At 46.1% G+C, this 144,179-nt stretch overlaps 2 protein-coding genes and 1 non-coding gene across 6 annotated transcripts; 2 read left to right on the top strand and 1 right to left on the bottom strand.

Moving 5' to 3' along the window:
* Positions 1–86,834: 86,834 nt before the first annotated feature.
* Positions 86,835–120,791, bottom strand: LOC141748182 (transmembrane 9 superfamily member 2-like). The gene is made up of 17 exons (XM_074599769.1): positions 120,477–120,791; positions 119,868–119,935; positions 118,456–118,549; positions 116,810–116,937; positions 116,445–116,574; positions 114,028–114,155; positions 111,553–111,664; positions 109,032–109,111; positions 108,017–108,125; positions 103,067–103,199; positions 101,331–101,450; positions 101,093–101,150; positions 98,380–98,539; positions 97,564–97,715; positions 95,903–96,014; positions 95,308–95,479; positions 86,835–87,466 (listed from the first exon to the last, which is right to left on the bottom strand). The coding sequence occupies exons 1-17, from the start codon at positions 120,591–120,593 to the stop codon at positions 87,399–87,401; spliced, it is 1,941 nt and encodes a 646-aa protein (XP_074455870.1). The 5' UTR covers positions 120,594–120,791; the 3' UTR covers positions 86,835–87,398.
* A 5,060-nt stretch (positions 120,792–125,851) lies between these two features.
* Positions 125,852–136,664, top strand: RBMX (RNA binding motif protein X-linked). 4 transcript variants are annotated; one of them, XM_074600383.1, is made up of 9 exons: positions 125,852–125,946; positions 127,332–127,458; positions 127,660–127,766; positions 133,276–133,447; positions 134,553–134,669; positions 135,040–135,154; positions 135,243–135,368; positions 135,460–135,548; positions 136,043–136,664. In XM_074600383.1, exons 2-9 carry the CDS (start codon positions 127,350–127,352, stop codon positions 136,348–136,350), a joined length of 1,143 nt encoding a protein of 380 aa, XP_074456484.1. In that variant the 5' UTR covers positions 125,852–125,946; positions 127,332–127,349; the 3' UTR covers positions 136,351–136,664. The 4 variants fall into 4 exon arrangements, with proteins under 4 accessions (XP_074456484.1, XP_074456483.1, XP_074456481.1 ...); XM_074600382.1 differs by having other exon boundaries at positions 135,445–135,548; XM_074600380.1 differs by lacking the exon at positions 125,852–125,946 and adding an exon at positions 126,061–126,352 and having other exon boundaries at positions 135,445–135,548.
* Positions 127,517–127,589, top strand: LOC141749093 (small nucleolar RNA SNORD61). The gene has a single exon (XR_012589256.1). It is a non-coding gene; the product is annotated as a small nucleolar RNA SNORD61 (small nucleolar RNA).
* Positions 136,665–144,179: the final 7,515 nt, after the last annotated feature.

Genomic DNA, 144,179 nt, shown 5'->3' with positions numbered 1-144,179 from the left:
TTGCTGTTGCTGGTGGCAGACAGAAAAAATACATTCAGGATTCGTGACGGTGCAAACCCAAAATATTTGCATTGCTCTAAGGGTTGGATCCAAAGCCCCACAAAATCAGCAGCTCCGGCTGACTCCAGTGGCCTTGGCTGGGCACGTACAACCATTCAGAAGGGTGAGCAGGCTGGTGGGGTTTGCAGGAATGTCCGCATCCTCAGAGGGATGTGCTTGAGATGTGGGTTGGGACACAGAGTTTGAGCCAAGGGACAGGTTTCCCCCTGCTATAAGCGGGTGCGATGCCACGAGCATCCCTGGCTGCAGGGCCCTTGGACCCGCTCGCACCAGATCAAGTCCTAAGCTTCCTGAAATGAAATACTTAAAAACAGAAGTTACCCAGTTCACCTCTGCTTTCATTTAAAAGAAATCTACTTTTTAACATCTTAATAAGTACTTTGATTTCTCTAGCCATGTCTCCTTAGTAACCATGGAAATTGTTTAGGAGAACTGGTAACCCCACTACTCTTTAATAAATGTCATACCCAGTTACAGAACAAGTGCTTTATGATAACAAAAAAATAGTGCACAGGAGTTGCCAAAGCGTTTGAATATTTCATTTAGCGAATTCCCTCTATGCCTCGAAAATACGCACAAAGCAGCCACTTTTATGACACAAAACGCCGATGTAAAATATGCACACATTGGGCAACATGTGCTTTTGTTTTTGCTCTTCCCATATCCTCTTTTCCGAAACTATCCCGCAGGGAGTTTGAAATTCTCACCCAGCCCTTTGCTGAGTCTTAGTTTACTGAGTTAAGACCCAAAAAAAAAAAAAAAAAAAAAAAAAAAGCCTCAACTTGAAGTGTCCTGGGATAAATTTTAAAAGGTTTGTAAGACAAAAGAGCGCAAACAGCATGTAGCATGAGAAAGGCTTAATGCTCAAAGAAACACCCTTCAAAATTAATATGTCTGTTGGAGCTGCGAAAGCTCCTTTAGTTGCAGCCTGCCCGCATTAATACTTTCGGACAGCCCAGCACCTCCGAGACTCGACCGAGCAAATATTTCAGATATATCTTCTTTATGATGCTCAGTCTTTACATAGCGTCAAGAGTGGACTGTCTCAAGAAAATACGATGCGACTCCCAAGAAGAAAAACGAAATCCCAAGAAGCAAAATGGAAAAAAAAAAAGTCTAAATTTAAAAAAAAAAAAAAAAAAAAAAGGAAATTTGCCTTTTTCCCCCTTTAAATGGGGTGGGATTCTGATCGGTGACAGTGATCCAGGATACAACTCTTCTGGGCATACGATACAGTGAAATATCATTGCGGTGGGCTACGAAGACGTTGCTTGGGGTTTTTTTTTTTGTGCTGAAAAAGACTTAACTAGATCTCAGCTCCTAAAGAGTGATGTTCATCCTCCCGTTAGAGGAGCTGCCGAACCCCGGTAAAAACATTTGAAGTGCAGAAGGAGAGTCCCACCCAATCACAAGCAGACTCCGCTCTGCTGGATAACAAGCATGAAGCGATGATACCACAGACACGGATGCAGCTCCACGCTGGCTCCCCCAATCCCGCACCCTCCCCACGCAGCCGTCTGTAGCACCAAACTCCGGTGAGACACTTGAAATCTCATTCTTAATATTTTTTTTTTTTTTTTTTTTTTATAAATCTCTCCTCATTCAAACAGTCCCAGCTTGAGATAGCTCGGTATATTACTACGCCTGTCAGGGAGATGCTGAGAATAATACGGGCAAAAAGGCCGGGGCTGCTCCTGGTCGGGGCTGTGGCAGGGAGCACAAAAGGGCTGGCGGGGGGCGAGGGGGGCACGGCACGGCGTTTCCCCTCGTCTACCTACCTACGTGTCTAATCGCTGGTGAAAAAGGCTGCAGCAAGGCGGCTCCAGGCTGGACGACACGGGGGAGCTTTGAAGTCCTCTCCATTGGTTCCACCCTACACCTCGAACAAAGCGGGGGGACGCGTCCCCCCACGGTACTCTCTGCCTGCGCCGCACCACGGTGACAATGCTGGCACCCACCTCGGCACCAATGTGTATGTCCCCATGCCAGAACCCTGCTGCACCCACCTCGGCACCAATGCACGCACCCACACCGGGCAGGACCATGGCAGGAGAGTCCTTTATGCAGCCACAATGGTCCCCACTTCTCTCCAAGGCTCTCCAAGGCTCTTCCCAGCCCAGTGGTGCTGTGCACCAGTGGGTGAAAGCAGTTGCCAAGCTCTTTCAAAGAGCTGCTGAGGTCTTCTGCACCTTGCACCAGGATGGAGAGATGCACCTTCTGCAGGCTCACCTCCCTGGGGAAGGAGAAGGTCCCGCAGTCACGGATCCTGCCCCATCGGGGTGGTGGGGACAAGGTTTGGGAATCCTACGTGTGTGGGTGAGAGTGTGCTTTGTGGCAGCATTCTAAGGATAAGAGCCAGGACAAGTCTGCAGCAGGGCAAGGAGGACAAACAGCCAAGGGACTGGAGCACCCCTCTGCTGAGGAATGGCTGAGAGCCCTGGGGCTGTTCAGCCTGGAGAAGAGCAGGCTGAGAGGGGATCTCATCAATGCTCATCAAGATCTAATGGGCAGGTGGCAAGAGGATGGGGCCAGGCTCTTTTCAGTGGGACTCGGTGACAGGACAAGGGGCAATGGGCACAAACTCGAACATGGGAAATTCCACCTCAACATGAGGAGGAACTTCTTTCCTGTGAGGGTGGCAGAGCCCTGGCACAGGCTGCCCAGAGAGGTGGTGGAGTCTCCGTCTCTGGAGACATTCCAAACCCGCCTGGAGGCGTTCCTGTGCCACCTGCTGTGGGTGACCCTGCTCTGGCAAGGGGTTGGACTGGATCATCTCCAGAGGTCCCTTCCAACCCCTGTGACTCTGTGACACATGGGGTGAGATGGCCGTGCCCCAGAGCTGTGAAAGGGGTCGCTTGGCCTCCAACAGTGGTTGTTGCACAGAGACATTTCCTGTGGAGAAACTGCCTCCCCCACTGGCATCTGCCCTTTCTGAGCCAAAACAGGCTGCTCTGTATTTTTCCATACATTTCTCTCCTAATTTAACAGGCCCTGCTGATGTCCTCAACAGCACTACACCACCTTAGTCTCCAAGGCAGCTCCTGGCTATATCCCAGTTTATCCTGAAGCAACCAGGACAACCTACAGCCTTGGGAAAGTACCTCTATGCTAATTAGCCTGGGTGCAAAGTGAGTTGTAAAGGGGTAATCAGGAGAACTGAGGCCAAATACCTCACCCATGGCATATGCAGAAGTTGGCTGCGGTTTCCTTGTTGCTGGGGTTTCTTCTTGCTCACTAAACCACCAAGACGAGAAAGTGATCGTATTTGATTGAGGAAGACCATCCCATTCACTCCTCACACCAACCGCAGTGCTGAGTGCATTGGTACCTGCAGGCCAGGCTGTTCGCCCACCTTCTTCACGTACCTAAGCTCTGCCCTGGATATCTGCTCAGACTTCTCCGAAATCACATTTTTTCACTGGGCATTACAAATTTCCAACAACAGGCAGATGACCGGTCCCTTCCAACCCAAACATGGTGCTGAGGAACATGGTTTAGTGGTGGTTTTGGCAGTATTAGGTTGATGGTTGGACTCAATGATCTTAAAGGTCCCCTCCAACCTAGACAATCCTATGATTCTATGACCCTGGCCAGTGGTGTACAGCCCAGTAACCCAAACCCAGCGCAGAGATCCCTCTTGACTTCTTTGCAAACAAGACGCTTTCATGAAAAATGCTGCGCTCACTCCGATACCACCGAGCTGAGCTGCTGCGGTCCCACCAGCAGAGAGCCAGGATCAGGCCCCCTCTGCAGCCCTCCTCGTCCCTTCCCTCCTGGGACATGGGGAGGGAAAGAAGGCAGGATCAGGCCATTAACTGTTAGAATTACAGAAAAAGTGTGTTTCAAGCACTTTTGTACCTATCTGAGAGATTACTGCCTGAGTTAACGGAGTAGGTCACCCTGAATGACACCAGAGGACCGTCTGCACAGGATTGCACTGACGTCCTTCCTACTTCCTCATTTCTTCAATTCTCTATCACAAGTCTGCACTACAGAATTTTCCAATTAAGACCATTTACATAGGCAAATGTGGCTTAGTGTAAACAATTAGCATCATGTTATGGCATGAAGATGCGTAATTAATCCACAGATTTTCCCAAAGACTACTGTATTAGGAAAGAACCTGTGGCCGTGCTGGCGCCTGCCCGCGTTTCCTATTTGCGCTGCTGAAACGCGAGTCTCTGCACACTCCATCCTGCCAGCGCACACGCACCCACGTCGCCCTTCGTTCTGCCTAGCTAGCCGGTGTTTCACACTCCAGGATTTACCTCCCAGAACAGTAGGCTGAAGGTGAAAAAAAAATAAAATAATAAAACCAACATCACCTCGCTGACTAACCTTTAGCACCGTCAATCTATTTCTTCCTCTTCCAAATCGAAAAAATTACAGGCCAAATTGTATCAAGGTACCCGGCATAAATATTTTCGAAAGGTGAAACAAAGATCAAAGCAATATATAAAACAGCTCCCTAATTTTGCTTTGTTTTATTTGTTTTTCTCAAGCACCAGAGGGGCATCAGGAGGCAGGCTGTGATGATTTTTAATGATTCTGTTGTTCCAATGCTATCCCAAATCTTCCTGTGCATTTTATTTTTAAATGTTTCCTATTATGGGGCAACAAAGAGCTATTCATTCTGCCTAGCACAAACCTTAGTTTTGATTAAGCACTTCTGGTAACCATTTAGGGTGCTAAAATCTATCATTGCATTTAATTATCCTTGGTTTTTTATAGTCGTCTTTATTGCTCATTAAATTACTAAAGATGCTTCTGCGATTTGTTCTTAAGGAAGGATCCAGCAAGCAACATATGCTGGTGAAAGGTTGCTCAGGTTTCCGCAGCATCTGAAGCTGTCAGCATAAATTCACTGATTTTTGTTTTATCAAAGGATAAGCAGCTCTTGTAAAACCCCGGCACTTTGGTCACCAAAGTAATAGTCACATAAAAGAGGCCTTTTAGGTATTAGATTTGGTGAGCAGCATTATTCCAGAGTTCAAAACACGTGGAGAAACGTTTCTATAATTCAAAGCTGAGCAAATCATTTTGGCTATCAACATGGATGTGAAGGTATTTGTTTTCCCTGGGCCAAGCCACCTTGGCATCTTCTGCAACTAACACTACGAGATCCGGAACGCACTCGGGTACGTGATGGGCTCCACCACCCTTCACAGCTGAGCCCCCACCAAGGCAGCCAGAAGATGCCTGTACCAGTGGGAGACCTTGAGGATGCCAAAGCACTGGAAATACTGGCCACCATTCCTGTACAACAGGAAAAAATGGTCCCAAAGTAGCCCTGCCACTATCCTGCTGACACCACATCTGCGGATGCCACGAACAAGCATCCCTGGGGCTGGTCCCTGTTGCCAACTGGAGCACCAGTAGCCCCTGGTTTGACCACAACGCATGGTTCTTACCCCAAATCACCGCCATAAGTGGTGATCCTTTGGGCAAAAACCCCACTGAAAAAGCACACAGTTGATTTCCATTACTGTTACTCTTTTATAACTTATTTCCCCCTATCCTCCTGATGCTTGTGGCTTGTTACTTTCTCCTGGCTTCCTCGCGCTGGGACTCTGCTGACTTCAACGATGCTGTGGATGGATACGGATGCAGCCGGGGAGCATTTGCTCCTCCTGGATGTGCCTCCCAGTCCCCCCAGGACGCCACAGCACGGATGGCTGTGTTAGAACGGTGCATCGCTCGGGGAAAGCTGGCACCCAAACAAGGGGGATTTTTCAGTCTCCCAATACATTATAGGGACTTATAGACTGATAGAGCAAAGCCACAAAACTGCAGTAAATTCTTCACTTTTTTCCCTTCGGACCATGTGAAAGGATGCAACGGAGTGTCAAATGAATCCATCATGGGACATGTCTCTGCACCGATGGCCTGTGGGATGCCCTGCCTCAGCCCAAAAGCCACATGCACCAATGAGAGACCAAAAAACTTGGACTTTCCCTCTGAAAACCAGCAGCACATCTTCACCCCTCTCACGTCTCTTCCCTCCTACATCAAATTCAGAAGTTTAAACTCACATTCCCAACCCAGAACACAAAGGCTTCCCCGTGCTTCTTCACCGAAAGGGTTGTTTCTTCCCCAAAAGGGTTATTTTCTTCACCAAAAAGGTTATCAAGCATTGGAAGAGGCTGTCCAGCGAAGTGGTGGAGTCACCATCCCTGGAGGTATTTAAAAGACGGGTAGATGAGGTGCCGAGGGACATGGTTTAGTGGTGGTTTTGGCAGCGTTAGGTTGATGGTTGGACTCGATGATCTTAAAGGTCCCTTCCAGCCTGGACGATCCTATGATTCTAAGACTGACACCAGCAGTATGAAGCATCCTCCCAGCCCCTTCCAGCTGCCCCAAAATCAAGGTGTCTCTCCTGCCCCATCCAAAGCTGGGGTGGCAGCATTTTGGTAGCACAGTGTAGCGTGGGTCATCAGGCTTTGCCTCACATCAGGCTTTGCAGCTTGGTAAGCTTCAAAATCAACATGCACTCCTTTTCTGCCACTTTTTTTATTCCTTCACCTAGTCTGTCAAGTTAGGGAAAAACGGTGATCATAAAGTATGTGGTTATATTAATTCAGTAATACGATTACCAGCCGATGCTAGGACAGAACAGCAGTTTTATCTCTGTTTGGTTATTCTATGTAATATTGAAGCCACATTGGTATTTAAACGTTAAATTACACTGTGTTTTTATAATCTCAAATGAAAGCTATTCAGTTAATTCTCTGAGCTTCATTATGTTCTCAAATTCCCTTTAAACTGTTCTTATTCTGAACTATATTTAGTTAACTATGAAACCGTGAGCAGCTCCCGTGAATATAGCAGGGATTTCCCTTCTTCATGAATTTATGCACTCTACCTTTTATCAGCTTAGCAAATAACATGGCTCAAAGGTTTTACAGGTTTCCGCTTTCCCAGCTGTTACCTTTTGGCATGAGGTTGTCTTAGCTTTCCCTTTAAGCCACCTTCCAGGCACATCCTCAGCCCCAGCCCCAAGAGTTGGCAGTCGCAGCTTCCATGGGGCAGGATCTGCTGCGGCTTTAGGAACTCCACGTGTGTGGACTGGAGCTCTATGTGCCACCAGGGCAGGGAGACACAAGGCTCTCAGGGTGGTGGGTACACGAGATGCCAGGTGTGGTGTTGGCAACATCTCCCCCATGGGTTGTTTTAAGTTTAGCTTTTCAGATGCTGGACCCAACATGGCCAAAACCCTGCCATCCTCACCCAGGCGAAACACTTTCTTTCACTCTGTCTCTTAAATCAGCTGTGCATAAATAATCATATAATATAAATAATCACATAACATAAATAATCATGTAACATAAATAATTATTTTCCCATCTCTGCCATCAAACCCTTTTGACTGAGCAACCAGAACATCATCTGAACTGCAACATCCATCATCTCAGTATTTTGCCACGTGCCGACACATTCCCTTTTACGCTTCCCGCGGGGCAGAGATGTTGTAACTGGGACTGTAGAGAAGCCCACCCTGAGCAGCTGGGCTGAGCTAGGATGAAGCGGGTCCAGAGGGACCGAGCCCCACTGGCTCCAACGCACCTCATTGCAGGGATGCTCAGCTCGTGCTGCAGTGCCCTCCATCACTGCTGGGCACATCACCCGTGCCAGTGAAACATCAGAAAATAACAAACCCAAGCTGGAAACAGAAGAAAATGGGTGAGGAGACAGGAAAACATCAGGAAATACCCTACAAAGTTCATCCACGACTTCTCTGTGACTGCAAAACCAAACCCAAGAGTGCTCTGAATGGTCCTGCTCCATTCCTGAGCCACCTTCGGGGCCTGAAAGGCACAACAAAACAATTAGCCACGCTCCATAAAGCTGCCTCCATTCAGCCACCCACGCCTCTTCCCAGCACCTGGAGGACACCAAAAACTGCACTGGCAGGAGCCCAGCATAGACTGTCCCCACCAGTTGTGGTGGCAAATGTCCACGAGGCAATGGTTCAAGATGACACCTCTGAAGGTTGGAGCACCAGGCAGCCAGAGATTCATCTCTTTAATTAAGGCATCAGCAACCAATCCCAAAACCAGGGTCAGTGTGGGTAGGGACACCGCTGAGCGACCCCAGTCATCCTCCTACCCCAGGTGTGGCTGCAGCTCTGGAAGGCGACCCAACACCTCTGCGTTGCGTTCAGGCGTTGCCATCACAGCAAGCAGCACCGGGAAATGAAGACACATTGCTTGAGGGAAGGAGGGGAAGAGGCACAAGAAAGAGGATATTAATTGGCAATTACTGTCAGGACAGCACACACCGGAGAAGTGATCGTTGCTCTCTTCTCTAGAAAGCTTTTCCTTCCATCTCCTCTCCTGTTTCTCCCTTGGGAAAACCAGGCAGAGAAGCACAAACCTCCTAAGTGCTGCCCAAGTGGAGCAGCAGAAGCAGGACCCCACCTTCCCCCAGGCTGCCCCCTCTGCCAGCCGCGTCTCCCCTCCCCATGCCCCAGCCCCCCCTCCCCGGGGGGCTGCTCTCCTCGGGCTGGGGGTCCCCAAGATCGCAGCAGGAGGGGGACGGCTGCCAGCACAGGTAATGGGGACGTTTGTCCAGAGCTGGTGCTCCAAGAAGAGGTGAGGAGATGAGACCAGGGGTGGTAGAGCTGCACGGTGACGCTGGTGTGCCACCTCCGCAGCCACGCGTGGGCTGAAACAGCACAGCCACTGCTTGATCGGCTCTTTGTCTTAAACAGCTCTTTCTCCCTTACAATTGCTGGGCTGCATTCCACACTCGGATGGGCAGGAGCAAGGATGTCCAGGCTCCTTTTAGCCAAACACAGCCTTGGGAGGACGGGAGGGAGCGTTTTGCAGTGCTGCAGTCGGGGTTCTTAGCGGGGATCGCGGCATTTTAGCAGCTCTTGGGAACTCTTGACTGGAAACACGGCGTAATTGCCATGGTGCCTCCCTGCTGCAAACAGCCACTCGCCCAGATGGCGGCCCTGGGCAGAGCCGCTGCGTTACTGCATGTTGCATCGCGTGGATTCGGTGGGGTGGGAGCTCCTGGCGCTGCGCCGGGGACACGGTGTGATGGCGGGGGGATGCAATCCCGATGCGCCAATGGATGGTAACGCTCAGTGGATGCAGGCAGCACCTGCGAACCACTCGCCCCATCTGGTGTCACCCCCGTGAGCTGTCCCGACCCACCTGAACACCTCCGTGGGCTAGCAGGGTGTCAGGGTTTAGGAGGGTTTCTGATCTCCTCGCTCCTCCTCTGTCTGATCCACCCTCCCCGGTCCATCCGGGCTTCTGATCTCCCAACTACTAATCCAATCTTCCCCCCCCAGCTGCTGCAGGACTCTGATCTCCCCTCCTCAGCTGCTCCCATCTGCACCCGCGCTGTCCTCCAGCCACGCACAAAGCCCAAACCGCAAAATATCTTCTGCCCTGCCCTGTCCTGCCTGTGGGGTGGGTGCTGCCACCACCCAGGGTGCGAGGACAGAGCCACAGCCTGGGCTGGTGACTCCAGACACAGAGCAGGTCCCAGAAGGATGCCCAGCAAACACACACACTTGCATTACATTCACCGTGTAAGGCCGTTTGGGTCCCCATAATCTCCCTGTTGTCTCCCACGGGCCCCACGCATGCACACTTTGGGCCCCGTAACTTATCCCCATGGATGCTGAACCTCATAACTTATCCACATGGATGCTGAACCCCATAACAGGCTGGTAGGTTTGCAGTGGGTGGCAGAGGGAGGACAAGCTCCCCATGGCTCCTCAAGAGAAGCTGCACCCCCACCAGAGCCCTTTACTTGGCTGGCCACTACAAACAGAAAATGAAAACAATTTGCAAAAGATAATCAGTGTTTTCAAGCTTTTTCACCCTCCCCAAGGACTACTCTCCCTTTTTCAATGGAAGTGGGGAGTCTCTCGTGCCTACAGGACTCTGGGAATGGGGCAGAGGGCAAAGCCACAGTGGGTTCACAGCAAAACTCCAAGTGCTGGCATCATTTTAGGAACAAGCAAAGAAAGCAGGCCTCTGGTGTGTAGTGTGTCCTTCTGCACCGGCACCAACCACTGCCATGGCCATAAGCTCTTCTCCACCACGGGCCAGGAGGAGAAGCTGTGTCCAGCTTTGGAGCCCTCAGCACAAGAAGGGCATGGACCTGTTGAAGCGGGTCCAGAGGAGGCCACGAAGATGATTTGAGGGCTGGAGCCCCTCTGCTGTGAGGACAGGTTGAGAGAGTTGGGGGGGTTCAGCCTGGAGAAGAGAAGGCTCCGGGGAGACCTTCGAGCCCCTTCCAGTCCCTAAAGGGGCTCCAGGAAAGCTGGGGAGGGACTCTGGATCAGGGAGGGGAGCCATGGGACAAGGGGGAACGCTTTCAAACTGGAAGAGGGGAGATTTAGATGAGATCTGAGGAAGAAATTCTTTGCTGTGAGGGTGGTGAGCCCCTGGCCCAGGTTGCCCAGAGAAGCTGTGGCTGCCCCATCCCTGGAGGGGTTCAAGGCCAGGCTGGACGGGGCTTGGAGCAACCTGGTCTGGTGGGAGGTGTCCCTGCCCAGGGCAGGGGGTGGCACTGGATGGGCTTTAAGGTCCCTTCCAACCCAAACCACTCCATGATCCTATGGTAATGAGCTTTTGTGATGTGGACAGAAAGGGAGGAATGTGCCAGGTTGGATGGTGGCCCAAAGCGTTATGCACAGCTCTATGAGAGAAAAGGATTCAGTGCTCCAGACAAGCAAGGGCTAAGCGCTGGTATTTTTATTTCCCCCAGTGGCAGCTACGTGGGGGAAGCATTTTTCTGCCCTAAATAAGAATATTTACAAATTATTTAGCTTGGGCAAGAAAAAGTCCCAACAACAAGGGTGCCAATGAAAAGCTGAGAGGGGGGAAGCAGCATCGATGCTGCCAGAGCCGTGTGAGCTCCTCCTGGGATCTGTAAAGGACCTTCCCTGCATCGCTGCCTTCTGCGCCACAGAGACACAAAACTGCACCGCTCTGAGGCCGAATGGTGGGTGAGGAGTAATCTCCCTTCCCAAGAATGTTTGCCCGCTAATCGCAACGCGTTATCAGCTAAAGCAGTTTCATAATGAAGCAATAAGACCCAATGAAGTTGATGTTATCATAGGATAATTGGCCATGTCAGGCAGCCAGATGCCTCAAGGCAAAAGCAAAAGCTGTTTAACGTACCAAGAAGGTCAATCAGCAGATAATGTCCATTTCTTCCGAATTTATTGCCACTGTATTGGCCGTTTCATTGCAGGAGCTTTCAACAATTTCAACCCTGATGGTATGTAAATATACTTGTACTCATGTTAAAAATGCTCCAGGGTTGTAACAACATCTAAGAAGTTCTCCAGCTTTTAAAAATAAAAAGGCAAGACAGGCTGACGACAGACTCAGAGAAGCCAAGCAGTAATTACAACAGGAGGCACCATCAAATGAGGCTTCTGAATGTCTCCTCTGGATGAAAATTTCAGGTAGCCAATGCATTACTGCAGGGCCAGCCACCAAAACAAACGCAAGTTGGGCACAGAAACCCGCTGCCAGATGGTCACGGCAAGAGAGAAGTGGCTGCCCCTAATCCAGCGCCCACCGCGGGGCCACAGGGAGCAAGGGAAAGTGGCCTGGCATCGCCCTCACCCCATCCCAACATGGGGCTGCCACGGGAGCCTAGAAGATGTGAAATCCCTCTGGAGACAGCGGCTCCCATCCCAGCGAGATGAGCCCATCACCCCTTGCAGGGGACATGGGGACGCCGGACTCGCTGGGCTGAGGTCTGGACTGTACCACCTGCAGGATCCAGCTCTTGCTAAAAGCATATAACTTATTCGCACTCATTGCCCCACAGCACTTCCCTCCTTCACCTAAATCGATGGTAACCACCACCTGACAAGCCCCTGGGTAAATCGCTCCCATCTCCTGGTCTCCTCCAGCGGGTGGGAAGAGTCGGGGCCACACTTTGCAATTACATGCTCCAGCCCAGAGTGATTCACTTGGAAATAGGTATTCATGAGAAAGAGAGATGGCACAGCCAAAAACCAGGCGTCGTGTACTCATAGAAGACATCTGAGCAGATTACACAGCTATAACCATTCAGATAAAAGCTGTGTTCCTTCCAACCCAGATAAAAGGGAGGCTGTTCCACTGAATGCCTCCCTGGCACTTTACAGCAAAGAAAATAAGAGCAATAATATCTTTCCACGAGAAGCACAAAGCAGGGCAGGACACACTCCACAGCCAGCTCTACAAAAGGAAGAAACCAAGGCGGGGAGAAATGAGCTGCAACAGCAGTAGGGAAGATGAGAGCATGTCCCAACCCGCTTCAAAGCTGTCCCTCAATACTGATATCATTGAGCACAGTCACACCCCTCCATAGTACTTAATAGGGCTTATTAATAAAAGTTGGTCATCTGCCTTCTCATCTGCAAATAAAGTGGTATCTCCTGGAGAAGTTCATACACTGGAATAAAGAGGGAAATTTGTATGTACCTGGAGGCCTTTCTAGTAACCACTGGAGAAGACATGGATAACGTCATGGTAAACCTCTCCAGGCCAAGCCAGACAAGAAAAAGGTGCAAAAGACTAAGGAAGGGTCTATGCTCAGAAGCATGATCATAGCACATGGAGGCTGCTACAGTCCAGAAAAGTAGATGGCCCAACAAGGGTCCCAGGGAACTGAGCAAAGGACCTGGAGCCCAGCACTCCCTCCTTCAGCTGCGGTGCTCAGCACAGGAGAAACCACTGTGGCTTCATGTCTCTCCCACGCAAGAGCTGTGAGCACCCACATTTTAAGAGTCACTTTTTGCTGAACTCTTCTGGTCTTTACAAAGCAGCAGGTTCCGGTGTTTAACGGTCCAAGCCTCTCCAAAAAAATGGCCCAACTTGGCAAATTTTCCCCCCTTTTTAATTTCTTTAAGAGGGAAATCTTCAAGCAGATCAGTTGCTGGGAACTGGCTCTAGCCATGCCCTGCTTCTCAAACCACCCACCCACAAGGTTTGGAGTTCAAGCTTACCGCAGCAAAGATCACCCTATGGTGCCCACCAGTGTCTCACAAGGCTCCCCACACAACGGGCTGCAGGATGACTCCTATGGGACTCCAAAGATCTCAATTTTCCCTTCTGTGGAGGGGAACGCAAGTCGTGACTGGAGATACCAGCAGGGGGTGGCATTTGAAACTACAGCCCAAAGAGAAATCCAGAGGTGGTGATGGACTGAGTCTCTGATGGACATGGAGGCACCTCTCCAAGGCAGCATGCGAGAGCCCTGTGCCAGGGTGCTCCACCACACAGCCACCCTTCGTTAGTGGAGAGGACAGGCTGGGAAGGAATGACAGAGATATGGGGACCAAAAAGGGATGCGAACAAAACAAGCCTGTGGCTCCACAATGGTATTTCCCTACCAGTGAAAGTCAGATTTGGAGAAAAATTTCTGATCAAGCCTATTTGTTTCCTTGGTTTGACTTTCTCTTCTCCTCTCCCAGCTGATGACCAACTGCCCCATTGAAAGCACCAGTCCTGGACACGCTGCACTTCCACTGACTACATCACACACATCTGCCTTTAGCCAGACACCCTCAAATCCACCCAACACTTTCCCTGGTACCTCCTTTTAATGCCCATCACCACCTGCAGCCCATGCTCTGGGCCCAAGCACCGTTGGTTCTGGCGTGCTTAGAGCCATCCCCATACATCCCTTTCCCACCTGCACTCACACGTCTGATCCGGACAAAATCCAGCAAGCCGAGAGTACAAGGCTTCTTCTGTTCTCCTGACCCTACCGGAAGCCCTGGTAGCAATAGCTCCTGTTGGCCTCCGACAGCAATCCTGACCTTGCTCAGGCATCCCCACGAACTCTCTCCGATAAAACGGACACCTGCTACCATGAGGTTGGACAGCCAGTAGCCAAGGGCCAGCTCCAGGCAGCCACCAAGGAGCCGTGCAAGCCAGAAAGAGGATTTCTCACAGCGGAGGCCAACAAAAGGGCTGCTCCACCCGGCAGACTGATGGACCCCCGCCCCTTTTCCATCCATATACCTTTTTTTTTTCCTTCCTGATATCGACAATCTTGAGTGATCCAGAAATTCCTCAAATAAAGCAGCACAGAAGCTCTAATTCAGCATGGAACGTGGATCTTCTAATTGTATTAGGGATTTATACACCGAGTTAGTAGAATACCATATGGCCCCTGTAATGCAGGCTGGTTTTTCCTCGGCAGGCTGCGTAAGCTGCTAACAGCAGACAAGGTCATCACACGTCTCCTTATCGCTGCTTTATGTTCCTTACCCCGGTCCAGCTTTTACTGCGTGTCATCCCGCAGAGAGATCAGATGTACTTGCTAACCTCTTGTCTTCCCAAAGGATTCCCACCGCCAAGACTCACGGCAGGAGCACAGCCCCTGGGTTGCCTTCAAAGGCATTACTACATTGTCTGGGTTTAAACCTGCCCGTCAGGCATTGTCCTGGGTGCAAACCATATGCAATATCACTTCCAGCAAGCATGAAGGTCCTCCTTGTAATGGGTGCCCAAGCTCCACAGACCCCAAGGGTGGGAGCTGCATTGAATTGGCCCAATAAAAACAACAAATCAAACTTGTCCACCTTTGTTTTGGGCTCGGTGGTGGCTGGTTTGCCACCCCTGCTCGAGGCCATCTGTGCAGCTGCCCCATCACCTTCCCAGTGGTGGCACGAGCCCATGAACATCTGGCATTTCAGACCGGACACAATTCCTGTGCCATTTCCAACCGCTGCCAGTCAAACCAGATGGAAATCAATAAGGCTCTCCTCTCCTCATTAGTCATTTCTAGCCTGACACAATACACATCAGCCCAGCAAACAACTTAATGCAAGCAACCGGAGCAGAAATCCAAACAGTGCATGCTCTCGCTCAGCCTAAGCAAATCTATTAAATATATCAAATAAATTAGTGAAATGAAGGGGCTGCCCCAAGAAAAGGGAAAGGGCAGGCAAGGGAGGACACCTGCTGTCAACTAAACCTCCAGACCTCTCCACCAGCTCCCCTCCAAGCCTACCTTTGCCCACCGAAGGCCACGCAAGGTGGCCCATGGAGGGGACAACACAAGGACTGCAAGCGCAGCCGCCTGCCCCAGAGAGCAGGTTTCCTGCGGAAACTCCTGCTGGCAGCTGGAATGTTGTTGCTTAGCTTGGCTTCAGGAGTTGCCACCATTTCCCAGGAGCAGAGCCCTGCACTCCTCTGAAATTAGTCACCTCCAGGGCTCCCTGCTCAGTGTCACCCCATGACCACGTCCCTCTGAAGGGCAAGATGGGTGTGGGAAATTTTCCAGATTTCCAGGAGAGGGAAGGTGACTCTTTTTTTTTTTTTTTTCTTAGGAAAGCAATCAAGTTTCACGGGGTAAAATAAGTCTGAATGTTCGGTCCAGAAGCGGTTTCTCACCAACACGCTCCAAGCACAGAAAATAATGACAAAGGCAGGGAGCAACCATTCTGTCACAGCTGCGTTACCGGCTCCCAGCCGGCCCCCTGCGTTAACTACACACATTCACTTTATGAAATCACCGCAGCAAGCTATAAATGATGCATGAAAATTAAATGAGAGAACTCCAACCAAGGCATGAATCCCCGGCCACATGGCTGGGTCGGGCTCGGGGAGGGCGGCAGAGGGGCAGACAAAGCAGAGACAGACAGAGAGGGAAACCAAAACAACCTCCCTGGCACTCTGCTTTTGGAAGCCAAAGCTGCATTTTAGGAGGTGGCTGAAACAGTTTGAAAGGTATAAATACCCCAGAACAGCTGGAAAGTCAGGCTTTACCCAAGGCACAAGGTGTGTTCAGGGAGAGCCCCTCTAAGTTGAGATTTATTTTAAGGAGAGGTATTTTCCACGGCTATGAGTTCACTTACACATATCAAAAGCCCTGGTGTAGCCACGCAGCAGTGAGCAGAGGTGGCACGCAGGACCCAGAGGGTGGCATACAGGACACCCAAGGGATGGCACACAGGGCCCAAAGGATGACACTCAAGACCCAAGGGATGGCACATAGGACCCAGAGGATGGCACGCAGGACCCAAGGGATGACACTCAAGACCCATGGGATGGCATGGAGGACCCAAGGGATGGCACATAGGACCAGAGGACAGCATGCAGGACCCACGAGATGACACTCAGGACCCTGAGGATGGCATACAGGACCCAAGGGATGGCACATAGGACCCAGAGGACAGCATGCGGGACCCACGAAATGACACTCAAGACCTCGAGGATGGCAGACAGGACCCAAAGGGTGACACACAGCACCAAGCCTGGGCCATGGTCTGCCCCAGACATTGCCTAGTTAAGACTTAATGACTGCACATGGGCTTAGCTTGTCACTCCTCCTTGACAGCCGTAGGCATTTCTACTACAGCACTGCACATAACAGCATGAATGTGGGACGTTTCTAGAGGACAGTCATCCTAACTGGTCCGCATCTTACTTATTAGAAATAACCTGGACTTTTAGGGCAACTCTTCCAAAGCTAGGGGTTGCACCTCGAATCCAAGCCAAGGTAGCTCTTGGGAGAGCTGCCTACATCAGGATTTTGGGGCCATTGGCTCCTCAGAATCAGGACCTGCAACTGAAGGGGAGGTCAGAAGAAGAAATGCCAGGAGATGCTCTTCCCGGGTTTGTATTATTTAGCGTTAATGTGCAAATGGCTGGTGAACAACATGCCCTCTCCAGAGACTGGGCAGAAAAGCATAACTCCGATCGAAGACTCTCACATTTGCCCCAAAACCTCAGAAACTCCAGAGGTTTGACCAGAGAAGGACAACGGCAAGAGATGGGAGCTGCAAATGCTTTGCACACACAGGATTCAAAGAGAAGTCTAAGTAGGGGGCAGAGAAGCGGTAAGCTGAATCTTACCCACCAAAGCCTGGGATTCCTTACACAAGCGCAGCTCCAAATGAAGCCAACAGGCTGCTCTGCCGTAACATCTGCAAAACTAAATTGCTCTAATTGCTCTAGATGAAATAGCCAAACCTTAGACCCTAATCTGGCTGCCTAATACTCTTGCTTGGTTGAAAATAACTCTTGTGAAAGCAACCAGCTGGGACAGAGCTTATCAGACAGCAGCACGGAGCAAGACGGGTCTCACCCCACGGCCTGAGCCGGGGGGACCCCGCAGGGACCCCTGTTATAAACAGCAGGGGCTGTTTGTAACTCCCGCTGACCTCCAAAACTCCTCTCCCTGTGGCCATAATGAACTCTCCGAGCTCCCTGCCTGGCCACCTCCTTTTAAAGAGTGATGTTGGACTAATTTCCTTAAAATCTCCACTTCTCTCTGGCCAGCCTGCTGGGGGATGGCCGGTGCGGGGCTGGTCCTGCCGACTCCTCCTGCCCCTCATCTGGCCAAAGGATGAGGAAGGGCGAACCCCGTTTCTCCCCACACATACAAGCCATGCCTGCTCCTTCCAGGCACGACGCTCAGCTGGATCCCTAGAAAATGTCATAACACAAACAATAAATACCCGTCATCGTAATTTAAGATTCCTGCCGACTGCATAACACGGGTGGCGGCCAAGCATCGGCGGCCAAAGTTGCGGTGCCTGGAGTTACACATCCACATAAAGAGCCGGATTGTTGGGGCCCTGCCTGTGTTGCCTCCCATCAATAACGGGAGCTGGCTATCAACAGAAGCCAAAACATGACGAGAAAACGCGCACACATCCAAAGAGCGATGCCGACACACCAACATGGGTACCAGCTTTAGAAATTTCCTTAAGCCTTTTTGTCGCACACGTTAAATAATCTGACTGCATCCAAAACAGTCACGCATACTTGACATGCAAGAAGACAGCATCATGTATATAAGAGGGGGGAATCGTTAAAAAAAAAAATTCCAGGTGGATATTAGGGTGGTTTTTTTTTTTAATCAATGATACTTTCTACAGAAAACACGTTCTTATGAGAAAAGTATTTAGGAACTATCAAGTATTGGGTTTTTTTAACCCCTAAAATATTTCGTTTTCTGTAAGCATTCCAGGTAATATACTGGAAAATAATCAGTTTATAGTATATATAAAAATAATATATATATATAAAAAATATATATATATAAGATATATATATATGTAAGAGATAACTATTGAAAGCGATAGCTTTTAAAACTGCTGTTTTAATACTCCATAAAATGTGCTGAGCAGAAAAAAAGCAACCCCAAATCACAAACCAGAGTCTCATCTTGGGAAGTATATTAAAACCAGACGGACAGATACATGCCAGCTTTATTTTTGTGTCCCTCCAAAAATGATTTTTGACTTCCTTCAACTTTCGGAGTGCTCTTTTGCCTCTGTCACAGCCCCCAGGCGGCACACGCGGTCGCATTGGTCACAGCAGCCGCATCGCAAGCCCTAACCCAGCCCATTTGTTCTCAGCTGACACAACACATCCCAACACACAAATGGCTTCAGAAAACATGGTTCGGCTTTAAAAAAAAATATGTTTTCCTCTCATTGAACACAATGCAGCTTTAAAAAGAGAAGATACGCTATATTTTACTGGAGCATCGGGAGGGAAGAACTCGGAAACACCAGCTGTGCAGGCGCTTTGCCTCCTTTCCGGAGCCTGTGAGCGCTCAGGTTCACTGTCCCAAATGCCACTGCCCCAGCTGTCCCCAGCCTGGCTGCCCGGGGTGCTGTGGGGGCAGGCGAAGTGTTCTGGAAGCAGACTTGGAATTGCCTGGGTGGTATTTCTGAATATCGCTTTGATACAAGAAATTCAATCTATTATTTATTATTTTCATTATCACCATTTCCGTTATTCCTATTCTTTTATTCTTATTCATTGACAACTTGCGGCACTCTCTGCTTACCACTGTCGCCTTGGTCATTGCGAAATCCTAGACGTGAGGCTAGAGGTTTTAACAGGGATCCAGCAACACTAACTTTGCCAAAATTCGAGCTGTCCCAGGGCTCATCCTGCACTCCTAGCACCCATGGAGAGAGCTGGGCCATCCCGGCTGCACTCCCGAAATAAACTTCTAAAGACATTGAGGGAAGGGATGGCGTAGGCAGACCCAGAACTCTACAGAGCTGTCGACAAGTACTGGAATGTCCCTCCCGGCCGCCATACGAGCGCTTCGCTTGGGTGCTGGGCTCCCTGTACAGCGCCTCAGCCCTTTGGGCAGCCCTTAGGTTCCTAAATTAGATCCCAGCGGCCCTTGCAAGGCACCTTCCATACATCTTCGACCACAGGAATAGCTACACCTCCTGCAAACCCCGGAGGCGCAACCCCAGGAGCTCCACGGCATCTGCATGGACCTGACCCCCCACTCAGCACCCTCACCCCCCCGCGGGCACCCCCGGAGCACAAATCCCCTTGTGTGTGTGCCCAGCCGACCCCCCGGGACTTTTTTAAGTGTGTGCCCCCCCCCCCGGCCCTAGTTGCCACCGGGCTGTGAGCCCCGGCAGAGCCCGCGGCCGGGAGAAGCCGCCCCCGCCGTATTAATATGCAAAGCGACGAGTCAGCTAATCACTGCAAATCGTTTGTTTCCCTAATTGCACTCCCGGGGCAAAAGTAGCGGCGGGGGCCGCACGTCGGGGAGGAGGCGGGGGGGGGGACGGACTGATCGCGCCCTCGGAAGCGGCGGCCGGACCCGACAGGGCGTCCCCGGCCCCCGCCCCCTGGCAGCCCCGGGGGCGGTGGGGCTGGCACCGGTCCCCAGGGGCTCCACCGAGCGCTGCCCGCGGGCGGCAGGGCCGGAGGCGTGGGAAGAGGCACCTCTCACCCGCCAGCATCCTCACACGGGGGGCCGTGTCCAGCCGTGTGCTGCCGTCATGTGCCATGCCGTGCCATGCCATACCATGCCATGCCCTACCATACCATGCCATACTGTGCCACACCATATCATGCCATGCCATGCCCTACCATGCTGTGTCACACCATGCCACACCATGCCCTACCATGCTATGCCATACCATGTTTGCCCTACCATGCCACACCATGCCCTACCATACCATGCCATGCCCTACCATGCCATGTCATGCCATGTCATACCATGCCACACCATGCCCTACCATACCATGCCATGCCCTACCATGCCATGTCATGCCATGTCATACCATGCCACACCATGCCCTACCATACCATGCCATGCCCTACCATGCCATGTCATACCATGCCACACCATGCCCTACCATACCATGCCATGCCCTACCATGCCACACCATGCCCTACCATACCATGCCATGCCATACCATGCCATGTCATACCATACCATGCCGTGCCCTCCCATGCCATGCCATACCGTGCCATGCCACACCCACCATGCCATCCATGCCATGCCACACTATACCATGCCCTACCATACCATGCCATACCATGCCACACCACACCATACCATGCCCTACCAAACCATGCCATGTCATACCACACCCTGCTGTGCCCCACCACGCCATGGCCTACCATGCCATACCATGTCATACCATGCCACACCATGCCACGCCCTACTGTGCCATGCCATAGCATGCCATACCATGCCACACCATACCATGCTGCGCCATGACATGCCCTACCATACCATGCCATGCCCTACCATGCCGTGTCATACCATGCCACACCATGCCCTACCATACCATACCATGCCCTACTATATCATGCCATGCCCTATCATACCGTGCTCTACCATACCATGCCATGTCCTGCCATGCCATACCATGCTGTGCCCTACCATAACATGCCATACCATACCCTACTGTGTCATACCATACCATGCCATGCCCTACCATGTCATGCTTTACCATACCACACCATGCCATGCCATGCATGCCATGCCATACCATCCATGTCATGTGGTGCCACTCAGCCTGCACACGTCTGGGACCCATGCACATGTCTGCCCACGCAGGAAAAGCAGCCTCCCTAAAGCCCAGTTACAGGGATTAACTGCCACTGGAGTGGGGTCGAGGGTGCCCAGGGCAGCAGGGGCAGAGGGATGGCACACCCATCACAGCCCTGCCAGGAGCTTCGTCCCTGAGTGGACAGCAGGGGAAATATATTGTGCAGAGCTGCATGTGACACAGTGCCAGCATGGGAGGATGAGCAAGGATGGTTTTAGAGGCTGTCTGCTCTCAGAGATTCAAGTCCTTTTTGATCCAGCAGACCCAAGGCTTTTTTCCCTTTCACAGGCACAGCCAGAGCCCATCTGACCACGGGGCCTTTTATCCCATGCGAGGACAGAGACAGGGCTCTCGGGACAGCTCTGGCTGGAGAGGTTGCCTTCCAGGTGACCCTTTTTATTGTAGCAGCTGAGTAGCTGTCCATCTCTGTGCTTTTGGGGGGTCGTTTTTTGGGTTTTTTTCCTTCCAAGGTAGCTTTTGCCAAGAAAATATTAGCAAGCAGGATTTGTTGAGTAAACGCACCTACAGGCTTAAACTGCAGGCATTTAAAAAAGAAATAAATCAAAGCGTAAATATGTTACCATGCATACCTAGGGCCTGATCCTGTGGAGATTTACTCCTGAGAATAATCCTTACCCAGGCAACTGCAGCAGCGCCTTTGAACTCAGCCAGACTACCTGGGAGAGCAGGGAGCATCTCATAAATACGCAATGAGGGGAAGCACAGACCCTAGGCTGCCTTGGCCAAGGTGTATAGAAATTTGGAGAAGGTATTATCTCTGTGGAGTTCTCATGACTTCTAGGAGTGTCTGTGACTTCTGGTGGTGTCTCAGTCTGCCACCAGACACCACTGGTCCTCAGCCCTGGGCCCACCCACCCAGACACATCCTGCACCAGCAGCTCAGGGGACGCCTGATTTCCATTCTGTTTTGCATGGCCTTGATGTCTTGCTGCTGCTTTCACTCCGCAGTTCCTCTGTTCATAAAGAAAATAGTTTGGTAGATGGAAAAAAAGCTGCTTTACAGCTTTCCGGTGAGAACAGAAGGATGTTTGTCCCGCACAGTTCCCTGGAGAGTCCCTTCTTAACTGAAATCCTCAACTTGGGTGACTCTCAGGCAGGTTGAGGTATATCAGGCATCCCATGACACACCATTGCTCCTGCTATTGCATGCAAATAAAAAAATAGATTTGAGGCTCTCTGACACTCCCTTTTGTGATTCCCACAAGACACATTCAGATCTCGCAGAGACAGGGGGCAGAGATTATGCTGTCCAGAAGAAAGTTTCACAGATTTCTCCTTGCAAATAATCCCAGGTCACCCACCAAGACCTGTCTTCAGCACAATGAAGGACAAAGAGAAGTGGGACTGGTGAGTAAGGAGGCTGTTGCTGGGGTTAGTAGAAACTCCTGATAGCAACAGTCTCCAGCCTTAGACATCTCCTGCAAAGCGGAGCCTCTGCCCAACCACACATTAAGGAAGCGATGAAAATGTCCCAGATGCAGTTCCTCTATTCTGGTGCCCATGGTGGGACAGGGCTGTCGGGGGAACTCTGGGTTGCTGTAGCCCTCTCTGTGATTCATCATCAAAGCTCTGGTTGACAAGCTCTTGGGAGAACATGAAGGGCATCTAATCAGGATGGTCATTGGCCGGAGCTGTCAGGTCAACCCATGACTGCCAGGTGTTCAATTGATTACGTGAATCAGCCTCCATCAGTCCAGAGATGGACATTTTTCCTTCCACATGAAAAGTCAAGGAGGGCTGGATAACACATCACCTTTATGGACTCAAAAGCCCCAGCCACTGAAGACAGTCAGTGGTACAAGGTTATGGAAAATAAATGAAGTGCTCCAGAAAATAAGTACCCATGTCAGCCTGCTTCCCACAACCAGTTTGCATCCTGGAATTCATTGACACGAAGTTGTGGTCAACCTGCAAAAAAGAGTCTTCGTTCTAACGCTTGCCTCTTTTCTTCCACATTTTGGGCAAAACCTTCCCCCCCACACCTGCGCTGTGGCTCCGTGCTGGCTACCCTGCCGCTGCTGCCCAGGCAGGAGCAGGGACTGGGTCCCCCCACCACGGGGACCCAGTACAGGGTACGTACTGGGGAGCAGTGGGCAGAGGGGAGAAGAGCAACTGTGCCCTGCACCCAAACAACGAGTATTCTGACCTAGAACAGCACCCCTGGGCATAACCCTTATGTTTCTTTGATATTCATTTTTCTTGATCTCAGGAATTCCTTTTTCTGCAGCTTTGGGTTTGATGATGCGTGTGCACTAACTTCTTCTTTGGCTTCCAGGTAGAATTACAAATGTATCTCCTTGCAAAATTATCAAGTCTGGAAACAAGTTTTAGCTTAGCAGGGAAAGATTTCTAGTTATTTTTCTTCTCCCTGGTCCTACCGATGATAATTCTGAGTTTGTTCCAGAGTAAGTAGTTTGCAACCAGGCCCGTTGTCCCTTGGTACAGATTTGCCCTCCACAACAACCACTTCCACTTTGTTCAAGGCGCAGGTTTGTCACCTTCGCCGCAAGCAGTGCGGGCAGGAGAGAGCCCCACTGGGCACAAAGGTGTGCGAAAATAAAAGAAGGAAATAAAAAAAGAAACACTATCCTGACCTCATTCGGAAAGTTTCATTATTAACCGATAATTGGCAATCAGTGACTTAGAAACATCATCGAAAGGCGTGAGAAGTACATCCTGGGAATGGAGCATCGTGGGGCTGGAGAGGTTCAGGGGACCCCAACTCCGCTGCCAGCAGCAGAGCTCAGCCTCAAGCCCCGGCCCTTCCCCTGCCCAGAAACACATCGGCCAGGCATTTTGGACACTCTGGCGTGACCTTTTCTACCTCTCACAGAAAGAGAGCCCAGAGCCCACGGGTTGCTACGGCAGGGCACGTGCTGAAATCTCCCATCGGGGTTTTCCAGCGGGTTTGTTTTGGAGTTTCTGACAGGGCTCGGGGTTGGCCAAGAACAGCGAGTCCTTATGTATCGAGTCCCGCTTATACCCCAGGTTAGTCATAATTTATTTACAACTTGGATTGCCTTCTCCCTGCCCTACAACTACAGGAAAGACAGCCATAGTTTCTATTTAAAAGCCATATGATTTGGCAAGATCAGAATCTCCTGCTTTGTTTTTCAATAGTCCAGTGATTTCACGTCAAACCTGTTGAACTTTTTTCTCTAACAACAAGCAGAAGAAAGCCATATTTTTTCCCTTGCTTGGTCTGAGCCCAGAAAGTGAAGGAGGACACGCAGTACCATCCAAAAGAAAGCCTAATCGTGCACCGGGGAGATGTTCAGCACAGCGAGTTCACAAACATTGCTGCACAACGGCTTCATGCAGGCAGAAATTGGCACCATTTCTGGGCTGAGAAAATGGTGAAATAATAATGTAAGGCTGGTTCACCCTTGCCCATAAAATCCTTTCATGCCAGCAATGTTTCCATAGGCCCAACCTTTGCAAGAGCCAGGAAAAAGAGTTAATTCATTAGGTGGAGCGAGGGCATGGTGCGCACGAGTTTGCCAACATGACCTATTTATGCACTTAAAATTTTTGTCAAGACACAACGCCAAGGCAGTAGACATTGGGAAGTCCTGGAGATGGTTCCTGCACACATAGGAACCCAGCAAGAGTGAACCCAGCAATGTTCTTGGATCTAACACCCAGGAAGAGTTGAAGCTACTGCACAAAATCCATGCGCAGCAAAGCCCATGGCTGCCCCGGCTCCTTGCACCCGTGGTCCACCCTGCATGCCCACCCATCTCTGCCTGGGAAGTCCTGCATGGGCAGTCCAGCCCTGGAGGTCAACGCAGTTGTAAACTGGAGAAAACACTGCTCATCTGCAAGCGAGGGCAACTGGGCAGTGAATCAGCTTCTGGAGGGGCCACGCGAAGTTATTTGTAACGGTGACTAAGGACCACGTCCCTTTTAAGACAGTGGCTCTTCTCGGAGCCAAAGCTGATGAAGTCTCCTGGGTGAAGCCTGTGCCACGTACCAGACCGGATACTCAAAAGATCCATTCCCAGCCTTAAAAAAACCCTCCTAAAGAAGGCAGACAGAGATGCAACAATACTTTTTACTACCCAAGGCACTTACAAACACCCAATTACCGCATACATTTGGAGGGAGAGAAAATTAAATCCAGATCCCACCTTCAGGTTAGGAACTCTCAAACCGCCAGTCCCTTCTGGCACGCACGATGCCTCTAGGAAGGCTGCAGTGCCCCAACAAGGGGGGAAAAGCTGATGTTTGCTAAAGACCCTGTTCTTCTCTCTGCACCGCATCTCCCTGGGAGGCTGAACTTCCCCGTTGGTTCTTCTTGCCCTTTCCCTCTTATAAGAAACAACCCATGGCCATTTAAGGACCAGAAGTAACACCACCGTGCTTATTTACATGACCAAATGCAACCAAATGAAGGTCACTTTCAAATATTCAGTGTCATTTTGATTTAAGGGGACATCAGTCACCTCAGAGGAATTAAAAAAAAAAGGAAATAGCAGCCTGCTTTTAGGTATCCCAAGAGAAGGAGTGGAACAAACCTCATCAAGTAAATAATACGCTTAGCCTCAGTTTTAATTTAAACCATGTTTCAGTGTCTCAGCATAGCAGGAATTCCATAACATCATTCCAGCTCGCATGGTTGCTACAAATACTTCTGTCCACATTTGACACGCAGCTATGCAGCAGTTGTGGTAGTAACTTCTGTACAAGGAGACGGCTGGAAAAAAAAAGCTTGATTTTCACAAAGTTGTTTCTTCTGACCGCTGCTTCTCAGTGCAAATTCAAGACCTAATGTGGAAATGGCTATCGCAGTCATCAAAATCCTACTTTTCCCAGAAAACTAATAACTAAAGCACAACTATTCACTGGAAATGAAAGGCAAGAAACAACTGTTGAAATCAACGGGCCCAACACAGCAGCAAAAGTCACGGAGACCGGTGACACGGGTGTACAAAGAAAAATAAGATCACCAAAATATCCAAAAGAGAGAAAGAAAAATATTTTGCAAGATTCACAAGTATTTCAGGCAGAAAGCTTGGCTTTTATCCTAATTTGGGCAAATAAGCAAAAAGCAACGCACCAACCTGCGGCGTGAGTGGGCGCACAGGTCTAGGAGGAATATCAGCATTTTTGGTCAAAACTCCCGAGTTGGAAAGTGGAGCTCCAGAAATGCCCTCTGCAGCATCTTATATCAGAACATTGGTGTACACATGGCGACTTCATGCGTGGGGACAGGTCCAACATAGGTACCGGCAGGCAAAGACATCCCCCACAGCAGCTAATAAGCCATGTAAAAGCAATTTAAATCTCAAAGAGGTTGCCCCTACTCATCAGGAAGCACAGGTCACAACGGGGGTTGAAGGAGCAGCACAACAAGGAGCAGAAAGTACAATATGCCCAAAACCGGGCTGGGAGTAAGCACGTGCCACTTCAACTCAATGACATTTCTCCAAAACTCCTCTCCAGCAGGCTTGGAGGTAAATCTCAAGTCACTGGACCAAATTAACTGCTCCAGAGAAGAAGAAACACCGTCTGGAAGTTCCTGCATTGTTTCAGAAGTCTAGATCAATGTCTAGATATCTAGACGTGGCCCAAATTAGGATAATGTAGATATCAATGTCCAACGTTACCTAGCTCTGAGTACACAAAGGCGCTTTGGGAAGTGATGCCCAGCGAAAAATCACTGAAAATTACGGGCAGAGGATAAAGGAAAAAGAGAAACCATTTAATACTCAACTGTCAGGCTGCGAGAGAACAATTCAGGCAGAGATAAAAGAGAAAGGGTTGAAAGCTTTCAAAGTGAAGAGGCAGAACGCGTTATTTGTGTTTAGTTAACTAGATAAAAAGCACACTGGACGTACATATTTGATTTTGAGACCTGACAAACCAGTAAGTCTCAAAGCAAGGGAGAAGCAGACGCGTCACCCACAGCAGCAGCACGGGCCGGCACCGGCTGCGGCATCGGAGCCAGCCGGGGTGGGAAAGGGGTGTGTGGCCATGGCCAAGCAGAAGGTTGGATTGAGAAGCTGGGGATTGTTTGTCGTGGAATGATTGTGTTCTCATTTGGGTTTTTTTTAATGCTTCTCACCTCTGGAAGCACAGGGATGCCGGCAGCCTCCTGAAGCACTTTGTACGGAAACGGAGCAGCAAACGCAAGGAAGGCATTTCCCTTCCCCCACGGGCATCACTCCATCCTCCACAGAGACGGCTCTCCTCCGGCACCTTCAGCTCTCCAGACGCAAGGCGGCTCCAGTTAGAAGCCACGGTCCCAGTTAAAAGTCATGGTCCTTCCCTAAATGAGAACTTCCTTAACGAAATGTTAGATGCAAAACTGCGAGGGGACCGCGGTATGGGGGATGTGAGCGGGGAATCACCAGCCAGCCCCGCTCCCTGGTTTCCTACGAGATCTAGGTGGAGGTAATTGGAATGCAAGTTGGGTATAATTTGTATATATTTTATATGTCCATTTCATATGTATGATAGAAGTTTTTATATATATACACACACACATATATACACACACACGCATATATATAAAAAATAATATATATATCTTCCAAGCTCATTCTTAATCCATTTCCTTTGTTTGTTTTAAAGAGACATATAGATTTGTCCTCACAGCAGCGAAAGTCCCTGGATATGTTGAGTTTTCTGCAGCTCAGACAGACAGGCTTTTTAAACTTGTGCGAGATAATTGGCACAGGAGTTTACTTGGCTAAATCAGAGAGAGATTTTTCAAAGGCTGAAATGGCAATGAAGCACCTAACTCCCATCGGTGTTCAGAGACTCGCTCTCCTTAATCACTGCCGTACTTTGGAAAGCAGAAAGCTTTGTCACAGCCGCACTGTGGTCTCCTCTGTACTCTGGGCAATAAAGCACACTAACGTTTACGTTCAATCTTAAAAAAAAAAGAAAAAGAAAAAGCCCTTTGAATTTGGGCTGAGGAATGCGGTGTATTTGCTGACTTCCAGAACCCCTCCAATCGTGACCGGGAATGCCAAGGGTTCATCTCTGCTGCCACAGAGCCACGGGGAAAAGCCATGAGAAGTATTTTCTTTGCGAGTAGCCTGGTTTGGAGCTATCATTCTCCCCTGTTTTCCTTTATATTTGAGCCTTGCAAAACCACCGGCCCATCCATTCCTCACCTGAACTTCTAAGTCCTGTTTGGAACTGGCTCCATGACAACCAGCTTCGACAGGAGAAATACAGCACGGGCAGCGCCACTCCGCTCGGATGCGGGGCTTTCCTGCGCGGTTCGGTTTAAAGGCTGGTGGCACCACGGTGCTCTCTTGGAGGAGGCCAAGAGCAGCCCAGCTTGCCCTGGGAGAGGCAGAAATTTAGGCTCAGGAAGGTTCTCCCAGCCACACGCAAAAGGCGCGACTTCGGTGGCGTTTGGGCTTGTTCCGTTGCCTGCAGCGGGGAATGCTCAGCTCGGGGCCGGGCCAAAACCCGCCTGTTTTACCTTCACTCTGCAGGCTCTCAGCGAGCAGAAGCACGGAGCGAGATATCCAGAAATCACGGCGTTTCCCAAATTTTCTCACTGTCCTCTCCTGCCGGTCCCACCGCGTTTGCGAACCGCGACTGCCCAGCCGGCAAGTTGGGGAGCTCTGCGAAGGTGGGAGTCCACGAGGGGGCTGGGGACCGCAGTGGCTCTATAAGTGACGGTGGCTTGGGAGCGGGACTGGGAAAACACAGAGCCAGCTGCCGCACTACAAAACCAGTAGCGATTTAGCGCTGCTCCACCCCAGCATATGTAAAACCCTTCCGCTTTCCTCCTCGGAAGCGCACGCTCTCCGTTTCACTGAACGCCGGGCGTCCCTCCGTCCTCACATCAGCAGGGGCCAAAAAATTCTGCTTTCAAGGAGCAGTGAAAAATTCCTTCCGAAACAAAAAAAAGAAAGAAAAATATTAACCCGAGGAAGCGCAGGGCAGTTTCACTGAGACCCACTGGAAGGGAGAGGAGGGCTCTCCCCTTAGCCAGGACCTGGGGCCCCCCAACCAGCATGTGCAAAGTGAAGGTTGGGTCCTCCACCAGGGACACCCCCTTTCCGAAGGGCTCTGCCAGCCCCGCAGCTCACGTCGGGATCCCCTTCCAGCCTCCCCAGCATTCCTCCCCAGCTTGCTTTCCCTCTCTTCCTCCCAGCCGCCTTAACCACCAGCTTCCTCTCTATGTTTGGACTTCAGCAAAGCAAGAATTTTCAGTTGAATCGTAAATTCATCAGATACGCGGTTTTGGTCACCCTGAAACTATTAGCTAGTCTGGGTCAGATTTGTCAAATAGTTTGGGCTGGAAACTATGCGTTCAAGGATGGGGAGGGAGGGGGATAGGGTTGCTTCACGTTTGAGGCAAGCGCCCCACAACACACAGATGGAGGCCACGCACTCGGCCCCTCTCGCTCCGAGCTTTTTTTTGAGCTTGAAAAAGTAGAACAGGTCCTGTGGGAGCCCAGGAAGCCAACGGCAGGGTTTCCAGAGAGCCTGAGATCAGGTAAAGGGCAGATCTGTGCATAGCCCACACCTCAGGCAAGGCTGCTCAGCAAGCAGACCTGCACATTGGAAGATCTCCAGTTGCTACGGACAGCTTTAAGGGCCACGCAGAGAGCGAAAGGAGCAGGACCATCCCTACAGGAGGAGGGCAGGAGTCTGGGAGGTGGGACCGCACACCCCCATCCCTGCTCCAGGGGGTGGTTCATTAGAATCATAGAAACGCCTAGGTTGGAAGGGACCTTTGAGATCATCTAGGTCCCTTACTGACACCAGAGGGGAGGAGAGTCCGAGGAGAGGGCACTTCCCCAGGAGGCCCTTGTCAGGTCGCTCTCAAAACTCAAAGGTACCAAGAGTTGAAGAAAGAGGAACATAAAAGAGCCTGGCTCGGAAGCATGTTGTGAAACTGCGCAAGAAAAGTAGGGTTGGTGGCATCAGGAGCCTCTCATTTTGAATTAGATTTCCCAATTCCAAGAAGATTAATAAGGCCAAGTGATTGGTGACACGAACCAGCCCAGAAGGCATCTGGTGTCCCACATCCCTAGAAAGAGCCTGTAAGTTTGTACTGCCAGCGCGGTCATCAAGAAGCAAAATCATCTGCAAAGAAATCAAAGCCAACACCAAAACTGATGCTTTATCTCCTTCTGCCTCCAGCCTCCACTATTTTCCCATGCACCAGAAAGCACGGCCTTTCCCCACACCGCACACCTTGTGGCATGGGTTTTGTGGCCTTCTGAGCTGCCTCAGGGATTGGCAACACACCTCGCACTGCTGCTTAAGCTAGAGAAAGTAGTGAATTATCTGAGTGCTTCCCAGGAGAAGGACCTTTAGGACATAGTAAGAGCTATAAGCAGGCAATCCGAGAGCATGGTACATACCCCTGCCCAGCAGCCATCCCAAAAACTCACTGATTTTCAGTACAATATTAGACGCCGATGTGAGGGTGGGTCACAAAACCACCCAGGGTACCCCATGCTATGCGGGCACACAACATGTCGGGGAGTCTGCAGGGAGCAGGGAATATCCCTGTGGATATTGGGCTTGTGCCTTCCGGGGCGCAATAAAACCACTCCCCGTCCCATCCCAATTCCATGATTTCCATGGAAAGAGGACTTCCCACAGCGGATAAACTCAGCACCGGGGCGATGTATCCCCAGCGCATCCCACCCTGGAGTGGGAGGACCCACATCAATTTGGCAGCACTGCAACCTTCATGAGATGTGGCTCCAACACAAGGGACTCCAGCGCTCTCCCCGAAAGCCAGTGCTGTGGGGTTACCTGCACAGGGTCTCGCTTTGTTCTCTAAAAGAAAAGAAAAGGGTTAAAATGACCTCCATTGTAAGGAGCAGTAGCACTGTTTCTGACGCGAGAGGAAGATATCCAGGATCCGGCCGATGTCGGTTTTGTTTCGTAAGACCTTGATCTGCTCCTTTTCTGCTGACAGCATCGATGGGAGAGTTTCGTACCACGTATCTGGGCTGCAGGAGTCTGGAAAGTTACTGACTGAGGGGGGAAAAACGCTGAAATCCACAGAAAAGTGAAGGAAAGATGCAGGGAGGAGAGGCACATTTTGCTAATTTGGTTTTTTTTTACATTGCAACAGCTGTGCTTACATGAAAAGGGCCATTAACTGAAGATGCACGGAGTAGCAGCATGTCTACAGAGGCTTTATACAATTTAGGAGATCACTGCAGACTACAATGCAGGATCATTTAAAATTCACAAACAAATCCTATAAAATACCTTTGCAGGTATTTTAACGGTCCAAAACAAGTACCGTGTACCACTCGATAGGTGCAATTTTTCCTTTTTGCTAAATTCCATACGTAAAAATCAATCTGTTCTTTTTAAAAACAGAGACTTTTTATTTTTTTTTTTTTACTACGCTATTTTAAAAGAATAAAGACAGCTCCCACTGAGACGTCTGTTTAAAAGTTCAGTACATTCTGCTGCCTTATTTTATCTAGCAATGATGAACTAAAAGAACGCTGAAAATTCAATCATGACGGCAATAATATTTGAAAAGGCTATAAAAAAAAAAAGAATGATTTAGGTGGTAAGAAACATCTTGCGCTGAAATCCTGAACTCTGTAGTTCTGTTTCATTACGCGAAGAATAACACAGGCCCTATGCAGAAAATGTGTTCGCTGTACCACTTTGATGGAAACAAAACAGCCTTTTAAAAGCACGGTGAAATGAAAGGTGATTTTTTTAAAAAAAAAAACAACCCACACAGGTATTTACATAGAGCCATTTACTCAGCGTTCGGCATCGTGCCGTTCCCCCTCTATAGTTTAGTCATCTCCCGGATAGTTTGCATAAGTATGCATTTATTTACTAATCTTCAAAGAGTCCCCATTTTTCCTAGCTTTCCACTGTAGTCATTAGAGGTCACAACCCTGTAGGAAATATGGGCTGCCATGGTAACACAAAATGTCTGCTACAGGCTTAGTGTAATTCCTCCCTAATAGAAAAACAACAGCAGCAAATCCTGCCTTTGATAAACGGGCTTATATGTTGTAAGAAGCCGCTACCTAGAAAGGTGTCTGTCACTTCAAAACGGCTCTAAATGAAATAAACGCCATATATTAAAAAAAAAAAAAAAAAAAAGGAAAACAAACCCACACGTTCGACGTGATTAAAAAAAAAAATTAAAATAAATGCTACTAAGGTACACAAAGGGGAATTAATCTGCAACGTCTCGTTAAGTAGGGTGGGTGAAGTTCGCAAGGCTGCAGCCCCCTCTGCTCGACAACAAGTGTCTGCCGAGCGCTTCCAACGGGGCTCCTGGCAAACCCTTCTCCTCGCAAGGAAAAAGGCCGTGTGCCTGGAACAGCCAAAACTCAGAGGGAGACCCCGTCACCTCTCTGATGGCAATAAGGTAGCCCGGCATTCCCCGCTTGGAAATTCCTGCCGAGCAACGTGCATCTGGTTCCAATAGATAACCGGGGTTTGGGAGGGGGGGAAATGAAAGGGTCTGTTTGATCTGGTGGTCCCTGGGCATGACTGGCATTTCAGGGAAACCCCACCTGGACGAGAGGAAGGGTCCCGGAGAGGCCAGCTGGCCAGGGTGGGGATTTCGGGAGGACTCCGGCCACCCCTAGCACCTGGGCTCAGCATCACCTCCAGCATCCCGGTCCGGCCCATGGTCTCCCAAAGCTCCCGTCTCCCCTCCCACCGAGCGCACCCAGGAAGGGCTGCTTTTCTTTAGCCAGGGTTTTCCCAATAATATGGGGAGGGTTTATGCCAATTTCTACGCTTCCGCGGTCTTTTTCAAATATTTTTGCGACTGCTGATGGGGTACCGCCCCCAGCTCGCCATCCCGTGCCACCCTCGGGGTGCTGCTGGGAGGGGACACGCCACCCACGCGCCTGCAGCAACGCAGAGCCTCCCTCCACCCAAATCCTGTTTCTCGTTGTCTTTTGTTTACATTCCTCCGGCCAGTTTTCAATCCAGAGAGCAGCAGTCATATCTCCACCAACTCCAGTTAATTTTTCAATTAAGCTATTCCATTACCTCTCCTCCATTCCCCATGCCGTTTGCTCTGCTCTTTTATTTATTTTTATTTTTTTTTAAAAAAAGGCTTAATTTTGCCTGATAAAATACGGTTCTTCTAAACACTTGCAATTTATTGTTTCTTCGTATTTACAGTTAGCGCACCCATCTTTTTAGGTACCCTACGCCAAGATGGGCAATTTGAATTCCTCGGGGTTTGCATCACCTTGCAGCAACACGGGGGCTGCCAAATCCCATCCGCCCCTCCGGAGGAGCCTCAAGGAGAGGCTCCTCGTCCCGTTCCCCTCCCTCTGAGGATTCCCGCTGCCGCTCCAGCCAGGGAAGTCGGACCCCGAGAGTCGCTGTAACTGAGTCAAGATATGAACCCCTGCCATGATTTCCCAGCGCTGGGCTCCCCCAAGAGCCCACGGCCGAGGATTCGCTGCCTGCGACAGACGCCTTTCTCACGGAAACGCCATCCACCCCGACAGCGAGTTTCTGGGGCAGTTGGGAAACAGCCCCTCACCTCCTGCAAGCCTGATAATGAGGAACAGCACTTTGGGCGAGGATCTAATCCGCAGCAGAAAGCCAAGCTCCGCTTCTCCAGCCTGCTGCTATCCCGTGGCAGCCTTCCGCAGCGTTGTACCAGTTCCATGCACAAAGAGGAAATGCCAAAATATCTCTCTGCCTACACCCTTTCCGATTCCTTCGGTGAAGGCACTGGTGATTTTTACCCTCTTCCTCCTCCACCCCCACTTTGAAGCCATAAGTGCCAGAAGATATTTCGGATTTGCCCCCTCTTTCCTGCCTGCCTGAGTCAGGTTGTGAGATTATAGAATCACAGAATGGTTTGGGTTGGAAGGCATTTTCAAGCCCATCCAGTGCCACCCCTTGCCCTGGGCAGGGACACCTCCCACCAGACCAGGTTGCTCCAAGCCCCGTCCAGCCTGGCCTTGAACACCTCCAGGGATGGGGCAGCCACAGCTTCTCTGGGCAACCTGGGCCAGGGGCTCACCACCCTCACAGCCAAGAATTTCTTCCTGATATCCAATCTAAATCTCCCCTCTTTCAGTTGAAAACTGTTCCCCCTCATCCTATGGCTCCCCTCCCTGATCCAAAGTCCCTCCCCAGCTTTCCTGGAGCCCCTTTAGGGACTGGAAGGGGCTGGAAGGTCTCCCCCGAGCCTTCTCTTCTCCAAGCTGAACCCCCCCAACTCTCTCAGCCTGTCCTCACAGCAGAGGGGCTCCAGCCCTCTGAAAGCCACTGAAAGCATAATTAATACCTGTGTTAATGCATCTTCCCTTGCATTAGTCCAAAAGGGCAGCTTGGTCTGGAAAGTTCTACTTTGCCTATAATATCATCCCCAGATACGCTGCAAACACCCTAACGCTGGCACTTGAAAAACAAGTCCTTTTCATACCCATCTCCGTATCACCACCACCGCGTCTGGGAGTCAAGACGAATGCTCATCCAAAACCCGCCTCTGACAAGCCATGCTGTAGATGGAAGGTGGCATGTTCTCAGGTGTGGCGGGGACTATCCCACGCCAAGCGAAGTGAGCGAGCTGGTTACACCCACAACAGGAATTGAGGGATGTCCCCAGACATGGCTCTACAGGACATGTTTCCATCTCCACGTCCCTGCATCGCCCCCTCACCAGCTGTCTCCAGTTCCTTTCTGCTTCTCCATAGGACGCAAGTCCTCCTTGGTACCAGCTCAGACCATGCCTGGACACAAGTGGCACCTGCAGCATGGCACCGAGCCCCACGTTAGAGCCCACTGCTCCCTGCGCTGCCTTTGGGGACAAATATTTCCCAGCCTTATCCACTTACCAAGAGAAACCCCTTATAGGCACCATGCACGTGGTCATGGCGCACAGCAGGAACCAACCCACAGCACTGCTTTGCTCTAGCGAGTCCTTTGGAAGACCACAGCCATCAGCATCCTCCCCAACCCCTCCAGAAACCCCCGAGAGCAGCATCAACGAGCACCACCAACAGTCCCTCGCCGAGCACGTGAAGCAGCCGGACCATGTTCACAGGACCTCAATGCAACCCCTTTGCTGCCCAGAGAGGCTGAAGGGACATTTGTCCCCACCGGTCCTCGCACAGGCAGTGACCCCAGCACTGTGGTGAGCAGACGAGCAGCACACCATCGCTCAGACCTCCCTCCTGCCCTGGCATCGAAGAGTTCTCACTAGAAGCCTCAATATTTTCTCCTATAGACTTGTGTTGCCCAGCAGCAGCGCAGGAGGGTCCCCCCTCTGCCCCATTGAACAGGAGAGCAGAAGGCACTTGCCACATTGCATCTTGTCTCCTACCACCGCGCCAAGGTCTCCCCTGGGAGGAAACGTAGGATATTTCGGCACTCCGCCCCATTTGTTTATGTATTGGAAGGAAGAGCTGGAGCAAATTTCATGAGTATAATTCATTACACACCACTGATGAAAATAAAGGCACTTCTGTGCCACCTCATCTTACAGCCAATGGGGAGCTCCCTGCATCTCCATCCGGCTCCCAGCTGACTCCCGCATCATCTCCAGCAGCCAGAGACGCCACACAGGTCGGGGGCAATCCTGGGGAACCCAAGCTCTGCAAACCAACGAACAAATTACCTTCCTCGACCAGCGGAGTTTGGTTACTCCCGCGGCTGGCATAATATCGGTAACGTCTGAGGAAATACAAGAGAATCCAAATCGCTTCCACAAACCCCCTCCCACGCCAGGGAGCTGCCACGTGGCATCGCACGGCCTCCGCCAGCCCCACCGTCCCACCGCAAGTCCCCGCGCGGCGCAAATTAGCCAGGCAGGCAACCGCCGAATGGGGGAAGGCTGCTGCCTCTCAAAACGTACTCGGGTAATTTATTTTGACAAGTGTAGCTTGGTTTTAATCATCGATAATTCTTCCGAGCAAAGCGTCTTCGGGTAAGTGGGCTGTAGTCTACTTTGTAGAAGTAATGAAGTTGGAGTAACAGGAGGGCTCGCCGCAGCGTTCTGCTACTAATCAGTGCTAATAAATGTGGAAAAAGCGCTGTTTTGCGTATGCAGATTATGGGATTTGCAGATAAGCAAAGTGTAAATGATGGGGGCTTGGTGTAGACGAGGTACTTCTTTGTGCCGAGAACAGATAATAATAGCAAAGTCCCCAACCGGCTTGATTGTCTTTTCCGATCCTAGGTTTGGGACGCTTGGGCTCTGCACTTACCACAAAGAGATCTGCTGCTCCCCAGAGAGCAGACACTCTGGTTTGGAGCCACCAAAGGGGTGGGAAGTGGCTGCATTTTGGGGGACCAGGAGGAAGTACCGCGTACCCCAGCTGTGGTTAAGTCCAGACAAGCCACCTTCACGAGAGCATTGTGACCATCATTTTTTCCATCCATATTTTACCAATGGTGTTTGTTATCAATTGATCTTCAACGCAAGCTGCAGGCAAAGCCTCCTGCAGGGTACGGGGCCACTCACAGTGCAAAACACCACCCAGCAGCTTTGACATACACATAACCCTCCGGGAAGCACGTGGCCATGATGGAGCAGTTGGTGACTTGTCTGCAGGACAACCCCCGTACGTGATGCGCACTGTGAGTTTCACTCCTGCACACCGCTATAACCATCCCATAGCTGCAAGAGCAGGAGAGGCGGCGTCTGTCCCCTTCCCACCACGTGAGAGTCCTCCCCAGAACCTCCTGCGCACACACGAATGCCATGGTTTGTACGAGCGAGATGATGCTCTGCCCAGGGACTGGTCAAGACAAAGCAGCTCCCTTGCTAGGCACCACCATCCCCTTCCTCCCACGATCTTACAAAGCTCTGGGCATCCCCAGCATCGCAAGGGGCAAACCTACTCATCAACTCAACTATGGCTATACCAGAACGGCAGCTCTCCTGGTTTCCATGCGGGACATGATGAACATCAGTCCTTCCCCGCCTGAGAACCCCTGGTCCTGGTTTTAGCATCACCATCCACAGCCATGGAGCGAGTGGTAACGCTGGTGTTGAGGCAGGAGGGAATTTCTGCGCCATTTCTTATGAAAAAATACTTTGACTTGGTTTCCCCAGGAGCTGTTGACTTCAAAGAGGCAGTTTTGCTCCCAAGTTTGCTCTGAGGCACCCGAGCCAGGGAGCTGCAGTAACCTCTATGAGAGGGGCTTTGGGTGGCCAACACGAAACAAGAGGAGCATCATTTGGGGCAACCAACATCTCAAAGGCCTGGTGGTGAAACCCTGCCACAAGGGATGTTGCCAAGAGGCCAGGAACGTCGCCAAACTGATTGCGACCACTATTTTATTTAGATACTTTAAAATTAAAGCAACCTATTTGAGCAACAGGAAGGAAATGTTGCCGTATTTTTATCTGCCGTTTTGAAGGCTGCTGCACCAAGTCGTTACTTCACATTTCCGTCTTTGTCAATGCAAAATGTTATTCCATTGGCATCAAAATATCTGGAGAGCGCTTGCTGGCATTTCGGCTTGCAAGCGCGTTTGGGGAGCATTTATACGTTTATTTGCCCGGAAGAAACATGGTTTTAAGTGACTCTCGAGTCGCTCGCTTTTCAGAAGGTATTATCAAAACATCGGGCGAGAATCTCAGCACAAAGCTCGGAAGGAAACCAGTGATTTATACTATAGGAACTGGTCTCGTATATCAAATCAGGCCTGCATGTAACAGCCCGAGTCATTGCTCTGCCATTTCTATTTCTTTGCATCTCTTTATTCTTCAGGGAGCGGGGAAGCGGGGGGAGTGAAAAAGGGCCACTTTTTCAAAGAACAATACGCGAGCTTGGCCACAAAAGGCTCCTCCCAATGTAAGTAAGTTATTTCGCCTGGGAAAGCCCTTTTTTTTTTTCCGGCAAAGCAGGTTGGAGGGGAGAGGCGGACTCTTCCTCGGGAGAGAAAAGGCCCATCTTGTGCGCGGGCTGCTCCCCATCGTGCCGCTGCGAGGGTTTACACAGCCGCCGGCGCAGGGCGAGAGCCCCATCCGGCCCCGAGCCCCCCCCCAGGTCCCGAGGGGCTGGAGGGACCCAAGGGTGGGGAGACGGAGGCAGAGGGAGCATCTCCAAGGGGGCAGCCCCTTCCCTGCGCCCCCCGCCGTCATTTCCAACACAAAAGGGGAAAATAGAGCCTTGCATCGAGCTCGTTTTCAACCAAAAGAGGTTTTGGTTGGGTTTCTTTAAAATAAAAATTGTTATTATTGTTGTTGCTGTTGTTGTCTTTATTATCATCATTATTATTACCTTCCAGTCCCTGCAATCACATTTTCCTTCTTAAGGAGGAAAAATATAGTATGTGAAGTTACTTTTTCCTCGCTCTGAGGACCAGCCACCACGTTTACCAGTTTCACTACACAGAGGGCATTTTCTCGCTCCGAAATCCAACGGCTTTTGCTATGACTACCACTTCCCAGCGCCAAAAAAAGAGGAGGGGGGGTGGGGGAAAGTGCGGAGGGGGGGAAATCACCTGTAAAGAATTAGGTAACAGAGTGTGAAAGGTCTCTGCCATTCAGGAAATACTTCCCGCTGGATTTAATTACAGATTGCAACTAAACCCCCCCCCTTCTTTTTTTTTTTTTTTTTTTGAACTTCAGACATACAATAACATGACATTTATTGAACGCGCTGGCGTTGCAGCCGCAGCCATGGTTGAAAAGCCCGGAGAACCGGGTTGTTTACAACCAACTTTAAAAATACACTTTATACACCGGATTAATGCGAGTTTTATGAGGAAGGCACATTTTAGCCCTCCGCTATGGGAATCAGCGATTCCCAAACGAGGAGCCTTCGCCGGCGGTGGTGCTGGGGATCAGCGTTGTCCCCAGCGCTCCCCCCAGCCCCGTTTTGGGGACAATTGGCCTCTTGCGTCCCACCACCTCCCTCCCCGCTCAGCAGCTCGCCCAGACACTGCCTTCAGCCAGTCCCTCTCACATTTGGTCTAAATTGGGTATTTTTCCACCCCCCCGCCCCCTGCCCCCGGTATCTCAGCTAAGATGAGCGGTCCCGATACAACAGTATTAAATGTCAAACGAGCGAAAAACAACGTGCAAAGCCAACGCAACTCTGCATTTAATTTAGGCAGCGTCAAAGCAAGGAGCAAGAAAGGAATGGTGGGGTTTGGGTTTGGGTTTTTTTGGTTTTTTTTTTCCTTCGCACATTTTTATAAAACCACCAAATCCAGCTCGTCCTTGAGGCTCCCCCTGTCCTACCTCCCCCCGCAAAAAACCATGTCTTCCCTTCTTCCCTGGCGATAATACAGCGGTAAGCAAAACAATATAACGATATCTGCCTACATTTGAGTCGCTAATTACACGTGGCAACGTTAAAACTGTTCCTCTGTTGAGCATTTCATTTGGCCACTTTTGGGAGGAGACATTTGGGTTTTTATTTCTAAATGTGTTGATTAAATTGTGTCCCTGCTTCCGCAGCCAGAAATACAGCAGCTTCCCTCTAAGCGAAGGCAATGAGGCATCCGACGCCCTGGAATTCATTTAAGAATTTGTATTCCGTCACAATTATCTGCAGTCGTTGTGCGCAATAAAACAATTTGTTATAGATCAAATCCTGTGTGTCGAAGCGGTGTTGAGAGCGTCTCTTAAACTCACAGAAGGGAATAAAACTCGGAGCCGGGGGGGAAAAAAAAAATCTGCTCCCTGGAAGGTGTTATCCTGTGGGTGCCACAGGGTAATTTACAGGATCTGCCAACGTTTCGGAGTCTCCCGCTTGACTTTTTTTGGCTTTTATGAGCTGAAGAACAGAAGCGGGGTCATTGGAGAGATTAAGTTTCCTTTTCTGCGCTAACGTTAGGGAGGGAGGGAGAGAGAGAGACGGCACAGGAGTGCTCTGCTGTACCCTGAAAATTCACCTACGGCTGGATCGCTGCCCTAGCGATGAGCTCTGCCGGCTCGTCCAGGGTTCGCAGCCTCCCGACGCACCCCCGCGGGCGCAGGGAACTCGCACCCTCAGCGTTTCACCCAACGGGGAGTTGGAAACGGTTTGCTTGGCTTTTTGCTCCTTGGTTTGCTTTTTAACAAAGCAAAAAAAAACAACAAAAAAACCAAAAAAAAAACCAAAAAACCAAACCAAAAAAACTACACCAAACCCCGCTCCCGTTCACGCAGAGCACACAGTGGATCCATCTGCCGGTATATATCCATCGGCAGGGAAGCCGGGGTGAGCGAAATGGCAATGCCCGGAAAGTACCACACAGGCAGATTATTATTTTTTCTGTTTTTTTTTTAACCTTTTTCTGGGCTACAAGAAATAGAAATTTGGGTAACAACTCGCTCCGCAGCGCAGCACCCCAAGCAGCAGCACGGGTCCTCCTGTCCCTCGTAACGCACGCGCACACACGTGGGATAAGGAAAAAAAGGCAAAAAAATAAAATCTGAGGCATTTGTTAAGAGTCAATTTTCAAATCTTTTTTTTTTTTTTCCTTTTTTTTTTCTTCCCCCCCCCCCCCACATAGGTTATAATTGTAAATCAAGGCGGGGAAATCTGTATTTCAAATTCTGCGTGCACATTTTCTCCATCCGCGCTTTCGATTAATCCGAGTTGCACGGGCGCAACAGAGGTAACGTTTACCTCCTTGCCTCTGAAACGAAGAAAGAAAAACTTTTTTCGCAATTATGGCATGATAACGCAGGCAAAACTAAGAATATGTTGCCTGTTTTTTTTTTTCCCTTTCTCTACTTCCCTGCAAAAAAAAAAAAAAAAAGGCAAAAAAAATATTTCCGTTCGCAAGTCCATTCCAGAGCAAAACTCTCTTCACCGCAGAAAGGGAATTTAACCTGATAAATCAGTTTTCTGCAGATAGCGCTGGAAGCAGTTCACGTTGCCATTTGAATGGGTTTTCTTTACCTACACATTTTTGTTAACTGGTTTAATAAATTATGACAGACCTTTAAAACCCGATCGGAGCTGTACGGGGCAGATTTACGACCAGCCAAACAGCCCAGCGGAAGGGAAAGCCACAATATTTCAGTGCTGTCGGTAGGAGGACCCTTTTTATGATTATTATTAATTGTATCAAAAGAACAGCTGAAGCCTAACACTTTTTAGTGATCGCTTCTCAAAGTAAAATGCAGAAACAGAAGGAAACTGGTTTAAATCCAGCAACTATTTTGAGCCAGTTAGCTGGAGAAGCTGAATTAGAATAACACAGTCAAAACAGACTCAAAGCACGGAGTAATTTAAAACTGCAACAAAACGGAAAGAGGAAAATTAGATATTCAACAAACGACTTTTTCAAGGGAATTACTGAGGCTGGTTCGTGCTATTTCAAGTCTCTCTCCTCCTTTCCACGCTTTCTCGTAAAGCCCTTGCGACCAAAACAGCAACGACTTTTCGTTCCTTGCCAGGCAGCCGGTGGGATCAAAACCGCCGTTTTTTTAAACCACCGAATAAACCCGGGTCCTGCCCGGCAGCGTCGAAGGGGTCGTTAATAAACGGTGGGCAGGATGAGACGACCGTATCCCCTTTGCGAGCAAATTGTGAGATACCACATCGACACTCGCTTCTTAAAAACATCCACTCGCTTATACTTAAAAAGTAAATTGCACAATTTTCCTATAAGTAGTTCTATTTAGGTACCTGCTGCCTTTCTTGCTGAAATCTAAAACAGATATGTAAGTTGTGTTTTTTCTTTTAAATTGAGATCCATAGAACATGCAAAGTAATTAGCCGCATGTATCAAAATTATTAATGTAACCTCAGCTATCCAGTTGCCTTGCGCTACATAATATACGATCCAATAAATTAGGTAACATAACAAAACTAAAAATAAGGCTTACGTCTCGGTACAAATTAAACTATAAAACATCATATTCGGTGCTTGAAAACACCTCATCTTTCATTTCTAAATTATAATTTCAAAACCAATAAAAGCGGTTCCATAAAATGAGGAAAACAAACTTGTTCCAATTTGGTGGGGGAAAAAAAAATAATTGAATCTGACAATTTTACGAAAGGACTTCGTGGGAGCAGAGCTACAGAGGCGCAAATAAAAACCCCGTGATCACAAAATAGCTATAATCGTCCGACTGGCGTTTTACGTGCGAGGGGCTTGTAAAAAATGGAGATTATAAACATGCACCGCGCACCATAAAACCCCGCGTAGTCGAGAGAAGGGGGAAGAAAAAACCCCCAGCCTGGAGAGCACAATTCCTCCGCGCCCTCCCTGCGTCGCAGCTGTTCCCACCCAGAGGGTTTTTAACCAAATCTGGCGACAGGACGGGGATGGAAAAACACCCAAAATAGATGTTTATTCTGCTCTTTGGTCCCGTTCTCGCGGCGGTGGGAGAAGAGCTACTCGGGGGGCTGCGTTAGCCAGAATTTCTTCCAAGGTCTGTGCCTTGTCCTGAGCACGACGCTGGGCTGAGCGACCCATAAATGAGGCTGTTTGTAATTAGAGCTGCTTTGCCAAGCGGAGAGAGGGGGCTAAACGCTGGCCCTACCTGTGCCCTCCACTTCATCCCACGGCCGGCTAAGGAGAAACCCTCTTACAGCCAGAAAAGGGGGTAAATGCAGCCAAAAAGAAACAGCAAACTTGTGCTTAAAGGTGATGGCAGAGGCGATACTGAATATACTCCAGAAAAGGCAAATAGCACTTTAAGATTTATATCATTAAATGAACCTGGTGCTCGTGCTCTAAAAGCATCACTCCTAAATTAAGCAAGCCCCCCCGCAAAGCCCCGCAACAACCCAACCCTACATTTACAAAAACTCTCCAAATCTTAAAAAAAGTAACTGACGAAGAGTAACCAGGAAAAAAAAAAAAAAAAAAAAAAAAGACCAAAAGAAATCCCCAAAGCAGCCTCCCCAGCTGAATCAAAGCGTCACATTGGCACAGCGAAAATCCTGGAGATTCGCATAAACTTGGAGGAGATTTTTTTGGTTGTTTAGTAACTACGCTGAGAAAGCTACAGGAGAAACCGTCGCAGTTTATATAGGTAAACTACCAAAACCAGCATCACTTTTTTTTTTTTTTTTTTTTTTTTTTTTTTAATACCTTGGTGCCCCCTTTTGGTCTGTACAGTTCAAGGCAATTTTTTTTTTTCCCCCCGCTTCAAAACTTAATCATAAAAATCCAGTAACTTTTCACTGGTGAAGTCTTAATCGAGAGCATCATGGCTGTTCCACCTATAGTGACGGGTCCGGTGTCCCCACTATCGATTTAGCCCCTGGGAACACGCACGAGTAGCGGTGAAGGTCAAAGGAAGGGGTTGATTTCCATTAGAAAAAATTGCCCCAGCGCCAAAATCCTGCTGTATACAGTTATCTTGATAGAGGGGAAGAAGAAAAGAAAAAAAAAAAAAGAAAAAAAAAAAAAGACGACCCATTCATTACCTTTGCTACAGCACACTCAGTGGGGGAAGGCTGGTGTGCGGATGATAACTTTGCCTCGCTACGTTTGTGCGTGCAACATTGAGGAGTGAAAAAACTCCCGAGCGAGCAGGACCCTTCGCTTAGGTCCAGGTTGTCGGCAGACCGCGTGCGGCTAGCATCGCGCCTCGACCCCGACGATCTTTAGGAAGAGGAAAGCAAAGGTTTGATAACTATCGATTAGACACCCCCCCTCCCAAAAAAAAAAAAAACACCAAAAAAAAAACCCACCAAAAAATTAAACCTCATCCTGATGACTTTCAACTCGCGGCACTAGTAATTATGCCCCAGAAACAAGAGATTTCCACGTTCAACATCACTGTGTGAAGACGAGCTTATTTCCAGCAGGGATATTGAGTCCTGCCATCTGAAGGGCCAATCAAGTGTGAAGTACAGTATAGTTTTAGACTCAATTGAAAGGAAAAAGCTTGACTACTAGTTCATAGCATGACAACTTTCATGGATTAGCTCAGACCCTATTCTACTCCGTGAAAGGGTATCACAGCATGAAGACAGTTTTCAATGCACTAAACTTTAATAGCTGAGTGGGGGAGCCAAAGCTTCCTTTTGGTCTCTATAGAAACAGTATAGCCAAAATTTGAGGCAAAATTAAGATTCTTGGGTCTCAGTCCTGTATTTACCCTCCAAGATCCCTATTCACAAAAAGTCTTCAGACTTTATATACATATACGTATATAATTATATAGATAATTACATACGTGCTTGTGCGTGCCATTTTCCCAGCGGAAGATGAAGGGAGTTAAACCCAATTAACTAATTCCCCAGAGCCCCACCACTGCTTCCCAGTGTCCCCAGAGCCCTGGGAGGAGGCGGTGGGTGCAAAGAGGCACCCAAGGAGGCATCACCAGCGCTCGCAGGTGTTTTCTTCCCATCCCAGCTGCAAAGCTGCGCATCCTACACGTCTCTGTGCCCCCAGAGCCCTCACCCCCTTTAACATCCTCCAGAAAGACAGAGATTTTATTTAGGTGCTGGCTCCCACAGCAAGGCACTGCCAGCATGAAGCATCTCCTTAGGGAACGCTGTGTTGATGCCAGAGGCTGATGGAAACTTAACCTGCAAGGAGCGGTCCAGAGGAGCAACAGCATTTGACCCAGCAGGAGAGGTTCCCCCTTTGCTTTTGGAAGAAAAGCGCTCTCGTGATAAAATCAAACGCCGAGAATGTGGGGAAAAACCCACTCCCGTGACAGGCTCCTCTCCCCCAGCCCGCGCGGAGGCTGCGGGTGGGTTCCTGCAGGCGCTGTGCCCACGGGACCACCCTACGTCACGCTGCGCCTTCACGTCGGGTGCAGAGAAAACAGCGCCAGCTTTTCCAGCATTAACCTCGCCGCTTCTGTCACACTTAACCGTGCACCCGCTAACTACGGTTCCCAGCAGACATTACCCCTACACACCGACACGCACGCAAACACGGTTTTCTCTTCCCACCTCCCTCCCACACATCCCCTCTTTCCAGTCCTTCCCTCTGTGCCATGGGGTAGCGGGGCTGGGCATCCCCTGGGATGCAGCCGGGAGGGATGTTACCTGCAGGTACCCACGCCGCGCGTTCCACCCGCTTTATTCAAGTTTGACACCTGCGTCTGAGCAGCAGCGAGGCCGATCTGGCTCCCTCGGCAAACTTGGCCGGGCCACAGATGCCTTTCCCCCTCCTTCTCCCCTCCCTGCACCGCTGGGATGTATGGGTGCCTCCTATGGAGAGTCTACATTTCACTATAATGCTCCTACCCTCCCTTTGTGGAGCACTAATCCTGAGTCACCGGAGCCCGAAACTCGCCTTGCATGGCCAGAGAAGCGATTATTTTTGGTTTTTTTCTTTATTCCCCCCCCCCCGCCCCTGCTTCTTGGGTTTGGAGTTAATCCAGCCCTGGGCAGGGTCTCCCCGCAGCATCCCCTCCATCGGAGCCATGGATCCCAGCGCAGGCGGTGGGTTTTGACGGGGGTTCCTCGGGGTGCTGACACCCTGGGCTAGCTCTCCTTGGCCAGGATCAGCCCGAGGCCAAAATCCAAGCCCTTGGCCAGGATTAAACCTGCTGGGCAGGGAGCTGCTGTGGGAGCCTGTGCTTCGCCGCAGGGGTCGCAACTAGTTGCACATGGAGGGGTTGCGCTGCCAAGGCAGCGCTCTGGTCGTCCCTCCTGAGGCTCCCTGGCACGCTGTTCCCACCGTAAGGGACGATGGGGGTCCCACAGACCACGGCGTCACCCTCCAGGCCGCACCTCAGCAGCACCCCGGCAAGATTCAAGGCTTCCCACAAGGGTGAGGAAAGCCCAACATCGCCGATCACCTCTCGGACAAGCATCGTCCAAACCATTCCCCAAACACGGTCCACTGTGTACGTTTGCTAAAGTTGTGCAAAGGCAGATTTTGAGTAAAAAGTGCTCCTGCTCACAAGGAAATAGAGCTTGCCCTTTACCTCATTGACCCAGCGTGGTTCAAAGGTGCCATACGCTCTTTCTCGTTCTCCATCCCGGAGAGAGTCACAGCCACAATGTCCTAGACCGGCAGCTCCACCATACTTGCAGGACACGCTTCTGGAGAGACGCAGAGAGCTGCTCGATGCAGAAAACCCCTCTTCTTCGGGATCCTCCATCCAGCTCTTCCCCGTTGAAGAGTGAGGTCCTGAAGCCACAGAGAGCAGCCAAAATCAATAGACACTTGACGACCTTAATAAATCTGGGTCATAACCACATCCCCCCCCATAGGCATGCGTGGACGTCATTTCACAGATTGAGCACATGGGTCCTGTTTTCCAAACATCACATCTGTGTGCTCCAGAAAGTGCTGATGGGCGCCTCGCAGAGGGACAAACACCGGCATACGGGAGAAAAAAGCATCAGCACCATTGCTGTGTCATACACAAACTCACATCCCCACCTGGAAGAGGCGCCTTTGGAGCAGCCAGGCCTGCTCAGATGCCTGCTGTACGAAAAGGCTATGGTGGCACTTGGGCAGCTGCTGGAAAGCGTGGCAGCGGGTGCGAGCTGGAGGGAGAGATGCCTGGGCGCAGCCCTTGTGCTCCAGTGCTGGACCACAGCCTCCGAGGCCACCTCCGGCTGGAGAAGTCTGGACCAGCAGCAGCGGTCTGGTAATCAGGGCCTTTTCTCATCCCCTGGTAAAAAGGGTGAAATCCCTGCGGTGTCGGCACCAGCAAAATCGCCTTTGATGCTCAGACCCACTCACGATTAGAACTGTAAGCAGAAATTAGAGAGACATGCTTATGGTTAAACACGATTTCCTCTGTTGGTTAAACACTACCTACTTCTCCCTCCATTAGACAGAACATCTCCAACGCCCCAGCGGCTCATAACAACCCTGAACAGAGACTTTGTCCTTTGTGCAGCGCTCAGCTATGGAGGGAAACAATTTGCAGTTTAAATTATTTCCTTTCCACAGGTTTGAGACAGCCACGGTGCAGTAATTACACATGCTGGACGGGTCCTGTACCTCACAGTCCCTTCCCAAGGAGCCAAATATTGCTCCAAGGCTCGAATCGGACCCGACGCGTCAAGACCAGTCATTTCGCATGGGCCGGAAAGTCCAAACTTTGGTCCATCGGCACGCACTGACAGCTCAATTGATGGCTGGGCTCCTGCCACCGACAGTCACACGGGAGGACGGATTCAATGGTCCTATTTAAACCTGCTCCCGGAGCCCTCGGACCCTACATGTGTCACCGTGTTAGATGCCATTGATGCCGAGGCAGCTTCTTTGCAGGACGTCAAAGCATAATGGAGCAAACCCCTCATGTGTGAAGGGAAAGCCGGCCTATTGCACCATGGAATCCTCGCTATTCAGCCCGGCAGACGTTTATGTTTGGAGTCGAACCAGACAAACGTCAACACGGCCAAACCCTACCACTGTGGGAGCGAAACAATGGTGACAACCAGCCAGGACACACCACTGCCACCCAGCCCCATCCCCGGGGGGTGTGGGGAGAGAAGGATTTGGGGTTCGGCAGCGGGAGGTGGGTTTGCCTCCCTGCAAGCACCCAAAGGGGAAGGAGCCCACCCAGGCTCATGCAGGATGGGTGAAACCTGTGCCATCCACGGTGTTGGGACGAGGTGTTGGGAAAGCCCAACCTTGCTGCTTCTCCAGGCTGCTCAAAGCAGCTCTGCCACCGCCCTGGTGCAGACAAGACAGCTGAGAGCACAAACCATCCAGCACCGCCCAATTTCTGCTCCCCAAACCAGCCCTGGACGCAGCCTGATGCCAACAGGACAAAGCCCAGGAGCACATGGATCCATCGCTATTTCGGTTGAGTGCCAACTTCCCTTAGGGCAGATTTTCCTAAGGAGATCCAAACTGGCCCGTTTGCTATGGGATGATATAATCCTCACCACTCTGCAAGGTCTGGAAAGGTAGTGACCCTGGTGTCCCAGTTTATCCTTCCCACCCCAGGACTTTAAGCCAGGAGCGCGGTTGTGTCCATCGCATCCCCGTGGGCAGCATCCCTTCCCTGGGATGGCAATGGTTACAATGGGGGCTCTGCTTCCCTCGGCCCCAAAGCGCTCACTGAAAAAGAAAGATGCGCGGGTATTTGGCTGCGTGTCCGGGAGCACCGGCGAGGCTTTGACGAGCTGTCACTCAGACAGACTTTCTGATTAGGAGCAGGATAGATCCCCTGCACCAGGGCACAGAGAGCGATTAAAGAGCCAGTGGCTTCTCCTGATCTCCAGCTTTTTTGCTGAAAAGGCTTCCCATGGCCCTTCTCCACCGTCAAGAAGCCTCGAGGGGATGGGGACAGTCCGGTGACGTGCAAGAGAGATGCCATCATGCTGGAGCAATGCTGCGTTGGATGGGGCTCTTCCCCCGCGCTCCCTGTCCCGCTGCGCTGCCATGAAGATGCCACATTTCCAAGTGCAAAGTCACGTTTCTCCGGGGCCGCACCCAGCAGACGAGGGGCACAGGACAGGCTGGAGCAGCCAGTTCCCACACGCATTGGAAAAAGCCAAGAACAGCCAATTGCAGCCATGCACCGAGCGGTGTCGGCTACCACGGCGGCAGGAAGGATGCACAAGGGTCCCCACATCTCCAGGGAATGCAGCGCATCCTGAGCTGATGCCGCGAGACCCGGCGCTGTCTCCCAGGAGAGCTCCACGCCAGACAGAAAACATCGTGGGAAGTCTCACCCGGCTTCAGTTTCTTCTCCTCATTCAGCTGCAGACTCCTAAATGGACACTAGTCTGATAATCCTTTTTTCCAAGGCACATCTGCCTTTCTTTTCTCTCTGTTCAATCTGTAGCTTAGCCTTCCCTCCGGAGGAATCATCTAAAGGATCTCTCATACTTTTTGCTGCCCCGTTTTTGCAGCAGTTGGGGCATAAACTGTTTGATAGACTCTGAAGGGTTGCCTTTGTTTCCCCAAAAAGGTGCTATTTTGTTCACAAACACTCTGAGGAGCTCGGCAGTCTCTTTTCCTACCACTCGCTTTTCATCATTTTAACACAAAAGCCAAAGCTTTTGAAATCCCCGTTTCATGTCGGTACATTAGATATCTGAATTCCTCCCACATTTGAAGCCTGAGTCTGAACATGAACTTACCCCCAAAATCTCAAGTTTGCAATTTAAGCAATTTCCTTTGATGCATTATTTAAACATACATTTTAATTATTAATTGAGACAGCTTAGTGCTGTCATTTAATAGCCAAACCCTGCACTGGGCCAGATCCTCACCTGCTGCAATCCCGCGCTGCTCCCGCCCCGGCCCCCCTGCCCTCCACTCCTACCAAAGCACTTCATTAAAGTATTTCAACAAGCTCCTCTAATTCGAGTTCAAAGAATTCGGCTAATGAAGTATTTAAACATTTTTGTACCCCAAATCAATCAATCTACAAAACACCCGGAGAAAACCAAACGACGGTTTTATGCAAAACTCACGCTTCGCAGTGCATCGCTGGAGGGAAAATTAGAATCATCGAATCGCCTAGGCTGGAAGGGACCTTTCAGATCATCCGAGTCCAACCATCAGCTGAACGCTGACAAAACCCATCACTAAACCATATCTCTCAGCACTATGTCTACTCATCTTTTAAATACCTCCAGGCATGGTGCCTCAACCCCTTCCCTGGGCAGCCTGTTCCAAAAATTGTGTCCTCTCTGTTCAATTTAACGAGGAAACCATCAACTGTTGCTTTTCTGGCCTTTATGAGAAGTGGGAGATCTCCTCTGCAGATGTTTTACCCTCTCTTCCCCCCCGTATCTCCCAACCTGTTCAGCTGCAGCCCCCGTTCCCCCAAGAGGAATGGGTTTTCTGCTCCCACCCCAGGTGGGTCCATCCCTCCTCGGTGCAATGTGGCACCAGAAGCGGAGCCAAGCCTTATCCATGGCTTCTGCAGTGTGGAGAGGCCTCCAGGCAAGACCCACTTTCTTGCTCCCCTCCTGCCTTACTGGGACTAGAAATTGCTTCTCCTCAAACGTCCTTTCATCAAGGTCCATGCTTTACCCATGAAGTTTAACAGATGGGTGCAGAGGAGGGGTTTAGATCACTCGGGGCAGGTGGAGAAGGGAACGCACATCCCCTCTTGGTAGCTGGGAAGGGTATTTAGGAACCAGGCTGTGGCTTGGGGTCAGCAGGAGAGGGGAGAGCCCTGGAGAAGCTGTGGGTGGTGGGGTGCAGGCAGGGACTCTCCTGGTGCTGCGTGCGCCTTGCTCTCGGGAAGCCACCCTTGGTCTCCCCACAACCGCAGCTGACAATTTTGACGGCTCAGATTCAGGTTCCATGACGAATTTGGGGTATTGGGCAGGGACTTTCAGAGCGTTGAGTGAACTGCAGTGAAAGCTGGCTGCTGTACCCAGGTGGGTCAGGAGACAGCCCTGCCAGCAGAAGGTGCCCAGTGGTACAGTCACCTCTGCTGAGTGGGATCTCCTACATGTCCCCGCTGCAGCCCTCAGAGGGCAAAATAAGAAAACCAGGTGACCTCCATCCACCCAGCAACACCCCTCTCCATCCTGGCCCCGAAGCCAACCCCCCTTTATCCCAGCAGGAGCCTGGACCAGCCATGCCCGTCCCACATCACCAGATTCACACAACCCCTTCGCATTTTGGGCATCTGCCCAACAAAGAGCTCTGCTGTCCACCTGGGGCTCAGCAGGGATGCCAAAAGTGCCCAGCAAGCATCTCCCTGGCTTTTCCCAAGGTATCCATGTTATCCCTGCCTGTCCACGCACCGAGAGCCAGGAGGGGCTGCCGCCTGCACCGTCGGAAGAGCAGGAGCTGCGGGAACAACAGGCTTCTCTGCTGCGGCATACCCCCAGAAAAGCCGGCGGGTTGATTTATTACTGCTGTGCTTTGGGTCAAAGTCATACGCTCCCCAAACCATAATTAACTGCCATACTAAAAAAAAATATTATATATATATATATATATAAAAAAAATAATAAATTACACTAAACAAAAGCACGAGGGCCGCCCCAACGTGATGCGCTTTGTGCGATTGCTCAGACCTCGCAGGCCGGAGACGCTCGCCATGATCAACAGCACCAAATTCACCCACCCCAAATCTCCTGCCCTTTGTTTGAGCTCCCCAGGGGTGCCAACCTCAAGGAGAACCCCGGGAGGCAGGAGGGTGCGACTTCTCCGGGCGATGGAATAAAAAATCCCCATCCTAAGGAGCACGTCCATCGGGGCTCCGTGGTGTTGTGAAGGAGGGTTGCTGTTATTGCTAACTCTTCATCTGCCCTTGGACCCCATCAGCCGCCCGCGTCTGGCGCTGGCCAGATATGATTTACTTACCCTACACACACCCCCGGCTAAAAGTTAAGGCGACAGCAGCAAAGATTTCCCCTCCTGCAACGGAACGTCGGGAAGCCCACGGCACCGGTAAATTAGCTGCACGCAGTAAAACTGAATTTGGCTTCCTCTGCACAAAACCATGAAGATATTTATATATAATTTATCTTTCTAAGTTGTCATGTGGCAAAAGACCTCTCGCTGTGAGGCAAGCTTCTCTTCCTACTTAGAGAGAATTACGTGATTAAATAGAGACCTGAAAAGTTGTGAACAAGCACTGAAGAAGAAAAGGTTTCCTCTTAAAGCCTTAATGAAGTGGGTTCATTCCTCCTCCAACATCAACTTAGCCTTGTGTAGTTTGTTTTCACTCTGGTTAATCACTGACCAAAGCTGTAGTGCGGACCACCAGTTCCCAATAACCCATAAAAGGCAGATCAGAAGCTATTGTTCTTTTCTGTAGGGCTTAGCAGACAACAGCTGAATAAACCTGTTCAAAGTCAGAACAGTCAAGGAGGAACAGAAGCCCGGCCATCGGCTGCGAGGGAATCCTGAAAAGGAAATTCATTTATTATGACATAATTGATAGCGGGCACGCAAAGACGCTCCGCGGACCTGATGCAATCTGGGGTAATTAAACGCGGAGCAATTAACGGGTTGCAGTTAAAGAAAGCGACGTTGTTGCAAAAAGGGGGAATTTGCGCCCGCTTGCTGCCCGTGGACGCTGGCGCCTGGTGGGTGCTCCTGGCATCCCGCGACTGAGATTTTGGGAAAAATCCTCCCACGGGGGAGAAGAGAGGAAAAGGGAAAATCCGCGCGACTGAGTCCTTGGAAATTACACCCTGTAAAACTGTTGGAGCTGAGAGAGATGCAGGGAGGTCTGGAATTTGCTGGGAAGAGGCTTAAGGTGGCTGCCCCCGGAGGAGGCTTCGGGGAAGGACGAATGCAACCTTCCACAGGAGGCACATTTTGTCTTACTGTTCCATTTGGGTTCGCGGCACTTGCGGACAGGGCACGTAGGGTGCTTTGGCTGTACGAGGGGTCGCTGGTGCCACAGAAACTCAGCCCTCTCCAACCACCATCTACCCAAAATGAAAGGGTTTTTCAAGAACGTAGCTACCTTTTGAAATAAAGAGTTACCAAGTAAAGCGTTGAGGTGGTGCTTTTGCCCCAGATTTGCTTCTGCCCCTTCCCAAAGCGGCGAGGCAAAAGCCTCACTGGAGGTGAGGCACCATGGCAATTCACAGCAATGACTCCATCAGCCCTTTCTGCTCCAAGATGCTCCTCATCAAGCTGCTTGCTGAGCGGGGGCCAGGTGAGAAAACAAGCCTACAACAACAAATTTAAAGAAGCGCAAACCAATCCCACGACAAGCCCTGAGCAGCCAGGCTGGCCACAATGTGATGAGGATGGAAGCGTCCCCCATGATAAACCCTGAGCAGCCACGTTGGCGATGACGTGATGAGGATGGACACATCTCTTCCAATGCATGCAGGAAGGTCTAGTTCACTCACTTCTTCCCCTTCCCAGTCTTTGAAGCCTCTTGCAAGTGGCTCACCCCCTCCATCCCTGCCCCAGCGCCTGCTCCCGGGGTGAGCTCTCATGCTCTTATGGTGGGAGAGAAGGTTTCTCATCCCTTCCTTGCTACCTCCTCCTGGCCAGTCCCACCGCCAGGCTCCCTCCATCTGCTCCAGCAGCTCCTTTTCCCCGCTGGGTGTCACTTCTATTCTCCACACTGCTGACAGCTAGCCCTGCCCGAGCGTCGTCCTCCGGTACGCCCGGCGTGGAACACGACTTCGCCCGCGCGGCTCAATAGCCACCACGCGTACGCTCAGCCCCTTGTCTTTCAGCCGAGGCAGAACGGGCTCCAGCATCACTGAGAGGCATCCGAAAACAAATAGCAGGACCCATCTCAGCGAGGCTCGAACACCGGGCTCTGCTCTTCCCAATGGATGATGCACCGAGGTGAAGAGGAGATTTACGACACTTGACCACGCAAAACTTGTAGTTGCAGTGAAAATAGTAGCCCCGAGGGGAAAAGCAAACACCAGTGGGGCTGGGTGAAACCCCCGAGGAGCTACCCCAGGAGCACGTTTTGGAGGTCCCTTGGGAGAGACACGGCACTGCTTTGATCTCCATGGGGGAAGGAAAGATTCAGGGAAAAGCAGAAGTCGTCGAAGCAGCTTTTCTTCCCTTTTCTCCCCCGAGTGAAAGCAAAATAAATGAATGAAACGTGTTGGTAAAAATCAAGATTAAAGAATAATAAGCAGAGGCTGACGAAGAGCAACAAAGTCTTTGGCTGAAACAAGGATTTGTTGTTGCTGCCGGGAGTGGCGGGGGAGGGAGGGGTGGCGGGGGGGAGAGCCACGATTTGGCCGGAGCACCGCAAACTTTTGAGTTTTAGACATCATTTTCTATTTTTCAGCAGTTTATTCCTCTCACCTGCGTGCTCCATGGGGAAACACTGATTGCTTTAATTCTAACATTTGGAGTGGAACCCATTCACGAAACTTTCTGGCTGTGTGATTCAAAAACCCAGCCTTCTCTTTTCCTCTTTTTGTTCTCACAAGAAAATCAATTCACTTGAAGAGCCTCTTAATCCCATTTTTGCAATCAACAATTGCCACTTGTATATCGCTCTAATAGATTAAGAAGTGGGATGATGCGGTTGTCTGGTCTAATTCAACCCTATTCAGGTAACCGCAGCCCGAGGCACTTTGTAGTGCCAAGTGTAGAGCTCTACAGGAAGACTTTTGCTATCATAATTTCCTGTGGAGCTATGCACTGCCCCCACTGAGTAGCCTGAATTACTTTGAATTAGGCCCGACAACCACAGAGAGCAGAAATCCAACAAGCAACAATAACCAAGTCTTTGAGCATGACTTGCATGGGTTATTTTTTTTTTTTTTCCTCCCCCCACTCTCCCCCCCCCTTTTTTTTTTTCCCCCCCTTTGCATTCGAACAGAAAGAAGGAATTTCAAAACGCGCATCTATTTAAATGACAGCGACCTGCCATAAATCAAGCGGGAAACAAAAGGGGAAAACAGTTTAAGCGAGGGAGAAGTTGAAGTGGAGGAAAAATTAATCAAAACAGTTTTCCAGAAAAAAAAAAACAAAACAACAACAACAAAAAAACTTCATCGTAAGAGCCTGTGGAAAAAAAAAAAAAATAAATTTCGGGCCTACAGCATCTCCATGGCAACAGAGAACAAGCACATGTTGGATACCAAAATCATAAAAGGTTTGTTTTGCAGGGATGAAACAGAAACAGATGGATCCGTGCTTAGTTTTAGTTTAATTTGTTAAAACGTTTCAGGCAATTTATCAGACAGAATGCCCAACTACTAGAGAAACACCTAAAAAAGTATATATAAAACCTGCACAAGCTTCGTCAACAGTTCTGCAACACACCCCCCCAAAAAAGCTGAGAAGCGCCAGAGTAGATTTAAAGCCGTAGATGTAAAGCTTAAAACCCAGGTCGGGCTTGAAAATTAGGCTGACGCCGCATCAGGTAAAGCAGCCTAACGCCGCTTTTCAAACACACGCTTCAATCGTAAAAACCGTCTCTATAAAGGAGCAATTCTGCGGGTAGGGGGGAAAAAAAAAAAAACAAAAAACCAACAAGCCCGGCATATGTTAAGTCGTTGTCTGGTTCCAGAGAGGGAATAAATTGGACAACACAGTTGAAAACGCAGCCTCTTGAGGGCTACAAGTTTAAAATGTTCCGGGTAGCACAACTCTGATCTCAGAGGGGTGAAAAGAGGATTCTTTCCTTTTCCCTTCCTTTTTTGGCCACCCACCCCCCCTTTTTTTTTTTTTATTTTTTTATTTGTCATCATCCCTTAATTATTACCAACACGGCCAAAAAAAAAAAAAAAAAGAATTAAATCTAAATAAATATCGAAGGTTTCTCTTCTTAAGAGTTTCAATCGCTATTCCTACTCTTTTACCTTTCTGTGTTCAGAAAATAAAGAGAACAAAGCGGGAGCCCTACTGGTTCAAAACTAGCAGAACAGACAAACAACAGAGCACAACTGTTCCCTCATGCATGCCTGGGATTAGGATAAAAGCAGAAAAGACTTCTGAGAAAAAGAAAACAACAAAAGAAACAGGAGTGCTGACAAAACTTTTTTTCTTTCCATTGAGGCAAAAGAGAGAGAAAAAAGGAGCCCTGCTAATAAAAAAAAAAAAAAAAGAAAGAAAGAAAGAAAGAAAGAAAGGAAGGGGGGGGAAAAAAAGGAGAAAGAAAGATAGAAGAAGAAAGATTAACAAACAGAAGTAAAGGGTTTCACCTCCTGTTTTACTTTTTACATTTAGCCCAATCTGGTCAGGGAAACAAGGCGCGGGAGGAGAGCGGATCCCAGCCCAGGGCGCCCGGAGGAGAGGACGCCGCCGCGCTGCCGCGTCCTCGGCTCCATCCCGGCCCTCCCCGTTCACGCTCGGGTGCTCTTATGCCCCAAACTCTTACATTTTTAAATCAATTATTAAGTTTTTTTTAAATTCCAAAATGCCCAACAGAATTGTTTCGAGTGGCCCCAGAGGTCCCAACGGCTAACGGGGCGAGAATTTAAGATCTGACAAGCTATTAAACTCCGATCAGACAGGTTAGTCTTAGTTAAGTTGACCAGCAGCGCGGCTGGAAGGCAGCGCCGCTTCACTGGGAGCTGCAACTCACCCGAGAAACCCCAAACTGGGATGCACAACGCGTTTTGCATTGGGCCAAGGAAGACCAATGAGCTTTCCCTAGAGTTTTTGGGATTTCAGCAAAATTTGCCTGCCGAGGGCCCGAAGTGGTGCCTGGTATCTCAGGGGCATCACAGATGACCGCGGGGCGGCTTGCTCCAGCACTAGCCGCCACCCAGGAAGGGTCAGTACCCTTGGGTGGCGTGTGCCAGCTCGCAAGGGGCTTACCTTCGTCCCAAAATTCTCAAAAATCGGTCCAGATCTTGCAAATGGCAACTTACTGGCAGTCCCGTGACTCGGCCAGATCCCTCGAGCCGTGCAAACCCTCGCTTACGGAACCGCGGTTTCCTCTGCGATACAACCAGGGATGCACCTCCGCATTTATCTACCCATTCGCGAGCAGCAACGAGGAGACCAGCAGCCTTTGAACTGCCAAACGTGCTGGTGGCGGGGGGGGGGGAAGCAAAGGCTGCCCTCCCCCATGTGCCCGCCCTGCGGTGGCCCCGGGAGCGGATGCTGCCACCTCCCTGGGAAAGGGACCAAGGCCTGCCCTGAACAGATGGCAAATGCGGAGCAGGAGGATCTCAAGCCCCGCCGGCTCCCACACAGCCCCAAACTTCTCTCGGGAGGAGAAAGGCTGCAGTAAGGTGGTGTTCTAGACACGGCACCGAGTCCTCGGGGATGCTGCAGCTCCCAGGTGGAGGCAGGTGGTGGGATTTCTGCTTTTCCCGGGATAAAAGCCTTTGGTCAATGGCAGGATCCTCCGCGCACAAAGAGCAAGACAAGCACTTTGGGGTCTAAATGACTACTTTGAGGTTGAAGGGAGGGAAAACCAAAACGAGCAAACAAAGAGTGAACTGAGGCTGTGGAGAAGCTGCTCCGAGCCACAGCACAGGCGGGATGCGGCTGCTTCGCCCCTGCCCAAAACCATCGCACTTGCACCAACAGAAAAGGGGTTGATGCTCTTCAAGTTTGAGTCAAAACTGAGCTTTTGGAGAGTAGCTTTGCTCTGGGATGTCCCAGTGTGAAGGCTCTGGTGGGTACATCACTTGGGATGTCCCAGTGCTCATGGACCCTGGTGGGCCAGCACAAAGCAGGCACAGGGAGCCAACATACCGCCTCTGGAGGAGTTTTGCCAGCAGAGTTGGTCACATGTTGGACAAGACCTGACTACGCCTTCTAGTGCAGGACCCACTTGGCCCCAAGGACCCTCACCTCCCCAGAAGGAAGATGCCCCAGGAGAGGCCACTTGAACCAGCCTACTCTGTAAATCTACAGGATATGAATCTCACCGGGGGCTGATGGAGCTGCTGGGTTACAAACAGACCTTTGGGGAACAGGCATTTGCTGCTTCCCTCCCTCCCTCCTGGGTACACAAAGCAAAGTCTTATATGAGATGTTCAACCACATACCATGAGGTCATGTCCATTTGCAGCACACAGGGATGCGATAAGGAAATAAAGGCTTTGGAGGCAAGCACATCTCAAAATGTATAAGCATCAGAGGCTTAACCTGAGCCCTTCTTCCTAAAGCACAGGGGCCATGCTCTGCCCTCAATGACCATTTACACCAAACATTGTCCTCTTACTGTGTTACAGCAGTTGTGTACCTGGCACCAGAAATCCAGCCCAAAACCACTACGCTGACGCTTCACCCGTTAGCAGCACAGGATCCCGACCCTGCAGAAGGAAACATGAAAGCCTGCTGCTCTCGGGAGCCTCTCTAGTGGGGTGTCTCCCACCACTCGGGCAGACCTGTGCCACGGTGATGCCAGCCCCCTCTGGGACTGAGCACCCCAGGGTGCCCAGCCCTGGTTTGGAGGGATGGCACTTGTCCCGGATTAGCCCAGCTGGCCACTGGTTGTCACTGTTGCACCATTAAAATTGAGCTATGTCCACTTGATCCCAGCTGTACCTACAGCAATCTTGATGGCAGGAGCTCAAAAGCATTCCTGGGAACATGGTGGCATTTACACTCTTTGGTTATTACGATGCTGGATCAGGTGTCTGTGTCTTGAACTGATCCTAACATACAACACCAGAGACACCAATGGGCACAACCTCCATCTCTCACCATGGTTGCATCCAGCTCCTAAGGTTTCTCCTAACATAAGGAAGCCTCACACGTGTGGTGATAATAGTAAGCTTTACAGAAGTCACCTAAATTTTGCAAGCTACTCCATCCACACAGGCTCCTTTCCCTGCTGCGTTCGTCTCCAACACCGCGGCGAGCACAGTCCCCTGTGCGCCTCCTGCTCCATCCTCTTCTCTCCTCTTGCCTTGCTCCGACTCCAGCTCATGCGATAACAATCTCTCATCCACAAAACCTTCGGTAAGGACCAAATCCATCCCGCTCAGCTCTACATACCCTGCCGCTGACCTGTAGTGCCTGTGCTCATGGTTTCTCACCAGCTTTCTTTATCTTCTGGGCTTTTCCACATCCCCTCTCCTGCCCGCACCTTTCTGGTGGGGTAATCGTGTGTGCAGCATCTGTCCCCAAGGCAGGCAGGAACTGTCAGAGGGCCAGCGTCCCTGTGGGATGCACCGAGACAGGCTTGGGTTTTAAAGAGTGGGGAAAGAGTGGAATAACTCTCAGGGATTTAAAACAAGTGAAAATAATTGCTTGCAGTCATCTTTTTAAAGTTTGGTCCCATGGAAGGCTCGGGCTCAGCTCTCCAAAGCGTTGCTGCATCACATCCCGGGTAGGGACATGGTTAAATTCATACCATTTCTACATCAAAATTAACAGTTAGCAGATACCTTCAATAGCAAAACCCATTCTGTGGTTCTGTGAAAATTCAAAGGTGATGATAACAATTAGGACTTGCTATTCCCTCTGCATGGTCCAAAACCTCGGCCTCTTTAGAAACGCTGGTAATTCTTATTCCAATAGCTGCTATGTTCTATCATACTCCGCTCGTATGCACTGAACACAGGCATGTGTTTGCTTTTCCAAGGACTCTCTAGAGGCTTTTTCCCCATTCACAGCAGATTCCTATCAGACTCTAGGGGACTTAAGGAGGAGTAACAACTACCCTGCTGTAATTTAAAAAAAAAAAATTCAAAAAATCAGCCTGCCAAGTGATTTTTTTTTTTTTTTTTTTTTTTTTTTTTTTTTTACAGGATTTACCTTTTCTTGCAATGTTCTGCTTTGCTGAACAACACACTCTATGATGTTCAAAAAGCAGGTGGGAGAACTAGAGCGATCCCACTGAAAAGTAAATCTAAGGACCAAACAGCGGGCTTGCCCCCCATTACAACTAGTCCATACAAAAAAATACGTAATAAAAAGGCTATTAAAAAAAAAATATATCAGATGTCAAACACCCCAAGTATGAGATATTAGGTCTCTGAAACGTCTGGGATATGGTCTGCCAGATCCTTAATACACACATCTCTGCTGCTGGAGATGCTCCGGGTTTCCCTGCTGGTGGAGCCCTGGCTGAGCTTGCAGAGACCGACGTTGGTGAGAGAACGTTCCCGCAACACCCACCCCATGGGGTGCATCATCCCAGGAGCAGGACCACAGGCTGGTGCTCCCTTGACCGAAAACTCTGTAAGACAGAGAGGGGTGTAGGCAACAATAATGGCAGAGGAAGAGGATGAGACACAAGCTAGGCTGGGAAAAAGAAAAGATGTGGTACTGTGGCGATGGCTGCGCACAGAAGGGTATGTCCCATTAGAGAATCACAGAATGGGTTGGAAGGGACCTCTGGAGATGATCCAGTCCAACCCCCTGCCAGAGCAGGGTCACCCACAGCAGGTGGCACAGGAACGCCTCCAGGCGGGTTTGGAATGTCTCCAGAGACGGAGACTCCACCACCTCTCTGGGCAGCCTGTGCCAGGGCTCTGCCACCCTCACAGGAAAGAAGTTCCTCCTCATGTTGAGGTGGAACTTCCCATGTTCGAGTTTGTGCCCGTTACCTCTTGTCCTGTCGCTGGGCACCACTGAGAAGAGCCTGGCCCCATCCTCCTGACACCCTCCCACTAGATATTGCTGAGCATTGATGAGATCCCCTCTCAGCCTGCTCTTCTCCAGGCTGAACAGCCCCAGGGCTCTCAGCCTTTCCTCAGCAGAGAGGTGCTCCAGTTCCTTCATCATCTTCATAGCCCTCCACTGGACTCTCCAGTAGCCCTTGACCCTTCATAGCCCTCCAGACCCTTTGTAGCCCTCCAGCAGTTCCCTGTCTTTCTTGAACCGGGGAGCCCAGCACTGGACACAGCACTCCAGACGTGGCCTCCCCAGGGCAGAGCAGAGGGGGAGGATGACCTCCCTCCACCTGCTGGCCACACTCTTCTTGATGCCCCCCAGGATGCCATTGGCCTTCTTGGCCACAAGGGCACATTGCTGGCTCATGGGTAACTTGTGGTCCACCAGGACTCCCAGGTCCCTCTCTGCAGAGCTGTCATCATTAGGTGATGACACGTTTGAAGAAAATGCGTTGACACGGTGATGCTGGCAATCATTAGTGCATCATTAAAGCCGCTCCTGTTTGTCAGAAGCACAAGGGGCTTAGTTCCCCTCGGTGGCCGGGGTGCTCGAGCACCTGCTGAACTGCTTTGCTGCGTGTGACCTGGACGGTGGGTAGCTCCGGTCCGGGATTTCTGCAGGGAAAGGCCTCCGTCAGCATCCAAGCAGGATAAAATCCTGCAAACTTATCCCACAGCCCGTGCAGATTTTCCTCGGTGGTAAATCCACCTTTTCACCTGGTTTTCCCCGAGAAACCAAATCATCTCAGTGACTTTTTAATCCAGTATTCAAATCACACGCACACAAAATCATGTATAACTATCAAGATTAATTATGTAATCAAGTCTCATTTGGGCAAGATATCATCTTGCTTGTACTAATATTTGATTTCTATTACAAATTCCTCATGCTGCTAAAACCCTCCCCTCCGGACTAGTCTGTAACATTTGCTGCTGAGGATGTACGTAGGATGGAAAACACCAAACCCCCACCATAGAGGCAAATCTCAGATAATTATTTGGTGCATTTACATAGAGATAGTTCCAGTTTTACAGCGGGCTAAACCACCGGCCTGCGTGCAGAATTAATCTGGCATAACGAAGATAATTTTCTGGGCTTGCACGTCTCTTTTACGGGCAGACGCCGAGGACCGGACAGGTTTTCAGATGGCAGCATCGCTGCTTCGGCTGGCAGCTCATTAGCAACCGAGTGCTTGTTTCGGCAATGCTGATGCAGCTACAAGTGTTGCATAAACTCCCCTTAAGTGATCCGGGCTTGATGCCACATGCTTCTTTAATAGCAGTTGTGTGGGTTTTTTTGGGCAAACAAATTTTATTCTTTTCATGTTCAAATATGAAACACTTTCATGCCACATAAAATTATGTTAAAATGCCCAAACTTACACACTGAAGTTTATTTTCACCGGAGAGGCAGCAGACACGTATAGATAAAATGGAAGGATATTTCCGAGTTGTATATTATAAAACGTTCATTGAAGTCAAACAGAGTGGCTTTCACTGACTTCAGCAGACACTGGATGAGATCTTTGAAGATCAAAGGGTGCAATTATATCTTACTTGCTGCTGTGAATCTGAGTCTTAAGCAAATTATTCCGTTGGTCTCACCCCCCCGCCACCCTTCAGAGAATAGCTTGTTTTGAAAAAGAAAAGACAGCTTTGGGATTGGAAGCCTGCAAGAAGCCCCCCCAAAAAAGAGTTGCTGTGCCCCCACCAAAGACATCTGAGATACCTGCCAGGCTCCTTTAGGGTGGGAAAACTTATCTCCAGAGCAACACTGAAGCTGAAAAGCTCCAGGAAAAAATGAGTTTTGCATGGAAGCGCGCCCAGCCCCTCTCCACCAGCAGGGACTTGTGGAATAAGTGGCATCCCTGGCCCCCACACAGCCTGGGGACATCACGGCCACCAGATTCCCACAAGGTGTGAGTGGTTCACCAAGAGCAACAGAGGTTGGAAGTGCAACAAGGCCCATCATCTTCATATCAAACAGTGGATGCTCTTTATTTTTAAAATCGGGGGGTAATCAGAAGGAGGGGTCACTTGCCCTGGGATGGTGCAGGTTACAATTAAGAGCAGCTAGTTTTCCAGACGTCTGGAAGCACCAGGTGACACCAACAACCTGAATGACACCGGGGTCAGATGGAGCCCCGAGGACTCCTCTGCTCTTGCAGCCCACCAGCAGGCAGGGTGGGCCCTTGGTTTCTGCTCATTACCTGAATTACCCACTCATTACGCTCACGTGACGGGAGACTGGCAGTGTGTAATTATTTGGCTCATCAACTAATCCCTTCCCATCCAAGTTTCCACTTGGCTTCATTTACTGTGCAATTTTCTGATGCACCTCACACACAGCCAAGCGTTTCTCCTCTCAAGGACACTGGCCACCACTGGCCTAAAAGCACAGCTCGTTTCTCCAGTGGTGGAGAAATTCGGTCTCCTACAGACGGGCTACAGGCTGGGACACGGCGGTTGACACATCCTCTGCAAACGTAATGACACAGCTGAGGTCAGCGGGCATGGCAAGGCATGGGCTTGTCCAAGTGCCCGGTTTTGTACAGGGCTCTGCTACGATCTAACAGAAAAACCAAAACTGCTTTCGTGCTCTCCAGAGTTCGGATGGCTCCAGACATCCAGACCTGCAGCTGCCATGGACAGTCGCCACCTCCTATTTCCATCGTATGACCATCTCTGGGTGGTTGTTTAGTGCATCCCCACAAAAGTCCCTGCAATCAGAGGTCTAAACCAGCCCAGCTCCCCAGGGACATCACTGGAGGTGGGCTGAGGACCTGAGCACCCTCCTGGGCAAGGGGCATTTTTAAACCACTCACCGCAGCATTAGTCTGAACCTTGGCTAGCTTGAGTGTCTGGAGAGTTAGGCAACGCTCAGCCGAGCCTCCTGCACTTCATCCCTCCTCCTCACCGGCTTCCTCCCATCCCAACTCAACCTCCTCTCCTCCCGTGTCCCAGGCCCTCACCCTTGCCATCTGTCTGTCCATAGCCACTTGCATCCCAGGGATGTGGCCCCCCCATCCCGGCGGGGCTGGGACAAGGGCACCGAGCGCTTCGCCCCCCTCGAGAGCCGCAGCGGGTTTTTGCTCAGACGACACTGTCACCAGCAGAGCTAAGCAAGAACTGCAGCTCCAGCTCCAGCAGCAGCCCCGTGGTGCGCAGGGACAAAGCCGGAGGCTTTAAGCAGCTTTCAGTGCTCACACAGAAACTTTCACCCGCCCCGGAGAAGCGAGAGCTGTGCGCAGGGACTGTCCCCCGCTGGGTCCAACGCGGGGACCCAGTGCCACCTCCTCACTGGGCGCCCTGCAAGCCCCAGCCTCTGCACCAGCATCCCAACTGCAGGGCAGGAGCAACCCAGAAATCCCACCTGGGGCGAAGATAGACGTCAGGAACCCAGTATTGTAATAAACCAATATTTCCCCCCCAAAACAAGGACTGCTATCAGGCAATTCCTGGCAGCCAGCCCTGGCCGCTGCTGGCCCTCACCTACACAGCAGCAACCGAACCTGCCTGGCAAGGATCAAGTTCAAATAGTTGACAAACCGATCAAATTAGGCAGGATTAAAATTAATTAACATCTGTAAAGGAGTTTGAAGAGGACAAGGATTTGTTGTTGGATTCCAGCGCACCTTCAAGGTCACTCCACGGAAAGCCACCACGCCATCCCCTTCGCCTCCTGCGGATACGAGCCAAGCTGGGGCTGGGAGGGCTCCCGGGGCACAGTGCCACCCCGACGGCTGTTTAAAGCGGAGCAGGGAGAGCAGAGCTCCAGAGACGCTGGTTTTACTCCCCACGATGCTCATCCATCCCCACGCGCCCGCACCCCTCCCCAACCCGGCAACGGCGATTCACCTGCACCCCGGCCGAGGGCAGGCAGAAGGGAATGAAGTCTGCATTTACGTAGCACCAGCATCGCAACGCTTTGATTAAAAAAAAAAAAAACAACAAAAAAACAGCAACAAGAAAAACCACAAAAAAACCTACAAGAGCACACAGTAGAGATGAAACCCCGCTGGTAAAAAGCCCTGGCAGCCTCCGCAGCCCCCCCTGCTCCTGGCAGAGCCCTTTGCCTTGGCTTTCCCACACGCCCTCACCTTCCACCTGCGGCTGGAAACGCTTAAAGCCCGGCCTGTGTTGAAATAAAGCCCAAATCCCTCCTTGGACTAGCGACCAAACCGCCAACTAGCAAACCTTCTGGGAGGAGGACAGACAAAAAGTGTTCCTCTAACCGAGGAAATAGAGTAAATTATTGCGATAACGCAGCACCGCTTGCAGTGGAACACACACACGCACCGCCCCCCCTCAACTCGGACAGCTACGGGGCCAGCTGCCTGTTTGACAGCCAGATTTTAACCAGATAACATGGCAAAGATTAGTATAATTAGCCCCAAAGTAAAGAGCTATCATTTAAGTATGTTTTACTGCCGTGTGTCTGAACATTTTTCCAGACCGAGCTTGAACCTCTCCTTTCCCCCCCGGCAGGAACCCCCCAGTTTGTGTGTATTCATTAAAATCCTGTCCTAATTGCTCCCTCATCAGCTATGAATCTTAAGAAGCTTAACTGCTAAGTGCTTAAATTGTGTTTACTGACAGAAAATAGAATATTTCGCTAATGACGGTGATGACTCAGGACTGTTGCGGGGGTGGGGGGTCTTGCACCTCAGGCTTTGGAGATGAGGCAGGAACGGTTGCGCTGGGATTTTTTTGTCCTTAAAAGATGAAAGACGGGGTTCAACCGGATTGTTCGGCATGAAAACTCAACCCTGTGATGCTGCTGGGGTCCCCTCCAGCCAGGGGGTGGGGGGGCTGCAAAGGCGACCTGCCACCCTAAAAGCATCTTCCCGAGGCCCCTCCCTGCCCCGTGGGGACCAGGGTCACCCGCAGCTCAACGCGGGGTTGACACCACCTCTCCCATTTCTGGGCGATGCGCACATCGGTGAGCTCAGTTTTCAAGATTTAACCCAATAGAAACTCACTACCAAACACACAAATATTAGCTTCCCCCCCCCCCCCCCCCCCCCTTTTTGAACTCCTATTCCCTGGCTTTTGCTCGGCGGCGGCTGCGGTGGGGCAGCCCTGCGTCGAGTAGTTGAGATATTTATGAAGTCTTAACTTCCAAAAATACTGCCAGCAGCAGGCCGTAATTCTCCGACGGCTGACCTAGGGTTTTTAAATACTGACCTGAACAGACTGGCTACTGGGAATAGATGTGTTTTTTTCCTCCTCAAGTTCTCCTCCGAGACATATTTACTGAAATACTTTATTACCTCATCACTGAGCATAATTTAAAACTGCAGTTAAGCACTCAGCGTTTAAGTAAAAGCATGCATCATTCTGACAGCGTTCGGTTGCGAGGGTATAAAAATTTCCCAAACCTTAGCCCCAAAATTTCTTAAAATTCCCAGTTATTAGCCCTGTAAAAAGGCTCCGGCTTCGGCACGTTCACCGGCGTGCATGTCGAAGCATCAGCCTTCTGCGTTTCAAGGTAACTGTTGTGGATTGGCAAAATGTGTGAATTTAATTAGTGTAATCTAAACAAAAGAAGCATTTCAGGGCTGCTTTAATCCATATGAGACCAATATGTTGATTTGTCAATGTGAATTTAATTAGTGTCTTCGAGTCTAAACTCCAACTCCCCCTCCTTTTATCTAATTATCACATTTATAAAAAACATTATCACATATTCCTTGGCCTAACTGTTTTGCCACGCAGTCAGACTGAAGTCCCGGAGTCAACATGCACTTCTAATAAGCTCAATATGTTTCGAGAGCACCGCGCTGGGCTCAATAGCATCCCGTACAGCATCCCCATGCTTCCTCTCCAGAGGCCAAGGACAACGCCGCCGTCATCGTATCTTTTCCCCATCCTTTGCCATGCAAAGAAAGTGAGATCCTTCTGGTGTAACCGTCGGTGAAATGCATCAATTACGCACCATTCTGGGGAGGGCCACCACGAGGCATTCACTTATATATGACTAATTGAGCAGAGAACAATTGCTATTCATTTCACAAGTGGTTCCCAAGGGCTGCGAGGGGGCAGGGGCGGCACGGGGGCTGGGGGGGGACGACATCAATTCACCCTTCATCAAGTAAACATTCCAACTCGTAAGCACGACCCACATCTCTCTGGGGTGGTTAAAGATGTTCTCATCTCCCCCTACAGCCCATATTTGTCAGACGCGGGGAGATGGTTCCCAAGGGTTGTAAGCGGGGTGCCAGCCCCCGGGGGACCAGGGTTGGGGCTAGGCATACACCATGACCCCAGAAAAGCCCTCCCTGTCTGGGGACCTGCAAGGGAACCCCAGAGCGAGGTGCTGTACATCCACCCAGGCCACCCCAGCCAGCGGCTTGGAAGCCTCTTCCGTGCAGAAGGAGATCCCAACCTGGCCACCCTGATGCCCCAAGGATGTGCTGCACCCATCCTCCGTTTCTCCACGTGCCAATGGGCACCAGGCTCCAAACAGTCCTTTCCATCACTTGCCAGAAGTCCCCAGCCTTTGGCTTTTAAGAGGAGTCAACAGACTTACATTACAGCAGGCAAAAAACCATGTGGCTGGGGAACCTCATCTGCTGGAGCCATGCAAGGAGTGGGCAATGGTTACGTACCTGCACGAGAAGCAATTAATTCTTTTACCCTGGCTACAACAGCACTGCGATGTGCCTTTCCCTAAAGAAAAGAAACCCCTCTACGGGTTACTCTTCAGGGAGCCCAGCAATGTTGTTCAAGGAGATTAAAAGTTTAGGCCCAGATGCTGTTTTTCTTTTAAAGTTAGACAGACTTCCCTAAACGCAACCCGTTGTAGGTCCTCCAAGACAGACCGGCGATCAGCAATCCCAGACCATTTTGTTCCCCTTCGCGTTAGAAACGACAAAAGATCCTGAATTTCCCCCTTCAGCCCCCCCACCCCATCATAAGCTAAAATCCAGCGGCAAGGTCAAAGGCTGGATTTCAAGAGGAAAACCAGCCCTCCTCCACGCAGCAGCACTTGGCTCACTCTGCTGCCTGTTCTCCTTCGGCAGGGCAGCGAGATCCACCACAGCAACACAGAATCACAGAATGAGTTGGGTTGAAAGGGACCTTTAAAGGTGATCTAGTCTGAATTACTGCATTTGGAGATAAACTGGCCTTCTCGCTTATTCCATTTGTGATTATCAGGCAGTTTGGCTAAGAGATATTGTCAAGAAACTGAACCACTGAGCTATTGAAGAAAATAGCACGAGGCTTTACAAGGATGAGGTTTCCACCCAGAAACAGGCAGACAGCTCTGCTAGAAGTGCAAAATCTGTGAAACGCTCTTGACTGCGCTTTAAAAACTGAAATACTGCCTGGATCGGTGTCAGTATGAGGTTCTCGGTTATCTCGCCTGTGCCACCAGCAGGGATTGGGTCTGTGCTGGGAAGAAGAGGAGCTGAGATAGTGAGGAGGGGAACCACACACCCACCTCAGAAACCAGGTGTTGGAGATCGGACAAGAAAACTTGAGAAAACTGGTCTCGAAAATTATCCAGGCCAAAATTCCCTGGAAGTCTCGACCTGTGGAGGACTGAGGAGGTGTTGCCCTCTAGAGATCTTGCCTCAAGCACATGTTGCGTGTGAACTTGATCTGCTTGAAGTCAGCCTGGGCAAGGGGATAGGACTGAGCAGGGGATTTTTGGGAGCTCACTTCCACCGCTGGTACAAAGAGGAAAAGCCTGGTCTCGCTTTGGACAGAGAAAAAGAGTTAGGGAAGCATCCCAGTGAAGCCAGATTCAACCGATGAACAGCCAAACGACTACAGAGCTTTACAGAAAGCAAGGAAACTCCGGGACAAGGCCAGCGCTAGACGCAGGAGAGCTGTGCAACCAGCCATCTCCTCCACCAACTGAGCTCAAGCTGCCCAACAGCTTGAGGAGCAGGTGTCAGAAATCATAGGAAACAGAGCTAGAAGAGATGCCCTACTCTGTTCCCCCACTTCAAGACAGACTGTGTAAGCCTGCACGTCTGCAAACACACTCACCGTGCTGTTCCCAAACCCTCCGGTGCCACAGGTGCCCTGGGCAACCCCATCCCTGGTGACTCCTTACATCTAGGAAGGGTTTCTGAGCACGAAGCCTACTCATTGCTACTGCAGCCCAAGGTCCCAACTTCTTGCCTTAGCCCTAGCAGATACGGGGAACAAATTACTCGCGCTCCCTTGCAGCAGTTTTGGGTATTTGACGGCCACATGTTTCCTCCTGCATGTGTGCGAGGTGGGGTGGCAGGAGAGAGGGATCTCCGCCAGCCAGAGCCAATCTTTGTCATGCAAAAAAAGATGAAACTCTGCTCTTTGGCAAAAGTGAATTTTCATTAATTCCCCCAGCTGGAGGTTCACCATTTTCCAGAGGAATTTGGCCATTTTCCCAGTGTGCAAAGCCTCTGTGGGTTAGCACCAGCAGGGTTTCATTTTCACAAGATCAGCCTCCAAATATGCAATACGGCCTATTGTCTAAATACAGTATGAGCACAGCTCCAGCCACCTGATCGGGGCCTGGGTTCCTGGCATTTACTTTCCCCATCTGTTGGCTTTTAGCATAAATTGAAGCGCGAGTGCCTACTAATGCTAGTCTCGCGTTTGAACGTGCTCGCGAAGCCATAATCGAACATGCAGAGCGTATTGGATCGAGTTCAGCCTGTGTGAAACGCAAGGCACATCCCCAAGACAGAACTGGAATTGCTTTGAGGACGCGTTCTTTGCCCAGACCACTCTCTGCTGCACATGCATCTGCTGGAGACCTCTTTTTGGAAAGAGAGAAGTGCACGTAAATGGGAGCTTCCCTCAGGCTAGCTCTGATCCCGCTTCATTTCTCATCTGACCCCCAGACACGTTCCAAACAAGCTCGGGGAAATCAAGGCCATTAGGGGGAAGACACGGAGTTTTGAATGATGCTGTCCCAAATTTCCTTGCACGTTAACGGCTTGGAGGAGCAAAGGAGTGACGCAGCTCGGCACAGCAGGGTGGCTCCCTGCAAAGCCATGCACTGTCCTAAAGCCAGGCTGGTCTTTCTGAGCTGCCCGTGGCTTTTGCAGCCTCCAGGGATCCTCTGTGCCCAAGGGCTGCGGTAAACCTGAGCTTCTGCACCTCTGCTGTGAGGACAGGCTGAGAGAGTTGGGGGTGTTCAGCCTGGAGAAGAGAAGGCTCCGGGGAGACCTTCCAGCCCCTTCCAGTCCCTAAAGGGGCTCCAGGAAAGCTGGGGAGGGACTCTGGATCAGGGAGGGGAGCCATAGGACGAGGGGGGACAGTTTTAAACTGGAAGAGGGGAGTTTTAGATGGGATATGAGGAAGAAATTCTTGGCTGTGAGGGCGGTGAGCCCCTGGCCCAGGTTGCCCAGAGAAGCTGTGGCTGCCCCATCCCTGGAAGGGTTCAAGGCCAGGCTGGATGGGGCTTGGAGCAACCTGGTCTGGTGGGAGGTGTCCCTGCCCAGGGCAGGGGGTGGCACTGGATGGGCTTTAAGGTCCCTTCCAACCCAAACCATTCTGTGATTCTGGACCAGGTAAAAAGGCAACTGATGGGTACAGAAACCAAAGCCGACATTTCGCTGTCAGTCATTTCCAAAGGACCTCTCTAAGCATTGCAGCTCAGCACTGTCTCGGGAAACTGGAACTCTGAGGAGCTGGGGGGTTTGTCTTCTGCCCTTGACCATTTCCTTCACTCTTCTCCCCTGTGTCACAGCCCCATGGAGCAGGGGCCCCTCGCGTGCCACCACGCAGCCTCAGGGATTGCCACGCTCATCCCGGACCCAGGTTTCTAAAGGTCAGTTTCCCCGTAGCCCGGGCAAGGAGGGATCATGCTGATTAGGTGCTGATTTTGGTAAGCTTCTTAGACCCAACCCACGAGGCTTTTCTGGATTTGTGGGCCTGTAATTTCAATAAAGGAGCTTCTTCCATATGTGCACCTTCTCAGCATCCCGGTTTGCCTTTATCTCTTTGATTCATCCTTAAAAACAGCCACAAAGGCTTGCTCCACATTTCATCCTCTACTTCTCAGGACAGAGAAATTTTCCAAGGACGGAGATGCAGCAGCTCCTTGGGGATGGGCAGGGCAGAGCGTGACTGCACTGACGGAGTTGGTACATCCACGTATCTTGACTTGGTGATATGTCTAATATTGCTCCAAGGGCAGCCTCCGGGCCCCGAACATCCAAGCAACAACACTACGCTCTTGGTGGGTCCTGCTCAGGATGTTTTGCTTTACTTTCTCCACTCCCGAGAAAACATGCCATTTTCTACTTTATATTCCTTGGGAATCCCAGCCCCAAGGCATCACCTACATTCCTGTATGCAGACAGCAGACAAAACTCCCTTCTGAGCCCAAATTTCCATTCGCCGCCTCCTCCTTCTTGCAGTGCCACAGGCCCATTTTGTCCTCCCTCGGTGTTGCACGTACATGAGCAGAAGCCGAGGAGGCACAAGACAAAGGGGCAAGGTGGAGCTCAGCGGGAGGGCTGGGAGCAGGGCTGGCACTGCATGGTCCCAGGAGAGCTGCAGACAGCGATGGGTCTGACCTGGCAGGTCCTCCTGCAGCCCAGCCCCGACCCACTGCCAGCGGAGAAGACAAGCGACTCAAGTCATCTGCCCCCCAGCGCCGTCACGCACCCATCCGACACCCTTCCTTGCTGGGACGGCTGAAAAGTCCAGCTGAAACGGTGCTCTCCTGCCTGTCCCCAGCCCTGGCAGCCGCAGGAGGGGTCCCAGCCCCAACAGGTCTCCTGCATCCAGTCCCCACCGCTACTTACTCCTCCTGTGGGACCGCCTGCTCAGCAAAACACCTCTGGAAACACAGGCAAAGGGGGTGTGTCAAGGCACCCGCAGCCTCCCAGGTTTCTGCCAGGAACAGAAATGCCTCTTTTAAAAATTTTATTTATTTCCTTGCCGTGAAGCTGCATCATTGACTGCATAAACCATGAGCTGCCCAGAGCTCCCGCGACAGATCCAGCGCCGTGCGGGGCTGCTGCGGAGGGAAGCCTGCAACACATGGACAGTGGTAGTGGTTGCATCCATAAGCCAGCTCCGTGGTACTCCCGGGGATGGGGAGGATGAAGGAGCTCAAGCGGAGCAGGAGCATCCCAAGATGATAACAAATATCCACCAGAGACCCCTCTCCTCCCTAGGTCCCCGCCCAAAGCCCAGGCATATTTTTTTCCTAGAAGGCATTTCACCCTGAAGCTGGAGCAAAAGGAAAAGACACAGATGCCCCACATCTCCGGAGGCTCTGCCTGGCAGGGAGCAGCACAGGCAGCTGCCTGCTTCTGGCACAGGGCCTCCAGGATGGGGTGTCATTCCTCCAGGGAATGGCGCTTTAGCAGGGATTGTCCCCGTTCCTCCAGAGGAGGAACAAAAGGGCAGGGGTTTGAACGGCGGCACAGACATGTCCGTATATAGCTGTGTGTTATGCTCATGGCAGGCAGCCCCTGCCCGCGCTGGCCTGATGTGCCGCAGGAGAGGCACGGGTTCGCCAGGAGCATGCCACCGGGAGAAAGCTCCATGGGGCCAGGGCTGTTCCCCATGCCCACGCAGGGCTCCTCGCAGATCCCAGCCCTGCTTCCACCAGGAGCTCTGCAAACATTCACCAAGCGATGCCACATCCCCAGAGAGCCCCCACGCAAGCATTGCCCCACCAAAGGTTGGGCACCACTTCATAGAATCAAAGAACGTGTTGGGTTGGAAGGGACCTCTAAAGGCCATCTAGTCCAACCCCCCTGCAGTCAGCAGGGACATCTTCAACTAGATCAGGTTGCTCACAGCCTCATCCAGCCTGGCCTTGAATGTCTCCAGGGATGGGGCCTCCACCACCTCTCTGGGCAACCTGGGCCAGTGTCTCACCACCCTCACTGTAAAGAGCTTCTTCCTCATGTCTCATCTGAACCCCCCCTGCTCTAGTTTAAAACCATTGCCCCTCGTCCTGTCACTACATGCCCTTGCCAACAGCCCCTCCCCATCCTTCCTGTAGGCCCCCTTCAGGGACTGGAAGGGGCTCTAAGCTCTCCCCAGAGCCTTCTCTTCTCCAGGCTGAACCCCCCCAACTCTCTCAGCCTGTCCTCACAGCAGAGGGGCTCCAGCCCTCGGATCATCTTCGTGGTCCTCCCAAGCATCTCTCCATGCACACAGCAAAGGGGTTTTTGACCTCCTCATGCCCAGGGCAGCTCCCAGCTCCCCCCAGACAGGGTATCAGCTCTCCCCGTCAGCACAGACCACATCTGGAGACAGCCGCTGCTTTGCAACGGCAGGAGATTCCCCACCCTGGGGAGGTTTGCAAGCTGTGCAAGGCCAACAGCAGGGGCACACACCACTTTTGCCCCTTGCCAAACTCCTCCTTTTAAGAAAAAGAAATAAATTCAACTCTTAAAGAAACAGCAACTGCTAAGCAGTCCATTTAACATCATCATTAATGGAGCCAAAGGGTTCAGTCCATCCTGGGTGAAGAAGAGTCAGGGTATGGCAGAGGGCAAGATTCATTAGCCTTTATGTTATTTGCTTTGTGTTGCACAGCAGAAAAACTCCATAAGTTGTCAATCATTGACTTTGGAAAGTAGTTTTTAACTCTAACAGTTAAGAAAAAAAATTATTTTCCAGAAATGAATGGAAGTAGGCTCCATCACCCTCCAGGTGATGCAGACCCAGAGGTGCAACCACCACTTCCATCCATGCTGCCCTGCCATCAGAGAAGGCCCCATCGCCTGCCCCAGGCATGGGAGGGAATCACTCGTGCACAGCCGAGAGGGAAATCCCAAAGACCCCGTGGGCATGGGCTCCTGCAAGGTGGTAAATCGTCCCCCAAAGCCTAAGACCCCAACGTCCTCGTCAAGCTGAACTTCCTCTCATAACGCCAGGAGAGAGCAAGGGTCTGCTGCTGGATCAGGTCACAGGCTGGGGTGGGACGGGAGCGCAGCCCCAGGGTCTGACCCCAGGTTTGGGGGTGCTGTCGTTCCATCTCACTTACAGAAGGGACAGGAAACCATTGCTGACTTGACTTCCCCCCGACAAATGGTTTCAGTTGGAACCTGTCCACGTCCACCACCTTTCTGACAGTGAACCAAACACCAAGTTTTCAGCTGCCAAAGTGGGTTTTTAAAAGGTGAAGCCATAAATTCCCCCTCCTTCGAGTTCCCCTCATGCTGCTGCTGGGGTCCACCTCCGAGGAGAGCTCTGTAAGAGCTGCAGCGTTCAAGCCAGAGAGCTCATCAAGCCAAGGAAGAAAGGGTTTGTGATGTAAGATGGGGCGGGGGAAGAGTTCCACATTACACCACCCCAGATCCTCTCAACTAGAAGAAGGCCCCATTGTCACTAACTCATCTCAAGGTAGGTGGTTTCCACTCCACAACCCATTGAGACAGCTATGGGCACCACAGCCCTGTGCCAAGGCGTGCAGATAAACCCCCCCAGACGCAGGAAATTTCCACCTCCAAATCCACCCGCTTGAGTGGGAATCTTCCCACAGGCTACAGAAGGCTCTGGATGATGCTCTGGATGTCAAGAACAGTTGGATTTGGTTGTATCGTCACCTCCAAGTGCTTTTATTAGTTATTTTTACCATGCGGCACTTCACCTGGACAGCCACATGCACGTTACTGCATGCAAGCCTCGGCCCAGGTGGGAGAGTAGCAGCACCATGGCTTAGGAAGCACTTACACCACAGAGGATCCAGCAAAGTATTTATGCTGCAGCGTTGAGTGTAAGTCACATAAGCCTAATATTTCTCAATAAATCCACTCTCTGCCAAAAAGAAAACACTGCGGTAAAGCTGGATTTGCTCCCAGCTCTGTCCTTTCCTACAATAGCTTCTCATGGCTATCAAGGACGCGTGCCCTGAAGAGAAACCTCACCAGCACAAAGTCTAAGTAGGAATTCAGGCCAAGCTGGCCACCAGCTCCGGTACTGCTCTCTGCCTCCTCTGTACTCCACCTGCAGCATGGGGTGCCCCTTCTCGCTCCAAACCAGCCCGGGACGTGGCTTTCCCACACCTGGATGTCACTCCACCACCCACCAGATGCGATTCCCACCCCTGCCTAGCACCAGAGAAACAGAGCAAGGCCCAGGCCGGGTTCCAGATGCCACAGCTGTCCCCCATCAGCAGTCCCACACAAAACACACTGCCTAGTTGTCACCTCTGAGGATCCCAAGCACTGGCACAGCCTTGGGAAAGATGCTCCGAGTTTTGGGCAGGTCTTACCCTACTATGGACCCATTGTTCATAGAATCAAAGAATGTGTTGGGTTGGAAGGGACCTCTAAAGGCCATCTAGTCCAACCCCCCTGCAGTCAGCAGGGACATCTTCAACTAGATCAGGTTGCTCACAGCCTCATCCAGCCTGGCCTTGAATGTCTCCAGGGATGGGGCCTCCACCACCTCTCTGGGCAACCTCTTCCAGTGTCTCACCACCCTCATTGGAAAGAACTTCTTCCTCATGTCTCATCTAAACCCACCCCGCTCTGGTTTAAAACCATTGCCCCTCGTCCTATCACTACATGCCCTTGCCAACAGCCCCTCCCCATCCTTCCTGTAGGCCCCTTTCAGGTATTTGGAGTCTGACCTAACAGGGTAGAGCTGTGTCCTCCTCCAAGCCCCGGTAAATATTGCACGCTTTTTTAAATACAAAGCACAGCATCTCGCCCTCAGGTTGGGGTTATCAAAATGGTACAGCATGATGTGAGCCGGTGTGTGTTACGGACCCGTCATTCAACAATCAAGGCGAAGAGGCTGAAGTCAAATGAGTTGCTGGGAGCACAGGTGAAACCCCTTTCAAACAGCAGCGTCTTTCCACGGCTGCAGGGAAAGAGGCAGCTGGTGGGCACGGAACCGAGCGACCCCCGTACTCGAGAAAGCACCTTCGCAGACATAGCGTGCGGAGAACCCCAGCTCCTGGAAAAGCCAGCTTCAGTCTGACAAATCGGACTTATAAACTCGCCTTTTTTTGGGGAGGGGAGAGCGCGAGGAGGGGGCTAACGGCCGCTTTATTGCATTAGAGAGTATCTTCATTAAGGCGGAGAAGAGTAACCGAGGGGAATGCGCACGTAGCGTGACTTCTTTGCTAGAACCCCGCAAACCGCCAACTGGCAGCTCCTTGGCTCCCGGCCACCCAAATCCAAGAGGCCATCTGGCAACTGGTTCAGTTATCCCTCCCCAGTTAACAGATGTACACTAGATGGTGTGGGAACAGCATTTTACAGAAGCAATTAGTTTAATCCTCGGCTAAACAGTTTAAATTCCAAGCGATTTGGAGAAAAGGGGGGGAAAAAAAAAAAAAGAAAAGAAAACTGAACCACAAAACCAAAACAACTCGCTTCCAATTTCAATGGGAATAAGTAACAAAAAGCCAATTTTTGCTGGTTTCACCACCGATATGTGCCCCTGGGGCTTGTTCTCACTCTCAACTCCTTGTGCTGGACACCAGAAAACTGCCAGCTTTATTCTGAGGCCTGAACTGGGTGGTCGCCACTCAACTGGCCAAGAAATAGCTGCGCACTCTGTCCCACAGCCAAAACCCAACTGGGTAGAGGCTGATCTTTGAAATGCAGATCTGTCCCGACTTCGGCTCCTCATCTGACCTTGGCCAAATCATTTATCCTGGTTAAAATGATTTTCCTGGCCCACACGCCTCCAGAAAATGGGGTAAATGATGGGGTTCTGCCGCAGGGAGGGGGAAGGTGGAATCAATTAGGGTTTGTGAAGCTCTTGGAGACTCTTGGCTAGGAGGAACCACAGAAATACAGAACATTGTTATTAATTACACTAACTGATTAATTATTATTAAATTAGGACAATTTTGTCCTCTTGAGAGGGGAAAAGATATGTTTTCCAGCCGTTTCTTTCGCTTACGTCCTTAAGAAGAGTGACTTTCCAACTGGAGAAGACTGAATGAGGAGCTTAACCCAAATAAAATAAATTGCCAGTAATTTCTGGTATCCCCTATGCCATTATTGAACAATTTGCATTTGAATCGGGGCTTTTTCCATCACAATCCAGCTTCACCTGATCCTGCTCTATAATCACCATCCCCATTTATGAAATCCCAGCATGTTGCCGCAGAAATTATGTCATAAATTCATCATTATGACTTCCCCAGCAGGAGCAATTGGAGCTGAAGACTGGCTGTAAAGTTGCCTTTTTACCAGCCCTGCTTTAAAGATATTTTAATTTTTTTTTTTTTTTTTTTTAAAGTGCAGAAGTGAGATTAGCTACCATGGGGAATTAGGCGAACATGTCATGAATATCCCAGGGATACAAGATTACACCCATGAGTCACAGGAACCATAAAATATGATCAAGAGACTTTATGGAGGATGATCTTTGAAATCAACTCCTAATCTCTGAGCGGTTTACATAAAACAGACTATTAGGGTGGGTTGATTTTTTTTGTTTGTTTTTTTTTTTTTTTTAAAAAGTAATTCAAAATCCAAAAGCGAACCAGACCGATAACACCGAAGTTACATTTCTTTCCATCAGGAAGGCTTATCTCTCAAACCACTCCAAATGCCAAGGCTTACAGGTTTGCACACTCCTTTGATAACATGATAATTAGCCGGGTACCGTGGCAAGAAACATTCAGAGAGTCAACTCCGGAGGTAAATAATGTATATTTCAATATTTTAGACACTTCCCACTAGGCTACGTGTCCCTCTCTGCCGCTTGTCAGAGACTGGCGTGCGTTATATTTCCTGATGGGAAGCCACTGAAGAACTTTGACACTGGGGAAAACCTTAAAACAAAGAGTATTTATGCTCCAAGCAATGCACTTTGCCAGCAATTGTCTTAATATCCCCCTTAATTATTGCAAACGCACCACATTGGAATACAACCCTCTTTCTATCACCACTAGAGCTGAGAGAATAATTCAGTGAAAAATTAGAAAGGCCTTATAGAGAGTGTAACGCCTGGTTTGGGGACACACCAATGCATTTGCACAAGCCTGGGGCCGGGCTGCTGCTGGGGATGCTCTGGCACAGGGCAGCCCCAGGAGTCCTCGTGTTTGGTGAAAGCTCTCTCCGTGCACCACGTTACTGCTCTACTAACCCCTCTCCACTGCTCCAATGGCCACTGGCATCTCCCTGAGACCACGCTGACACCCTGCTCCGGTCACCTTGGGACCAGCCCTGCTCCTGCCCCACAGGAACGATGCTCCTGCCCCAGCCTCTGCATCCCTCTGGAGAGGAGCACGATGGAGACTGGGCCAGGTAGAGGGCTCCCAAATATCATTAGCAAGGGAAAGGAGGGGAAACCTCCTGGGTTTTTGTTTTTTTTTATCATGCTCAAACACCCTGGCAACACCCCTACCACCCCTTCCTCGCCTGCCCCTTCCAAACAGCTTGGAGCCATTGACAGCCCCACTCCAGTCATGGGATTTGTCCCACCAGGTTTCAGCAATGGCAACCAGGTCAGAGCTTTCTAGCAGCACGGTGGCTTCCAGCTTCTCCTGTTTGTTGCCCATGCTGTAGCACCTCAGCCAGGCCATCGGGCATGTCACCTTCTTAGAGGAACATCCCTTAATTCCTTTGGGATGTTTCACTGGTGTATCCCTCTTGGCTCCTATCACCTCAGGAGTAATTCTCATTCAGCTTTGTGGCTACCTAGCCCATGGCCTCCTGCAGATAGAGATGTTCTGCAGTTTGAAGGTAGGAACTCAGCACACCAGTACTCTCGGCATCATCATGATGCCTGGTGGCATGGCCCTTCACACCTTAGTAGGCAATACTGTCCTTGGCTGTTTTATCAGTACTTGGAGGAGCAGCATGAGACGACATTAGGAAGAAGTTCTTTACAATGAGGGTGGTGAGACACTGGCCCAGGTTGCCCAGAGAGATGGTGGAGGCCCCATCCCTGGAGACATTCAAGGCCAGGCTGGATGAGGCTCCGAGCAACCTGATCTGGTTAAAGATGTCCCTGCTGACTGCAGGGGGGTTGGACTAGATGGCCTTTAGAGGTCCCTTCCAACCCAACACATTCTGTGATTCTGTGTTTAAGGCTGGACACAGCGCAGACAGGGTTTGGGGTGCCCTGACAAGCGGAGGAGCAAGGCGTTGGAAAGGGGGAACAAAGAGAGAAATCCAAATTTCCTCTCAGCCATCCCAGACATGGGCTGGGCTCTGCTCCCACAGCGCTGCCCAGCTCCCAGCCCTCTCCAGGGCCTGTCCCCATCCATTGGCATCTTCCCCCTTTCTCCCAGGCATCCACGCCTTCCTCCGGGTTTCAGCGGACGAGCCTGGGTGGTTTGAGAAGCAGCAGCTCCCGTGGCAGAGGAGATCAAAGCCAGCATGTGCCAGCTCCTCACTGCATCGGCTATTAACTCCAACTGCCATCAATTCTCATTTGCGCTAATGCAAACTACGGCAGCTGGAAAATTACCCAGCCATAAATCACCGCCGCTCAGTTGCCAACCATCAATCCTCCAGTTGGACGCGCGGATCCCTCCTCTTTTCCCCACCAGCTTTCCACCTTTTCTAAATTAAAAACGAGCAAAGTCAGCGGCAGATACGTCCCGTATTTAGTTACAAGAAATCTTTTTGTAATGTTGTTCAGCAATCTGGCAGGTTAATTAGTTCTTTGATATTTCCTAGAGCGCAAGGTTGGACTGGTGAGGGAGACGCCATCCGTTTTAAACCAACTGAAAACGTTCAGGATGAGCAAGAAGCCACAAGAATTTGCCAAAAAAAAAAAAAAAGGTGTAACACAGACAAGGGGGCTCAGCCCTTCCCAAGTCCCCAGAAGACCGACGCGACAAGCAGCAAGTAACCACCAGCCCTCAGGTCCCCGTAGCGGTAAACAGGAGTTATTTAGCACCAGTAAGCCTGTTACATCGCAATTGTGCCCTTCCACTTCTCAGCAGCAACAGGCAATAATTAACTAGTAGCAAAGACTCTAATGGCTATTTCATCCTTACTCCAGCAATTAGACTCTTTCAAGCGAGAGGTCTGTCCCAGCACAGCACAACTCATTAAGGGAAAAAGCAGGAGGAAACTTGGGAGTCATTCAGAGCTGGAAGAAGGGGGGAATATAGAGGCCCGGTCCCATGCGCCCCATGGCAAGGGCCCAAGGAGCTGGTTAATGAGATCGCTGCTGGCGTGGGATGTCGTAGATGGCGAACACGTTTCTGAAGCCTGGACACCTCTAGTTACTACTAAAGAGAAGTACACACAGTATGCAGGAACGGCGGTTTAAATTTACTGATGATGCAGTGCATGGGAAGGCACCTGCACTTCCCGAAGGATACCTGCGCAGCTGCTCCTGCAAAGCACAAGCCACAGGATCTGCCATGGGAGGAGGGAGCTGGAGATAACAGCCACCCGCTGGGTGGCTACGGACCTCTTCCAGGTCCTCAAAGGGACCTTCTCACAGCCTGCTTTGGGGTGGAGTCAGAAGTTTGGGAGGTAAAAGGTACCCTCCTCCCCACATCTCCCAACACAATGTTGTCCTACAAAGCCTGTAGGAGTTCTCCATGCCCACAAAGTGCAAGCCCTAAACACGTTACAGACGTATCTCACCCGCCACAGCACAGACCTATAGTCCCAGAGACCCAAGCACAGGTCCCAAGCATGACACATGTCCTGAGGGCCCCTCCTGTGCAACCAAAGACTGGTGCCACCTGCAATATTCAGCCACCCACGGCAGGGACAGCCTGTCCTGCCAACTGGGAGCCAAGCACCTTCTCCCATTGCCACCACACGACAAGCGTCATCCTCCTGGTTTCGTACCTAAGGCACAGAAACACCCCAGCTGGCAGAGGACACTTGCAGGGTTTCACTCCCTGCTCTAAATTTCTTATTTTGGACACTTCTCTAAGTAGCCATTTGTTCTTGGCTGAGCCCAGGACAATCCTTTTGCCCCCCCACAGGTCCTGCAGCACCAGGGCCCTGCTATTTTCCAGAAAGCACGTGTTTGCCAGCTCCTGGGGAGGTACCTGGCCTGGGGGTCCCCAGGCTTGCTGTGACAGTGGCACTGCAGCCCGAGGACACCCTGCTGGGTGGGACACACCACAGCGCAGCCACCTCTCCAACCCAGGGACTCTCCCTGCTCCCAGAGAGCCTCAGAAACCAGCTCCCAGCTGACCACGCAGCCCAATTCTGCCCAGGAAACCCCCAGCCCAAGGCAACATCACCACAGCTACTGCCACGAACGCCCCTTTTCCCCTTGCAACTCCCTTCAGAAAGAGAAAATTCAACAACTATGGTTTGTTTAGCTCACCTCTCCTCCTGCTGCTTGGGCTGAGAACCAGCAGAAACTCCAACCCAACACCCCCATCCTTCCCCAGCTCCACCCCCCCACACCTGAGAGCCCAAACCACTTCAGAAGGTCACGGGGTCTTGTGGGTGTTGCCACTTAACCACCCTCAGCTGCCCAATTAACACCAGTTCACCACGTGCCTCTCCAATGCTGGAGCTAGCTCAGCTCCCCCAGCCCACTCCTGCACAAAGGAGCCCCGCGAGACCATTTTACCTGCTTTTCCTCTGTTTGGCTTCCTTAATTCCCAGGGGACTTCATCCTGCAGCACGAGCTCCCACCCTGCAACACTGGAAGGATGATGGGCAGCTGTTTCAGCTGAAGCATCTGCCTTTTTTTTTTTTTCCTCTCTCCTTCCCCCTTAACCGAAGCTCCCCAGCTGATGCAGCCTCCAAAGGTGGTGTTTGGAGAGCAGAGATGGGAGAAAGCTGGAAGCCAGCTGAGCCTGTGTGGAGCCTGAAGGACTCGTGGCTGCCTCCGTGACCCCACATTCCCCCAGCCTGGCTGGGGGCTCCCCACTGCCACCCCACCCGCACCCAGTGACCACACACAGCCACTTCACCCTGCTTGCCCCCCACAGGGCCCACCCGACACTAACAACCCTTCTCTTTCTGCTCACAGACCAGGGAGAAACCCAGAGGGTGGCTCCTGCTGCTGTCTGGGGGCATCAGGGAACATCTACTCAATGCACCCCACGTGTTCACGGCAAACAGGAGACTGGCCAAGACAGACCAGGAGCTGAGTAGCTCCAGCAGGCAGGGTGGGGATCATCCCGAGGTGCCCGGTGCCAGCATCAGTAGGAAATTAGTTGGGAAAATGCACCCCATCCTAACCTGCCAGAGAAACTACACACTGGCCACTGCCAATCTGATGGATTTTCTCTTAATCTGGATTAAGTTTGACCCCAAGCGTGTGGCTGGGCCGTAGAAAGCAAGGACCTGCCAATGTAAAGGCACGAGCAGCATCTGCCGGATGAGCCGAGCTCATTGCAGCCACAGCTTCTGCGCAGTTTGGGGAAACCACTTTCTCTCTGCTGGTCACGGCACCTCCAAGGTGCCAAATTCCCAAAAACCCTTCCCAAACACCCAGGTACAACTCACATCGGTATCACAGAAGCCCCCCTGAGGGAGAGGCAGGGCCGTTGCAGCCATGGTGGTCTCGGGATAGCGGTCCAGGCAGAGGGAATATCTTATTAAACCCATTAATAGAGCCAGAACACCCGGCTGCGGGCTGCCCCCACAGCCCCGCTCCGCTGGCTGGGCTGCTGAGGATGCTGCGGTGGCCACAGCCATCGCCACTGACACCAGGCAGTGCAGGGCCGGGACCTGCCAAGCTACCTGAAATGTGTCTTTATAGAATTATGGAATGGTTTGGGTTGGAAGGGACCTTAAAGACCATCTAGTTGCATCCCCCTGCCCTGGGCAGGGACACCTCCCACCAGACCAGGTTGCCCCAAGCCCCGTCCAGCCTGGCCTTGAACCCCTCCAGGGATGGGGCAGCCACAGCTTCTCTGGGCAACCTGGGCCAGGGGCTCACCACCCTCACAGCCAAGAATTTCTTCCTCATATCCCATCTAAATCTCCCCTCTTCCAGTTTAAAACTGTCCCCCCTCATCCTATGGCTCCCCTCCCTGATCCAGAGTCCCTCCCCAGCTTTCCTGGAGCCCCTTTAGGGACTGGAAGGGGCTCCAAGCTCTCCCCGGAGCCTTCTCTTCTCCAGGCTGAACCCCCCCAACTCTCTCAGCCTGTCCTCACAGCAGAGGGGCTCCAGCCTTCTGATCATCTTCATGGCTTCCCCTGGCCCCGCTCCAACAGGTCCATGTCCTTCTTATGCTGAGGACTCCAAAGCTGGAGGCAGCACTCCAAGTGGGATCTCCCCAGAGCGGAGCAGAGAGGCAGAACCCCCACCTTCGCCCTGCTGCCTACACTGCTGGGCATGCAGCCCGGGATGCAGTTTAGTGTCTCTTTTTTTCTTCCTGCAGCCATCATCCTTTGGGATGAGCGGTTTTGAGGTGCTGAGGTCACACACAGCCTGGGAGCATTGGTTCCCGATCCACCCACCAACCGTGCCACCAGGATTCTCTTCTCCAGGAGGAGTTACAGCCTCACTGAGAGCTCGGATGCATACGTCTCTTCTCTATTAATGGTATCTCAAGAGGGAGATAAACGTCCTCTGGATGCACAAATATAATCCTCATCCTGTCGAGTCCAAAGGACTTTTGCCAGGGCTCCCACGCCTTTTCATCTGCTGCAGAGCCTGTCATGGAGCAGCACAGGAGGGAAACGAAACCAAAAAATATGGGAGGCACATGTGCACGTCTGCTTAACCCCACTTTTTATGATAAACAAAGCAGCTCAAGGGCCCTGTTCTCTCTGCCCCTGTAATAAATCTCCTGGTTTTACTGTTTTATGATGTCAAACATCTAAGAGTTGCAAACAGAACGTAAATTACCTTGGGTAAACTCCGCAGCCGCTAACGTTATCTGTAAAAATCCTGGCGCTAATAACTTCACAGAAAAGTCGAAGGGCTTCCGGGTTTGTACGAGCAAAGCTAATTAGTGTGTGTAGCCCGTAACTAAGAGGCGTCTAGATTAGGAAGATAAAGTACCATTCTCTGAACTCTCTAAATTAGTTACTTTGGATACCAAAATAGACGGTGACCCTGACCTGAAGTTTTGGGTACAGGCTTGCAGCATCTCAACACAACATGAAAGACTTCCATCCTGCTTTTATCCCAGAGAAGTCAAAGACATCCCACCCGGAGGTAAAGAAACCATGCTAAGAAGGATGCAGCGTGACTCCTGGAGAGGTGCATCGCTGGTTATTACCCTAGGGGAAGGCCTAGGCTGTTGTTAAGCCTTTTCCCACCCGCTCTTCACCATAAAAAGTCCATTCTCCACCAGGGAATCACAACACGGTCAGGACTTTGGTCTTAATGAAGAGACTAAAACAGTCTGATCTCATGTCCATGGGCCCTCAGGACACCCTCCAGGCCTCCGTCACTGCAGGGGGGCACTGGAAAGCTCTGGGAAATGGGGCCAGCCCCTCTTTTTCCCCACTGCTCTGGCAGGAGGAGCTCTGCTCAGGGCAAACTGATGGCCCCAGACATGAAAGAGGAAAGGGGAAAAGATGGCCACATGACCCAAAGCCACCCACACCACCCCCACTGCCTTTTCTAAAAATAACGAATGGTTAGTGCACGCAGTTCGTATTTAATAAAAACGGGACTATTGAAATGACTCAGCTCCATGACATGAGTTTAGGAGACACTGGTTTTAAGGCTCAGATCTAGGTTTAGTTGAATTAAAGAAGTCCTAGTTGCAGGTGAAGAGCACAACATCTCATCCTTCTGTTCTCAAGTCTGGAAACACCAGCAGCTGTTCTGGAGAAAAGAACTGATTTCATTCCTGCTTCCAAGTGAAAAACACAAAGTAATGGAAGAGTGGTCAGAGAAATGGTGACAGCTGAGTATTTTATTTCCATTAGCTCATGGGAAGGGAACTGGACATCTGAACATCTGGTGTAAGACCATAGTCTTACAGATCTCTATCAGGAACTCACACATCTAAGAGACATCCCCTCCTTACAGTTCCTGACCAGCAGGACCCAGCCGTTCTCCATCCACTTCAGCAGCCATTCCCCTTGTCCCCAATTTTTATCATGCAAAACGCCTAATATTCCTTCTTTCGTGCGTGATTTTCAGAGCTGGACCTTCATGTGGTGATTGTTGCTGAAGATCTCAGCCCCGGCTTCCAGAAGAAAGCCCATGCCTGCACTAGCATTTAACTGCTGCCAAAGTTTGGTTTACATTTCCTCTCCCCCAGCCCTTTGTGACAGATCTCGAGTTATGGCAGTGGCAGACATAATTTTAAATATGAACTTGGAATGTGTTATGAAATGCAAAAGCACAACAGCTATAAGGAACATTAAGCAGCTTCCCCTCAGCAGCACCGCAGACACACCGCATCCGTCTCCCACCCTCCCAATCCATCAGCATTTACATCCACAAATTAAGGTGAGGCTGTATCTGTTCAACTCCGCTCAAGCAAGCAGAATGAAATGTAAAACATCAGCACCAAAATGCCTCCTTCCTTTGAGGTTCTGTTGTAACTTGTCAAGTTTTTACTTAAAATGTGACAAACGTGACATTCTACAAAGTCTGCTGGGTTGGGGTGGTTGTTACAAGAAGTCTTACATGGGAGATGCTTTATTTCGTCTGCTGTGAGTCCATTACCAGCAGCATCATGAAAATGAAATGTAGACGCCTATACACGCACTTCAAAAAAGCTAAACAGCCTCATTTTTTTCTTTTTTAAAGAGCAGAGGAAGGTTTCAGTAACTGCAACAGAACAGGGTATGTTTTACTAAGCCCATTGCTGTAATGAGAGCAGATGAATAATGGTTATTTCCACGTGACAGCTATAATTCGTAAGTTAATATAAAATGGGTTAGAGATCAGACAGCAGTTACTGGTCATCTAAGGACTCAAAACATCCGTGTCCCCATACTGACCATTTCACCTTCAAAACCCATGGCTTTGAAGCCATGAGTGGACAAGATCTTCCCCTACAGTTTAAAAACCTCCCAAAGAGGCCTGTGAGTCACCGGAAAACCACAATAAAATTAAAACAATTAAACCCAAGTATTTTGTCACCTACTTTCTGGCTAGGGCTTATACCACCTTTAAACCAATACACGTTCATAACAATTTGTATTTAACTTACAGCCTGGTGGCTTTCTCTAGAAGTGCAAAGCCAAAAGACAGCTTGCAGCTTTTCCTTAGTCAAAAAAATAACACGGCAGAAAACGCTTTCCAAGAGCTTACGTCCAGATTCTCTGCAAACAGCACAAATCTCAGATCTGGGGCCAGCAAAAATGTTTCGATGTAGAAGACTTCAGAGATGAGCCGGGTAGTTGGCTCTTAGGGAAGTGCAGCAGCAGCAAATCTCACAGGTGCCCACGGATGGGAAAACAACCACAGCCAAACTGTTTTCAAACCACCACTCGGGTATGAAGTCAGGCAGGATACTGCCCACCCGGGCTCGTTCCTGTAGCCTGTAAATAAAGCGCATCCTTAAAATTCACTTTATTTATACTCAAACGTACAGCCCATGACAGCCCACGATAATTGCCTTTGCCGTGACAGCATCCACCTATTTTGAAGAAACAAGACCAAAACTCAAGCTGCCTTGTTTTAGGTAGGAAACGCTGTGCAGCAATAGAGTGCATCCACCACAAAGACTTGAATTAGGAATGATACCAAATTTGAACGAATGGGGCCTATTACAAAAACCAAACCAAGTTCTCTGATGGTAAGTGCACGAGAATGACTGGTTTTACTTTTATGGCTTTGGGTCTAGACTACGGACAAGCTTCAGAAACTTGCTTAACCCAGATGCTACTTTTTAGCTCACTAATAGTCACAGTAAAAGCAGAGAACACACAGTAAATACAATTTTACAACTCATTTTACTTTGCCTCTTGTGAAAGGCATATTTATTTATCTGGCAAATTTTCCTGCTGGGAATTTTATGCCAATTGTAGCTCCAAATTCTCTCAGGAATTCGTTTCCCTTTGAACATGTAAAATTCAAAAGCAGTTTCAGCCAACAGTTCTCTTTTATTTAAAGCATCCCATAAAAAATCCCAAACTTTAAATGTAAGATTTAATAGGAAGAACTCTTAAACAGAGCAGCACCAATTTCAATACGAGCATGAAATCTGGTGCTCTTGAGCCAGCAGATAACAAGCCACAACTGGTTTCTCTAATGGCAGTTCTGTAGTTTCCTCCCTCTGGGAAGGAACAGAAAGAAAATGAGTATTTTGGTGGCAGGAGGGGAAAACATCTGGGAGGCTGAGTTGCCATCAAGAGCATACCTGAACCTCACCTGAAACAAACTTTAGTGTAGCCAGCTCCTCCTGGTACACTAATGCTTGTCTCTTTTTATTATTAAAGTTGTGTAAAGCCTCATTTTTATGCCACAGGCGCTGTGCAAAAGCTGTCGCCCGGTACTCATCCCAGCTCAGCCAGGCGATCTGTCCCACACTTCAGTAACCTGGAAGGAACAACTACACATAGAGGTGAGACTTTAAATCCTCAGACCAAAGATTACATTTTGGAAAGGATATTAAACGTTAACTACAATTACCTGGTATCTGTATGACTGCAAAAAGATATGGAGTCATTTTAGATCTTGTTAAATTGCAGGCTTAGACATTGAAAAGCAGCTTCCAGTGATGAATGTTTCCATATGCCAGTTAATAAGCTTTGAGTATTTCACCCATTAATCTGAGCGAACATCCCTTACTCATCTCCAGCAGGGTCAGTAGCGCGGCCATTTAAATGACGTGGCTGCAGGGACTCTCTGCTCAGCTTCAAGCGCAAGTCAAGATTTTGGGGAGCTTCTTTAAAACCTTGACGTTCCCGAGAGAAGAATGGCTGCAAGCTTATAATGAAGAGGCTGTTAAAATCCTCCATCTCATGTAATCCAGCATTTAAGCCCAAACTCTGCAGAGCAGGAAGAAAGGCTTCACCTTGAAGAATCACCCATCCCCAAGCCCAGCAGATTCACAGCTAAACTCCCCAACAAGCTGCACGTGATCTTCAAGGGATGGAGAACAATGAGATGTGTGTTTCAGAGGGCTAAAAGAAGGAAAAGGTTTTCATAGAATGTTAATGGGTTTTTTTTTTCTTTGATGGAAAGTAATGGTTTGCCCAGCAAAAAATATTTTGGGGAAAGTTAGAGTAAGCGCAGAGTTGAGGCACAGGTAATGGCTTCAGAAACCCCTGTCCATCCTACAGCCATGGATTCGTGTGACCTACCAGTCCTTCTGCTCGCATAAGCCATCTGCGGCCAGAGTCACAGCCAAACTGCTTATAAACAATATAAAACTTGAGAGTTATCAACTGGTCAAACTAATGTGATCTGCATCCAAGTAGAGAAGGCCTAATTAACAAGAAAGGAAACAAATGAGCTCGAGTTGTGCAGTTTTATTTGAACAAAAACCAGTGTCGATATTTTTAATAAAGTCTACATTACACTAAATGCATGTACATTTGTAAGAAGAAATCTTAGTTGTAAAGAAGGTGCAGGATAATATGTACAATCATAGTTAAGTTAAAAAAATTCACATTTTATATAGATTTACTTGACAGTCCTATGCTTTCGTGGTATATAAATGGTAACCAAAAGGGGTAACAAAAAAATATAATCACAAAGAATTTCAGCTGGAGGACCATATAATGCACTCATTTTTCATATAAACTAGTTCACAGAATTTTTATTTGTCCTAAATCAAATTTTGGATATAATTTTTGCATTATTAGAATCAGCATGTTCAATGAGTATACTGATGTAAACATTTTTCCAATGGTGCCATTTCCTTCCATAAAAAAAAAAACCAAAAAAACCTGTATTTTATGCTGTAATCTGCTCTTCAGCTTTTACAAATTGGAATAATTACACAGGATGTTTTTCAATACATGGTAAAAATTATCAAACAGCAAGGGAGATATGTTCAAAAGACACTTTGAAGTTTTTCAGTCCACTTTCACAACACTGTAAATCTTACTTACAAACCAGAAGCAGGCAAAAAATCCAATAGTCCCTAAAATGAGAAAGTGAAAATGGTTAGTTTATCTTCCAGTTTGCTCCGAGAAAAAAAATCTAACGAGTACTTCCCAGCAGGACAGAATATAACATTGTAATCCAGCTAACTATCCAGAATAACAGCACTTGTTAAATTTAACACCACACATTCATCCCTGGGCTAAGTTATTGATTTAGAGCAAAGATGACTTTTAGGACTACGTTGCTTGATGTACATTTAAACTGCTGAAGGTGATGCTACTGACACCACTAGCAGGCACACAAGCACCATTTAAGAAACTGTTATACACACAAAAAGTCAACACCTACCTGGCTTTTTTAGGTCTACAATAGTTCCCAGCCACCTATGAATTATGCCACAAAACAAGGCCTTGGGAAGAATCACCTGGCCCAGTTTTCTGTTCATCATGCTCTATTTATACTCAAGAACAGGGAACTTCTTCCTCTCTCTATCCCATTACTTTCTTTCGCTAAAGCAACGCTGTGAGCGCTGTAGCAGTTGGGAGCAAGCATCAAATGGAACTAGCAGTGACACAAACCAAAACACATCGTTTTGTGTAACGTGTATTCAAGCTGCGGATTTTCTTGTCACAGGTCACTACAGATAATAAAAACAGACACTAGTTTGGGCAACTGAACAGATTCATGAACAAAGAAATCTAAAGGCTATTAATCACACAGACACCGTCTCAAGTGCTAAAAAAAGCCCCTGAGCCACAGCTGACGGGAGGTTGGGAGAAAATACCAGTATGTGCTTGCCCTGTTCACATCCGCCTTCCTGGGAGTACTGCCTTTAGGGTGCATAGGTAGCAGACCTGTGTCTGGTTGGGTATAGCCTTCCTCATTTTCTTACCAATCCAGTTCTTTAGTCATCCAACCCAACAGTAGTAGGAAAAAAAGCCCAAAACCAAACACCAGAAGTACCTTCTGGAGGCACTCTGGACCACTCATCAAGTCCTGCGGCTCGAGTTAGCCCAGAGCAGAGTAAGATAACAGAGAGAGGAGATTACACCGGATGAGATTAGTCTATAGCAATTTTCTGGTTTTAAGCTGAAGAACAAATCTGTAATTTTCACCTCACAGTCAGTATTATGGGGCAACTGCAAAGACATTGCCATCACATTTATTTTTAAGTTATTTAAGAACTTAGTATGCAAGGAGACATTGAGACTCATACAATTAGTTAAGTCTTAAGACTCCAAGAGAAGCGATGCATTGTTCCTCGTGCTTTTACCCAGAAGTAAACTGCCATACGGATGTTAAGTCTTACCAACTGAAAAAAGGGAAGGTCTCATTTTCAGTTGAATTCGCTCTCAAAGACCCAGCAACACGCCAGCCCTGTGCCAGCCACACTACAGGCACTTGCAAGATCACGCACTCAGCTCCTCTGGTGTTCCATTCATCCTTTTCTGCTTGTACAGCCCATGTTTAACCTCAGCTCCCATTTTTTTTCCACCATTTCATTGTGAGTGGTTTACTAACAAGAAGGTTCTTTATTAAGCACTTGTCGTTTCTACATTCATCCCATTTCTGTCTTGCAGCCCACATCTACGCATTTGATAAGTGAGGAACCCGTCTTTGGCTGCTTATTATCTATATGCCAATTCTTGTGTTCTTTGTGCTACCATGTATATTTGCAGTTAAAGGCTTTTTGACAGCCTACTATTATATGCCACAGATTACCCTTTCCCTCCAAGTTTGCAGTTATCATCCTCTGAAACAGTAGGAGATGGCAGATTTACTGCCGTTGATAAGAGATCAGACACCAACCACAGAAGGAATTTAATTCCTTTGTAGGCTTGACATCGCTAAGTCTTTGCAGCTTATGGTCAATTCTCACTCCTTCCTACTGTGTCCAATACTCCAAGATCAGCATTGTTACTCTAAGTCTTACTCTCATGGTTTTTTCCTAATAATGGTTCTCAGCATCTTCTTTCTAGTTGTTTTTATAATATAGCCCACTTTGAGCCTTTTATGGCCTTGGAAGCGATGTTTCTTCCAAATGTTTAACAGATGAGATAACTTAAAAAACCAAACAAAACAAAACCTATCTGCTGTTCTAGAACAAAATTGTAACATCATAACAAAAACATATAACTTTAACACAAGAATGAGATTTTCCACAGTTTTCTGAACATGCCATAACTTAATATGGGAACATACTCTAAATCCCCAGTATTTTCCTCCAATCCTTGTCACTGAATCTTTCTGATACACTAGCTTTCTATAAAACATGGCCTCATTCAGAGCAGAATCTGAAGACTTCACACTGTGAACAAGCATTTCATCTATAAACAGATTTTCACAGGTTTCTGTAACATCGATTTTCAACTTCCCTCCTAAAAAAAAAGTCTGTTTAGCAAATCAAAGACCAAGTACCCCCTGCTCCTTTTTTAAACTTTATCAGAAATCTTGCCAATGTACTGGAACTAGAGTAAGATTATGTTTTCTAACACAAGCAGTAACGGGTAATGTTTGTCAGACACCAGGTTTTAACCATGAACTTAGAAGCTCAGGAGAGAAAGGCTAGACTCATCACCAAGATACCGATAATTAGGCCTTACCGGTACTGTAATTTCTTCTTCTCTCCCATGAATACATTTATACTACAAATTCCAGGCGTGGATAGCTCTATGGACCAGAAACTTCAAATAAGAACATCAAACTAAGGACCTCATCATCTGTCAAAATTACCTCTTCCAAATAGTACACTTGACACTCAAAGATCAGAATGGTTTAAAGGTGCTGGCAGAACCACAACTAGGTTGAAAATCCACCTCAAGAATCCAGCTGCAGATTAAAACTGAGAATTAATCACAGCAAATCAATCAGGCGTTTTTTGTGCTCTCATTTATTTTTTTTTTTTTTTTAAGTAACATGGGCCAAACACTCAAGACTAGGAACTTCCAATAGCTCAGGTCGGGACAGAGTTGTGTTGATATTACAAAATCAGTATTAACAGACAGAAATGAATGTAAGTTAAGGGCACGTTACTTATAAGCTGCTTTAATTGTACAGTTGGTTTACCTACAGGATTGCTTATGGTACTGCAGCAAAAACCTTTAGGTTTTTTTTGAAGAACGTAATCAATACAGTGCTTGGTTCCACTGAACTCAGAGGTTTTTCCACCTCAGACCTGGGCGTGCCTGTGATTCCATGAACCGCTAAGAAGCCCACAAAAGGTAATTCAGTCAAAAAGCTTCCCATTTTCTATACAGGAGTAAATATCCCAACCAGGACAAAGCAAAGGAATAACGACTGGGGAAGAATAACAACTCTGAACTAGTTTGGCTTGTTTGAAAATTCTAGCTAGAATATGTTTTCTACATTTCAGCCCATTTCACAACTTTGTCACTTGTTCCAAATTTTAGCACTTTATCCAGAAAAGCATCAACATACTGGATCTTTACGCCAGTGCTGACAAGTATAACAGGTCCTCAGATTCCCCTTTCAAGTATTTTGACTAAAGCCAATCTTAAAATGCAGGTAAGTGCATCATCAGTTTTCTGTAACTGTAGTTCTACCCAGTAAAATTGCCATTATTAGTTGCACTAGTTAAAATACAACTTTGCCACCTCAAGTAGCATGGCTTGAAACGTATTTTCTTTAAAAGCATACTCAGCTTTTCAATCTTGAGCATTTTTCTAAGCTCATCTTGCACCACAATGACAATCATCCCTTACATAAAATATGCTTCTCATTAGAACAGTAGGACTATTTAGGTAAGCTTTAGATAAGACCACCCTGCGATCTGGCTTATATTTGTTTCTTTCAAAACACGTTCAAACTGAAACCAAAGTTTTGCAGCGCTGTCTAGAAGGAGCACTCCTCCTCCGCTTACTGCTTTGCTGACAGACGTCAATGAACACAATGTGACAGGATACGGACAACTGATTTTTTTTTAAACCGTTAAAAAAAATAATCTAACAGTACTTAAGTACTAAGTACTTAAAAAAAACCCAAAAAATCCACAAAAACCTCAAAACCCCCAAAAAACTTACCCCCCCTACTAGTTCAAATAGTTGAGACCTCTAAAATTGTTTTCCAATTGACCTAAACTCCTTTCCATTGTAAGTTTTATTTTACAGCTTTTATATGCACATCTCTATCAAACAACACAGCACAAAGATACCAAGCCTGACACCAATTCCTCCGATGAGACTGGAAAAATCCGTTTGTTTGTTTTAATCAAATTTTATAGACTAGTTTTGTGGTTAATGTTTACTTTAACCAATCCTAACCACTCACCAGCTTAAATGAAATGAAAAATCATCCGAACTGCACGCATTTCAGAACTTACTCTTGTGGAGTAGACCTTTAATTTTCTTTAAGTGGATGATCTTCGTATTTTAAGATTCTGCCTTTCTAATAAGCCCTACTAGTCTAGGAAACTGATGCCACCCTAGTGCACCGCAGCCCACTGTACATCCCTGATCATCCCAGGGAGCTACAGCTGAAAGATGATTTTTGTGGGAGCTGTTTAAAATTCAAGAGCCCAGTTGTGAAGACGTCTCAAGTCATTTCTCTAGCCAAGCACCAAAATATGTCCGATATATCCATTTATACTTACTAGGGAGACACTGACACTACAGTTTTTTATCTTTTTGTCTTCCAGTTTATATACCGTGGAATACTCTGGCCTGCAATATATATGCTACCACTCGCTAACACTCAGCAACTGCTGTCTTATACACAGAAAGAAGATCTTAGACACAGAAAGCTAGCATCCAATTGGGTAAGGGAAAGTTATTAGTAAACTAGTTTAAATTCAAAATTAAAAACAAGGATTATTGCACAGAATAATACCAAAATACGTTAAGCTGACTGTTGTGCTCAATGCGTTTCTTCTAGCTTTATTGTTTAATGAAGAAAAAAGAATTCAAAGCACGAACAGATTGTAAGAAAGCAAATAGAAAAGCACTCTGCACTTGGCTGATACTTCTTATGTACCTTAAAAGCTCTCTGTATCATACTGGTTTCAATCACCGCACAGTGGTGGGTGCTTCAGAATCTCGGATTCTAAACACAATCTACCCAGAAGATCAAAACTCAATTTTGAAAATGGCATTAATTCACAAGTGAAAATGATGTTCAAAAATAGAGGTCACTGTAAAGCAACATGCTTTGACTACGTTGAGAATTTTTTCGTCTCCCAGCATAAAATGCATGTAGTCACGTAGCTACCCCCATTCAACCACACTTATTATTTCTTGAAAGATTAGCTGCACTTTGTACCTTAAAATAAAATTGTCTTGTTTGGGTGTGCACATTAATTGTTAGATTTCACCGATCAGATTATATTAGTCGTTGTTGCCATACAAGCATTCAGTTCCTATTTACTTATTCATTATGATCTCTTTTGTGATGCCCACAGTAACACAACACACGCCACGTAGGAGGTATTAGCGCTGCCCTTTATATTTCTGTCACAGCTGCTGAGACCTAATAAGCAAGAACAGAGAAAACCAAAATACCTAGTGCTAACTTAAGTGGAAGAGATCAAGGTCCCATTTTGGGTACACACATACAGGAAGGCGGCTACAAATGCAAACAGTGTGGAAAGTTAGGTTAGCAAAACCCCTCACCTCCATAAACTTCTGAAGGACCGAACTCTTATTTTCCAAAGCAAGCGCTGTAACGTAGTATTTTACAAAACAAAGCAAAGTTAGGTGTCTTCTGCTTGAGTCATCTATCTAGAACAGCTTACATCTCAGCCCAAATATCAAACTAATTACGTAAATTTATCACAGCATTTTATATTAGCAAGAATTTATTACACACTCCATATACTTATTATACCCATTACCTGTCTAGTGACTAGCCCTTCTATTAAACTTTAAAAGAAAAACACCAACCAAACAAAAAAAGGACCATATAGTAGCTTTCCTCATGAGCTATAAATGCACCACAGCAATCACTATTGTGGTTCTATTTCAAAAAGAAAAGGGAAAAAAAAGCAAAAAAAGACTGCAAAAGTAACAGCAGCACAGTTTATTATTGTACTTTTGGGGCCTCACTGGCCTCCACATCAAGAACTCCAGGATCAGCACATCTGAAGCTTTTAATACGATTTCAGCAGCTGCCATGACAATTTCAATTATCATTCTATATATGAAAGGGATATTTTTAATTCTACCAATTTGCATCTTGTAAGTGAAATTGAAATTGGCAGAATAGCAACTAACCTATGCTAAAACCCAGACACACATTAACATATTGCTTCAGTTTAAAAGTAATTAAAACAATTTAGATTATAGTTTGGGTTTTGGGTTTTTTTTTTTAAATATATATATAGATATATATTATAGCGAAAATCTGGAGCTTGTCTGTTTTGCCAGGATTTAGGCAGGGATTTAACTGGCAATATGCCAACTTTTTTGTTTGCCTTCTAATAATTAAAAATTAGAAGAATTAAATCCTCCTTTTTTTTTTTTACTCCTTTTTAAATTATTTTTTACTTTCTTTTGAAGAGACACAGGTCTAAATAACAAACAACAATAAAAATCTAGCAATAAGTGACAGTTAATGTTACTAAATATAATTTCTACAGAGTAATTGCTTTGTTCAAACACATACAGTATTTTTTTTTCAGTGTTTTATTATGAGCAGTGCTTTTTTTGCCTTGTATCAACCAGTATTAGAGGCAATAAAGATGAAAGAGGTCCTTCTCACTGCTGAACTGACAAACTTCAAGTCTGATGCTAAGACTTACTTTCTTATTTTACTTATTAACACTTACTTATTTTAGACACTCTTTTTTTAACTGCATCAAGGGAGTCTAGTGATGCATTTCATAAGGCCAACACAAAGTAATTACAGCAGGTCTCAATAATCAAGCAGAAATTGTCAAGAAGTAATAATACGAACCATCATGCCATCCACCAATGCCATGCCATTACAAATCTTTGGAATGAATGTAAAGGTTGGTTTGATGAACAACCCATTATACATGAACTAGCATTTTCTCCAGTTCTACCACTCTAGTACTTCACGATGCTAAGCAGAGTGGGACATAAAAGATCTGACTTCATGTGTTAAAACTACATACACAACAGCAGCAGTACGATGAACACCAATATAAAATGCTCCTGGCTATTTTTAAGGGCCAGTACCCTTCAAAGAACTTCTAATTTCACCTAACACACAGTAAATCTGGCACAGATTTCTCACCAAATCAACCCTGAAATTATAGTTTGAGTCAAGTGATTATGAACATTAGAGGAATCCTGTGGAAGACACTTAGTCTGCACGAGTAACACGAGAAACGCTGGACTACTGAAAATGGAGAGCCATATTTCAAATAAGTTCCTCCAGTTGAGGTAGATTCTTGTCATTAAGAAGTGGTGCTTAATGAGCAGGTAAGACCACCTCTAACAGTACTCAAACTCTCTATTGTCAACATTCACTTCCTTCCCAGCATCAACCTGCTTCACTTGCTAATAGTGAAAGCTGAAAACATCTTTTATTCTCCGTACACAGAGCGTAATTATCTCTGACTACAGAACTTCTAGAACCAATTACGAAATCCAAAATCAAGTTAAACACCTGACATCAAAGTGAACATGAATGGCACTTCAAAAATATAATGGTTTGAACTCACTGATAATACAATATACAATAAAGGAAAACTAATTATCCTATAAAATGTAATTTCAAGTCAGGAAAAAATCCCTAAAGAATACCTTACTGTGATGTGTGGTGTCACAAACCATAGAAGTAACACTGCCTAAAGAGTCATAAATTGTATTTAATGTTTCAGATAGTCTAAGTTTCACCTAATGTTTCTCATTTCAAAAATGGAAACCCCTGCATTCATTTTAGTTTGAAGACTGTACTTACCTGTGAAAAGGAAAAAAATCAAGACCATGATCATTGTGTAACCGAAGTATAAAATGGTGCTAGCGGTTCCTGTTATCTGGAGTTTAGAGAAGAAGTAATGAACTGCATAGATAAAGAGATAAACTGCTGTAAAGCTGCTGGTCAGGAATGATCGCCACCACCAATGATAATCCTGAAAGAACCAATAAACCATTCAGGAAGAGATACCACATAGACAAAAGAATATAAATAAGCTGGTTAAAAAAAATAACATTGTCTTAGGAAATACATTTAATTCTCCAAAATTTATCTCAAAAAAAGAAAAATTCCAACATATTATATAGCTTTTTTCTTTCTCAAAGTCAGCTGTATTGCTTCCACTATGAACATGAAATTATTCTAAGATTATGGCTGTTTATTTTTGCTTATCTGCTGCAAATGGTGGATTTTGAAGCAAAAGGCACATTCCAGAAGAGTGGCTGAGATAGGCATGCCAAGGGCTGACAACACAATCCATTCGTAGTGTCCAGCACATCACAGTATATCGAATACCACAACTCTATTTCTAACATCTTCCAGCTAAAAGTGGTATCTACATCAAAACTCTGCTCTTTACCTCTGCGCACAGATGGAAGTAGCACAGCAAAACCGTAGCTTCCGAACACGTAATTAGAAGAATTATAAAAACTAGGAACAGGAATCCAAACATGTAATACATCTGGTGAGACCTAAAATAAAAATAAAAAATAAAAACAAGAGTCTCATTTTTGGTTGAAGTTCTCAGTTAGTGTACAGTGTCACACTGCCAGATGCTAAGCAAATCAAGAAAAACAAACAACAAAAAAACCCCAAACCAAAAAACCCCACACCACTGGGGTAACTTTGTCTATACCACTATTGGCCAATTCATAAGAAGTTTTCTTTACTTGAATGTAGTCTATAAATATGCATTCATTTAAGCTAGCAGTAATAAAACCACTGCTTTACAGAGCAATGGTCAAAGTCTTCAATTATGCTTCCCCTGAAATTAGCATCTATAAACCTTCACAGAGAACCTTTATGCACAATTTCCACCAGATTTTATCACTTCACGTCTCCGTTGAGAGGACCTTTAGCTTCCCTGACTCCCGCCTCACCTGTACTCTTCCCTAGTTACAATACCCACTTCCCTCCTCCCACTGCAGCCAAGTTTTCCAGGAGTCTGCATCTCCTCGCTACACCCAACCAGATGCTCTTCACTCCCAGACCAAACCTGACTCCAAGCCAAGGGCTCAGCAAACACAAAAACACTCACGAAAATAAATGCAAGGGAAATAATGTTGTTTACTTTTAATCTGGTGTCTTTCAGATAAGGAAAGTAACCAAATTAACTTTATAAAGTGATGGTGACAAATAATGCAGTATAAGATTTGACAGAGGGAGCACCGCTTGCACATTCCCTCCGTGCTTCCCTTCCGTAGGATAAACAATTCAGGAATTCAGTAATTTCAACTACAAAAGCCCAGAGCATACCTGTTTGTCAGCCAACTATGTTTTTCAGCATAGCTACATTACATGGTTTCTACTTTCGTTGAGGACTAACGTGAAAGGGTAACGTATCTAATATATTTGCATTAAAGAATTGATTTAGAAAACTGTTCTGTAAGAAAACTCAACATAAACAGAGGATACCTTATAAACCTGGCACCTTCAGATTAATCTTTTCCATTAGACAACAATATATTACACGTTTCATGTTTACATTGTGAAAGCTAAGAAAGATTGCACTGCTTTAATTTTCCATGCACCTGCTTGACTAGGTTTTGACAAGATTTAGGAGTGGTGTGGATGTTTCACCGGGCGTGGAGCCTTTGTTTTGCAGAAAGTGGAATCTCAAAATCTTGACCTGATTCTGATTTAACAGCTGAAACTGCTAGATCATATTAGTTTCATAAATCATAATATAGTTACCCAAGGGATTAAGCTCCACCTAACCACAACAGCATGAAAACAAGTTTGTGCTGTTCAGAGCCAGAAAGATAAAACAAGAAAACCGGACTCTAATTTTACACTTTGCAGTTGTCACGAAGAACAACTCGGTTTTTTAAATTCTAAGCACAGGAATAAACATACAGCTTCTGGAAATTCCACAAAAGTCTGCAAGAAGATAAAAATTTTTAAAAATTGGTTTATTCCTTATATATTCCTTATATTAATTGGTTTGGGATGTTCAAACTTACTGTGTGTTTATTATCAAACCACCATAAATAGAACAACAGCAACAAAAATTATACTCACCAAATGCTATTCAGAATGAAAAAAAGCTGAATAAAAATACAGCCAAAGGGCAAGATACCACCCATTATGATACCAGGCAACGGCTTTGTGAAAAAGGACTGTTCTGGAATTTGGCGAGGAATCTGGTTTGTACGAACTGGATGTTCAATAGGCTTTGGAAGAAATTAATATAATTAAAAGATAAGTTGTTACATCATAAATAAGATTACTTTTCCATAATATTAGCATCTAAAGATTTGAGGAGTATAACTTTATTTTCATCCATAAGCCATCACAAGTTACCAAACCAAAAAACTACAAACTTGATACCCATTCTTAGGAAAAAACCACACATGCTTTAGGCATTCCCACTATTGGTCAGTAAGCAAGTCAGAACACGAAGGAAAGAAATCTGTTCAGTTCTTAATAACCAGCGCCCCCCAACCCCGCCCCCGCCCCCCCCCAAAAAAAACCCCAACAAACAAACAATCACCTTTTTCTCAATTGTCTGGCATTTTTTCAAACTAGTAAAGTACAAATTGCAGTACTTCTGAAGTACTGCTTCAAAAATGAAACTGCTGAGGTATTGCTGCCACGCAAAAGGCAAGCAAGACCTCCAAGAGCACTATTAAATTTTCATTCTAATGAATGGACAGGAAAAAAAAAAGTTTAGCATGACATTACAAACATATATTCAATTTCAAAAATCACAAAACATCAGTTTACTGTCACAGGGCCAGAGATGTTTCAATCCAACCAGAGTTTGTATGCTTAGGGATTCAGTGACTCAACTACAGAGGAGCGGTGTGTTTCAAACCTGTATTCAGTGAGCCCTACCTTCTCTTTGAAGCCAAAATATGCACCAACAAAGGTTAGTGGGACTGAAATTCCAAACCACATAGCTAGGATAGCAACCAAGGTGCCAAAAGGGATGGCGGCTGAGGATCCTTTCACCCACAGAATGAGATTCATAATGAAGAAATCAGCAAAGACAATTCTGAAAAAGAGATCAGAAAAGATACTAAAATATTCAGGAAAGAATAAATACCAGTTAGAATTAAAAACCATAAACCAGTTAAAAGTCTGTATCAGAAAAAATATCTTATCTTCTTGCAATCTTTCATTCCTTAACAGCCCTAGTTACTTTCAGGAATAGTGCAGTTAATGTAAAAATGCTTGCAACATCCAACGCTTCTAACGCAAGCATCTATGGTAGAGACATTGAAATAAAGACTCTGGCACATAAAACCAAAGAGTAACAGAAATATTCCATTGTAAAAATCTATACAAAGAATGCAAAAAGATAAAATGAATGAAAAACTCCTCTTATCTGAATCACCATTCCTATTATTTGCCATTTGCCAAATGGCAAAAGGTATTGCCATTTAATACCTTTATTTAGGTCCTTTATAATCAGTAAATTCCCTCTGAAAAAGCTGCAACAGCAAAATCTCCTGTTTAGGAAGCCAGACAACAAACGTAGACCCTGCTGCAGCACGTGTCACTGCAACATGGCAGAAGGGTAGATTAAAGGGGGCTCTTCCCTACAACAAGAATCTTTGTATTAACAACCTCATGGAGTTACAGAGTCAAGTTGCCCACACCTTCAGAGAATTTAAATAAAGACTGCATCAGTCATGTCTCCAGACCCGCTCTTCCCCCCCCTCAGTTGAGCGCATCTGCCTGATGTTGTAAACATCCTGGGAAAACACTAGAAAACAACTCCGAGACATACAATGAAGATTTCAAACATCACATTCTGAAAGCAAAGCAAAACATACTGCAAAGGAATCCCATACAAAAGCCTGCTTCAGTTGCCGTTATTCATGGATTCAGAGATGCATCCCGGAAAATTCAGCCTCAGGAAGGGCCCCTGCCAAGTGCAACATTGTCTGTGTTTTGTTAAAAAAGTGCTCCTAAGGCAGAATTTAAACTGCCCTGAAGTGGACATGCATCCTCCACTGTATTTAATCTAAAAAGGAGGGAGGATGACAGCAATAGACAGGCTCCATTTTTCCTAGGAGAGGCCTTACACTTGCCAAAACTGTTTGGGGGAAGACACTTATTAAGTAAGCACACCCAAGCAAGCCTTGGTGCGAGCACCTTGTTGAACGAAAAATAGAAATCAAATCCATATTAGAAGTCTTGCTAATCTTTATCATCTGCCCAAGCTCATAACACAGACCCCACTTACCCGCTCCAAAGTTAGAAAAACATACTGCAAATAAGAACTCCCATCAGTCCACCGAGACTATGACGGCCTCAGGCTGTTTATGATATTATGCAAATTCACCAAACTAGCATAGCATAATCGAGACATCTGTTCCTATTCTACCATCCCCAATCATTTTACTTCCTCTGCGAAACTTAATTTATTTGGGAGTTTAAATGATCAGCACGATATTTCTTCCACCGATAAATATTTTCTTCTCTCTCAAGATAGTATCTAAATGACAGCAGGGAAACTGAAGCACATTCTGTTTAGAAATAACATTTCCTCGTAGAAACACTACACTCAGTTGCTATCGAATGCATTACATTTCATTTGATGAAATTCTACTATACTCAAAACCAAATCATGTTTATTCGTTCTAGGCTTTTTTAGGGGGGGAAATACCCTAAGAAATTATTTATAACCTTTTCCTCAACCTTTGCCAAGGACATTTGTCAAAGGGTAGCAACTAAGAAATAAGCAAGACTTGCAGTTTTATTCCCTTTCTTCATTGACCTCATTCTCATGGAAGGTTTTGAGAGCTACGAGAAAAGGAAAGGCAGGAGAGCCATCACCCTTCCCAAGCATGACGGCATCGGCCATAGTATGGTGCATGCTACAGCCATACCTGAAACCGGACGCTACCCACATTTATATAAAAATTATAATCCATTTAAGATAATCTCTGCATTATTCTCACGCAGAAGCATACTAAACATCTACTGTTTAGTATAGCAGTATATAGCTATTTGCTTAAAGAAAAAATTTCTAAATTATATTTCCTGTGTCCTTTCCAGTAACACGGTTAGAAGACAACACCGATCCTCTAATTAAGGTAAGAGAGGCTCTGCCTAAAGGGCTGTCTCCCCCTCTTTACAGAAGAGCGCTACAGACACTTCAAAGTTACCACAAACGCACGTACTTCCTAACAAAGTGACTATTACCAGTTAAGACAGGATTACCTGGAACACACTGAATGCTGTGGTACCAAATTGGAGTTACCCCACCACTGTGCCTCATGTTCTGGAGCAGTGATTCTCAAAGGCTGTGACACTACCTTGCAGAAAAGTCACATCATTCCTCCTGTCCTCTCACGCTGATTACAAAACTAGATGCTACGGAGCTGTGTTCTAGAGCACTAGGCTCCAGCTCCTCAGAATTCACTTTTCTTTATATTCAGACAGGCAACATACAAAAGAAACCACAATTTGGAGAACAAAGAAAATGATCTCACAAACAAGCATCATAACAATTAACTTTTTCCCCCCACACTCCTTCCCACCTCAGATTCATTTATACTTAAAAATAAAGGAAAGAATGAGGAGAAATGCTACTAACCCAGGGCAAAGCAGAGCTGTAAGCAAAACATTCGTCTTCCACTTCTCGCCTCTAAATGCTGACGGGGAAAAAACGAAAAACAATTTCAACTTCAAGACTTTTTCCAACTGTTTTGCAGTATGGCAGCAAGAAGCAGATTTGTTGGTTGAGACACCAGCTCCAGTCTGAGGTTTATATTAAGCCCAGCAATTCTTGAATTTAACCTGCTGTGTCACATTAAATAAAAGCATGTACTTACTTTTGTACATTCTAGCAGACACGTAACCAGCTGGAGTTCCCAGTAAGACCCACAATACAACCGCACAGGTCATCAAAGCACCACGGTTGGCAGGAGAAAGAAAACCAAGACAAGCTAGGACTAAAGAGACAAAAAGATTTAGTCATTTGTGGACATGTGTCAAAATTCCCCTGCAACACATATCACTGTACAGGTTTATCCCTTTCACTACGAGATATTTAAATGAAGACTACGTGCATAAGCTCTCACATATCCTCATCACATGATCATAGCCCTAACGTCACCGTTTCAATTCATGATAATGCATTATTTCCACCTCATCTTTTAAATAAAAAGTTTCTCGTAGCCAAAAGACTGAAAAATAAAATGCCACAAAGAGACAAACAATGAACCTGAACCAAATTTCAGGTTGAAAATGTCTGCTTCCAAAATCCTATAGTTCTCCTGCAAACACACATGGACAATACTTACACATTCTAAGTAAGAAGGGACATCTAATATGTGGCATAAGGGACATCTGAGAACAGCAGGTCTGGAGAAGCCGAAAACTTTAACAGAGCTAAGGGTTTTTTGTTGGGGAGGAAGTCGTCGGGATTTTTAGGTTTGGTTTTGGTGCTTTTTTTTTTTTTTTTTAAAGGCAGAAGTCAGTGTGAAGACAGAAGATCACTTGCTTGAAATTCCACAAAAGGCTCTTAGCCACCAGGATGAACAACACTGTATGCAAGAATGTGCTATCTTAAAAATAAGCCTCTTTAATAGAAGACGGCTGCCTGTGTTCCAACTAATTGCAGAGGCCAACCCAGAGATATTCTCAGAAAGGGAGTCTGTCAGTGATGTCCAGTGGGAAGTTTTGTTTTTAAACAGAAAAAGGATTTTTTTCCCCCCAACAATTTTTTTTCTACACTACGCTAGTTGCACAGGAAATTATTGCAGTTAAGTAAGTTACAAAGAGCTGTGATCAACACTGAAAGACAAGCCCACCAAGAAAATTCTATTAATATTATAGCATCATGTAATAAACAGAAAGAAAGCAGCTCCTCTATGAAAAATAAAAGAAAAAAACCTGAATCAAACCTGGAAAGCAGAATTTAAAAAATATCTTCTGTAATAAATATCAGTAGACTTCCCAATTCTACTGTACCGTAAGAAAAGGAATGGTGATATACTTTACAGATAATGTATAATAAAACACCAACTCATGACAGGTTACAGCATCACACGTGTATACAGCTATTTATGGTAGGCTCTCATTATCTCAGCGTTGTGTCAGTATTATTTCACTGGCATGCATTCTTGCTCTTATTTCTGCATGGCTGCAGGCTGTTGTGTCAAACGTATTAGATAGAAAGTGTTCTGAGAACATTAAAGCTTTGATTACATGTCTTTGAACTTGCATTACTGGATCCTTGGATAATTTACACCACGACAAACTGTTTTTGTTTGGGGGTTTTTTTTGTTTGTTTTTTTTTTTTTTTAAAAAATAAACTTGTAAGAAGGAAGCTTCATTTCTGCAATCACGAAGAATCTGAATTAGCCCAGATACCACAACGCTTTGAACAACTCTGCTTACAACAGCATTACTGAAGATATTTAGATTATTATTATGAAACAGCATTATTTTCTTTTACTAAAGGACGGACTTCATTTCCAAAAGACGGCTTCTATCATTTGTTTAATAATATTGCATCTCTCAGACTACTGCACTACAAATACATCACCTTAATAAAGTTACTTACATAAAGTAATAAATGTCATAATGAAGATTTGCGTTCCTTGGCCCAAGAAGACAGACAGTAACATTCCCTTCCTTGGGGGTCTAAACACATCTCCATGAACCAGCTTCCAGCCAAATTCCTCTTGGGCATCTTCCTGTATAAAATCAACAATGTCTTTAGCAAAGATACATAATGCATCAGTGAATTAACACAAACAAGATGCAAAATACGTATTTAAAGTTTGATTAACTTCCAGTTTAGATCCAAAGACAGACTAATTGCATCTGATTCATCACGCATTGATTTTATAACCCCCTAATGGTTCAGTGAAAGAAAAAGGCAGGATTTATCAAGAAAATCCTCATCTCTCAAAGCAAGAAAAAACAAAACGTAATTATCCAAACCACATAACTTCATTCGAAATTTAAACTAAAACAAAGCATTCCATTTAATTTAACTTGGATTATAGCATTTCAGTCTAGTTCACGCATTTATCTTTTCTTGCTTCCATTACAAAGCACATCCCTCTCAATGACAATATTGGAAGAGAATGAAATGGTCCCTGAACTCCAGAAGAAAACCTGCTCCCTAGAATTACTAGGGGCAAGTACCAACACTCTTTGTCCCTCTGTCAGAGGTGAATGGATGGGTGGATGGATGGATGGCACAGGGGGGGAACCACAAAAATCCAACCCCTGAAGAAGACCACTCTCGTCTTCACAAAGTTAAAAGCTACAGGTTTCATTCAACCCAGGAATACCGAGTTTAGTTCGACGGACTGCTTACCACTAGAATTGTAGCACACACAAAATAGGGTAAGAAAATATACAGACCAAACTGGCAAATGACAGAGAACCTTAACTTGTGACAGATTATGTAGTTATATTTTTTTTTTGCTGAAAGATTATCTTTGTCTTTCCCATACTAATACCTCTGCTTGCATTTGTTGGCTAGAAATTACTCTCAGAAGTCTGATATACAAAAATTGAAAACTATTAAACACAAGATAACACTTGGATAAAAAAAAGAAAAAAAATCCCAAAAAAACCACAACACAAAGCCATGCCTGCAAAGAAAATGATTCCAGGTATCTAAGTATAATTCCAATGTATCAGTGCTCTGTACAGAAAGGTTTGTTTGGCTAAAGAAGGACGAAGACCACGCTTTCCTATAAGTTGTCACAATTAGTTCAAGTTCAGATGATGAGAAACTTCTTGAGGTACGACAGAAGAGAGACTTTTCCCAGGTAGCTGTAAGTAAGGAATGAAACTATTGAAAAGGTTTTTGCAAATCGTTACCTGTTTTCAAAATGGTGAACACCAAGCAGAAATAAATGCTTAGTACTTTAGTTCCTGACAGAACAAGGAAAATGTGCAAATTTGGAATGGCTGTTTTTAGATTTCTTATCAAAACCTAATCTGGCAAACACACTCAGAAGACCCCCTCTGGTTTTAATACAAGTTTTAAAACATACAGCTACATGGTAAATACCTTGGTCTAAGAAAAATAAAAAGAAACCAAGCTTGGCAGATTGAGTCCCCTGATTTTTATCTTGTATGGGCCTACAGGCCAGAGTGTTCACCTCAAAGCTTGATTTTTAATAAAAACTTTCCCTTACAAGCCACTTAGTTATGAGTCAGAGTATTTTCCAGACTTTTCTTTAAAGAATTCAGCAGTATTTTACATTGCTAACCTTTACCATTCAAAGATGAAAATAAGAATTGTACAATTAATCAAAGTAGGAAGCTACACTTTATAGTTATAAAAAAAATAATTGAGGAAAATCTAAAAAGATACTTTTGAATCTTGGCCAACATGCTAAAAATTACTGTAAGATTTTAAAAAAAGTTTATAAACAAAGCCTCAAACCTCCAGTTTCATTTATGTGCCTGTAAGACCCAAGACAGGATTCCAAGATCTTTTATATGATTAAAGCATATTCTGTGGCAGAAGTAGGTGATACTGAACATGTTTCTTTTACATCATTCTGTCTTCAGGCTTCACCTTGGCTCTCACTACCAGCTAGGCAAATAAATAATACCATTTTGTAAACATGAACACAGAGACAACCCCACACATGCTCCTTAAAGATGTAACTGTAACACAACAAAAGTTCTGCTAATGCTTTTTTAAAGAATGTCAATTTTCACAGGGGTAACATGATCAATGCAACATTTATAATGAAAGCCTTGTAGGTATAAGTACCAAATTGTATGAATTTACCAGTGTTGCGTAATTCTCAAAGAAAAGTATGTTACACATTTGTTACCAAACCCCAACTACCTAGTAATTACTGCACACCTGTAGTAATCCTCATCTGATCCATTCATTTCGTCTGTTTCTCAAAATACTCATAACACAGATGCAAGTCCCCTACACTCAAGCAGACATGATCAAATAGATTTAAAAAAAAAAAAAAAAAAGAGACGAGTTTTGCCTCTCACTGTTGAAAAGATATTGACACGAATTCTCTTAAATTCAGCTCAGGAATTTTCTCCTAATCACAAGACGCTAAAAGTAATCTAATGATTTCTAAACACTCCATTAATGCATGTCTCACTAAATCTACACCACACTAAAAGCCAGTTGGTATTAGCTGAATATTAAATGCGCACACGAAGACCACAATCACTGGCTTGTGCATCTGTTTCTCTTCCAGTAGAATCACCAGCATTCTCTAAGAGTGAGATACTAATTTACTTCACCGCAGCTTCTTCAGCCCAGGTCCTCTTTTGCACAATTATTTCACACCTTTTTAAATCGGCTCCTTGAACTGCAACAGATCTTTAAGTCTCTTACAACTGGCAAGAAAATAAAAAATTGTGCTTTTTTTGAAAGTCACACCTATCCCTGCTGTTATGCATAAAAACCAATCAAGCTTCTACAAGTCTTGCTCTTTATCACATTAGGAATGACCAACTAATAAAGACAAGACAGTATAAGATATTGAACATAATTTAATTGAGAGATCAAACAGGAGCTTCACAAAAACAATCAGTTAAAGGATGTGAAAAATTCTTCCACTTTAATTACTGTCTGGATTTGCATTAACAGAAGATATTAAATATCAAAAACACAAAGAAGAATAAAAGTACTTTCAGATGTTTTAGTTAAAATATGAAACATTTTTGTGCATTTTGAAGTATTTCTTTATCCAGACAGACAGCACCAACATGAAAATGCAAACCTTTGTAGTATCTGACATTATTTCTCATCTTTGACGTGCAGATACCACTTTTACCAATGAGAAAGAGAAATTTTTACTCAGCCTTTCACTCACAATCAACTGGTCGTCTTTTTAACTTACAATCAGTTACATTCTCTTCCACCAAGACTCGCTACCCACTATAGGGACCTGCTCCTTTCCCATTTTAAGGAGTACATACTTCAAAAGAACTCACAACAGGTTCAGTCGAACGGCAACCAGCTCCAGTCACTACGTTAAGTCAGACAAACCAGCCTCAGATTGACACAGTGATCATCAGGAGAATTAAAATAAATAAATAAGTAGATCATTTATACACACACCAAGTAGTTCTAACATATCTAGAGATCAGAAGTTGTGTTGCACATGAATTGCAATATTATGATTTCCTAACTGGAGACAAAGTACACAATTCTACCACACTTTCTAGCCACAGACAAAAGGCAACATCCATTTGCATTAGTCTATCGTAATCAGAATCCCTACCATAACATTTAGCATGACAACTACTGAACCTCAAACTAATTTCACTCCATTTTGATGCTTTTTGCAATAATCATCTGATACAGCGTTGTTTGGTTTTTTTTTTTTAAATACTCTGCTTTATGAAGTTGCATAGCATCACACTTCTCATGAAATTCAGACCACAAATTTTCCAAACTTCACAAGTCACATGCGAGCACACTTGCTTTCTGGCCAAGCTATACTACAAACTACTATAAAGAAATACCACCTTGGAACTGGAAAAGTTACAGCAATTGAGCTTCCTAAAGCAGCATCATTACAACGGGGACAATACTTGGCTGCAGTGGTTTTAAGTCTGATCTCTTCAAGAGGGGAGAAAACCATTATCAACAAAAGTACACAAGTTTGGTTGTTCAGGCTATAAAACATGTTTTTAGTGAGAAAATATGCCAGAGTGGGTAGCAAAGTCTTTGCTTCTGTGCTACAGATGCCTCTGCAACAGATACAGCGCAGGTCCCGTGCTAAGGCCACATAATGTGACTTAAAACAGGGCTGCATTGACAAAGGTATCTTATATATAATCACAGGTTGCTGGAGTCAAAGAATCCCTCAATGGTTGATGCCAGAAGGGACATCTGGAGGTCCTCTTGTCCAAACCTCCTGCTCAAGCAGGGCCACCTAAAGCAGGCTACCCAGAACCACGTCGAGATGGCTTTTTAATATCTCCAAGGATGGAGATTTCATAAATAACACATCAGCTGCTTAAACCAGTGTCATACCACCAGCTACACATCCCGACTGAGTCCACAATACAACCACAGGACTCAGGAGCAACAGCCACATCTTGATGGTGAACGAACGCCAGAACACTTTTCAATGTCTGCACCACGTCTTGTGGTTGTTGGTATATCATGAAAGCATTTATTAGGAAGAAAAAAAAAAAAAAAAGAGAGGCTTTCCTTGGTCCCTTGAACAAAGGGACTTATATTTCAGATTTGAGTTTGCTCACTACCAAAAAGTTTCTGCGAATCACTCCACATACTTCTAAAACCTAAAGCTGTCCTTGCATATTACAAGTTCACCAAATGATGCTAGAAAAGTAAGACCATCACATCTGCCCGTGTATTCCTGCTGTCAGAAAAGATGAAATAGCAATAAAGCTATTTTTAACCCCCAGATACTTTACCATGTATCAAATTCCTGGTAGTTATACACCTCTTTAGACTGTATTCAAAACTAATCAATAGACATCACTATGGCCAGAATAACATGCTCATGTAAAAACTGTAAATCTTACTCACAGAAGAGTCCATCTGGTTGTATCTTGCAATATCTTTATGAAGAGTCCTCAGGATGATCATAGCCACCATGCCAGATAAGAAGAGAACAATTACGAGGGAATTCATTATACTGTAGATAAAGAAAAAGTCAAACTTTCAATCCATTTATTCAGGGTTCAGGACATGCACTCCAACTCATACCACATGTACAGCTCAACTCCGAGGAACAGCCTTAGATATTCAGACCTTTTAGTATTTTCCCACCCACAGAAGATAAACTGTTTTAAGTTGTGTACCTTTATGATGCCTTAGGAGACAGAAGTGAGAAGAATAATATTTTATGATATATCGTTAATTCTCAAGACGGTTACAGATTGCTTTTCTTTATTTTCCTCCTTATATAGCTTAGAAGTAATTTCCCTAGTGAAACAGCTTTTAAAGCAGACTATCAACCAATGAAATCTACATGCCATTTAATATTTTGTGGAGACACATTTAATCAGATTAGCCTTTTCAAACGCTTCATGCTGCAAAACATTAACATTCCAACATAAATTATGTAATTACTTGATATCATTTGCGTGGCACAGAGGGAAGAGCTTTTAATATACATCTTTTACTCATAAAAAAAAGCTGCTCTTTTTACTGTAAGCAGCTGCTGAGTACAAAACATGCAGTACACATGTACCTCTCGCTTGGCTGTTAGAGAAAGCCAGACAGTAACCATAAGAACACTGCAGAGCAGCAACATCTCATAAATTCTACAGAATACAGATGATAAAGTGAAATGATGGAAGCTGCTTTCCTTTCGGATGCTAACGGTGCATACCTTTGGTGAAATGCAATACTACAGTTGCTCCCAAGAGATGGAAGACTGATAAAAGTTACTTCACATATGAAAACAAGGAAGTTTTCTTGCCTGAAAACTAACAGACTTTGTTCTACCCACAGCAGAAGTCATATATCCCTAGAAGCACAAATAAGAACTCTTTGTACTCACCTGCAAGGTTATTCACTGAATAAATGCAAATCTTACCTAAACCACTGGATGTTTGTATGTGGCATGGACTCCAAAATATAGTCCCATCTGGAAGCCCACTTAATATTATTCTTTTCCTATAAAGAAATTAAATAGCAATTAATAGAAACAAGTACACATTTGTCGCAGTCTCCAAGAAGGAATAAAGCACAGCAAATCTCTCCCATAAACCTTCCATTCAGCATTAATATCTAAGCTTGGTATCAACCCTGGATGTCAGACCTCCCTCTTGCATTAATTCTTTTTCTCTCTTGAGCCTCTCAAAGAATATCTTGTTTATTGAAATCTGCTATGTCCACATCTTCTACCTTCAACTGAAGCTTCACTAAGCCTCATCTTTCCATGATTCGGTATGTAGCTGCCTGCAGCTCCCAAATGCATGCTGAAAAAATAATCATGCCATCAGTACAAGATACTCCCAGCAGAGCACACTGATCTTGAAACTTAAACTTTGTTAAACATACTCTGTGTTTCTAGCTTCCCCTGGAATTTTTCTCTCTCATCATCTTTAATGTATTTAGCACGGGCTTCCTCACTCCCTGCCATAATGCTGCCTGATACAGGCTATTTTCCACTCTGATTCCTGGCAGACAACTTTCATTTCCAGACATCCCCGTAAAGGATTTAAAAAAGAGAAATCATTCAGCAACTTCCACCTTTGAAAGATGCTTCCATTCTCTTTATGTCCTTCTCTAAATGCCTCATGTGAGAGCTGTACAAGTGATGATTCTTTCTGACCCCAAAGCCTTGTCCTCTACAGCTTGTCTCATGCCACATACGTCTGCTGTCCTGCTGCTAAATTCTACCTCCCAACTGGCATGAAGCTCTGCTGAACTTTTTCATTTATCCACCAGGTGGTAAGTTTGTACAATTAATTCTCAAAATTTAGACTATGTTTCCAGCCTAGAATTTTCAAGTTCCGATTCATGTTCTGGATGAAGAACATGTAACAATGAAGACCTGCACCAACACAACAAAGCAGCTGAAATGGCCCTAAGCTGCTCTTTATCAGCCCCATCAGTACTTGATCACAGTAGTTCACAGCTGATTGGGACAGAGTTTCAGAAGCTGGTTCTAAAGTGTGATACTTGCGTACTAAACTGCTCACATTTTTGTATGCTTGTGTATTACACATTAGAGGCATGATTGTGTATACTTTTCATACACAGAGCTAAATACCTCGCCCATTTCAATCAATTAAAGCAGAGACCATAGCTTTCTCATCAGAAGTCACCTGCCATATTAGAAAGGACCATAAAACAGTTACGCATTTTACTAGTTTATGTATTCAGGCTTATTGAAACTAATGTTCTCCTATTTAAAGATACTTTACCCTGATTAATACTCCCCATTTAAGTTATTTTGAAACTACCGATAAGAAATACAATGCATCAGGTATTATTTCAAATCAAGGCTAACAAATAAGCAGTTTGGAAGCGTCTGGCAATTGAGACATGCCGAGTGCCATCTGCTGGAAGCGCTCCGACACAGGGCAGCTAAGCCTCACCTGCTCCACGCCTGAGAAAAAAAGAGTAGGTAACCCAAATGTGTAACACATTGCGTGAATAACCAAAGCTCACATTGCAATTCTAAATTGCCATTTATCATCAAGATTTAAACACAAATGTTAATAGACAGGAGGCTCATTCATGTAGTAAAATTAGAGAGTCTAAGGAGGACTGAGTGTCTCAGGGGAAAAGTAACAGGATACAGAGCCTTGCACCTCAAGGTCACCAGTTCAAATCAAATTCAATTTGGTAGGATGAAAGCTGTTACCATATGACGGCTGCTTGACTGCCTGCACAACATAAGCTGGTGGTCTCAAGCCAAATCTTGTAAGATTGGTGCCTTCCACCAGAAAAACAACCATGCTTTTGGGACAGACTGGAACCAAGGTACCAAGGTTTGAAGCAGCCTTAATCAACTTATTCTCACCCCCACAGGGGGCTCACTTTCTGTGCTGGGGTAAAGACCCAGTTGCAAGAAAGCCTAATTTCCTCCTGTAAGTCATAACAGGCTGAATAAAGCATTAAAGTAAACAAAGATAAATGGCCACCTACTCAAAAAAGCTAGTGAATAAAATAAAAACAACACGAAATCGGACAAAACCTGCAACTTCACTAGAAAAAACAGCTTTACTGTATGCTAAAATTACCGTTTAACATAGAAGCGTCTCCAAATATAATATAAACATTTCTTCAACATGAGACTCAGTACCCTGACTGAACTCTGAAAAAAACAGAGCATACCTCAAGGAAAACAACTCTTGTAGTTATTCAACCTACTACTTTTCTATTGGCAATAAAACAGGGCAAAAAAGACTTTATTTATACGTTCCAAGTGTCACTTACACTACAGTAATGGAAAAGTAGTAGGTTTTGGGAAAACTGCTTCACACGACCATCCTTACAGAATTTACACTGCTTTAAGCCAGTTATGGCTGTTAGCAAATTATCCAGGTGTTTTAATTTCATCCTTTGGGCCAATTACCTATCCATGTAACAGATTCAATACTTACTTCAAATGTCACAGAGTAAGTGTAGATCAAATTCAGTTTACTGGTGAATTCTCCAGGAATCTCCATCGGTGGCCCTTCACAACTCAAGTTGTTCTCATCTGTATGTTTGTAGCTAAGGGGAAAAAAAAATAATAAAGTTGCATATGACCTACAGAATGAATTTTCACAAATTCTTTTCTAAGGTAATGAAAACAAGTTTTTATTTAAAAAAAAAAAACAACAAACAACCAAGGAGAGCTATGTGTATCATTTTGTATCAGCTATTCAACTTCTCCGAGAACCTGCTTTTCTGTTCTTCTACCAACAAAGGTCGAAGATCTTAAAATATATTATTATTTATGTTTGTAGATAGAGATAACATGAGAAAAATAAAATCGCATACATAGTTAGATGTTATTATTCAGAACTTGGATCTTGGATCACTACCCTACATTCAGCCAATATTTGTTCACACTTCTAGGCGTTTGAGAACATTGTAAACAAAGTTGTTTGCTAAGCATGTGGGAGACGAGAACTGCAGAACTCTGAAAGGTCATGAGATGTGGTTTTACCCCACCCACTTTTCTGCCATGATCAGAATGAAGTCCTAGTCCTAAGCTAAAATACTGCTTGTTTAACAGGGCTGCAAAGTCTGGAAATCTATGCCTGGTAAGATGCTAAGTTTTAACACAAAATACCCTTTCTCTGCCATCATGCCTCCCCTCCACATTTAAACAAGACTGCATTACTGGTGAGGGACTCACCCTCAGCGTGCGCTCGTCAGTAAGGAAGACAGAGAACTTCTTCGCAATTTCCCAGGGGTTCTCGCCTACCCTCAAGTTTCATAAGGGTGCTTACTTTATTTTTTTTTTGGTGGATTTGGGAGTGTCTTATTTTTTTTATTACTTTTTTTTTTTTTTTTTTTTTTACGCTGGGACAAAAGAAGTGGCTGTGGGAACCTTTCCATTCCTATACAACTAGTCTAATTTCACCTCTTGTCAGTCTCGTGTACTCTGAAAAATATAGAGCAACTCAAAACAACATTCTAAAGTCCAAATACGCAAACCCTTCCCCGCAGTACCTTAGAAATACTGCAGCTATAGAAGCACCAAGTCAAAGAAACCTTAAGGTTTGCTTGAATTCACTCCTGTGAACCTCTTCTAACACTGAAAAATAGCTTCCCCCTCACACCCTCTTGGGCAAGTTGTATTTATCCAATTTAGATATGTAATTCCACCTTATATGTATTATTATACATCAACAACTAAGTCAAGCCACAAGATAATAAAAACTTTCATGAAAGGCCTAGGGTGCTCCAACCACAATTACCCCCCAACAGGAGAACTTCAAGGTTGAAGCAAACCACCCAGCAAATAACCAGGTCAGAGAATGACACAATTAAGGTTATGTGCAACCTAACTGTGCCCCCTTGTGGTCTGCGTTACTGGTGAAAAGGCAAATTCTCATTTTTCAACCATTTAGGATGCAACTGATAAAGCTTTAATCAAAAATGGAGAAGCTTGGTAGAATCTTCTTGCTACCATATCAGAGTAGAGATAAGTGGAAGGAATAAACTTGCATTGCAAGTATAATTCACTAAAAATACACTACACCATTGCAACAGAAAAAACAAATGTACACAAGTCCTGTTGTACCATACATGTCTATATGTCTTGAGAAACTGTGGTAGCACAATTTAAGAATGTGCTTAATCTCTGCAGAAAAGAAGGAAGAGTTTAGCTAAAAAGAAGCAACCTACTTTGTAATTTTATAAATGGACTGCAGTTTTCAAATATAGATAAGCATGAACTGTGCATGAACAGACTGAAAAGAGGCCAAAGTAATTGCTTCAGTCTGTTTCTGACCTCTGAATTGCTGCATGTCCTCTCTGGTCAACACAGAAACACAGAAGCTACTGTTTAAGAAAATAAGTTTGTCTTAGAAAATTAGTTATCGTATTCTGCTGTTCTGAATACCAGTATTAACCTAATATTTCACCTATACCTCAGTGTCCAGACTAACACAGGAAAAAGTACACCTGTACAAATACTCTACATTCACACAAATTACATTTGGGAGGCAACACAGCAACAATAAGAAAGATGACATGGGCAACTGTTACTCAGTTAAAGGATGTTTCTCCATGTATCTGAAAACGTGTCTTTTAAAAGAAAGTAATGCACACACAGATGCAAATCAATAAAAACATGAGAAAACTTTAACTGCTTGTGTCAGGTTCTAAGAGCCTGCATAAGCAATTTTTCCATCAGGAGGGACTCTGGAGAACATTTTAAAAGCAAAGTTAAATGACATTTACAGTCGTGGAACTCCTCTTTGTAAATATAGTTCCAGCCATGAACCAGTATACTGAAAGGTTTATCAGAACTCAAAATAACCAGTTCCTCAGAACTTACTGATACCAAATATCATTTCTAAGTTTGCAACTACTGTTAGGACTCCCTAGCACTAAAACTTGGTGCTTTAATGCACAATTACCTTTGCGGTCTCAGTCTTGCCATCACCAGTCTTGCACCAGGCCAGTTTTCATCCTTCCCACTATGGTACATGATTGTTATGTCAACGTGGTTGAAGAGGTAGAAAGTGTTCTTCTTGTTAAACTCGGACTACAAAATATCATCAAGAGATTGAGAAACTTCTCCAACACGAGAGGGCGCAAGCAGTCAAGAACTTTAAAATGAGACTACTGTCCCATGAAGGAGCAAGGAAGAAAGGGAAATACTTCAACATTAGCTTTTTTTAATATACCTGTATAAAATATTTATATGTTTTTCTATATATTATATTATATAAATACAACCTACATAATAAAGCATCACATCTGTGCTACTAGTAAAATTTAAACATATTTGGCACCATTTTTGTATTTATCACAAAAAGCTGCCAAAACAAGGTCAAAGATGTACTTATTTGAGGTACAAGTAATTCAGATTCACCATTGCACCCTCCCCCGCCCCGCGGCCCAGTCTTCCTGGTAGAGACTCTAGCTACCGAAGCTTACAAACCAGGTTCTGCTTCAAAAACCTACCTTTCACTTTCAGTAGCTATTCTGCTTTGTCATCCCTATCCTTTGAGAATCTGGAATTATAAAGAACTATATAAAGCTCAGATGATACCAGAGTCAACTAAGTTGACCTGGATTTCCTTTTCTCCTCAACACTGTCATTGTTTAAAAAACTTTAATTTGAATTAGGGGACCAGGTTGTCAGACTTGCTAGTTGAATTTCCAAGTAAGAAAAATTGTTTATTATTTATTTATTGTGTATGGCAATTGGAAAATTGGCTAATATACAACTTCTGGCCGCACCCAGCAAAATATGAAGGTGCCTCACATCAAATTTATCTGGATTCCTCTTTCACTATAATCAAGGTTCCCATCGGGAGAAGACTAGAATCATACCTGTGTCATACTATAACCCCACCTTTATGTAACTCTTTCCTCTATTTCCAAAGTAACAACTGAAGTAATAATATAGCTCATCAACTGCATAAATGCAAGGATGAACCATGCTGTGCCACTGCATGATAACAACCCCTTTCCTGCACCCATTTTTAAAGAGATAATTACGTCTGCTGGAATAGGTATTTGGGTATACTTCTAAAAGATCATGACATTCCCCAACTCAGCCCCAACCCAGGTTATAGTCATATCCATGGTGCTACATACTTATTTCCCCATGTAACAATCACCCTGCTAGTGCTATGCCATGCAACATTCTCATCACAATTAGAATCTACAGACTAAAACTGACACTGGGTGTGACAGGTACATTGGCAGAGCATCCACACCACAGCCAGCACACAGGATTTGCACAGCACTTCATGGATACACACTACAAGCTCCCTAAGCACTAGGAAATTCAACATTGCTGGCTATGTATGGTGGCCCCTGCCTAAAAAAAAAAAAAAACCAACAACCAACTTTTCATCCAAGCTGCTGATTTTGCTACAACAGTCTTCTGTGTACCAGACAGCTTCCAACTCAACTTACATCAGTATCAATTTAACATAAAACCAACCTCGCATACAAAATTATAAAGCTGGACAACTAACTGGAACAAGTAATTTAATTCACAGACCTAGACTACTATTTTCAATAGTCTAGGGAGTAACCGAGTTGGAAGGTGACTGCAGACAGAGTAAACTCAATGTTCAGGATAAATGCATCACTTCCAAGTAGCATCAGACCTGCTGAACACAAATAAAGTGACTGCACTGCATACAAGCAGTAAGTCACACTGCAGAGCAGAGAGCTCTCTCCTCACTGAGAGGAGCGTGGTCCTTCATCCCAGGAGGGATAAAATTGTCTTACTATTATCCGTTACTGTACTAGTTCACCATGGAACTCCCAGGATAACTGACACATTTCAAATTGTTGTCAATATAATACTTTCCGTGTCACAGCTGTGTTTGTTATCTTCCAGCCATCTGGGAAAATCCTGACACATTTAACTTGTAAACTGTGCTAGACATAACTTTTGCAACTAGAACATACCGCTCATTTCTAGGTCTTCACTAGAAAGCTTCTATCTGAAATCGATAAAAGAAGGTCTTGCACACAAATACAACACGGACAAAAAATGAATGAGTAAAAGGATGGATACACACGAAGTTTCGGAACAAAACCATCAGTTTTCCACAGCTTTTAGACACCAATACAACTGTTTCATAGCTTTATATTGGTCAAAAGCTCTATATGAACATTTTTTTTGGACAACTGTACCAGTGAGATACTGCATACAGAAGCAGCATTCAGCTTTGTTAGTGCCCACATTCTGAACATTAACGGCGTTTACAAAGGCATCTGTTCTTTCTCAGGAAAAAAAAAAGATTAAAAATAAAACTGTAAATGAAATTACAACTGGTATATCAAAGAAAAAAGTTCAACCACTTACATTTATAACACAAGCATCTTTAACTCTACCATCTGGAGTAACAAAACATCCTATTGGAAATCCTGGATTACAGTACTTTTGTCCATCTTCCACATCATAGCACCACGTTACAGGCATGTTATCGATAATCCTAGACAGAAATCATCAAAGAACATGTCCTCAGAAAGGGATGCACCTTATTTCACACTGACATTTAACATTCATGTAATGCACATCGTTTTCAGTAGCACATACAAGATGCACAGTAGAAGACAACCATCACATCGAAGAATGAAGAAAGCAACCACTTAGAACATAGATAAAAATATAAAAAGCTAGCAAAAAAACCCCAAAAAAACCAGCCTCAAGCACTCATCTCAGCTTACCAGTGATGCTGATAATTCAACTGCATTCCTTTCTTCAAAAAAGCCAGTTTGCTTTTATCAGCACTGTTTCCTGGGTCGTATGATCTTGTACAAACCTTCTTGCATGTTTCTTGCTTTTTAAAAGTGAACTGTTAAAAAAAGCACACAGAAGAGTAATTTCAGTTTTGCTTCAAAAATCTTTTAGTCTTTTTTTCACGTAAACCTGACTTTGAGATACTTCACTTCCTTGCTCTAAGTTTCTAAAGCCAGAATTTCCCATACAACAGCTTTAACTTAAATGCCAAGATTTATGTATACCCAGCACCAGTAATGCCCTTTCACATTGCTAAAAAACTCTTCAATAGCCCAGATAAACTACCTCCACATAAACCTTGAGGATTGAAGCAGAAAAGGTATTGCTTTTTTCTTCTAGCAGTTTGTTTTATCGTCTCATTATCATTTCATCATCTGCTAAACCAGACTTTTAACTACACTTTTTTTTTTAATGTTTCATTTTAATTTTAGCTATGCTTCCCCCCATGGCAACTAAGTTTTAAGACAAGGCTGGCAAAAATGCAACAAGCTGCACAGCATCTATGTTTCAAGTGCAGACACCACCTAACACAAACATGCTCACATTTGTATATCAAACTTTTATTCCAACACAGTTCAGATTTACCTGTAAGCTAATGTACCTAAAACATGACTGAAAATTCTAACATTATCAAGGCCTGAGTGTTAACCAACAGCAGAGTATTTTCTAATTACTGCAGTGCACAGTCATTTCAAACTAGTAATTATTATAATACTTTATCTATTCAATGGATATCCAGCGCAAGTGACCCATCATGCTAGTTTCTTGTAGCCAGCGGTTGTAACACTTAAAATTATGTTATCTCAGAGAGTCAAAGAAAGAGACTTCTAGGAGCACTTTACGCAAGGGAGGTAGCATCACCTCCTCAAAACTACTATGAAAAGATGTGACTAGGTCCTGAATGACTGAGCAGCAGCAGACTCAAACTCTGCTGCCTCTTTTTCTCACTGGGATTTGGATTATTTAGCAACCCTCACACACAAACATAGCCCAGGTTTCAGTTTCACCAGCAAATCCCAGTCTGGAAATTGCACTTGAACAGCATAGAGCTTTCAAGCATTAAGAGCCAGTGTTTGACCACATCTCCTTAATTACTAATCATTTTCCCAAGTTGACTGGGCAGCTTTTTAGAGATGCTACATTTGGTCGTTGCTAATGCAGGGCGTGAGACAGAAAAACATTACATACCTAATCTACAAAATACTTCCATACATTTATTTTACAGAAGATTTCAAGCAACATGCACCAACAATGAAAAACGCGGGTTTAGACAACAGATGTTAAGTGTGTACAAGCAGGGAAAAGATGAAAGTCAGCTCCAACTTGGCTTCCCCTTCCCACTCTGGCAGTTGCTCAATAGTACAATCAAGTATACGAAACAGTTCCTGAACCTGGGGAAGGGAGTGGGAGGGTTTTTGTTTTTCTTACATAAACAGTACAAAGATTATACTAAAAAATAAATAAATAAAAATATTCACGCAATCATCAAGTCTTCAGCTAGGTCTATAGATTACAGCCATCAGAATGACAGCTATCAAATTTAAACAGGAACAACTTCAAGGGATAAAATAACCTTATACGGAGACGATGCTATTCTCTCCCCAAACAGCACTTGTCCAAGATTTTCTGATGGTCTTTTCTCTTCTGTATCTTGACAGAAGTCAAAACTGGAAAAAAAAGTGGAAAAGATAAAGATTACCTTTAATTTTTAATTAACATATAACTGCAAATATCAGCCTAAAACAATTTCTTAAGTTATGTCCTTAACATGGTAGTTTTCATGCTTCTTCTGGTGGGTCAGCTACTGTTAGTAAAAATTTGAGTGCCTTTGCAAAGAAATTTGGCAGGGATTATATAGAAACATTGCTATTTTGGTATCAATTTCAACCAAGATATATCACAGCTGAAGCATCTTTAACAAAATGCACGATGCCTAGTCCAAGCACCCTTTCCAAATGGCAATTTAAACAAACAATAGAACGTTTCATATTAAGAAAAAGAGGATGCTACAGACTGTCCATTTCTCTTGTAAAAAAGTTTCAGAAAAATAACTACACCCCTTCCCTAAATGAGTCTTTACAAATAGTATTTAATGTGAAACATGTTCCAAAGAAGCTCAGTGGTTTTAATATTAATGTGCCACACTGCCAGATGGCATTCACCAATTCTTTTCAATTACATACAGTCTGAAACAGCTCGATATGGGAGAGAGAATGTAACCATTCCGGATCTTTGTTATTTAAACACAGGTAGCAGTATGTTATAAAAAAAAAAAAATCACTTATCTTCAGTAAATAACAGCAGTCCTAAACTAACCGGATTCCATAAAGTTTAATGCAAATAGAGACACTGTGGGTGTTTCAAGCTAGTCTCTGTTCTTGCTGCTAGTGTTGCACTGTACAGGGTAAGACCTGCAACACCTGCAAGTTTCTCTTTTCTGCATGCCCAACAGCAAGACTGCAAATCATATCGTGTATTATTGCTTAGTAGGCCTATAAATATCTGCAAAAGCAGGTAATGCTTTTCACAGACAAGAATCAAAATGAAAAATCAACAATTAGATACAGAGCTTCACTGGAAAAAGGAAAAATAACAGTGACGCTTCTTCCAATTTCTTTTAGTTGCCAGAAACAAGAAACACAAAGCTCTCGTCTTCCTAGTTTTGACTAACAGGAAGAACTTTCAAACATATCAAAGTCAACACTAAATCGAGTACTCAGCTCAAAAAAATGCACCCATTAGAAAGCCAGCAGCCTTGTCTTCAACAATAACTGAGGACAGTCAGGAGGCACAGGTGTGGCCTTCATCCTTTCCACCCTCGTGTATTTCATTCCTGTTGCTGGGCACTGGATTTACTCTTCCATCTCTACATCCAAAATACTGCTTAAGAGAAACACTGGTACCCTATCAGGAGCAGCATCACTGCACTGAGAACAGAAAACAGGCTTCCCAGACGCCCCCAGAAGTCTGCTGCCATGTACTTACGCATCATACTCGTACGGCAGAACCGATTCCACCGAGTCCAGTCTGTTCACGAAGAGCTCGATGAGTGACTGAAACAGGCAAGGGCAGGGGGAGGAAAAGGATGAAAATACAGACTTGCAAAACCAAACGTGCGGCCGACACGAACCGCATGGCTAGCTGGCGAGGGCTGTCACAAGTTTGGGAGCTTGCTACCCCACGGGTGAGTTACCACAGACTTCTGACAGGCCCCGACCGCCGCCGCGGCGCTGGGCCACGCCGGGGCCGCCCTCCCTCGCCAGCGCCGCCGCCACAGGAGGCTGCAGCGAGGAACCAAGCACCGGCGAAGGACCCTCCCAGCGCTGACTGGAAAGTCCAGCGGGGAAAAGGGGGGGTTTCGCCATAATAAAACACCGGGCGCACCGAGGGAAGAGAGCCGGGGGTGGCTGACTTCCCGGAGCAAAGGTTGCCGCCTGAGGGAGACCGCCCGGGGCCCGCCCGGAGCGGGCCGGGGGACACTCAGCTGTGCCCCCCCGCCCCGCCGCGGGGCTCGCCCCGCTGGGGGTTTCCGCGGTGAGGAAAGCGGGGGCGGGGGAGACCGCCCGCGTCGGGCCCTCCCGTGAGGGCTCTCACCTTGCAGCCCTCGGTCTCCTCGCCCTCCTCACAGAAGCTGACGGGCGCCAAGCCGGGCAGGTAGAAGGCAGTGCAGAGAGGTACCACCAGCAAGAGACCGGCCGTCAGCAGCCTCATCTTCCAGCCTGAAGAGGCGAAGGCACCATGAGCCCAGGAAGCAACCCGAACTCCCCAGACCAGCGCCTTGCGGAGACGGCCTCGGCCCAGCAGCGGCGGCAGCGTCACACCCGCCCCGGGGCCGCGGCGCCTGCGCGGTGAGGGGGTGAAGCGCTGGGCGCCATCTTGAGGCAGGGCACGCTGAGGCCGACGGCGCTTATCCTCACGGAGGCCGCCGCTGGCTGCAGGAGGTTTGGGCGGGCCGTCGCCTCCCTCTCGGCGGGGAGGTGCTTTCTCTTCTTGCCTTCCACGTTCACCTCAGACCTTTTTCCCAAAGTCCCCTGTGATGACTCATACCATAACCTCTTTTCAGGCCCTGTCCCCCAGCAGAGAAAGACTTAAATTAGATTTTACTAGCTCAGAAATTAGGGGTGGAAATCCAAGATTTTGTATTGCAACCTTTATTTGCAATCCCATAACTTTCAAGAATTCTATTTGACGATTTTTTGATGGCTGGTTCAGCAGCTTGTGATGTTTGCAGCCAACAATGGTGGGATGGGCACCAGTCCATGGTGTCCCGTGGCTCCTTGCCACCACAAGGCAGCCACAGCGGTGCAACAAATGTGATGCCGAGCTCCAGGCTCGCTTGTTCAGGTGGCAATGGCGGGAGCAGCACTCAGGGACAGCTGCAAAACCTGTCTGAGAAGCAGGGTAAGTACAAGTGATGGCTGCAAGCCAAGCTCTGTGCTACCATGGCAAGACAGATACTGCTGCCTAAGGCGTTGTACTAAAGCCGTTGCTGTCAGTACTGGGTAGACACCACCTCCATCTTCCTCTCTGTATTTCCCGTTCACGCAAGCTGTTGCTACTCTGGTTTCCAACCTGTGACGTTACATTTGTATTACCCCTGCAAAACCCCCATGTCCAACAATTTTACCTAACTCATCAATCAGTAGTGAGTTGCCCTTACCGTAGGACAGCACCAGGGAAAAGGAGAAAGAACAAAGGGTGCGTAATAGTTGCTTGTCTTGTGTCTTTTCAGCTGAGCCTGGAAAATGTGAGTTGTCATTTCAGGCAGCTATAGCTATGTCTTAGGGACCTGCGATCCACTTTGTATTGCTAAACTGAAAGGAGACACAATTAGATCCCAAATAGGTGATTTGGGAAAAGCACGTTACGGAGTTCCAGTTTAGAAAGGCTGACAAAGTCAGTGCCAGAAACAATTGTTTTGTGCTGCTTTTATCCACTGTAGTCTGAGTTTTACAGAGGAAAAATGCTGAATTTCTATAAATACCTATCAAGTGACAGCTGCCTAGAAAATTGCTCTTTGTCATGAAAGTATTAAACTGATCTTTTCAGTTATTAGTTTTTGACTATGCATCTAAAGGGAATTACATTCCTTTTTTATTCATTCTGAATGAGTCTTATGTGATCAGGTTATTTATGTATTCATTAGTCCTTATCCCCCAGCTCTCCTGAACCCTTTATCCAGTTTAAACCCGAAGTATGATGAACTTGGTAAAAGGCCAATATGTTTGATGAAAATACGCAGCGTGGTACAAAGGGGATTCAAAGTACTGCCCTGTGTATGAACAGGCTTGTAGTATAAATTCAACTACATTGTTAAACATTGGAGGATCCACTCAAAAGAGTGACATTTTAGGTGAAAGCTACAAAAATTTTTTCATAAAATATTACCATCATGGAATGTTGTCCACCTGTCCCATCTAGTAGGCTCGTTTTTATGCTTATTGGTGAAAAGGCACAAAGTGATGAGTTTCTATCTATGCAGGTTTGTAAGTAATGTAATTAATTGCATTTCTTCTGCTTTTAAAAACATAAGGAAAATTTTCTAAACTGTGATAATGCAAGGGCAGGTATATCTATGCTAATTACATAGAAACTGTCTTCTGTGTAAAGGTTGGTGGAGTTTTCCTCCTGTTTGTTTCCCCATTTATCCCATCTAAGTCTGTTTCCTATTATGTAGGTGCCAGTATTAGGACTTCTTGTTACTATCTAAATTTCCTATCAGAAAATTCAAAGTTGAGAGATCATTTGCAAAAGATACTGTCATGGCTATTCAGCCTTGAACTTCCTACTGAATGAAGCATAGGAGGGATTCTTTTCCATTCAGACTGCAGTTTCTTCCCTGAAGTCTTCTGTAGTTTTTCTACAAAAATTCAAACTTACAAAAAAGAAAAAAAAATGAGAGGAAGGGGAAGAATTACATATCCTCTAGTCCTCCAGGAAAAAGGTCTGACTTACTGAACTTGGAGCAAGACCATACATAAACTATGTAGTGGAATATAGTAAAATGCTGTTCCAGTTTGCAATGTAGACAGAATGCAGGTTTTGATAAGAAGCCTGATCATATCTTCTAGGACAAAGGATAGAAGAATTTGGCCCTAATACAATTACAGCAGTTATGTTCAACCACTGTTTCAAATGTAATTATGTTCATGCTAATGCCACCTAGCTACACATACAGTACGTGTTAACAGAATGTTAATAAAATGAAGCCTGGAGTTACCAATCTCTTCTAATCAGAGGAGCAAAAAGGGACTTTAGTTTCTATTTGCTTATCTTTCCAATTATCTGGGACGCAGTCAGCAAATACACTACTATAGATCATAGAAGCACACAGAGACTTCGCATGTAGACGGAGACTATTTTAGCATGTTTCTTACAGGACTAACAATTCGCTTTAGTTTTCCCTATCTGTTCCAGGGAAGACTCTGAGATTGAAATTCTTCTGCACTGAAACTAGAAATGGAACCTTTTTTTCATATGATAATTGGATGAGTGTCTAGCTATGCCATTCTCCAGCAACCGCATTGTTATCATATGCAGTGCCCTCCCACTTCGTTACCCTTTTCCCATGCACAGTAACAGCATCCAGGAACTCTTAGCATCTACGCTGGAAAGGTGATCATCTTTAAATGCGTACTACAGTCTAGAGAAGTGTTTGAGAGCTACCTTCTTTTGTGTTCTCAATAGATCTGTGAGGTAGTCTGAAGCAATGTTGCCTTCTGCTTTCCCTAACACAAAGACCAGTTGAATATCAGTATCTGAGCAGAGGAGGCTGAAAAACTGAAGATAAGAGTTTGATGTTCTCTTATCAGGATGCGGCAGTTATGCAGCTCTTGTGACTGTAATGGCACTGGGCAGTACCAGGAGAGTCCATAGACTCTGTGTCACCTCTCAGAAATAAAGGTCTGTAGAATACCGCAAGGGAGAAGTCACAGAGGAGCTGAGCAACGTCCATCCCATGTGTTAGGAAAGTGGATAAGGCAATATGCTGGAGGACCATATTGTCTCCTGCGACTCTGACAAGACAACACAGTCTGGGAAATTACAACGCTGTTTCCGATTGCTTCAACCCCATGCATCCCCTCCTCCTCCATGCAGTCGGCACAACTAACGGTGTGGGAGGAAGTCGGGAGGGCAGTAGATGCAGACGGGAAAGACAGCGTTTTTTTTTTCCTTTCGCTCCCAGCAGGTTCATTGTGGAGCCCCCCCAGCTCTAGGGACGTCTCAAGGAAGACACGCTGTGGTATCTGTAAGGAAAAGGACCTTGGTATGTACAAGCAAGAGCCTGAAGAGGTACCAGGCACGTCTGCCTACCACATGGCATGGATACCTTCTGAAAAGCCCTAGGAAAAACCACCTGATGACCTGCCACGGCTGAGGCAGGTGCAGTACAGGAACACGGAGTGGCTCTGGAGACCAGCTCCTCAGGCCAGACAGGCATCCCTCGGCACTGCAGAGCCCCAGGAGTGCGCAGGGCTGGCCCTGCATGGGGGGCTTCGCTTGAGGTTCTGTTCTAAATCCTCTGTTTAATCCTAGTGGGATTTCAGCCTGGAAACCAGGTGTATTAGATAATTTGCCTTGATACATCTTGGCACTGTTCCCTCACTGCACAAGGATGAGTCAGGAGCGATACGAAATCCTAAAACATGCAAGGAACCTGCAATTCCTTAGCTTTTGCATCTTGTATAAATCAACTTACTTTCTTCAAGGAGCAGGAAAGGGCGTTAGTTACAGGCCCTGGCTACCAGTTTCAGTGACCATGTGCACCGTGCCTCTGGAATTTTTATAAAAGGTAAGGGCTGGAGACAGACAGACTTGCAAAATAGCCATCCTGTTTGAAAACCACACAGAATACATAGTCAGACAGCTTCCCTTTTGGGTTTGTTACTTAAGTAGGTTAAAGAAAAATCCATTTTTGTTTCTGAATTAAAAGACTGGTAATTAGACTGCGGGACTCTAAGAAAACAGGCCTTGTTGAGTGGTTTAGGTAAGCTAAAAGTTCAAATTATGAAAACGTAGCTAATTTCTGTGTGCACAGGCTTCCTCCTAAACTTTTCAGCTACCAGGCTTAGTCAGCAAAATAAAAGAGAATCACAGAATGGTTTGGGTTGGGAGGGACCTCAAAGCCCACCCAGTGCCACCCCCTGCCCTGGGCAGGGACACCTCCCACCAGCCCAGGTTGCTCCAAGCCCCGTCCAGCCTGGCCTTGAACCCCTCCAGGGATGGGGCAGCCACAGCTTCTCTGGGCAACCTGGGCCAGGGGCTCACCGCCCTCACAGCCAAGAATTTCTTCCTAATATCTAAATCTCCCCTCTTTCAGTTTAAAGTAATTCCCCCTCGTCCTATGGCTCCCCTCCCTGCTCCAGAGTCCCTCCCCAGCTTTCCTGGAGCCCCTTTAGGGACTGGAAGGGGCTCTAAGGTCTCCCCGGAGCCTTCTCTTCTCCAGGCACCCCAATTGAACCAGCACAAAAACTTTGTGTTATCAACAGCATATTTCATTTTAAACTGCACTTATTTAAGTCTCCGAGGAAGGAGCACTGACATGCACATATATTAATTAACTAAAATCACCTTGAGACTGTTGTAGCTGGCCAGATTTAACCTCCCGCACAGACACTTCTGCAAGTTAAACTGACCCCATGGCAAGCGATTTCGCTTCCAAACTACTGACGCAGCCACTACTTCGGGGATCCCACTAAGGAGCGGGACCGGGAGCAGACAAAGCGGTAACGGCCACCCGCCGGGCGGACCCGGCCGCGCTCCCTCATGGCGGCTCACGCCCCCCACCCCACCCCCGGCCGGTGTAAGCCCGGTCCCCGGGCAGGACGGGGATCTCCGGGCCCGCGCCCCGGGTAGGACGGGGAGCTCCGATCCCCGTCCCGTCGAGCCGCCCCCCCCCCGCCCCCCGGCCGGTCCCGCCACCGCGGCGCGCCGCTGCCTCCCCCTGCCGGCCTCGCCGCCGCCTGCATCCGGGGCCCCGGACGGACGGTGACGTCAGCGGTATAAAGGCCTGCAGCGCCTTTGTTCGCCCTCATTGCGCAGTTGCAGGCCGGTGTGAGCGGAGGTGAGCGCCGCCCGGCGAGCTGGGCAGGCCCCGGGGCTGTGGGGAGGGGGGAGCTGGGCCCTGCGGGGCGCGGGTGGGCCGCGGCAGGTGGTGGCGCGGCGGAGGGCCCGGCCCGCGGGTGAGGGAGCTGTGCTGCACACGGCCGCCGCTACGGGCCCGAGGCGCGGTGGAACCGGGCCTGCCACCCCGTCCGTCTGGCCCCGCGGAGGGTGGGGGGAGCGGCGCGGCTGTGGTGGAGCGAGCGGAGGGGGGTCCCAACCGCGTGAGGCGCGCTGGCCGCCATTTTAGGTGCGGGGGGTTTTGCGCGGGGTCCCACCGCGTGGGCCTCCGTATCCTCGAGGAGGGCGAAGGGAGGACGGCGGCCGCGCCTGGAAGGTCGGACGGATAGTTCAAAATGGGGGTTGAGGTGCGTGGCTGGCTTAGCGCTGAGGCGGTCGTTCGGCGGCGGGAGGGAGAAGAGTCCCTGCCAAAGGTGGCCGCCATTTTGTGGAGGTGCCTGGAGACCGCGGTGGGTCTGACGCCCCCCTACTCCCCCCACTCCGGTTCCCCGCTGCGGCCTTTTCTGTGGCCCGGCCCTCGCCGCCCGGGGCGGGGGGGCGGCTTTGTCCCGGTTCTGCTGGTGTGGCGGGGCAGCTGCGCAGGCCCGCCTTGCGCACTGCTGCGGGCTTTCCCGCCATTGGGCTGGAGGGAGGCATGCGGGTAACGTTTGTCCACAGGCACCAGGCGTTTTGCCAGGCATTTCGAGCTTTTGCTTTGTCTTTGTGTCTGGCTCTCTTTCTTTAGTCCTGCTCCCCGCCCCCTTGCCTTGGCCGCGGCCTTGCTGTGTTGAACTGCAGTGATGGTCTGGTGTCCGTTCAGGCTGACACGTTGTTTAGGCCAGGACTTTGGCGTGGTGTCATTGTTCTTTGAATAATTTAAAGAATAAGCGTAATTTACAATACTGGCTCAAGCTCACTTTAAAGTTAATATTTTGTTATTATTTTGACACACTAAGTAAATTTCTTAAAACATCTGTGGCAGGATTTAGGGGGAGGGACTGCTAGGATTACCATCAAGGGCAAAAAGACGGTAATCCTGAAAGACTTATTGTGTTAACCTACACTGCTTGATCTTACAAGAGTTCTCATCAGTGCTTTGTTCCACTTTTTAAAGTTAATCTATTTGAAATAGACAATATAATGCAAAGCATTAACTGAAGGCAGTACTATTAGTTGCTTCAGTCTAAAAATTTTTTTTAATATTTTTTATACTTTATATGTCTTAATTGACATCTTGCTCAAGAAAATGCGCTTGTACTTTTGAGGAAAGTCGTCACTTACAAATCATGAGGCGGTATGGAAGCCTGTTGCAGTCTGATGTTAATAACAACCTTCTGCTTCTAATAGGTCATTTGCAGAATCAAAATGGTTGAAGCAGATCGTCCTGGGAAACTGTTCATTGGGGGCCTGAACACAGAGACTAATGAAAAAGCCCTCGAGGCTGTATTCGGCAAATATGGACGCATTGTGGAAGGTAAAAAGAAAAAACCCTTGCTATTTTAAGATGCTAAAAAATAAAAAGCAACAACATAGCTGTGATGACTTTTTTAGCATTGATCATTTGAAATGATGGTGCTTTCGTGTCCTCTAAGAAGTTCTGAGCTTAAAAGGTTAAATAAAGGTTAAGTGTTGTTGCCTAATTACAGAAAAGGGTAACACGGCTTTATTTCTGCAGTGCTTTTGATGAAAGATCGTGAAACCAACAAGTCCAGAGGATTTGCATTTGTCACATTTGAGAGTCCAGCAGATGCAAAAGATGCTGCCAGAGATATGAATGGAAAGGTAGGAATTAAGACCAGTTACATGTCACCGTTGTTACTGACCAGCAATATCGATATTTGGGGTAAATAAACTAGTAATAAAGTTGGAAAGACAATGAGTTAGAGGATCCTGGAGACAAGTCATAACTTCAAATTTGGCAAAATGTCTCTGTGTCCATGAATCTGGAATCACTTTCTCATGATTCTGGATTTGACAGTAGAAAGTGAAGTCTGGCTATCAGTCAGTTATACTCACTGTTTTTCTTTCTTTTTTGATTGGTGATGGAGGGCTTTCTAATTGTCAGCTCTTCATTTTTGCATGTCTCCTGTAATGTTTTTGTTTTATCATATTTGAATGCAGTACTGTGTAAACTACACTTGAGGGAAGTGACTTACCTGAAAACTATTAATGTTTCCCTTAACATGGGTTTCGTGTGACTTCCCAACTGTGCTGGAGTGCTGATGTGCTAACTGGTAATTTGTAGATATCCTTGTATATTTGTGAGTTGTATCATCAGTCTACCTGCCATGTTTGAGGAACATCTTGACAGTTTATGTGAAATAGCTTTGCAGTTAGCCAGCAATTGAATTTTCTTATGTATACCATACAATGCAATGGTATAACTTTAAGAGGAAATAAAAATTTAATGTGTATGTAATGTCTTTAAAAACCTGAGAATTTAGAGTAAAAGTTGTGAGATAAATACCAAGATAGTTTGTGATAGGATTGTAGGCTATTGTGATCTGTGTCTGTTACAGGATGTGTTTGAAAAGCTAGGTGCAAGTGTGCAACTTAATTGTCAACAGCTGCTTATCTTCAGAGAGGTGCTGTCTCTTTAGGCAGTGAAAGCTGTTGTCTTGGTTAACTTGAATTTCACTCTGGTCTCTTCATGCATAATCTGAACAGTTGGGTTAAGGTCATGCTGCATTGGCCTTTTTTCTAAGCAGTGTCTCTGAGATGTTATTCATGTAAGGTGAAGAAGCCTCTACTGATCCTGATTAACACTTGAGACTTTGATAGCTGTTTGTCTTCTTTAGTATAAGACATAGAAGTGGAAGAAGAATGTTAGTCATTGCAGTCAATAAGTAAAACATAATGGGTATGTGCACTTTAATAAGAAAATGAGCTTGCTGTAGTGTTCACAGTGAACACAAATAGTAAAACTTCCTTGTTTTGTGTTATAGCAGGCTTTCGGCTATGCGTACTTAGTTTCTGGGTGCTTCAGGACAACCTCATGACAACTAGTGTTATTTTCTTTTAAATAAGTTAGTGGTTTGTGTCAAGGCAGACAGTGACAAGTCAGATAACGTCCTTTCTGTACCAGCCTAAACATCCTTAAAGGTGCTCCTTATATTGAATTTATTTATCCATTGTGTAGTTTGCTACAGTTATGAGGACTTGTTTACTGCAGTTCTTAAACACTGATTTCCTCTGAAGTAGTCATTACATTGAACCTCACCTAAGGTAACTTCAAGCACCAACAGCTAATTGTCAGGCTGAAAGGAGTTCAAGTCACTAATCCTGAGTGTATGTGGAGTGCAGCTTTCAAATGAAAATCCCTCTGAAAACAGTCACCAGCTGTTCTAAATCTTGAATGTTGTGGCATGTGTTTGGTCACATTGGAAACATTCAGAAAAGTAATGCTTAGTAAAGTAACCAAATGAGATTGAATGTTTGTGGCTGAGGTAATGTCTACGTGTTCTGGAATGCACCATCTGCATCGCTGTCAAGAAATGCTACAAAGTACTGCCTTGTGTGTCATCAGTCTTACAGTTTCTGTCTTCCACACTACGAATCTAAAAACACCTTCACCTGCTTTGGCATTTGAACATCAAATATTGTGTGAAAAGAACATCCTCACTGAGGATTTGGCCTAGAATGATGTTTTTAACATAAACCTGTAGGTGCTGCTGTGTATAGTTCCAGTTCTATACTGGTCTATCTTGGTTTGACCATGGATATGAAAAATGTAGATGATGTTCATGAGGTAGTCTCTCCTCATCTTCAGAAAGCCTTCTGGACAATAAGTACTGCTTGTACCTCAAAAAGACTCCGCATTCTGGATTGGAGGAGGAGCGATGTTTGAGGCATGCTGTGCGAAGAGATCATTACAATAAATGGGAACTTGAAGTTTTTCTGTCCATTTGGAAGTGATGGATTCGGAGTGCTCGTGAGAATTTCAAGCACTTAAGAAGGAGCAGCAGAAGCCCTGTGCAGACAATGGCTCAAGCAGTCTGTAAGGAGTTAGCTGACCTGTCTAGCCAGGGGGAAGAGTTGTGCACTGCTGGTGTGTTGCTCATTCTGTCATTACAAAGGAATTCAAAGTTGCAGCCAGTAGAAGAGGCTGACTTAGATTTCTGCAAGAGTAAATTTGTATTTGATTTTTTGCTTTGCAAATGTTCATGAAAAGCAAATATCCAATGTTTGCTTCTTTATGGGTGGGGGGAAGGAAGAGGGTTAATTATATTTCATGCTAAAATGGGACAAGCAGAGACTAGTCTAAGCTTGCTTGTTGAAGATTAATTTCCTTCCTGCAGAAAGAGGTCAGGAGATAATGGTTTTGGAGTGGGGGTGGAGATTTTTCACTTAAATTACTTTCCCTGCCGAATTGGATCAATGTTAGCATGTCTGAGCAGCACTGAAGAAATGTTAGAAGTACTTTATCATAGTAAATTATTAGCCTTCTTTAAGAAGAGAGTTAATTGCATGCTATTCAGGTCTACATCCTAATGTCACAAAATGCACATGCTTATCTGGACACAAGTGTGAATACTCCCAAGTCTGTAGTGGACATTCTGTGCAATAAGCTGTTCGCATGACCTTCTGGTTTTAAGTCCTGAAGACAAAATGGATAATTAAAGAGAGAATATGACCTTAGAGGAAACATCTGGGACAAGCCAAAGACTTAATTCCAGTGTAGACTTGCCAAGCCAGCTGGATTGTGTTAAGAGGTTGGAAGCAAATACTGCAACCCAAACAATAGTCTAAACTGTACTCAGCGCTACGGAAGGCTGTCTTCCTCTAATCAACAGAAAGTGTTGCCAGTTCTTCTGGTGAAGAAACAATACATTATGTAGAAGCTCAGCCTGATAAGAAATAATCTTCAGTTCTTGAATATATTTGGTGAAAGGAAGCCCACTTGATGTGCCATCAAGGAATATGTGGAAATGGTGGAGTCACTGCAGCATCAACAATAAAATGATCCATTGGAAAGGAAAGCCCTATGCGATGTCAGGTTGCAGTTTCATGCAAGTTTCTGTAACAGTTTCTTGGGAATACTTGATTTCTGCCCCAGTCCCAAAACTTAGCAAATTTCATTCATCTTTTCTGTTGGAACATTTAACAGTTTGCAGGACAGTTCTCTAATTCTGTTTGTTTAAGGTTCCTCACCTCACCTTACAAAGCTGTATAGCTTGTTCATTCCACGTATAGGAATTTTTATGATTGCCAATCTGTTACTATTCTTAGATGACTCATATCTTAAATGAATTTCCTGCTTTTTAGCACCAAGGTGACTCCACTTTATGGTGCCCGTATGATATTAAAATGCTACTGTTAACACTCTGAATCAAGGTTAAAACACCAGTTAATGAGTGTTTGTGTTGACAGCTGATGCTTTGGGCTCATGGAAAAAAAATTCCTTACTCTGAGATGGCTTGTGTGAATTCTGTCTGTTCAGTGAGATTAAACCTTTCTTCTTTGGCCTAAGAACCTATAAAATGAAGTTGTCCCCCTCTGCTTTAAAATAGGACAAACTTTGACAAATACCTTCTGGTTAACAACAACAACAAAAATTTTCTTGGACCTAATAAAAAGGTCTTTTTGGACCTTGGGCGTAGCTTTTAAGACTGCTTGCATAAAGCAATTTCGGAAGAAACATATCTTTTGCCTGGGTAAGATGCATGAGTGCAAGGCAGAAGGAAATAGGAGGAGAAATTATAAGGAAAAATTACCTCCTACATATAAAAAAACAAAGAACTTGGATGCATGCAGGTTTTCAGAACCTGTGCTAGCAGAAGGGGATGGTATTTGATTTCCAAACTTCAAATAGGCTGTTGGGAATCTACCATGAAGTTGAGGACAGCAGTGGTCATGATGGCAAAGCTTGAGGCTTCAAGCCCACTGTTCCTGTTTTGAGAAGGATGACTGAGACAGAGGAAGGACAATGGCAAAATAATGAGATACAAACTGAGAAGGTCCAGATGCAGTAATGCTCCCACCTGGAATGTTTCAGCTTGTCATGCCAAAAGGCTTTTTGAGAAACATTCCATAAGTAAAATATTTTTATTGAGTCAAAGCCAAGACCAATATGATTTTGCTAGTATTTCTTAACTTTTTTTCCTAACAATGGATCAAGTTGGACCTGTGGATATACACATGGGTTTTTCAAACAACTACATATGGTGGCAGAATACATGAGATGCTAAAGAGGATGATTTCAGAGAGGGCTAGATTTCAGCAGAGAACAAAGAAGATGCGGGATCTCAGTAAACAACTATCACCAATTCAGAGTAAGACATTAATGGCAGTCATGTTCTTGTTCATTTATTGCATCAAAGAAGTGCAATAAACAACAGTTCCTGCCTGTATAATTCATCAGTCATCATAGCAGAGTGAAGTATTTAACTGCTAAAAAAGGCAAATAAGCTGTGTTTGCCAGGGTAGATGTGCAGTAACCTAAGGTCAGTAGAGCTTGTGATATTAGCTCTGCTATAATTACCAAATGTGTGGTGTCTGAAAGATTATACAGAAATTTGATTAATTAGGTTAACTTACTCAATATGTCTTACCACCTGCTCATGTTTGAGGTGTAATAGTTGGCTGCAGAGCTTCTGTTATTGCAGGTCTATATTCAAAGAAAGCGTCCACTTTTTTCCCCACAAAGTTCCCAAACAAAAAAAAACCCAAAGCACCTCCACTCTGGAAAAGCAAGTAATAGAGTAAATCGTGACAGTTAACCTTTCTTGAAACCCCAGCTTGAAACAGTAGAAAAGAGGGGTGAATTATCATATTCAGTCTGCTTTGTAGATGCTGAAATTACTTCTAAATACTTCAGCGATCATCGTTTTATCAGGACATCAAGAAAATGTACTAAACGGCCTCCCCATTGCCAGAAATCCCAACTGAAGCTAAGATACCTTCAGCTTAATCCTGTAACTACTGATGCAGTCCTAGTTTGGTACAAAAGTCCGTGGCAATTGGAAGTAAATTGGAGATCATAAATGGTGTTTCATTTACAGAATAAATGACATGGGGCTGCCGTAATCATTGGACACTTGTATTTTTGCTGAAAGTCCTTTCTGATGCTGCTCTGTTTTTGTTTTTTTCATCAATACCACAAGAATGAAGTACTGTAGAAATTAGGCCCAACATGCTGCTGAGTACATGGGGACTAATACTGAAGACTGAAATCAGTTCTAGAGTTGCTCTAACTGTATAAAATGGAAGCCCTATAATAGCGAAGCAAGAGGGGCTTAATTTAAGAAATACAAACGTGACTGAGCAGTAAGTAAAGCAGCTTCTTCTTTAGTCATTAGATGGGAAAGCAATTAAAGTGGAACAAGCAACCAAGCCATCCTTTGAAAGTGGTGGTAGGCGTGGGCCGCCACCCCCTCCACGAAGCAGAGGTCCTCCCAGGGGCCTTAGAGGTGGAAGAGGCGGAAGTGGCGCGAGAGGACCACCTTCAAGAGGGAGTCACTTGGGTATGTATTTACCTCTCTCATTATATACTTGGACAACATACAAGACAATCCCATTGGAAGATGACAATAATCCTACTGGAAAAAAAAAGTCAAACAGCCGAATAGTGCACTCCTTGTTCTTTGCTAAAATGATGAAATATGGTCTCAGCAGTTTAGTCAAATTTTTGATTAGGCAAGTACACCTTAAGAAAAAGCTTTCAAATATGAAGATTCCCTTCTACAACTAACACTCCACTTGACTTTTGGCTATGAAAGAAAAGCAAAACTCCTGCCCTGCACGTGAGGAAGGAAGCTTTCTGATACTCAAGTTGAAAAAGCGATTCTCTTCCACCAGGGAAAGGGAACTGCCTTTCATTCTTACTAGCGAGAGGTCTAAACTTATTAAATTTTAGGACTGATCCTTCCAGATCGTAGTGGGAGTTAGGGAAGCGAAGACTTGTTTGTTGTTAGAAAATAGTAGTGTGTTGAGTTGAAGCTTTCTGAAGTGGAAGGATAGTACATTACTTGATACTGGATATTCTTTAACTTTAGATATAGATATTTATTCAGAGACTTTTCAGTATCAAAACAAAACTGTTGCTTAAAAGAAAAAGCAAGCAGCACCTGAGGTAAAAAAGTAAAAGCTGTAATGCGGAAAAAAATCCCTGCAAATAGTGAAAACTGCTGTCTTGATGAGTCTGTGTAGTAGGTTCTACAGACTCTGTAGTGCCTCTGTTCCCTCTCTATGTAGGATCTTCTCTAGTATGTCTTCCCAGGTGGCTCTTGTCTTCTGAGAACAGTAACTTGTTGAGCACTTAAGCTGTGACTGATTACAGGTATCAGCTGTCCTTCTCCCTTGTGTCACACCCTGTGGCTTTTGAATCTAAAAGACAGTTCTTGGCAGGAATTTAGGCTGTGGAAAAGTTAACTTGGTGGGCTCTCATTTCTGCCAATAGCATCTAGTAGTGGCCAAAACACAAAGGAAGGCTTTGAGGTCTAATTTTAAGGATTTACTGTTGCTCATGTAGTGGTAATAACAGTGTCTAGGTTATTATAGTTCAGGCTTTAGGGCCATACAGGTGAGTATCACAGAAATAACAAGTTGGTTCATGGCTTATCCTTCTAGGCTCTTCGAGGGGGCCACTTCCCATGAAGAGGGGTCCACCTCCACGAAGTGGAGGCCCTCCACCTAAGAGATCCGCACCTTCAGGACCAGTGCGTAGCAGTAGTATGGGAGGAAGAGGTAAGGACTTCCTGAATTATTTTGTTGCTTAGTCAGCTGTGGCACCTTAGTCTTTCTTCAGAAACTGTTGCAAATCATTGATTCTAATTTAAATCTGCAGTGCAGTAGTGCATTGTTTTTCTAATCTATTGGTTCTCTTCATACCAATATCATTTTGTAGCTGTGTATAACGATTTGGTATGACTTCATGGGTATGTTCCTTGCAGTGCTGCTTTAAAACTGTACAAATAGAAATGTAATGCATTATAAGTGTAGGCTACAGAGATGCTTTGAAATCATTATAAACAGTCTGCTATACTTACTTGCCTTGAGAGTTCTTTGTGTGGCTAAATGCTAATTAGGTTAAAAAATGTGGACTATTTCTCTTAAGCTCCTGTGTCACGTGGAAGAGACAGTTATGGTGGTCCTCCACGCAGAGAACCAATGCCGTCACGAAGAGATGTCTATATGTCTCCGAGAGATGATGGCTATAGCACTAAAGACGGGTAAGTTCTTTTACTAATTTAATTGACTTTTGATCCTGACCTTTTGAGATGTAACTTAGAGCTAACATCTCAATTCTTGTTTTTGTAGTTACTCAAGCAGAGATTATCCCAGTTCCAGGGATACACGGGACTATGCGCCACCTCCACGAGACTACGCATATCGTGATTATGGTCATTCCAGTTCACGTGATGAATACCCCTCTAGGGGATATAGGTACCTACTGTTGGATTTTTCTCCCTTTCATTTTATTCTTGCTGTGATCTTACTGATTTGTACTAAGTCTTAGTAGTCTTTCCTCCTATAGCGATCGTGATGGATACGGTGGTGGACGTGACAGGGACTACTCAGATCATCCAAGTGGAGGCTCCTACAGAGATTCATATGAGAGTTATGGTAAGAATTCATTTTGAGGATTATGTAGTGATCTGTGTCATAAAACTAACTGACTAGGCTGTCATGTTTTAGGGGGAAGTGGCACACTTTCCCCCACACACACAGTGAAAGTGCAATTGTTGGTTATTGTTTGATCATCTTGTTAAATAAGCTATAAGCTAAAGAAGCAAAGTCTACAGTTCAGAATTGCAACTGTCTCTGGAAAATATGGCTGAGTTTCTTCTCTAAAATAACAAGCTGTTCTGGAATACCCAGTAAAGAGCCTGCCTGAATAAACACCGTCTTCATTCCTTCAGAGTCTTTAAATCCACTCACTGCCTGATATGCAATCCCCACTTTAAATACCATTAACGTGGCAGATTATTGTAAGAACACCCCGATACATACAAAAGAGTAGCAGTAAACATTTAAATACAGCAATTCTGTAAATTCAGATTGAAATTGTTATATATAACTTATGGTGTTGCCATATTACCTGACCATTGACCCTGCAGGTAACTCACGTAGTGCTCCACCTGCACGAGGGCCCCCGCCATCTTATGGTGGAAGCAGTCGATATGATGATTACGGCAGCACACGAGATGGATATGGAAGCCGAGAAAGTTACTCAAGCAGCAGAAGTGATGTCTACTCAAGTGGCCGTGATCGTGTTGGAAGACAAGACAGGGGTCTTCCCCCATCCATGGAAAGGGGCTATCCACCTCCTCGTGATTCTTACAGTAGTTCAAGCCGCGGAGCACCCAGAGGTGGTGGCCGTGGTGGAAGCAGATCCGATAGAGGTGGAGGCAGAAGCAGATACTAAAAACACTCTTAAACTTTTGGACCAAGACAGATTACTTCTCAAAACAAACAAAAAAAGCAGCAAAGTGGAAGCTGTTCTATCTTTACTACCAGAGGACTACTAAAAGGAAAAGTTGTTTTTACCTTTTTTTATTGTTGCCTGTTAAGTTTTCCCCTCCATGACTTTTATGGTTTTGTGAGGAAAAGTTAAACCAATGTTTAATTTCATTATAAAATTGTTAACATTTCTCTCAAAAAGCAGATGTTAAATGTATAAAACTTGAGCTGTGTACTAGTGTTGTAATTTTCAAAGTAAAGTTTCCCTGAAATGCCACACTTCCCATCTGATTTTCCTCATGAATGGAACAAGCAGTTCTTAAGATCTTCCACACAACATCCAGCCATCTAACATGGAGATGGATTGTTCTACATGTTCAGCATCTCATTCTTAAACAACATATTGCTTGTGATTTGGAGGGTGGTGGGGATATTCCACACAAAGTTCAGTTTTGCCTAGAGTTTGAAGTCACAGTGTTCCCAGTACAAAATGTCTTCTGATCCATGTGTAAAGAAAAATAGAGGATATCATTCACTTAACCTGAAAGAGCAAGTGGATAATACTATTTTCTGCCTTCCTACTGATTAATGGGGAGTTTGAAAAGATCTCCTCTCCAAATAAATCATGTACGTGTAAGTCAGCTACAGAATACTGTAAAAATAAAAAAAAAATTGACCAATTCCATCAAAGAAGCTGCAAAACGATGCTTACTCATACTGTTTCAAATTTTTGCAACTCTGTAGTGTTTCACTTTTAAAGGAACATCTTTGATTCCAAAGGAGAAAATAAGATAAGCAAAGTCGTCTTTCTCTCCAACTTCTCAAAGGCTTATGGCTTCATATAAACAAGTGAATCTTTCAGCATTCCACAGCTGATTTAAAGCATCAAATGCCTGTGAAACAGCAAAGATGGTAAGCAAAGCAAACTAGTTTTTCAGTCTAAGTCAAAATTGAACCAAGTTACCTTCTGCTAGTACAGTAAGACAAGCTGCACGTCATGGTAATGGAAGTGCTGTCTAGACTTTTTAAAAAAAAAAAAAAAAGGAAATGCTTCAATACATTAGAAGTTCTCCAAATTCAACATTTCTTCTTGGATAAAAGCAATTTATGTCACCAATTTTGAAACTAAAGACAATGCAGCTCACTGTAGACAGAATATTGCAAAGTAGGGTTGGGAGGGGGTATTTTGTGCCCAGTATCTTCCAGTGAAGATGCTTTAAAAGGCTGCATATCCTATATTTTAATGAAATTAAAGCCTTGTCAAATCAGGAATTGGTTTAGATTGACAAATAGCAGCTCGGCAATTGGGAGTTTGAAGCAAGCCATTGCAAACTTGACGTTTAGTTGGATGCCTGACTCTGTTTAGTTTGACACTGCGTTAACAGGGATATCTGGTACGTGTGGCAGAACCTGTGGCAAGTTCTTATGACTCAGGTAAAGCCATGAAGTTCAAAAGATGCTCTTGAATATAGTAGACCTGAAGACCTCCAACTAAAAAAAAAAAATCACAAACCCAAAAGCTTTGTACTACTGTTTAGTCCTCAGTAAATTTTGTCGTTCAACTTATGGATTTAACATGGCAGTGCACCATTGAAAAGGAATGAGAATCCATAAGCCATGCAACCTGTCACTAAGCCATTCCAGTCCATTCCAAGCCAGTGAATCCTCCACCACTTAAAAGAGAAGTAGTAAAACTTGCAACAGAATAATCTGCAAATCCAAGCTTGTGACTTTTTTTTAAATGGGGGGGAAGGACTATAGTTTGACTTAGTCTGTAAAATGTACTTTTCTCAATTTGTTGTATCTTCTCTTGATTGCAGGGTGATAACTTCTAGAAGATGCCCGTGAAGTAATGCTGGTTCATCTGTGTTAATGGCAGAGATGAGTGGTGCCTGTACCAATACGTAAGGTAAATATTATACTCGTGTAGTATCTGGAAGGAAGATTTGTGGTTGTTCTGTTTATAGATTTGGATGGACTTTCTTGGTGGCCAAATAATATTTTCAAGTTTCTGTTTGAATTTTGGAGGAGGAGGTTCAAATAGGTCTTTTAAGCCTACCAAGTTAGGAATGGCAGAGAGAGACTTCTCATCTGCAGAAATTGGTCCAATTTGAGTATGGTTGAACATAAAATAGGATTAAAAATGCGCTTTAAATCACGCTGTAGAGAGTACTTGGTTTAGGAATCTTCATAAGACCAGACCATAAAAATCTGAATTGCAATAATAAATGTCAGTATATACATTTTAATCAGTCTTGTTAAATGTCCAGAACATGCAATTTAGTGGTTATACAGAATATAGTCTTTGATTAGTAATTAATCTCTGTGGAAGTCCTTGGATTAAATTGCAGACTTCCAGGCATCTCTAGAAGGGTTTAAGACGTAGGTCTGCTGTGTTTCATGACTTTGAAGCCTACCCTGTTAAAACAATTTTTCAAGTAGATGTAGGAGCAACTGTCTTCAGACTTTATGTGGAAGAGTGATTGCGTCTTCTCTTTCTCTGATAACTCAGAGAAAAAAAAAAGTGGTGTGGCTGTCATACTAATACAGCTTTTTGGAAAACTTCTACTAAATAATTGTTATTAAAAAAAAAAGGAATAACTTTTAACGTGTACAAAATCTGTTAAAATCTAGTCTATAGTGAAGGATAAGGATACATCCCTTTTTTAGGGGAAGTAAGCGTGTAAGGAGCGCGTGTACTTTTTATGTAACTTTTTGATTAGTTTTCAAAGTACTCTAAATGTGAGAACATATTTTGCTGTTAGTTTCAAATATTGCTTTTAAGAAACAACTTCGAAGTGGTGAAAAGAAAAAACTGTGGTTGGTACAGTGTTTTTCGTCTAACACATGGTCACCGATTTCAGAGAAGTTCCATTTTGTGTGAAGGACAGGCTCTGTTGCATACTGTCTGATGTTTGTAATCTCAGTTGGCTTAGTTACTCTTTTTAGAGTCTCAGCAACACCAACTAAATACTGGTGCAATGCGTTTGTCAGAATATGCAGTAATATTTTGTAAATACTGCTGATAAATTGCTTGTGTTACCTTGGTAAAAAAGAAAACATACGCTTTTATTTCAGGGTGATGGATTGTGTTTCAGATCAAATACAGAATGATTATGGGTATTTTCTGTTCCAAGTTATATATGCATATAGTTACATAAAATAAAAGATGCTGTCTGACCATCTTCTTATTTTTCTGTCACTTGATAAAATTTCCACCAACAAAAAAAGTGTTGTTTTCCTTATCTTCATGTGATTGTTGAAGTATAAGTCACACTTATCTAAGTGTGGCTGTTGAAATATTTAAATCACAAATCCTCCTGGAAAGGACACCATTTGAACTGTAGGCATCTTTTTAAAGATAAAAAAACTAACCTGTTTTCATTCAAAAATCACTTTTCATTTAAAAAATCACTGGTGTCAGTAGTATGGTACCAAAGTAAGTGGGTTAGGGAAATATGTCTAGAAGTAAGCTCTTCTCCTTTGCTCCCCCACCAACCTGCAAAAATTTAGCAAGAGTAATTTTTTAAATTTGCAGTTTGAGGCTGATACATACACATCATGAATTCTCTAATAAAGAGATGGAATACTGTCTTTAGTAGGCAACTTTAAAAGGTTTTGCCACATCATCATGTAAGTGTCGTCAGAATGTGTTCAACTTTTTTATACGTGTGCTGTGTTAGCTTTAATTCTCTGTATTAGCTGGGAAGCTGAAGGTTAATTACTCCTGGGAAGTGAAAAAGCTTCTCTCTTTCGGAAAAATTAAGTGCTTTTTTTCTCCATTCACTAGATGTGTTTTGTCACTTACTGGTGGTAGCGGGCCATGTTGTAATTAATAAAGATATTAAAGGCACGCTTCTTCAGCCTACTCTGCAGCTTATAAACATTTCTAAATTCTTAACAGGCATGGTGCCAAAGTTAGTTCAGGGAGCAGTACATAGAACTTAACTGACTACGTGGCAGGACAGGTAATACTAATTTTGTAAAAAAACAAGGATGTAATTATACTAATTGAGCAAGCTGTTCACCTTTTCTTGGTCGCAAGTTTTATTTAATTCATAGCGGATCATTATTTACAGATTAGTACCAGTGTGTATACCAGTTTATTATAGGATTCCTGTGTATCGTGCTGAGATGGTCAAGAGCTAGTGGGGTTTTGTGGCAGGCAGAGTTTGGAGGGGCATACACGCAGGAATTAGAGGGATTTATTTAGTACTTGCTCTGGAGACAATGTTGTACAAGAAGTGTGCATTAACGTAAGGAGTCCTCGGATGGTTTTGATTGTTGTGGTTAGCTATTGATGTATTTTCATGCTGTTGTGACAAATTGAGTATAACACAAATGTATGCATTGTGTATATAAAAACAATCAAATATGATTTAGCTTTTTTGTGTTTTGGTTTCTGAGAGTGTGCTAACTTGCATTTCCTTTTTTCAGTTATGGTGACAGAGGCGGCAGTGCAGCAGTGGATATGCGTTGGAAAATCAAAGGATAACAAACTGCAACTGATAAAACTTGGCTTTTGAGTGTGGTGTTACACACTGTTTGTTTCAGAGGGTTGTGTTACCATTCAGGAATTGGTCTTTGAAAGGAGCACTACTAATCTCTTGGATATAAAAAAAAAATTCTCAGGTGAAAGTCAGTTGCTGTCTGCCATAGCTAACATCTTCCAAGAGTCAGGAGTGAGCCTTTTTTTTGAGTGCATCAGTAGATTCTGCAGCAGAAAAATATTCCAGGATTGCCCTTTACAGAGGGTGCTTTCTGTTTATGTGAAAAAAAGAGCAAGTTACATAGAAGTGAGTTTACTCCTCTAAAATACAGAGGACTAAATTGTCACAAATTCTTTTTCACCAAGAAGCCGTGAAGAGTTTTACTATATTCTTACATCAACAGTTTTATAATTGTCCAGGCCTTCTGGACGAGAGGAAGGAAGTGTTGATGTACTGAGACAGTATTAGTGATAAATCCCCAGAATAATTAGTGTTCTTGTATGTACTAGCTTCTCGCAAAACTCCAGACCAGACCAGCATCTCTTGCAACCAGATGCTTTCCCCAAAACTTTGTCTTGGTTTTGGTGCATTTTTAGCTTACATATGTGTTGATGAGCCAATGTATAAGAGAGAAGTCCTTGGGCACCAGTATTTCATGTAGAAAACAACTTCTAATTGACTGAAAACAGTCATGGCTAATAAAGTTTATATTGGCTTATTCTGTGGTAGACATAAAATGATGTCATTTAAACAACTAACAGTTTATAATGAGGGGTTTCAAACAAGCTTTGGGTTTGGGAGTAAGAATATCACTTCAGTCTTCAGTTGTGGACTGCAGATTCTAGGAGTGAGTCTGCCTGTATGTAGCAGATGGGTAGAATTGCAGTATTCCCAGAGCCAATAAATTTCCTGTTAAACAAAAGCATTCCGGGTTTTGGGTTTTTTTTTAAATTAAAAAACCTGTTACTCAGTGCCACCTGGCATGGTAGAAAAGATAACTAGTGTTACATACTGATGGAGGTTTATTGTTACAAAGTGGTCTCAGTGTATGGTGTGCAAGAAAGAATAATATGCTGGAAGATTAAGAGACTCATTTTTAAGCAGTATCTTACAGTCTGGGTACTGCTGTTTAGGCTAAACCAACTCATCCTAACTAAAATGTAATGCCATGATGCGAGCTATCATATCAAAAAAGATGGTTACCTGCCTAAAATGCTAAATAACTTAAATAATTTGTGTTAGCTCATGCATGGACTCAGACTTCATCACTGAAAGTCAGTAGTTTAAAGCATCGGTAGATTCAGCAGCAGAAAAATGCTGCAGAGTTGCTCTTTGTATTGGGTGTTTTCCCTCTATGCTGGAAAAAGAGCAAGTTACATAAAAGTGAGTGAGAAAAGTATTTTGAAAACAATTACTCTAGAATGTTACCTGAATGCTGTTCTTCACTTGCTCCTGTTACCATGCTGGTTCTGATGTATCGGAGTCCTTTGTTAATTGGGTATAGACTACCACCACCACCCCTTTTTTCTTTTTTTTTTTTTTTTAAACTACTGGATTAAATTATTGATGTAAATCAGACTGTAAATAAAAGTGTATTTGTAAGTTGGGGGTGGAGATTGACTGTGCAAGAGATGACTGATAATTCATTTGATTTGTCACTGTCAGCAAATAACCAGAGTTTTCCAGAGACCAGACCAGAAACTTCCTGGCTTGGTGGCTGTACCTTCATACCCTGGCTTCTGCCCCAGAATTCATTTTACTGTGGGGGTGGGTGAACAAGCTGCAACATTTCTAGGTGGGTCCTGATGTTCTTCTGAAAGATGGCCTGGAGGTGGCTGATGAGAAATCCCTTAATTTTGGGGGCTTTCTGAATATGCATTTGTCTCTAGGTCAGTCTTTCAAGCAGTTGGTAACTGTTGAAGATGTGGGAAGTATTTTTATTTAATTGTAGTTGCAACCGTTACCATGTGCTTGGGTGCAACAGCTGCCTGTGAAATAGTGGTGAAACTAAACCTGCCTGTCTGCACAAAATTAAGTTTGCTTTAGAGGAGGGAGTGGATGAAGTACTCTTTGGTGTTCAGGTTCGTAACACTGAGTATTTAATGAATCTGGTAGCATGCAATTTTCCTGATGTTGAAATACTTCTCTTGCTCTTTGCATCAGAAACGGGTATGTTCTGATGAGCTGGCTGCAGTGGATGTCTGCCATATACAAACGATTGTTCCCAGTAGATGAATGAGCATTACCAATGGCCTTGCCTACTACAGATTTGGAAAAAGAAAAAGCAAGCTACGAAAGCGGAGACTGCAAGTACTCGCTTCTACAAAATAGTAGTGCTCATGAGAACTGGAAAAAGGAAAAAAAAACACTAAAGTTCTTGTAATTAGTCATGAATTTGACATGTTTTGCACACATATGGGTAGTTGTAGATGTATTTCACCAGATGGCAGGGAGTTTTGTGATTTGGCTTCAGCCAGTGTTGCTGTTCGCACTGGCTGCAGCGCTGTGTTGCTAGTATTTCCACACAGCAGAGGACTGGAGCTCATCCCTGTGTCCTCGTAAAGGTCAAAAGCCTGTCTAACCCTGAAAGGGCAATTCTGATTTCTTACTGGTGGCTGTTAGAAATGGTCCTTACGTCGGTCCTACTACCAACCATAAGATGTGGAAAGTGCAGACACAAACCCATGCATATTTATTGTTTGTAATTATTCCTTTTGCTGTTCTGTTTCTCCCTACCCTTTTAAGTAGCCAAAGTAGTTTGAGAGCACTGATGTCTTGGAAACAATTGCATCAAGTACCAGGGTTAGGAATTGGCTCAGAATATTGTCACTGAGAAATCCTGGTCTCTAGGGTAATCTGTTCTTATTTTACTGCTTCAGTCCATGATCTCTAGTTAAACTTGGGTGTCGTCAACTGAGAAAATTGCTTTGGTTTCCATCTGTTATGGGCAAAGGAAACTGGAAAGGATAAGAAAATTTGCAAGGTGACTGGAGCTTTCTAAATTAATACGACTAATAGCAATGGATAATACTGTCCCAGAGCAGGGTGAAAAATTAATAACTACTACGTCTTCATACAGTGGATCCTGAAGAGCTGGTGGAAAAGGACATTTTTATAGGACAAATGAAGTAGTTGGGCAGTTTCGTTATCAGCTTTGGATGACTTAAATTTATGAACTTTCCAAAGTTACACAGGATGTTTGTTTTCAGAGATTATAATCTCCCAAAAATCCATTTTGGATTGTGTACTTCTATAAAACAGTTGAAAAAGGGAGGTAAGATATTGTTGGTGGAATAGCTATTCA

This window comes from Larus michahellis, chromosome 9 (assembly GCF_964199755.1).
Source record: "Larus michahellis chromosome 9, bLarMic1.1, whole genome shotgun sequence".
NCBI classification, from domain to species: domain Eukaryota; kingdom Metazoa; phylum Chordata; class Aves; order Charadriiformes; family Laridae; genus Larus; species Larus michahellis.
The sequence above is the reverse complement of the archived record's forward strand: the minus strand, read 5'-3'. Positions and strand labels throughout refer to the sequence as shown.

What these genes read in the sequence shown, in the direction of transcription:
- LOC141748182 (XM_074599769.1), bottom strand. Translation starts at nt 120,593, where the DNA reads ATGAGGCTGCTGACGGCCGGTCTCTTGCTGGTGGTACCTCTCTGCACT. An exon ending in TAGCATCGTCTCCGTATAAG is followed by an intron (nt 116,938 to 118,455) that starts GTTATTTTATCC and finishes TTTTTTTAACAG; the next exon opens with TTCACTTTTAAAAAGCAAGA. An exon ending in ACAGCTCTGCTTTGCCCTGG is followed by an intron (nt 98,540 to 101,092) that starts GTTAGTAGCATT and finishes TCTCTTTTTCAG; the next exon opens with AATTGTCTTTGCTGATTTCT.
- RBMX (XM_074600380.1), top strand. An exon ending in GGCTATAGCACTAAAGACGG is followed by an intron (nt 135,155 to 135,242) that starts GTAAGTTCTTTT and finishes TTGTTTTTGTAG; the next exon opens with TTACTCAAGCAGAGATTATC. An exon ending in AGATTCATATGAGAGTTATG is followed by an intron (nt 135,549 to 136,042) that starts GTAAGAATTCAT and finishes TTGACCCTGCAG; the next exon opens with GTAACTCACGTAGTGCTCCA.